The 144179-nt window shown below is 44.2% G+C and overlaps 1 protein-coding gene across 5 annotated transcripts; it reads left to right on the top strand.

The window, feature by feature from the left end:
* The first annotated feature begins 35047 nt into the window (after positions 1 to 35047).
* NAMPT (nicotinamide phosphoribosyltransferase) lies at positions 35048 to 99900 on the top strand. Of its 5 annotated transcripts, XM_054018469.1 has the most exons (14): positions 35080 to 35217; positions 65273 to 65429; positions 67319 to 67422; positions 69560 to 69688; positions 70338 to 70496; positions 71030 to 71166; positions 73748 to 73973; positions 78953 to 79072; positions 82667 to 82684; positions 90805 to 90852; positions 91489 to 91629; positions 92589 to 92723; positions 95897 to 95918; positions 96999 to 99900. In XM_054018469.1, exons 1-14 carry the CDS (start codon positions 35158 to 35160, stop codon positions 97052 to 97054), a joined length of 1512 nt encoding a protein of 503 aa, XP_053874444.1. In that variant the 5' UTR covers positions 35080 to 35157; the 3' UTR covers positions 97055 to 99900. The 5 variants fall into 5 exon arrangements, with proteins under 5 accessions (XP_053874463.1, XP_053874471.1, XP_053874444.1 ...); XM_054018488.1 differs by lacking the exon at positions 95897 to 95918 and having other exon boundaries at positions 35048 to 35217; XM_054018460.1 differs by lacking the exons at positions 82667 to 82684; positions 95897 to 95918 and having other exon boundaries at positions 35081 to 35217.
* Positions 99901 to 144179: the final 44279 nt, after the last annotated feature.

Here is a 144179-nt window from a genome sequence, read left to right as displayed (position 1 = left end):
TGATATTCTGGAAGGGTATGAGCTATCACTGGGCAAATGTAACTCTGCATTAACAAAGTTTTTTGCCATTGAATATACATACCCCATATGTAGTGTGAGATATACCCAACTATCAGGAAAAAGGACAAAGAATGTGAGCTCCTGTTGCTAAATCTTTACCATCTCAGCACTGCTCAATTTAATACCTGCTAAAAGGAACAGCTCTGAACAAAAGTAATCCATTTTGGTGCATGATGTGGTTATACACTGAACAGATAGCCAAAACACTAGTTTACTGAGACAGAATGTACAATTTTCATTAACAGGTGCCTGAGGCATTGCTTTGTTATATGTTAGAACAGCAATAGTGAGAGCAGGGTTTTGAAATCTATGAAAATAAGTCTTTTGGAAGATGCTTTTAAAATAAGCAACAATGTGAGCTGCCTGCAATAAAACCATCTCTTCTAAAAAGTGAGTGTCATTGGTAAGGTTTCAGGATATTACCAGTGTGCAACCAGTTTCACAAAACGATGGTGGCAAACTCAGCATTTTGGTTTGGCCTCTTCATGTTTAAAGAGTTAAATGACAGGAAACACCACCTGCCCCTTTAGATTTTCCAGCTGTAGCAGTTTATAGTGCGCTGCTCTGATAAGATTCTGGGGCTGTACTATAGCTACCACTGTGATAATCAACAATAATCACTCTGCCACGCAGACCTTTATGGTGCAGCCTCCTGGCACTGCTCCTAAAAAAACTCAGTAAAACTGGGTAATAGTTTCTTTATTTGTGACTGGTTATTTTTGTTGAATATAAAGAGACTATATCCTTCATTTGTAGTGGTTTCTATGCCACCGTAATAGTTCTTAAAAGGCTTCACTGATCTATCTTCTTTCCTGTTTGCTCCACTTATTGTATTGAAACAACACTTCTGCTTTGAGAGGGGTGAAAAGGAGGCACAATTGCTTTAAGAGAAACGCGTGTCACTAGACAGAGGCTGGTAGTAAATATGGCTTAGATCAACATTTAAAAAATCTGCATGTCCCTCACCAAAGGTTCTGTCATGGGAAGAGGAGAACAGTAGGTTTAAGGCCCCAGAATAAAGCAGCTAAATCAACTGATTGCATACTATGTTGTTGTAGTATTAAAATATATCTAATGAGGCCTTTTATGAAAGCTTGTAATGTTCTGAACTTGATTATGAAATAGGTATAGAGACTGTTATTATGAACCTACGTATTTATATATTGAGAGAGAGAGAGAAAAAACTGTGTTCTGAAACTGTGGTGCAACTTCAGCTCCACCTAGGGTGACCAGATGTCCCAATTTTATAGGGACAGTCCCAATATTTGGGGCTGTGTCTTATATAGGTGCCTATTACCCCCAACCCCCGTCCTGATTTTTCGCACTTGCTGTCTGGTCACGCTAGCTCCACCTCATAGGAGGGCAGTGAGCAAACAGGCAGGGGGTGTGTCTCCCAACCCAGTTGTTTACACAAAACTGGCTTCAAGGAACTAGCTATAGTCCCACCCAGGAAAGGACATTGGTGGCCCATTACAGTTAATGGAAAGACTGAGACAACTCAAAACTGAAAAGAATATCCCAGATACCAAACCAGAAATGAGTTTCCCCACACTGAATAACCATGAGTCACCATGGACTAGGGAAGGGAGGAGGAAGAGGAAAAAGCCCTTTAAATGCAGGGTTGGGACCAGAATTTGGAGCACAGGCGCCAACTTTCCAAAGTACTGTGGGGTGCTTGACCCCCGGCTCTGTCTCAGGCCCTGCTCCCACTACACCCCTTCCCACAAGACCCTGCCCCACCTCTTCCTGCCCAGTTCTGCCCCCTCCCCCAAGCATGCCACGTCCTCACTCCTCCCCCTCCCTCCCTCCCAGCCTCCTGCACTCTGTGAAACAGTTGTTCGCGGAGGGTGGAGGCGCAGGGAGGTATGGAAGTGCTGATCCGCACTGCCTGTCGGCAGGCGGGAGGCATTGTGGGGGAGCTGATGGGGGACTGCCGGTGGGTGCTCAGCACCCACCATTTATTCCCCATGGGGTCTCAACCCTGGATCGCTCACGGAGTCGGTGTCTATGATTTGGGGGACATTCTCACAGCAGGAGGCTGTCCGGGTATGTAAAGCCTCAGGTTGCATGTTTGTTTATTTTCAGTGTAACTTGTATGTTTGCTGTCCCTTGCTATTTCATCTTTGAATCCGTGGGTTTTCTATTAAATAAACTATTTGTTTATTTTCATCCTAAGCAAGTCTCTGGTGTGCAAACCATGTGGAGTGTAATAAGCTAAAGTAAGCTGGTACCTGGGGGGCTGGTTTCATGTCTTTGGGAGTGAGGAACCCGAGGGGAACAGCCCGAGTGTCTGGGGAGGATGTATTTGGGGAGACTCTGGACTGAAAGGGCTGTTGGTGTCACCCTCCAGAAAGGAATCAGGCTGGTGAGAGCCAGCATGAAACTTTACACTTGTGGGCTGGCTACTGGTGTCAGGGTTCTGACCTAAAGTCCCACAGCACCAAGGCACCCAAAGGTTACAGGGCAGGCAGTGCCAGAATTCCTTACTAGTCAGGATGGACCCCAAAATGTCACAGTGGTCAAGAACTTGGAAGTCAGAAAACGAATGTTAAGGCTGCCTATGGAACCTTAACTCTTTCCCCTTAGGGCCTTTGGTGTCTGCATCATGATACAGACTTTAATACTTTGACTTGAATGAGCTTTGAAGTGGCAGGAATTATTTTACAGCGGGAATCGCACTTCCATTTATCGCTCTCCACATATTGCCATATGGCTGTGCAGCTCTGGCTCTGCTTCAGGCACTTACAAAACCAGCTTTTCAATATTTCTTTATTTTGCCATCTCTTTATGTGGTCCCATGCTTTATTAACTGCACACCATCCTAACCCCGCACAATAAAGTGATTATAAACTCTGCTATGGTGCTCATCACTCTGGTATATCAGCACTTCACCAACATTTAATCAATAGTTTTTTTTTCCTTGCAACATCGCTGTGAGATCAGGAAATATGATTATCTCCATTTTACCAGTGTGGCACAGAGACAGTAAGATAAGTGACTTGCCCAAAATCACACAGGAAGTCTCTTACAGGGGCCAATGAAATAATCCAGGTCTCAGAAATGCCATTCTAGTGACTGAAGCACAAGAGCAGTTTTTCTCTTCCAGCAGACTCCTGCCTCATTTACTACACACCACAAAACTTCAGCAGTGAATGCTTTGGACCTCACACTAATTCACTGTACAACTCTGCTGCATTCTCTGTCCAAGGTATGGATGTAATGAGAAAATAGCTCTGCAGTAATAATAGTACATGATCATGTAATGGAAAAACGGTTGTAGTGAATACACACAAAGGGAAAGAGTTAAGGGTACTCAGGAACTTCCAACTAATATATGTTGTTGCAGGGTGTTGCATTCAACCAGAGACAGTGTCTTAAGGAGAATTATGTCCCACACAACAGCCTCCTTCTATTCAAGTCTTGTGAAGAAAATCTTTGAACAGGCGGTTGGTTGTCACTTTGTTATATTTCACTTTTTTTGGAAAAATAGAGGATTCGTTTTTACTTTTATCAATTTGCTATTCTTCTAACAGAGCTTCATTATATTTGTCTGATTTCGATTGATACAGGGAAAGTGACTCAATACTAATGAAAGGAATAAGGTTCTTTTTACTTGTCTGCTAGGCTCTTACAATTACCGCCTACTGTTGAGATAAGATGGACTGAGTCCAGAGGAGATGTGAATTTTTCTTACATTAATGATAAAATCTAAGCATTTGCTGGAAACATCAGAGGGATTTAGCAAGCTTAACTAGGATTGTGAAGCTCTTCAGCAGTCTGTGAATTTGGACTCTGGCTTTGGAAGAAATAAGAGGCAGTCAGCCCAGCAGTATTCTTAAAACGAAACTACCTTTTGATTCAATTTCCCTTTGACAAGTTAACAATCTTAATGTCACACATCCAGCCGTTTGTCTCTTGGAAAATACACTTCCAGACTAACACTCAGGATTGGAAGCATAGTTTAATAAGTAAGCCGCAAGTATTTGGGATTACATTATGATTGTGTGTTGTACCTGCCCAAGCAGCAACAATCTAAGTCCTCTGACTTCTCAAAATCATAACTACTAGATGTATTTTAGTTTTGTGGTATGAATACCCCACATGTGTCTAATCAATCCAGTTATGTTGTTGGCCTTATTCCTTTCGGGAGGCCTCTAAGGGTATGTCTACACTACGAAATTAGTTCGAATTTATAGAAGCCGGTTTTATTGAAATCGGTTGTATACAGCCGATTGTGTGTGTCCACACAATAAAATGCTCTAGGTGCTCTAGTCGGCAGACCGCGTCCACAGTACGAGGCTAGCGTCGACTTCCGGAGCATTGCACTATGGGTAGCTATCCCACAGCTATCCCACAGTTCCCGCAGTCTCCGCCGCCCCTTGGAATTCTGGGTTGAGATCCCAATGCCCGGATGATGCAAAACAGTGTCGCGGGCGGTTCTGGGTACATGTCGTCAGGCCCCTCCCTCCCCCGTCACAGCAACGGCAGACAATAGATTCGCGCCTTTTTATCTGGGTTACCTGGGTTACCTGTGCAGACAACATGGAGCCCGCTCAGCACAGCTGAGCTCACCGTCACCATATGTCCTCTTGGTGCCGGCAGACGTGGGACTGCATTGCTACACAGCAGCAGCTGCTAACTGCCTTTTGGCGGTAGACGGTGCAGTAGACTGGTAGCCTTCATCGGCGATCTGGGTGCTGGCAGCCGTGGGGCTTGCCTTTTGGCAGTAAATGGTGTATTATGACTGTTAGCCGGCCTATTACAAGTCGGGTCATCGCACGTTAGCAGAGTCTTCCCTGAGCAGCAGCTCGTGCAATAGGCCTGAAGACCATCGTCATACACCGCCCCGTATTTGCTGCCAAGCACCCAGAAAGATGCCGAGGGCTATCAGTCACGCTGCACCGTCGTCTTAAGATGTAAAAAAATAGATTTTCTCTGTATTCATTTGCTTCCCCCTCCCTCCGTCAAATCAACGGCCTGCTAAACCCAGGGTTTTCAGTTTAATCTTTGGGGGGGACCAGTCTGTGACAGTTGTTTGTGTCTCTCCCTGATGCACAGCCACCGTTCTTTATTTTAATTCCCTGTGCCTGTACGCCATGTCGTCACTCGGCCCCCCTCCCTCCTTCCCCTAGGCCGTCAGATACTACGTTTGTGCCACAGCTCGAGCCGAGAAGCGGTTCGCGCCTTTTCTTTGAATTCTGGGTTGAGATCCCAATGCCCGGATGATGCAAAACAGTGTCGCGGGCGGTTCTGGGTACATGTCGTCAGGCCCCTCCCCCCTCGTCACAGCAACGGCAGACAATAGATTCGCGCCTTTTTACCTGGGTTACCTGTGCAGACAACATACCACGGCAAGCATGGAGCCCGCTCAGCTCAGCTGAGCTCACCGTCACCATATGTCCTCTGGGTGCCGGCAGACGTGGGACTGCATTGCTACACAGCAGCAGCTGCTAACTGCCTTTTGGCGGTAGACGGTGTAGCATGAGTGATAGCCGTGGGGCTGGCAGCCGTAGTGCTGCATTGCACCAGCCCCTTCCAGGCGATGGTATATTATGACTGGTACCCGTCGTCGTCATACTGGTATGGCTGTCAATCATGGCCACCTGGGCAGACATGCTACTGTTTTGATGATGACGGTTACCAGTCATAATATACTATTTTCTGCCAATTGCCCAATATTGTCTGCTAAGCACCCAGAAGAGGCCGAGGGCGATGCTGGGTGCTGGCGGACGTGGGGCTGGCAGACGTGGGGCTGTATTGCTACACAGCAGCAGCCCCTTGCCTTTTGGCAGATGATGGTATATTATGATTGGTACCCATCATCATCGTACTGGTATGGCTGTCACTCATGCTGCAGCGTCGGCTGCCACCTTAAGATGTAAAAAATAGATTTGTTCTGTGTTCATTTGCTTCCCCTTCCTCCGTGAAATCAACGGCCTGCTAAGCCCAGGGTTTCCAGTTTAATCTTTGGGGGGACCATTCTGTGTGACAGTTGTTTGTGTTTCTCCCTGTTCCTGTACCTGTACGCCATGTTGTCACTCGGCCCTCCCTCCCTCCCTCCCTCCCGCCCTCCTTCTCCTGGTCCATCAGATACTACTTTCGCGCCTTTTTTCTGACCAGGCGCCATAGCTAGCACTGGGATCATGGAGCCCGCTCAGATCACCGCGGCAATTATGAGCACTATGAACACCACGCGCATTGTCCTGGAGTATATGCAGAGCCAGAACATGCCAAGGCGAAACCCGGACCAGGCGAGGAGGCGATTGCAGCACGGCGACGAGAGTGATGAGGAAATTGACATGGCCATAGACCTCTCACAAGGCACAGGCCCCAGCAATGTGGAAATCATGGTGTCACTGGGGCAGGTTGATACCGTGGAACGCCGATTCTGGGCCCGGGAAACAAGCACAGACTGGTGGGACCGCATCGTGCTGCAGGTATGGGACGATTCCCAGTGGCTGCGAAACTTTCGCATGCGTAAGGGCACTTTCATGGAACTTTGTGACTTGCTTTCCCCTGCCCTGAAACGCCAGGATACCAAGATGAGAGCAGCCCTCACAGTTGAGAAGCGAGTGGCGATAGCCCTGTGGAAGCTTGCAACGCCAGACAGCTACCGGTCAGTCGGGAATCAATTTGGAGTGGGCAAATCTACTGTGGGGGCTGCTGTGATCCAATTTGCCAGGGCAATGAAAGACCTGGTGATAGCAAGGGTAGTGACTCTGGGCAACGTGCAGTCAATAGTGGATGGTTTTGCTGAAATGGGATTCCCAAACTGTGGCGGGGCCATAGACGGAACCCATATCCCTATCTTGTCACCGGAGCACCAAGCCACCGACTACGTAAACCGCAAGGGGTACTTTTCAATGCTGCTGCAAGCCCTGGTGGATCACAAGGGACATTTCACCAACATCAACGTGGGATGGCTGGGAAAGGTACATGATGCTCGCGTCTTCAGGAACTCTGCTCTGTTTCGAAAGCTGGAGGAAGGGACTTTCTTCCCGGACCAGAAAGTGACCATTGGGGATGTTGAAATGCCTATCATGATCCTTGGGGACCCAGCCTACCCCTTAATGCCATGGCTCATGAAGCCATACACAGGCAGCCTGGACAGTAGTCAGGACCTGTTCAACTACAGGCTGAGCAAGTGCCGAATGGTGGTGGAATGTGCATTTGGACGTTTAAAAGCGCGCTGGCGCAGCTTACTGACTCGCTCAGACCTCAGCGAAAAGAATATCCCCATTGTTATTCCTGCTTGCTGTGCGCTCCACAATATCTGTGAGAGTAAGGGGGAGACCTTTATGGCGGGGTGGGAGGTTGAGGCAACTCGCCTGGCCGCTGATTACGCGCAGCCAGACACCAGGGCGGTTAGAGGAGCACAGCAGGGCGCGGTGCGCATCAGAGAAGCTTTGAAAACAAGTTTTGTGACTGGCCAGGCTACTGTGTGAAACTTCTGTTTGTTTCTCCTTGATGAACCCTCCAACCCCCCTCCCCCCCCGACCCGGTTCACTCTACTTCCCTGTAAACCAACCACCCCACCCCACCCTCCCCTCCCCTCCCGCTTGCAGAGGCAATAAAGTCATTGTTTTTTCACATTCATGCATTCTTTATTAGTTCCTTACAGAGGTAGGGGGATAATTGCCAAGGTAGCTGGGATGGGTGGGGGAGGAGGGATGGAAAAGGACACACTGCATTTTAAAACTTTAACTCTTATTGAAGGCCAGCCTTCTGATGCTTGGGCGATCATCTGGGGTGGAGTGACTGGGTGGACGGAGGCCCCCCCACCGTGTTCTTGGGCGTCTGGGTGAGGAGGCTATGGAACTTGGGGAGGAGGGCTGTTGGTTACACAGGGGCTGTAGCGGCGGTCTCTGCTCCTGCTGCCTTTCCTGCAACTCAACCATACGCTCGAGCATATCACTTTGATGCTCCAGCAGACGGAGCATTGCCTCTTGCCGTCTGTCTGCAAGCTGACGCCACCTATCGTCTTCAGCCCGCCACCTCTCCTCTCGTTCATGTTGGGCTTTTCTCATCTCCGACATTGACTGCCTCCACGCATTCTGCTGTGCTCTATCAGCCTGGGCGGACATCTGCAGCTCCGTGAACATCTCGTCCCTCGTCTTACGTTTTCTCTTTCTAATGTTCACGAGCCTCTGCGAAGGAGAAACATTTGCAGCTGGTGGAGGAGAAGGGAGAGGTGGTTAAAAAAGACACATTTTAGGGAACAATGGGTACACTCTTTCATTACAAGGTCGCATATTTCGGCTTGCAGGCAGCCATCGTAGGCCACAGTGTTTTGGCTTTTTTAACCTTCTTAACATGTGGGAAAGGTTGCAAACAGCAGCGCATTTCCCATATCAAGGATGAATTGGGTTGCCCATTTAAAATGGGGTTTCAATGTAAAAGGAGGGGGCTGCGGTTTCCCGGTTAACATGCGGCACAAACACAAGTAAACCACCCCCCCCCACACACACACACACGATTCTCTGGGATGATCACTTCACCCCTCCCCCCCCACCGCGTGGTTAACAGCGGGGAACATTTCTGGTCAGAATAGCAGGAACGGGCGCCTCTGAATGTCCCCCTTAATAAAATCACCCCATTTCAACCAGGAGAGCTTTCTGGAGATGTCCCTGGAGGATTTCCGCTCCATCCCCATACACGTTAACAGACTTGCTTGCTTTTTTTTTGTAATGTTTACAAATATTTACAAAGTTACACTCACCAGAGGTCTCCTGTGTGCCCTGAGGGTCTTGGGTGAGTTCGGGGGTTACTGGTTCCAGGTCCAGTGTCACAAACATATCCTGGCTGTTGGGGAAACCGGTTTCTCCACTTCCTTGCTGCTGTGAGCTACCTACAGTACCTCCATCGTCATCTTCCTCGTTCCCCGAACCGTCTTCCCTGTGTGTTTCTCCAGTGAGAGAGTCATAGCACACGGTTGGGGTAGTGGTGGCTGCACCCCCTAGGATCTCATGCAGCTCCGCGTAGTAGCGGCAAGTTTGCGGCTCTGCCCCGGACCTTCCGTTTGCTTCTCTGGCTTTGTGGTAGGCTTGCCGTAGCTCCTTAATTTTCACGCGGCACTGCTGTGTGTCCCTGTTATGGCCTCGGTCCTTCATGGCCTTGGAGATCTTTTCTAATACTTTTCCATTTCTTTTACTGCTACGGAGTTCAGCTATCACTGCTTCATCTCCCCATATGGCGAGCAGATCTCGTACCTCCCGTTCGGTCCATGCTGGAGCTCTTTTGCGATCCTGGGAGGACTCCATGACGGTTACCTGTGCTGATGAGCTCTGCGTGGTCACCTGTGCTCTCCACGCTGGGCAAACAGGAAATGAAATTCAAACCTTCGCGGGTCTTTTCCTGTCTACCTGGTCAGTGCATCTGAGTTGAGAGCGCTGTCCAGAGCGGTCACAATGAAGCACTGTGGGATAGCTCCCAGAGGCCAATAACATCGAATTCCGTCCACACTACCCCAATTCCGACCCGCAAAGGCCGGTTTTATCGCTAATCCCCTCGTCGGAGGTGGTGTAAAGAAACCGGTTTAAAGGGCCCTTTAAGTCGAAAGAAAGGGCCTCGTTGTGTGGACGTGTCCAGGCTTAATTCGGTTTAACGCTGCTAAAGTCGACCTAAACCCGTAGTGTAGACCAGGCCTAAGACACATTGTGGAGAAGAGGAGTGTGGGGGTGGGAGGGGAAGCCAAATAACTGGCGGGAGCAGCTGGCAAACAATCCTGCAGCCATAAAATTCCACCTGTTTTGTAAGGGTTTCATGCCCTGCAGGGTGAATGCCAATAAATATGTGGAAGAGGTGGAATTTCAAGGAAGCAGAAGTATGTGTTTCAGAGTAGCAGCCGTGTTAGTCTGTATCCGCAAAAAGAACAGGAGTACTTGTGGCACCTTAGAGACTAACAAATTTATTAGAGCATAACATTTTGTGGACTACCATGGCAGCCAGGCATATGAAAACAGTCTACCAAACTGTCAACAGCTATTCAGATTTTGTCCAAAACAGAGATACAATATCAGAGAATTAGGAAGAGGGCCAAAAATGCTGGTAGGAGAAAATGCATTGATCCACTCATAATCCACGGTTCCTGCAGAATTTCCACATGGTGGTCATTTTGAAGAAATAAATATGACTTGTTATACAGTAGAGACCAATGTTGATTAGAGAAATTAACACGTCTCTGCCCTGGGCACCCATTGATAAAATAATTATTTAAATAGTGGGTGGTCATGTAATTAAAGACTGTATTATAATGCATCTGATCAAAGGGGCCAAATAAAGATTTGCATGTGCACGAGAGGGCCACATTAAGGTTGCACAGACAACCTTAATTCTGCCATTTCCTAACTCTTGAGTGCTTGACTTTGCCACCTTAATAACATTCTTTTAATGCAGTTTTGTGTGTAATTTTCATAGGGTTTTTTTTTTTTTTAATGAAAAAACAGAAATTCCATCAAGCTACATCATATTGACAAGATTGGAAGCTTTAGACATACTGCACAAACCTCTGCCACTTGAGAAAAGGGAGAAACTGATAGCAGTAGTAGTTGTTATGAGGATCCGCAATGGAGAAGAATGGAACATTTTGCCAGTGAGTTTCACAGATATTTGCCAACAGCACACTCAGCACAGGAATGTTGAGAATCAGAAATCTCGGGCTCCATTCAAGGCTCTGGAGGGCAGTATGCTCAAGTGGGCACAGGCTCTTCTGCCCATTTCCCACTCCTAAATATGACCTATTCTGCCCCACCCCTGTAACCTGTCCCTTTCCCAGTCCTCTCTCTTCTCCACCCCATGCCCGTTGTCCCAGTCCTGTTCTCATTGAGCCAGTCCCAGTCTCCATTCCTCAGATTTATCATCCCAGTCACAATCTCCTTGAACAGGTAGTCCCGGTTCCTCTCCTGCACTTCAGCTCCTCATCATATCTGTCTCCCCTTCTCCCTGCCCCACAGATTCTTAGTCAATCTTCTTGCCCAGCCAGTCACAGTTGTCCCCCTGCTCCAGCTCTCGGTCCCACTGGTTCCTGGTCTCCGTATCATTGACCAGCCAGTCTCCGTCTCCATCTCCACCCCTGGCTCCCAGTCCAGTTTCTGTCCCCACCACAACTCTCACTCCCAGTTTTCTTCTTTCATTCCCCAAACTGCCAATCCCCAGTTTCACCCCAATCCAAGGCTCCTTCACCCAGTCTACTCCTCCCAGGTCTGGCTTTTGTCCTCTTTGCACTTGTCTGGGCCAACCAAGAAGGACACAGAGTACAGGAGAGACGCGCTCCTTGCTCTCAATTTGCATGCACCACCCTAGTCTGGAACTGTCTGTAGCAGCCCTGAATTGCAATTTTAGGGAAAGTCCTGCTCAGCTCTGGGCTGGTACATGCCCAGTGCAGATGGAATCTTTTGGGAATTTAGCTGCAGCCTGCAAAGCTCCAGCAACTCTCTACTGAGCATGTGCCAATTGTAATTTTTTTCAAAGGTTTATAACCAGTGGTGAGCTGGAATCGGTTCGCAAGAACCGGTTGTTAAATTTAGAAGCCGGGGTAGAACCGGTTCCTAAAGGTGCAGATGGGTGAGCAAACTCCGGTCTGCGGGCCACATCCGGCCCGCGGGACCATCCTGCGCGGTCCGCCTGAGCTCCCAGCTGGGGAGGCTCCCCCGGCCCCTCCCCCGCTTCTCCCCCCTCGCCGAGCCCCAGCGTGCTGTGCTGCTGGTGCCAGTGCTCTGGGCAGCTCTGCAGCTCCTGCCGCTTTGAGCGGCATGGTAAGGGGGTGGGGCTGTGAGCTCCAGTGGCCGCGCGGCATCCTTACACAGCAGCATGGTAAAGGGGCCGGGCTGGGAGGAGGGGTTGGATAAGGGGCAGGGAGCGGTTGGAGGGGGAAGAGGCTGGGGGGGGCAGGGAACAGGGGGGGTTGGGTAGGCATGGGAGTTGTGGAGGTCTGTCAGGGTGGTGGTGGGTGGGGTTGGGGCAGTCAGGGGACGGAGCGGGGCAAGTTGGGTAGGGGGTAGGTTCCTGGGGGCAGTTAGGGTGGGGGGGTCTCGGGAGGGAGTGGTCAGGGGACAAGGAGCGGGGGGGGTTAATGGGTTGCAGGTTCTGGGGGGGTCAGTCGGGGGCAGGATGTGGGTTGGGATTGGATGAGGGGGGAGACAGGCACGTGGGGCTTGTACTCACCGCGCGGTTCCCTACCGGGTCTTCGGCAGCACTTCGGTGGCAGGAGTGGGGGGGGGTCTTCACTCGCTCCGGGTGAAATACCTGCTGTCGAAATGCCACCGAAAACCTGGAGCGAGTGAAGACCTCCTCCCCCCCCCGCCACCACCAAAGTGCTGCCGAGGACCCGGTAGGGAACCGGTTCTTAGGATTTTGGAAGCTCGTCACTGCTTATAACCTGGCCATATTTTGGCAGATTTTCACAGGGATAGCAAAAAGCACATCGCTGATACAAAGGTTACCCCCTTGCCAGATTTCAAGTCTGAGCTTCAAACACTGGGAGCATTAGAACTTCTCAAAGAAAGAGAAGTTTAATTGCCCTTTAATGTGGGCAATACAAACTATTTTTCCCGAATCTTGTTTTTTGAAATTGTTGAGTCTGAACTTTTGATGAGCTTAAACTTAACCCAGACTTGATGTCTCTGTCTGAACTTTTAATCAAAGCTCTGACCTGCGAACTACTCATAACACCCCCCTCCCCTTAAGTAGTCATCTCCCCTTTTCTCTTTCTGAATTTACATTTTAACCTGTTTTATCCTGTAGAATCTTGATTGATTATACATGACCATTATGATCTGTTAATCACTTTGTTTACTTCTGTGTATAAATATTGATGCTCACCCCTAATAAACTTGCCACACTTACTCTGAAGCCTTTCAAGCTAAGGATAGTGTGAGCCCGTTGATCAACGAATTGGTGTCTGGTTTCTGACAGATTGTGAGCCCATACCAACTCCGCACGAACTCGGGTGCTGGAGAGGTGAGTGAGGACTTGCTTTTTTACCTAACAAAATCGCTGGACTATTTTGGCTGAAATAAAAAAACCTCACAAACCTCAGCCAGAGGCAGATGCCCAGAATGGAAAACATCAGCCCAAATGGTTAAAGTTTGAAGTTACAAACAACTGTAAACAGGGTCTTAGAATGGAAAGTGTCGGGCATCCTTAATTAGCGGTGCCACCATGCCTGCTACTGTGCCTGCCTACAAAAGCAATAAAGAGAGCACTGAGAGCATACGCCCTGACTTTTGGTTTTGCCGGTGGGTGCTTTTGTAGAGGTATATGTGTCTGGAGGGAAGGCACTCTGCCAGTTTTGGGGGAAGGCTATTTTCAGCATATTTATACATTTCTTTCATATTCTAGTTATTGAATGTGTCTATCATTGATACAGTATCTTTACTATTTTAATAATGATTCAATTGTTATGAACTACATAATTACATTATCATGAACTACAGTAGATTAAGATCATTGCAATCACCTACAAGCTGTCTTCACTAATGTCCCAGTTTAAAGACATCATGTCTCACTGTAGCTTTCTGGATGAAACTGCCAGCAATCTTATTTACATCTAGGTTCCCTGGTATTGTTTTGATGCACATTAAGGACAGCTACATTATTCAGTTGTCTGTCCCATTGATGACTGGAGATAATTTTTAAATCTTCTGAAGCAGGAGAATGAGCATTCCACAGTTCAGGTTGATAGAGGCAAGATCTCTCCAAGATCTCTTTCTTGATTTAGGCACCATCATTTTGTATGTATGTTGGGATTATATTTTGCCATGTGCATTACTTTGCATTTAACATTGAATTTCATCTGTCATTTGGTTGCCAAGTCACCCAGTTTTGTGAGATCCCTCTGTAACTCTTTGCAGTCTGTTTTGGACTTAACTATCTTGAATAATTTTGTATCATCTGCAGACTTTGCCAGCTCACTGGTTACCCCAGTTTGCAGATCATTTATGAATATGTTGAACAGCACTGATCCCAGACCAGTACAAGCCGCTCCGGGGACACTTCTATTTACTTCTCTCCATTATGAAAATGGGCCATTTATTCCTACTCTTTGCTTCCTATCTTTTAACTGGAGTGCCTGGGAATGCTTTCAGGATCATCTAACAGTCCTTAATTTAATTTAATGAGAAGCCTTTTGTTATCTTAATCACCCTGCCTCTGTTTATAAACAATCTCCCTGCCCCAAGGGCAGACGTTGTTAGCAGCCCAGAACTGATCACATTCCACACTCAAGCTCTGACTCCTGGGTGCTGAGCACCCACTATTTTTTTTTCTATGGGTGCTTAAGCCCCAGAGTGCCCACGGAGTCGGCGCCTATGGCTGAGAGCCACTTAAAAATGCAAAGTATCTTACAAAGGATTTTATTTTTTCTAGATGTTTGTCAAGTAATACAGGACAAAAGGCAAGAACTGGTACTGAAGAAACAATTTGCAGCTGAAGAAGCTGAATATGAAGCTGTGGTCTTGTGCTCATTTAAAAAGCTGCAGTAGTTTGGTCTTGCACTTAAGGCACTGGACTCGGAATCAGGAGATCTGGATACAGTTTCTGGCTCTGTGAGATTTTCTGCATACCCCGGTGCAAGTCACTTAATGTCTCTGTGGCTAAATTCCCCATCTAAAAATAAGGATAATAAGCTGTTCACGGTACGAACTGTCTCTTACTATATGCATGTATAGTGCCTACCACGATGGGGCCCTGATATTTGTTGAGCTCGCTAGGCACTATTGTAGAACAAATAATAATAGGATTCTGAGCTATGCTTAGCACAGCTTGTGAGAAGGGGAGGAGCAAATATGACTTTTGGCATCTTCGTAGTCCTCCGAATCTGGGGCCAGGCAGAGATCAGTCTGGTTCCCAGGGTAAATTAGAGTAACTTGAAGACGGCTCTAATTTATGCCCAGCTGCCCCTGGTGAAAAGGGATTGATCCATCAGCTGGGAATAAGCAGAGCACAAAGGAACCATGGCTATGTCCCTGTAGTGGGGCGGCAGCCCTACTCCTGGAGAACAGGGGTTAAAAGCAGCCAAGCTAGGCTGATTGGGGAAACAGCCACAGCTGGGGCCATGCCCAATCAGGGCCCAGCTGGCCCTGATAAGAGGGCTGGAGGCCAGGAGCTGGAAGGAGTCTCTCTCTAGCCCTAGAGAGGGAAGGGCTAGCTGCCTGAGAGGAAGGTACCAGAAGCAGAGCAGTGTGGGGAAGAGCAAGAGGAGCTGAGGAGCTCCAGCCTGGTAAACTCCAGGCTGCAGGCCTTGGTGAAGGCCTACAAAGGTACTGGGGCTACAGAGGTGCAGCCTGGGAATAGGCAGAGGCAGCTGGTCCTACCCCCTTGCTAATGATGATTGGCCATTACAGACTGCAGTCTGCCCCAGTGAGCAGGGGCTAGATGACGACTGGCAGTAGCCACTTAAGCAAGGTGGGTTTAGAGGGTTGGGGGTTATCCTGGGAGGGGAGACCCAGAGTGTGAGGGTACTGCTGAGGCAGAACCCTGATGTAAAGGGTACCAGGGTCCAGAAGGGACACAGGGCCTGAGGCAGGCAAGCTACCAGCCAGCAGAGGGTGATCTGAGGCTGCAAAAGAGCTAATTCCCAAGACCTCCAGCAGGAGGTGCCATGCCGGTGAGTCTCGACCTTGCAACAGTCCCCTACATTGGGAAGTTCTTCCAGTTAAGACACTCACTTACTAGATAGTATCATCAGATACACAACTACACTTATTCTTTTTAAACAAAAACAGTATCTAAAATTGTAATTTAGAACATTTTCTATACCTGGAGACAATCACAATGCTCCCCAATCTCCCCCACCCCAAAATCATAAATCAGTAGGTCATCTAGTCCTGTCCCCTGCACTGAAGGCAGAACTACATATTAACTAGACCATCCCTGACAGGTGTTTGTTGAACCTGTATCTAAAAACCTCCAATGATAGAAATTCCACAGCCTCCTTAGGCAATTTGTTCCAATGCTTAACCACCCTGACAGGAAGTTTTTCCTAATGACAATGTCCACCTAAACCTCCCATACTGCAATTTAAGCCAATTGTTTCTTGTCCTATGCAAAGAGTTTAACAAGAACAATTGTTCACTCTCCTCCTTGTAACAACTTTTATGTACTTGTAAACTGTTATGTCCCCTCTCAGTCCTCTCTTCTCCAGACTAAACAAACACAATTTTTTTTTCAATCTTTCCTCATACGACATGTTTTCTAGACTGTTAATCATTCTTGTTGCTCTTCTCTGGACTTTTTCCAATTTGTCCACATCTCTACTGAAATTTAGCACCAAGAACTGAACACAATTCTCCAGCTGAGGTCTTGTCAGTGCAGAACAGACTGGAAGAATTACTTCTCATGTTTTGCTTAAAACACTCTGTTGATAAAACTGCACTTTTTTGCAACAGTTTTACACTGACTCATATTTAGCTTGTGATCCACTATGACTCCCAGATCCCTTTCTGCAGTACTCCTTCCTAGGCAGTCATTTCCCATTTTGTATGTGTGCAACTGATTGTTCCTTCCTAAGTGAAGTACTTTGCATTTGTCCTTTATTGAATTTCTTTCTATTTACTTCAGACCATTTCTCCAGTTTGTCCAGATCATTTTGAATGTTAATCCTATCCTCCAAAGCACTTGCAACCTCTCCCATTTTAGTATAATCTGCAAACTCCTTAAGTGTACTCTCTCTATGCCATTATCTAAATCAGTGGTTCTAAACCTTTTTTTTCCCCCCCAGGATCACTTGAAAATTGCTGAGGGTCTTGGCAGACCACTTAATTATCTTTCCAAATGTAGTTTGTACCATTAGCTAACTATTGTAAAGCACTTTGGATAAAAGTACTATATTAAAAAACGCTATAATTAACGTTTTTTGTTCTACAAATAAAAGCACACAACTCATATTTTAATATCAGTAGTCTCACCTTTCTAATGTGATGGATGTGCTCTCTCTCACCCACTGTAGTAACCCAGCAGCTGGGGCTGGGAAGGAGAGGTGTCTCCCCTGTCACAGCCCTGAAGCTGGGGAAAGCCGCTTCTTTCTCTGGCCGCCACAGCCCTGCACGTCCCAAATTTCCCTCCACCCCCTCTTCTCACCCCACTGCCCCCTCCCACCTATCCCCTATTTCTCCCTCCCCACCCCCCCAGGCCACCACCTCATCTTACATGTGCGTCTTCTCTAGGGTGACCAGATGACAAGAACAAAATGGGACACGGGGGGAGGTCCCTTCCAACCCTGATATTCTATGAATACTAAGTCCCATGTATGTACAGAAATACTTTGTCCCCAAGTGAATTACAGCTCCTCTGAAACACTACACAACAGTTTAGCACAAACAAAGAAAAAGTCATCCACTTGACACTGGAGGAGGAAAATTAGGTTGGCAGAAGGTAAATATCTTGAGCATTTGTCCAGAACACTGTGACTGAAGTCCCCCTCTGTAAAAATTCCATGGTACCTTTGTTGAACACAGATACTAAGTACCCTAGCTTTGTGTTATCTAAAATCTCTCTCTCTGACTTTGAGCCAGCAGCAGTGATAGAGCTACAAACAGTTATCATGAGGGTCACTAAGGACACAAACTATTAAAAAAAAAATCTAATGTTGAATAGATTAAAAAAGGCATTCTTCAGAGACTGGGCATGTGATCTGCTTTCTATTAAAGGAGGGTACATTTTCAAGTCCTAAATGTGTTGATAGTGTTCTTAACATTAAAACCTTCCAACTGTTTTTACGTTTTTGCTTTTTGCTTTTGTGCCTGCAATTTGATCAAATAAGTAAATAGAAAAGACTGTTTGCAATGGTGCATATGATGCTACTGTGTGAACACCAACATAAATCTCAAGCATTTCCCCTTTAATCTTGCTTAGAACCTGTAATATAAGAGAATTTTAAAACTCAAGTCAAATTACACAGAAATGTGTAGCAAGTGGTTTCAGGGGATACACATTGAGAAAAATCAAAGTCACTCTTAGAAGTAGGGGTCATGCTTTTATATCCAAGGCACGGGCTGTATCTGTTTGTCTGTCTAGTGCCTAGCATAGTGGGGACGTAATGCCAATCAGGGTTTCTGACCCTACCACAACCCAAGTGGTAAACAGCAGTAGTCAAATGTTTATCCATTCCAAAGGGTGCATGATACAATACTGCCAATCCCAAAATTGCGTCAGGCTCCAAAATATCATGAGACTGGCTTAAAAATCTTGACATTTTTAAAATCGTACATTTGCAGTTCTTATTTGTCTTCTGGCTTTGAAACCTTTAGGGTCCATGTTCACAAGCTTTTCTTGGAAACCATCAGGGCTAGAAACCTACTTAAAAAAAAATAAAAAAGCTAACATGCTGGTGTGTTCACATGACACCACATTCTCAGGCTTTAAGAAAATTTAATTATAACTGTTTTCTTGTAACAAGCCCCACTTGGGCTGAGACCTTCATTATTAAAAGCATGGGTCTTGACTGCTTGACCTGAAGAGTAACATATAAAATATACACGGAATTCCAATGCGATGAAATGTTATTACACCATCCTATTTGGTGATAAAAACACTTGATTGTATTCTACATTGGAGCCCTGTTTATAATGACATAAATAATGCCAATCACTGGCATTCTGTTATGTAAAATAAGAATATAGCCTACTCTAATAAGAGAATGCATGTTTGTGCCCCTTTAGTGGCTAGTCCACAGAAGAGGATAAAAGTCTACAACAGCTGCACTCTAAAGGAGTTACTCCTGAGCTCAAGCAGGCAAGACTCATGCTTTTAATACTGAAGGTTCCATCCCAACTGGGGCTTGTTACAAGAACACAGTTATACTCAAACAATTATAATGCAACATTAGAGGTTACATGTTGACATAATGTACTGCAGCTTAATTGCTCACATTTAACAGAAGACAGTTTTTATCATTCAAATGTATAAACAAAAAAAAAATACTAGTGCTGTGATAATGGTACAGTTCTGTATTGATCTTTGCAACAGTAGATTGTGATTTAACCACTGTGTGAAGTTGATCACATGATCAGAGGAGCTTCTGGCATAATTGCAATAGCTCCTCCTGAAGCCGCCAAAATCCTGTGACTCAGGAGCAGTTTGTTAGCCTTCCCCTGGTTGCTCAGAGGTTACTCCCCTTCCACACCACTACCCCTAGGCTGGGGGAGCTGCTATCCTACCCATCTCCTGTCCTCTTCACCCTCCTCTGACTCCCTCTTGCCCCCCATCCCTCTGGAATTCTTAAATCTGCCCCCTACTCTCCCCAGCCACTTTTGAGTGTCTCTGCTGCTCCTCCAGCTCCCTGAACCATACAGTGGAAGACATTTTGCCTGTGGGCATGGCTTCAATCTAATTGGAAACAGTGCAAGGTGACAGCCAATTTTATTAAGGGCAACCTCACTTCCACATATAAACTGTAGGGAAATGGTGACCATCTTGCTGGCTTCAGCTCCATTGACAGTAAGAGGAGATGGTAGTCATTTTGAATATGGGAAAATTCATGAGTTGGCACCTTTCATCATGTTTTCATGGGACAGGCAAAAACACCTCACCCCAAAAATCACTCTAGTCACTATAAAACGACAAGAGTTGGCAATTCTGCATCAGTGTAATTGAGACTGGAATAAATCCTGATCAGTTGTACTGGACTTTTAACTCCCACTAGTTCACTCAACAAAATGCATATAATTATGGATGAGAGGAGTAAGAGTTTATCTTCAGAAGGACCCTCACAAATTGAAAAGCCTGCAGTTGTATGATTTAGGGCTGCCAGGTGTCCAATTTTTGAGCAGAATGCCCGCTCGAAAAGGGACCCTGGTGGCTCCGGACGGCACTGCCGAGCTGGCTGTTAAAAGTCTGGTTGGCAGCGCAGCAGTGGGGGCCTGAGGCTAAGGCAGGCTCCCTGCCTGCCCTGGCTCTGCATGGCTCCTTGGAGTGGCTGCCGGGTACTGTGGCCTTTAAGCGCATGGGCAGCCAGGGAGGCTCCGCGTGTTGCCCCCGCCCTGAGTTCAGGTAGCAAGCAATAATCCAGACTTCACAAGCCTCCTGGTAAATAGTTTCTCGTGTACTTGGTAAGGTCAGTAATTATCCTATACAATTACATAGTGCCAGGTTAAAGTGGCAACTACTCTTAGTCCCTGTTAATCTTTCTAAGTTAAATCAGCCTCTTCCACATGTTTTCTTTTTTAGTTTTATCCTTGTCCCATTCCCCCTCTTTCTTTCAGACCAGGAACCTGCCCTCTAGGACTTTGATCCCCCAACACTGCCCCACATCAGCAGTCCCCATTGTAGGCCTTTCAGTGACACAGAACACACTAAAATAAAAAAACACCATCAGCTGATCAGATGAATCCCACTGAGGCTCCAGTAGGGAAATCTTGACACTGTAGTAGTCAATGAGAGTGTTGCCATTGAATTCAGTGGGGCCAGGACTTCACCCCAGGATTCCAGTCCACAGGCTGGTGTTCTCTTGCCCTTAGCAGCAGCTTCTCTCTGCTCCTTGGTAGTAGGAGCAGAGGGAGTGTTGTCCTTTGTTCTCCGCAAACAGCATCTCCTCACTGTACAGACAAAAGCAAAAGAAACATTTAAAATACTGTCAAAAGCAAATACATTTACACGTTCCCCCCATTAATTTTCTGTTCAAATATATAAAATATATTCCAGAATATCCCGATGCAGACAGATGCCTTTCCTAAGCCTCCCTTTCAGTCTTTTGCATTTTAGTGTCCGTGAACTGCTATTTACCAAAGTGATTAATACTCAGGTTATGAAAAATATTTTAAAAAAATGGATCTGGTCCAAAATCAATAAAAGTACATGATAAAGTACTCTAACAAAGTCAAATCCATGGTTATGTTAAGTGACTATGCTAATGCCATTTAATTTTGAAAATCAATAGTTTATAGTAGTTATCAAAGTTCGGGGTTGCTTAGATACTATAGTAATGGGGCTCATAAGTATTTTAGATAGATAGTTGAAGGTCTATAGATTGAGAACTGGAATCCTAGATCTTTTTAATTCTCTTGATATTGTTGTGAACAACTATTAATGAACAAGAGACCACATCATATTTTCCCATATTATCTTTCAGAAAAGTGATGATTATCTACAAACAAGCTACTGGAAAACCACAGTGAACTACTCAACAGATTTTCTAAGACTTGGATACAATTGTTTGTGGTAAACCTGGGCTTCAGTTAACATTTCTTGAGTAGTACTTAGGAGTTAGTACAGAGGCTGTTAGTGTGAAGTACAGTAGATCCCCAATTTTATGAACATCAATCTTGTGAACAACCAGTTATATGCATGATTTTTCTGCTGCCAACTTTCTGCTTTCAAAAGTGACTTCAATCCTTCAGCCAGCATTCAAGGATTTGTCCAGGTTTGAAAAGAGAGATTTGGTGATAAAGTTCTCTCAAACAGAAAAATCAGGCACACTGTAAAACTGTTACCATTTGTTATGTACACTATCATTGAATGATTAATAAATTCACTTCTGCACTGTATCTACTGTAATTTTGAAATGTTCAATGTTATGAACTCCTTAATTCACAATTAATTCATAAAATAGGGGTTCATCATTTAGCACAGGGGTTGGGACCCCTTGGGGGGGATGTCACGAGGTTATTACGTGGAGGGGGGGGGTCGTGAGCTGTCAGCCTCCACCCCAAACCCTGCTTTGCCTCCAGCATTTATAATGCTGTTAAATATATAAAAAAGTATTTTTAATTTATGTGGGAGGAGGTCATACTCAGAGGCTTCCTATGTGAAAGGGGTCACCACTACAAAAGTTTGAGAACCACTGATTTAGCAGCAAGGCATTCCCTGGGAAATATCCCACCCTCTTCCACCCTCTAACTTCAGTACCTCAACCAAACTTCACAATCATCATAGCTGTGAACAGTATTAAATTGTTTAAAATGTATACTCTGTGTATAATATATAGCTTTTTGTCTGGTGAAAAAAGTTTCCCTGGAACCTAATGCCCCCCCTATTTACATTAATTCTTATGGGGAAATTGGATTTGCTTAACACCGTTTCGCTTAAAGTTGCATTTTTCAGGAACATAACTACGTTAAGTGAGGAGTTACTGTAAACTATGCTGGCTATAGAGGGCATCTTTTTAATCTGAAAAGTTAATGTGAATCAGGGTTTTTTTCCCCAGGAGTGGTGCCACAAGTACTCCTGTTCTTTTAACATAACTTGAGAATCACAAGGTATAGTCACAGTAGTCCGACTTCTTACCAGAAGTTTCCCTCATGATTGAGCATAATATCATGACGGCAGAGTCCACCCTGAAGTTGAGATCAACACCCATGAGGAGATTGGCACAGGAATCTATATGCCTCGTAAGTGCCACTCACAATACAGGAAGATGGAAAGGAGAGTATGGAGGCAGAGCCATCAATCCTGTGAGATAAAGTGGTGTGTGGTGGTGTGAAAATGAAGCTTTGGAAAGCATGAGGAGTTGATAATGCAGACCAAAATTAAAGAATTTTGGAGCCCTATGCACTATGGAAATAGGGACCCTCACTTTAAAGCACCCCTGCCCTGTACTTACCCCATCCCACACAGATCCCAGAATGTTCCTTTCTGCACCCCACACAATGACCCCTAAAATCCTCTTCCACCCACATATACCCCAACAACCCTCCACCAGCCTCCACTTATCCTGGTAGCCTACACACACACCAGCAGCCCTGACATATCCTAACCCCCAACCCAACCTCCCACACTCACCCCATAGACCACCAACAGCTCATCCACAGTCCCTCACCCAGTGCCCCTGAGACCTTCCTGACTACTCACACACCCCCAACCTAGCACTCTGCTCCTATCCTGGAGTAGGGCAGCTCATCCCGATCTTGGACACCTAGCTCCACTTGTACCCCTTGCCTGCTCCATATTCATGCAGTTCTGCACTGGTCGAGTTGGGCCTATCCACCCTACCCCCCCACTTTACAAAACAGCGCACACATGCTAGGTCTCCATTCTGTAATAATTTACATATATGTTTAACTTTAATCATGTTAGTAGCCCCCCTGAAGTCAACAGGACTCCTCCCATGGTTAAGTTTAAGCATATGAGTAAATGTTTGCTGGATCAGAGTCTAGGTTACCATCCAAAACTCATCTTTACCTTTATCAGGGGTAGGCAACCTATGGCACGTGTGTTGAAGGCGGCACGTGATCTGATTTTCAGTGGCACTCACACTGCCTGGGTCCTGGCCACCGGTCTGGGAGGCTTTGCATTTTAATTTAATTTTAAATGAAGCTTCTTAAACATTTTAAAAACAATAGTTTAGTTATATATTAAAGACTTATAGAAATAGACCTTCTAAAAACATTAAAATGTATTACTGGCACGCGAAACCTTAAATTAGAGTGAATAAATGAAGACTCGGCACATCACTTCTGAAAAGTTGCCGACCCCTGCTTTTATTATGAACATCAATAACAACAAAACAAACTTGGCCTGAATCTCCTCCTGAGTTTTCTGTGTTTCTAGTCTTCTCTCCCTGCTGGGCCCTATTTTCCACCCCTCTAGAGAGGGCCTACGACTCCTCTCGCATTCGATTGGGGTTTACCACAATCCACTCGCCACTGAATCAGCAGAAATAACTCTGAGTCCCTAGGCGGAGTTCTAGCAACTGAAAACAGGATGACTCTGCAGTACATCCCTGTGAAGGATTGTAGCTCTTGCCACACTGTTACAAAGGTCGCTTGCTGAGTGACTGAAGGAGTTTGGCATTGCAGGTTATGATGTTACTACATGGCAACGGGCATGATGCAGCACTACATGTAAAGCTAAGGTTGCCAGTTTTGGTTGGGCATATTCATGGAGGTTTCATCACAACATAATCTTTAATTAAAAATTAATCCTTAATTCCAGAACAGTCCTGGAAGGTTGGCAACCCCATGTAAAGTACTATCCTGCTCCCTGTGAAGGTAGTGGAAAATTTTTCATAATCTTCAATGGGAGCTGGCTCTGTCTGATACACCTCTTGGCTCACTTAAATCTGGCACAATGGGGGGGGGGGGGCAAAAATCAGACATTTCTTTAAACTTATATTGAGCAGGGGCAGTTCTAGCTTTTTTGCCACCCCAAGCACAGCAGGCAGGCTGCCTTGGGCAGCGCGCCTGCGGGAGGTCCCCGGTCCCGCAGATTCAGCAGCATGCCTGCGGGAGGTCCACTGGTCCCGTGGCTTCGGCGTACCCGCCGCAGACCTCCCACAGGCATGCCGCCAAAGGCAGCCTGACTGCCACCCTCGCAGGGACCGGCAGGGCGCCCCCCGTGGCTTGCCGCCCCAGGCACACGCTTGGAGTGCTAGTGCCTGGAGCTGCCGCTGATATTGAGAGAAATGTTACAGTCCAATGACAGCTAATCAGAATACAATCTGTTCTAGAATACTTCACCTCAGTACTGTTCTTGAGAAAACAGATGAAATAGTTCAGACTTTGCCTTTATAAGCTACAATCCTGCAAGGTACTAAGCGTCCTGAAGTCAATAGTCGCTCCAGCTGCTGAGCATGTATGTGGAGAGACTCAGGACCCTGCAGGACATGACATATGCTCCAACACTTTGGGCTAACATAGCTGCAGAGTAAATACAGTTCAAGGCTGCAGTTCATCTGAGGGGCTCCACTGATGTCATAAGCTATGAGACTGCAATTCAGATAACTGGCAAGTAAAAGCAAATTGCTGAGAGTCAGGGCCATGTACTGTTTTTTCAATATGCTGATGTAGTGTTTTGTTTTTCCTTTAAAACCTTTTCCTGGATAACATTGGTGGATGTTATAGACCTGATCTATCTCAAAATAATGAACACCTTCCATATTACCAGGATGTCAAAACAGTTTGTCAGAAGTCGGATGATTGTCTAGTAGTCCCCAGACTACTAGTGAAATTTACCTTTGCTTTGGAGGAGTTTCATTTACCAGAAAATGAAAGACAAATAACCTAACTTTCACTGGAAAGTACCTCTGGACCTCTGATTTACCATGAGTCCTACTGTATGTTGCCTATGCTGAGCCTCAGACTCTTGTATTTTTAATTTTGGGGGATAGAGGGGTTCATTTTTGAGGCCAGGAAAGGTACAAATATTTCTAATTGATTTAAAAGAGAAATGCCAGCTGTGTGAAGCTGTTTATAAACTTGGGAATTTTAATTGCTGTATGGGAGCTGGATTAGAGGGCAAAGTGCAGGTGAGGCAAACAAAAGCTCATATTAGCTACAGATTATCACATCTTCTACCTCATTATTATTGGTACAATTGTATTATGGTACAATATATTTGTATTATGGTACAATTTAGATACCCCAAACAGGGTTATGCACCTTCTATGCAAGACACACATTAGGGAATATATGTTGATGTAGTGTGCGGCAAAGCCATTATATCAAAATTCACCAGATCCCCCTTTCCACCCTCCCCCTGTTCTGTTCTAAAAAGCCAGTGAAGAAAGGACAGTTTTGTAGTGTGTCCAGAAGATTAACCAATCTAGAGTCTGGCATGAATATAATACATTTACATCTAAAGACAGAGGTTGGCTGTCAGACACTGTCCCTAGTAGGTAGAAGGTCAAAGTGACCTCTGATGATGGCTCAGGTTGTAGCACTCAGGAGCCCTGCTGAACATCCATGGGCAGCAGTAATGAAATATTATTCCTGCTGGTTTAGGTCCCACACACATACACAACATAAATAGATAGTCTGGGATATTGAAAGTAATACTGAATAATGTATAGACCAGAAAGCTCAGTGGACAACCAAGCATGACACTATAAGCTGGTAAAATATTAACTGAAAAAAATCTAAATTATTAATTGCATATATTTTAACAATACCAGTAGTATCCAGTATCTAGTCTTTTAGAAATAAAATCTTGTACTGGGCTTGGCCTTGCCCTGGCTATTGTATGAACTAAGTCCTGATGTTTCATCTTCATTACATGCTGTATTCAGTTTCTTTTTACAACTGACATAAATCACTTTTAGACAACTTTTTGAGTTATGGTTTAAACAATCATCTACACATTCCTTTTAGATGAACTACATGAGAGAGTACACTGTTCAATAAAAAAAAAAAAAAGAAAAAAAAACACGCCACTCCTTTGTTCATTGAAGATGACTTAAAATGACATGTCAGGGATTTCTTGTTCATTCCCATGCAAGATGATCGCCTCCTTCTCGCTGAGTTCATGCAAGTGTTTGGGATGCTGTTCTGCAGGAAGTCTGACTGAGGAGGTCATGCTCATGAATACCTCAGAGGTACCTTAGTTGAGAGAATGTAGGCCCAGATCCCCCAAGGCATTTATCGGTCTCTTTAGGCAGTTAAGGCCACCATTTAGGCACCATTGACATTTTCAAAACCACCATTATGCGGCCAGCTAACCCTGTAGGTGCCCAAGTCCTCTAATTGCCTATGTTTCTGCAGGTTGGCATTTGCAAAGCTGCCTAGTTCTTATTTGCCACCTCACAGCTAATGAGCAGCTCATAGCCCTAGTTCAAGCCAAAGTCCCAGGGGCTCCAAAGCAGGATTTTCACATTAGGCAGTGGGATACCAATCTTGCCAGCGGGGCCTGATCCTGTAGGCATGCTCTGAGCACTCCTGAGACCTGTCAGACCCTGCAGCAGAAGAACTGGATGCAGACCATTGATATTGGGGTGGGGGACAGCACAGCCTCTGCACAAAAGATAAGGGCACAGAGAAATGTGGGGGGACCTTGAGAGAGGACTGGAGCATGAGCAGGACAGTGAGGTGGTTTCAGCTGCTAGGGCTGGGCTACCTAGGCACCTAAGCCAAGTCAGTCACAACTCCAGGAGAGGGTTTGTGGCTGAAGATCCCAAGCTGAGGGAGATGCCCATTAGCCAGGCACAGTAAGTCAGCCACTTAGAGGCCAAAGCCCCTCTCCTCACCCCTTCCCCTTCCAGCATTTCATGGCTGGCTAGCTTAGACCTCTCCCGACTCAACTTGCCGAGTTCCATGGATCCCTTCCTCCTGCACCTAATTCTTCCCACGCATTGTATAGAGAGCCTTGGCAGCAGGCTGCCTTGAGGTAAGGTTTTGCAACACTGAGCAGAGCACCCTTTAAGTACTGTTAAGAATCCGGGCCCCTAGTTCTCAAGTTCACCAAAACGTACATTTAGGTAATACTGAGGTCCTAAAATAATGACTAAGTACACCCCATAGTCCTTACATGGGATGTAATGTCTCAGATGAAATTAAATTCTGCATGGTCTGTGCTGAAATTCCACTCAGATGAGTTTCTTGTGCTCCTGCAATATCACTCCTGTGACTATTGTGATAAAGTTCCTCCTCTACCTTGGTGGGTCCTGTGCTTATTGGTGGATTTTGCTTGCCTCAGAGATTCACAGTAGCCCTCAGTTTGGCTATTTTTGTGGCTCAAGTCTGCTGTTCACTCAGATAACCTCATCACAGGCCAGTATGGAGAAAAAAAAAGAGTAAGAACAATCCACCATGTGGGTCGGGGAACAGCCCAGAGAGTTTCCCCTCTGGTGGAACCTCCTATGTTAAATCAGGAGTTGGGAGGGAACCCAGGCCCACCCTCTACCCTAGGTTCCAGCCCAGGGCCTGGTGGACTGCAGCTGTCTAGAGTACCTCCTGGAACAGCTGTGCAACAGCTACAATTCCCTGGGCTACTTCCTCATAGCCTCCTCCCAACACCTTCTTTATCCTCACCCCAGGACCTTCCTCCTGATGTTTGTTAACACTTGTACTCCTCAGTCCTCCAGCAGCATATCTTCTCACTCCCATCTACTTACACACACACCTCACTCACTAACTGGAGTGAGAGCCTTTTTAAACCAGGTGTCCTGATTAGCCTTAATTAATTCTAGCAGCTTCCCAATTGGCTACAAGTGTCCTAATTAGCCTGCCTGTCTTAATTAGTTCTAGAAAGTTCCTGAGTGTTCTGGAATAGTCCCTGTTATCTTACCCAGGGAAAAGGGACCTGCTTAGCCTGGAACTAATGTATCTACTACTCTCTTGTAGCCATCTAGCCTGACCTTATCACACTATGTAAAATAAGTTTGGAGCTCTGATATATCTGGATTAGTGACCTGTACAGTGGAGAGATGTTTTAATTGTCCATCTTAGTTTGACTGTCCCTGGACAGCTCACAAGGTACTAGACTGAAAATATTTTTGTGAGATTGACTTTCTACACTAAGTTAAATACTACATGCAAAATGCTGATAGGACACTTCTGCTGAATAGAAAATCACTTGTTAGCAGAAACCCCTGGAAAGCCAGGTGGTTCCTAGCCTAATTTAAATCCATTCATTACTGTCAGAGAGAGAGAGAGTTAAATATACCTATAATGAACAGATTTTAAAATTTCTCACTTGCAAGAGTAAAATGCTAAAAGATTATCACTGACCAGCCCTGACCACACCAAATAGCCAAATAATGTTAGAAACAATTTATCTGCATCATGTTTAAACTGAATATAAATAAATAAACCGTAACTTGGTTCCCTGCCTACTTTAGACAGAGATTAAGGCCCTGTCTATGCTACAGATGCAACTTGATTACATTGTAGTTATCCCCTAACCAAGTTACAATCCTGATTCCAGTTTGTAGTGTAGACTGAAGTCTACTTATACCCATAATGGAGGATATGACAGGTGGTAATTGACTGTCTGAGTGCATTTCTATACCTGAGTAGAGTTCTATATGTTCCTGGATTCACCCCTCTTCCCCATTGTAACCATGCTCCCTCCAGTTAGTGCTGCACCAGTGACTAGTATTTAATCTTTGCCACTGTTTAATCTTTGCCTTTTGCCCTTTTCCCCAGCAAACTGTAATTTAGCATAATTTCATTTAGCCTGGTCCCATTTTCTATTAATGCTCCATGGTGTGCTAACATTCCAATATTTCACTACTGATACAGTTTGATTCTTTCACCTAAACTAAATTAAGCCATTATTCAAGCTCTGACATGTTGTCAGATACAACTGAAGAGCTAAGAGGGGGAAAGATGCCGAGGATTAAAGATCCTGTCTGAACAAATCAGCATTAATCATACTACCGAAAGCTTTAAAATATGTCAGCAGAGCTTTATACAAGGAAATGTCATGACTTTTTTTTTTTTTAAACTGGACACTGCAGGATTTCTGCTCCCCAGTCTTCGCTAATTAAACAGCTAGTTTGCAAATTTCCTGCAATTGTGGTTTCAGGCAAAGGATTTTTCTTCATTTAGTCACTAATTTAATTATTAGTAACTCTTGTTTCTGATAATGCCTGCACTATAATATGCATCTTCCAAACACAAAAACAGATACATCCCCTGCCTCAAAGAGCTGATATTCTAAAAGAAAATAGAGGTGCAAGGCAAGGGAAAGAACTGAAAACAAGCTAGGCACTGATTGGCCCCATCCTGATAATACAAAGTTTGAAGGACAGACTACTTTAAAATGATGATATATCAAGTAAAAATGATATTACCCAAATTACTCTACAACTATACTGTTATAGTTACTGAATGCATCACAGTAGAAGTAGGTCTTCAGAAGGGGTTTGAGGTTGCAGACAAGACCACCTCAGGAAAGCCATTCCATGCTTGGGGGTGATGTGGCAGAAGGTGCAGAAAAGTTCACTAGAAAAGCAGGCAAATGGTATTTGGAGACTGGCATTGTTGGAGGAGCAGACTGGGTGAGTGCGGGAGGCACGACAAGGACAGATAAGTAGGAAGCTAGGTTCCCTGTAAGCTGCAGGGCCGTGCAGCTGCCTATTTAGTGCCACGCAGGTGCTCAGGGAACCTGCCCGAGGACCTGCCGGGGGAGGGATGCCTCTCCCCTGGCCCTCACCTAGCCCAGCCCCCAACCTGCTGAGGCCGGGGTGCCCCTACCCCAGTCCCAACTCTACTGCGGTGCTGCCTGGGCCAGCCCCAGGCACGGCCTTCCTCCAGCCTGGACCTGCTGGGATGGGGTCACCTATGCTGCAGCCCTAGCCCCAGCCCCAGAGCTGCCGCAGCGGAGAGAGGCACCTCTCCCTCCCAACCCAGGTACTGCTGTGGGGTAAGAGAGCTGGGTGGAGTCCTCTCTCCCCACCGTAGCCCCTGAGCATCCTCCTGCACCCCAAACGCCTCATCCCCGGTCCTATCCCAGAGCCCGCACCCCCAGCCCTGAGCCCCCTCCAACACTCCAAACCCCTCGGCCCCACCACATTCATTTTGTTATGTGCACCAATATGACACATCTCCTCCATATTGGTGCACATAAAAAAATTCATTCTGCACATGGGTGGGGAAAATTAGAGGGAACACTAGGAAGGCAGCAGTGTTATGCAGTACTGGCTTGAAGACAAGGGCAAGATACTTGAACTTCATGTTGTGGAAGAGAGTGAGCCAATGAAAGCATTCAAGGCAGGGAGAAAGGTGACTTTATCAACAGTGTTAGGGACTAGAGGAAAGTGGGTGGGAAACTTCAATGTCAGTCACAGGGGAGGAGGAGAGGATGTCAGAGGTCATGGTGAATTAATCCTACATTCAGTTCATTGATCCTCAAATGGCAGCCAGCCACTTGAGACTGGTTGGTTTTCATAACTGCTGCTGCCAGGTGTTCTGTTTGCTACGTGGCACATATATTGCCTAGAAAAGAAAAAATGTGTAGGAATCTCTGCTCTACAATTTCTTTTAACCCTATCCAACTGCTACCACTCTATTGAAGAGCTTCCTCCTGTTATGGAATGCTAAGATGTATTATACTGTCCTATCACTAGCTACTGCCATATGTAACATACCTTCTTTCACTTACTGCAGTGTACCTTTATTGACTTCAGTGCAGTTATTCCCGATTTACACCAATTTAAGCAAGAGGACAATCAGGCCCTAAGTTTAGTAATGTCTTTCACTCATTAATTTAATTCTAAATAGAAGCTAAACATTGGCACTCACCAAGAATAATCAAGTTATATGAAACAATGTCCTGAGAAAAGGATTCCCTAGTATGGGAAGTGTACAGTATACAGTAGGCTGCAGGGCTGCTACTAGTAGGGCAGGCTTTGCTACCAGATATAGACTGGCTACAGAGCTTGCTTCCAAGAAAGTACAGCCTGTTTGTTCGCTAGAAGATCCTTTAATGTACTGCCAGGAATGGCTGTTGTATGGTCAGCTAATCAGGCCTATTGTGTGATTATGGAACTCAACAGGACTACTTGCATGAGTTCTATAGAATTAGGCCCTGAATATTTAATTAATGATATTACAAGAAAAAGGATCTATGTATTGATTATCTCAGTTGATTACATTTGTGTAATTTACTCAGTCTATTCACATATTTAATAGGTATTACTGAAGAGTAGAAACCAAGATTCCAGCTGCTATGGCTCATCTTCATAAGCAGTAACCATTTTTATAACTTTGTCTTTTAGACCCATATATCAAATGATATTGGAGGGTGAACACTTGTTTTATCAAAAGGCTTGTTTTCTTTTATCACTTTATATAGACAGCTGTTCTTTTCTTATACTATTCATTGGTAGGCTGGTCAATAGTTAAATGATGGACTCCTTTCTGCACCTCCTATGGTTTACCCTAACTTGTTTGTGTAAATGAAATCAAGGACTTCTCAGTTACAGTTTACTCCAGGGATCAAAAAGGACCATATTTGTCTTCTGCTTCAAGGTGCATATGGTTCCACAAAATAGTAATTTGACCAACAGCTTAGCATGATTCATTGCGTACACCAGAGAATTGCATGCTTGTAACTTGCAATGCTAAACTGAAGCAAAATTAGCTGTCCCGTATACATGGTGCACCACATCCACACAGAGCACTCCCTGCAAACATTGCTACAGCTGTCACCTAATTCCAGCTATGTTGCCCCCCACCTCACTGGAGCAGAGTCATAATATGTATGGCATGTATATCAATAATATGTATATGTATGTATAGCAATGGATGACTTGTTCTTCCATGTGTGAGGATTTGCCTATACACCATGAATTGGTGGGGCTATAACCTCACTTTACCCACTCAGCTGCAATGGTGAAGGATCACCATTTTCCCCTACAGCCTTTCTGGAGCATCCCTGGGCATGGTGACCCAGCATGTACTCTGATGAGCACTGTCACCTTTGGCTGGTGGTATTTCTGGAGGATTTGGTTCTTGTACCTGAAAGCCTGTGTTGTTGCATCGATGTAGCAGTTCGGCCAAGTTTTACCATCTGTGTAATCTCCCTCATACAACCAATGAAACTGTTGTATGCAAATTAGTGTAGAGTAAGGGTGTAATCTGTAAAGTCAAAAAGGCTGAGATCCCAAAAATTCGACAATAATAGTCTGAATCACAGTGACTGAACCTGGTGATATTTTTGTTAAAAAAGGCTCCCTACTATGCTTGTAGCTGTTTCTCTCTCTTTACACGGACTACAGCCATCCTAGGTTTCAGAGGGATAAGCCTGAAATCCTCTTATATAACTGAAAACCTATATAGAACAGAGTAACATTTAGTATTTTAATGTTCAAGGCAGAGGAGGAATCTTCCCAAGTGGAGGCCATTGCTTCCTGCATATTAAAAGCTAGTGGCCCATGCTCTCACACAGATTACTCCTGGGGGCATTCTGCATTAAAAAAAAAAAAAAAAAAATCTGCAAATTTTGTCAAAATAACACTACATAATCACAACAGTTTCAATTATTGTTGTAGTTTATTTCAAAATACCTGTGAGCAAGTATGCCTGTAACAATAGACACACACACAAAAATTCCTCCAGGAGTAGAGTGTTAAAGAAACCCCTATGTCAACCCAGTTCCTGTTCCTCTGCCCCCTTTCTTCATCCCTAGATCCCAGCTGGGGGATAGACACCTGCACTCCTCCCCCCAAAGCCCAGCCACAGAGCCCCCCCCCCTCCCTTGCCCAGACACCCATCCTCTCCTCCCTCAGAGCTCAGGGATCCAGAGGGAGAAACAGCCTGATGCTTGGTTCCAGGTTTGCAGTTTCCTGTACGCCAGCGGCTCTCAAACTTTTTTTACTGGTGACCCCTTTCACATAGCAAGCCTCTGAGTGCAACCCCCCTTATAAATTAAAAAAACACTTTTTTATATATTGAAAACCATTTTAATGCTGGAGGCAAAGCAGGATTTGGGGTGGAGGTTGACAGCTCACGACCCCCATGTAATAACCTCATAACCCCCTGAGGGGTCCCGACCCCCAGTTTGAGAATCCCTGTTGTATGCCACCCTCTCCTTCTCTCAGGGCATGCTGGGAACTGCAGCTGCCAGGAACCCTCTAGCTCCCTCCCCCTCCCTTCAGCAGTGTCTTCTATGTGCAAACTGACAGGTTTCAGAGTAGCAGCCGTGTTAGTCTGTATCCGCAAAAAGAACAGGAGTACTTGTGGCACCTTAGAGACTAACAAATTTATTAGAGCTGTAGTCCACGAAAGCTTATGCTCTAATAAATTTGTTAGTCTCTTAGGTGCCATAAGTACTCCTGTTCTTTATGTGCAAACTGGGCTCTGCTGGGTCCAGTGGCCCCTAGTGGTGGCTAGCAGCACTGCAGCCCACTTCTGTGGGGGGAAACAAAACTCTGCACTCACATTAATTTCTGCAAAATTCTGCATTGCGCAGTGGCACAGAATTCCCCCAAAAGTAACAGATGTAATTTGTACAGTTGCTTGTAAAATAAATAAATAAAAGAAAGAAAAAACTTAAAAACTAAACAATAGCACAGTGAATCCCAGTGATGATTGAACCTGGTGATATTCACTACAAAAGACCTCTCACCCATGCTTGAGGTGTTCCTATTGCTTCACACTGACTCAGACATTCTAGACTTCAGAGTGATGCTTGTGTGTTATTGTGTGTGCTAGTTGTGGTGTTCCTACTGACCAGCTCCCAGTCTGTCAAGGATGCTCCTTTTTACAGCCCAAAAGGTCCTGATTTAGTCTCCTGGAGGAGGGGCAGTTGGGCTAACTCTGAACCCCACATGCCAGGCAGGCCACTCACTCAAATTTGGCCTAGCTGCCATGACGGAGGAGCTCTACAGAGCATTTCGGTGGGCCCAGAGGAGTTGGTTGTGCAGAACTCAGCCCCACCGCTCAGGAGAGAGGTGGCAGCTGATCCCTCCCCTGGGGAAGAGACCGCTCCAGACGCACCACCCTGCAGTGGCCGCTTGCCAGCTCGGGAGAGGAGCAGTGTCCCAGGCGCAGCTGGCGGGCTGGCTCCGAGGCTTGCTGGAAGTAATCAGGGGACACGTAGTCGCTATCCCCGGCGGCGCAGGAGCTATGGCGCTCCCGGCGAGAGACTGGACTACGGGGATGGGCCTAAGCGTCTCCAAACAACTTTCTCCTGCAGCCTTCGTAACTTCTGCGCAGCGCTGAGCCCTTCAGGCGGGGTTCAGGCGGGTCTCCGCGCCGGCCCGGCAGCTACAGCGGGGCTCCTAGCAGCGCTGGGGGGAGCTGGTGCTCTACAGAGCGGGGCTCTCCGCCGCGCTGGCCCCACAGACGATCCAGGCCCATCCCTGTTCCAGACCCTCCTTCGCTGCGAAGCGGCTGCCCTCTGGGCCTGGCCTTCCGCCGCGGCGGGAACCCCGGGGTAGCCCCCCCGGCAGAGCCTTCCGCTGCGCCTCAGCCAAGGGCGGGGCGGGCTCACCAGAAACCGGCCAGGGCGAGGCCATTTCCCCGCGCCCGATGCAGTTCCGAAGAATCGAAAGCAACGAGCCTTGCGCATGCGCACACACTCCTGCCTCTCTCTCCCTCCCCGCTTGGTCACCAGCTCTGCTGACCGAGCATCTTTCCCATTCCTGCGGCCCAGCTCCGGGAATCCCAGCCAATAGAAAGAGAGAGTGGAGCGCCTACCCTTTGGCATCACCGCCTCGGCTCCGCCCCCTTCCTCCCTCCGGGCGATCGAGTCCCACGACAGAGAACGCGAAGTGCTGGCTCCGCCCCGCTCACTTCGAGAATACGTAGAGGCGCAGGTCCCGCCCTCTGCGTGACCTCATAGCCCCACCTCCTCCTGTCGCAGGTCGAATCTAATGGGGGGGGGGAGATAGAGCGGTGGCTCCGCCCCCAGGGTGGTTCTTGGCAGCGAGGGGAGGAGGCGGTGGCACAGCCCGTTTGTGATTGTCCCTGCTCGCGGCGGCGGCGGCGGCTCGTGCTCGGCGAGATGGAACGTGCAGCGGCAGGCGCAGAGTTCAACATCCTGCTCGCCACCGACTCCTACAAGGTAGGGGGCAGCGGGCCTGGCCGGGGTCACCTCTGCGTGCGTGGGCTCGGCCGGCGCATGGCGCGCAGGGCACTGGGCTCCCGACGGCGCCCGGCCAGAGGCTAGCGGGGCACGGGGGCGCCGCGCACGGCACCGGCAGGACCTGAGGCCGCTGCCTGTCGGGCTGGGCAGGTCGCGGCAGAGTGGCACGGGGCCGGGACTGGAGGGGAACTGCCCCTGGGGGGAGGCTGGCGGAGGGTCTCGGTGGTGGCATGAGGCCGGGGTACCCAGTGGAGGGGGTTGGGTTGCCCCTGGGGCTCCCCCTAGCTGCAGGGAGGGCTGGGAGGCTGCCCGGTGGTCCCGGTGGCGGCATGAGAGCGGGGGACCGGTGGAGGGGCTGGGCTAGGCCTGGCAGGGTATCTCCGGCGCGGGGGTTGTGCCCCCTTTAAGCGAGAGGGGTGGGAGGGGGCTGCCGGGAACTGGAGAGAGGAGGCGAGCAGAAAGCGAAACCGGCGCCGGGTGACACTCAGCGCTGGCGAGCAGTGGCGCCGCCCGCAGCGGGTTTGTGGGGGCCTGAGGCCCGAGGGTGTCAGTGGTTACGCGGTGCCCGCTGGCTGCGCACGGGCAGTTGCTAAGTGCTCAGCGGCAGCATGTCACTTGGGGCGTGCTAGGAAAAAACCTCGCGTTTGGAGAGCGACTAGCCTGGGTACCTAGATGGTGTAACAGCGAAGGGGAGATGCTGCTGTCTGGCCAGGAACCCGCCTTGTTCTTAAAAAAACACACTTGCCAGCTATAAAGATGGTGTTTTGGGGGATCCCAGAGAAGGGCTGTGTAGGGAAAATTGTAAAATGAATGTTATTGAAAACCCCTTGTCCGTGTCACTAACAGCTTCTTAAAGCAACTGAAAGAATGTTCCATGTCTAGCTTTTCTCATGGAGCTCTTCCCCCCCTCCCCCTTTTATTCAACTTTGGACAGTGAAGCTGTGCTGGTTGGCTTCACGTTTGTTTCGCTTCTGGTCGTGATTTCACAATGCAATATTGGGTGTCAGATTCTCCAGGTAAAACTTCCAAACCCGGCTCCTTAGCTGCTCTCCTTGTACTGAAATGACTAGGAGTTATAACTAAATAACCCTAATTGGCTTTGAATATCCCAACCTTTGTGCATTTCTCCCCCAAAATCCAAATTTGGGGTGTGAGTTAGTTTATAGTGCCCTTAAATTTTACTATTATTGCTAGTATGTTTGTAACTTATAACATACTTACTGTATTATTGTCTCTAAAGCTTTGTTCAGTCTCACTGTAGAAGTTGTTTGAGAGATGTATTGCTTAGGATCTGGAGGGAAGGGTCTCATTCTAGAGTAGTGAAGAAAAAAGTATTTTTAACTGTTAAACTATGGTTAAGCCTGGTCTACACTAGACAATTAGATCAATTTACCAAGTCAGTCAGGGATTAGGGCTTGTCTGCACTTAAAATGCTACAGCTGCACTGCTGCTGCTGGAGTGCTTCAGTGTAGACATCTACAGCCACAGAAGGGGTTCTTCTGTCAGCAAGGTAATTCACTTCCCCGAGAGGCCGTAGCTAGGTCAATGGGCGAATTCTTCCGTCAACCGAACGCTGTCTACATGGGGACTTAGGTCGGTTTAATTACTCCACTCGGGTGTGGATTTTTCTCATCCCTGATGGACGTAGTTAAACCGACCTAATTTTCTAATGTAGACCAGACCTTAGTGAAACTGCTTTCAAAACTGGTTTAACCCATGTACATTACCCTTCCAGGCACTATGTCAATGAATTTACCATGTCTCTTTTGGGGAGGGGTGTAAGTAGGGTGACCAGATGTCCCGATATTTAGGGTTTTTTCTTATATAGGTGCCTATTACACCCCACACTCTGTCCTGACTTTTCATACTTGCTATCTGGGCACCTAGGTGTAAGTGAACCTTCCAAGTTGGAACCATGTTTGAGGCTAACCACCAGCAGGTCTCAAATACTGCTCTCTAATAAATTTAAAATACTGTTCAGAATCTTTGTGGTATGGGTGTAAGTTGTGCTGCATGTTCTTAAACTCAGTCTGTACTAGATATTTTTTCTTAGATTTCCACTACTGTAGCTCCACTGGTGGTCACAATAGTAGGAGTGCCAGTGTAATAGATCAGTTTGCCAGTGTTTAACTGCTGTGTTGTTCAAAATGCTGCTGACTGCCTGTGCATCATCTACACTACAGATTCCAGTGCAAACTGTCAGAAAAGGCTAGAGTAGGCCTGATACTCCTTAATATAGCTTAAAGCTGGTAGTTTGGTCAAAGTTAATGCTACAGTTAGTGTCCTTCATTGTATACTTGATACAATTGGAAACCTCTACTTTTTTATATGATGTAAGTTTTACTTCTTGTTATATGTCTACCTCTAATAATAAAAAACCTTGAAGAGCTGTTGCACACATATATAATGTCCTTTACTGTATGGACACCTTATAAAAATGGATGCATAATTCAGTCTCTGAGGAAGAAGCCATCTCTGGTTTAAGCTGCTTATTTAGTGTTCCAATCCCAGTGGATGACGTCCAAGCAACGATTGTCAGTGACATGATTATTTAGCAAATCCAGCATAAACAGAATTTATAATCTGTCCTAAATGGGGCAAGACTGTTACTGAACTCATTTCTAGTGGAGAGCAGACTCAACAACTGTCAGCCCTCCCCTCTCCCCACCCATGAATTTGAATCTGAGTTTTATTAGCTTTAGTGAATGTAATGTGAAGAGGTTGGGGTGGGGGGAGTGAGAGGGACTTAGTAGCTGGCTCTCTGCCCATGTAGGACTTTAAAAATAAGTACTGTGAACTTGACTCTGATCTTTTGGTTAAGGAATACCATGTGAACAATCAGCATGTTGTCACCATTTCCTCTAAAAACATCACTGTATCTCATATGGTATGGCAGGAAAATCCTGTTGGGTCACTGGGCCAAGCTATCAAAAATTAGGGGTGGCAGGGTATTAAAAAGTTTGTTTTGGCATAATTATTCTAGGTAAGAGTTAACATTTGATGGATGGATTTCAGAGCTTTGCTGCAGGCTAGGCACAGTTTCCTTCAGTGCTGAGTTGCAAGGCCAACTTAGCATTATAAATTGGGCCCCCAGAAATATGCAGCAAGTGCTTCTAGTTTTTTTGAAGCAGGAAACTAAGTTATCTTGTTCCTTTTTTGGGACCAATAAGATAAATATTTTTATAACACTTTACACTGTATGACACTAAAAACAATTTGCAGAAATAAATTAAATTTACTGTGTTTCACATAATCACACTCATAAATTGTTTCCTTGCACACCTGCATATATTTTGCCTTCCTGCAGTTAGTCTAGTATATAGTCCAGCTCTGCCTGCCTCATTCTCAGTATTGGGCAACCTGTTAGATGAACTCTGGTGACATGCACTGTGTACAGGGACCAAGATCAAGAAGGTAGCACATGCAGGCTTATAGGAAAGTGGTTCTTCCTTTTTTTTTTTTTGTATAAGGTATCACTTTTGTCTCCTGTCAGTAATTGCTATATCACTAAATGAGCTGTTTAGTTAATGTTGGGGCATATGTGTCTTGCAGAGTGAAAATGTTCCTTTTTAGTACTTGGTTTATCATTGTTAAATAAAGATTTCAAGAGTTATTAATGTGGCATTAACTTTGTAAACCTCTCTAAAAGAATCCTCAGTGTAGGGGAGAAATCTTAATTTGACAAACTGAATTAACAAATTCGTATCTGTGAAAGCCAAAAGCAATTTCTGAAAACTAAACTTTAGTTAACTAGTATTCTCATGGATGTGCTAAATCATTTGTAATATCTTAAAGGTGAAGATACATTGTTATGGTTCTCCTGTGAAACAACATAGCTGAAAAAGGGAAAAGTTCTTCTGATTTAAAATGCTAGCCGTTTTTAACTAGAGGGTCGCATATTCTGTTGCTTTTTCTAGGCTGACCACAATGTATGGAGTCCCTGCTGTGTATCCATTCCACCTCACAAACTCTGTGTGCCTCCCTCCTTCCCCTTTTTATTTCAGGGACTCCCTGCAACTCCCTCTAATCTGTGCCCCTTCGTTTTCCCCATGCTCACCATGGAAGGGGCTCTGTGTGGCCCTAGTTGTCATATGCCAGGGACTGTTATTGGGGGGGCCCCCAGAACCCTTGTGTGGCACTCTGTACCTGAAAACAGCACGCTGGAACCCCCATATTTACCACTGCCATATAATTAATATGTTTTGTACAAAGTATGCCTTGTGAGGTATCATTTTAAGTCTTGATCTGTCGAACACGAATATCCTGTTGGATTGTATGTACTGTCTTTGGATGTGAAGTTATGAAGTTTTGTTGTGTGTTACTGAAATATGTTGTGAGGTTGGGCACACTCACAACTAGCCTTTCAGGTACAATAGGCCTGCTGAAGGGAATCCACTCTCCCAACAACCATCTCAGAGAGAGCATGTATACAATGGAGACAGCTTAACTCCCCTCATAGCAAAAGATCTTTCCAGCAAGCTGGAAGAAACTATAAAAGAAGGGGAAATGACCTCATGACTTGCCACAACTCAACACCTGGAAACCTGTCTAGAGGACAAAGACTTTGAACTGGGAGGGTGGTCCTGGGCTGGGAGACAGTTTCAGCCTGTGCCTTGATGATCTGTAACCTGTTTGTACCATCTATCAGGGTGAGATACTGCTTGATTCAAATCCTGTTTAGTTTATAGAACTCAGACTGCAGATTTACTTTTATTTGTTAGGTCTTTATGCTTTATTATTTGATCTTTATGCTTACTACCCATAATTGCTTAAAATCTATCTTTTTGTAGTTAATAAATCTGTTTTATATTTTACCTAAACTAGTGTGTTTTGGTTAAAGTTCTTGGGAAATCTCCGCTCAGTTTACAAAGGCTAGTGTGTGTCATCTCCACATTGAGGTAGGGGTGAACTGAGTAATGAACGTACACTGGTCAGGCTTCTGACCAGGGCAAGATGGTATAGTTCTGGGGTGCAAGGCTGGGGAGCTGGGGGGAATTGGCTTGAGCCTCTCTCTTGTTCATGAGTGGCTGGGAGAAGCATTCATATAACTCAGTTGGGTGTGTCCCTGCCTGTGGATGTCTGTGTAAGTGCAGTACCTGCCAATGGTTTGCAGCTTGCCAACAGCATCTCGGTGTGAGAGGGAGACCCCAGGTTGGTGGGACAGTTAGCTCAGCCGTCCTACATCCAGGTTGCACTCTGGGAACTCCTTGGTGGGCAGATTAATGGGAGAAGACAGAACTCCTGACATGGGTGTGTCAGAACCCTTGGCATAGGGATGGGGGTAGGATGAGGACATGGAATGGGAGTCCCCTAGTTTAACATGTTTCTTCAAAGATGTATTACCTTGCATTTGGTAACAATGAATTGCACTAGGTCAGGGGTTCTCAAACTGGGGATCGGGACCCTTCAGGGGATCGTGAGGTTATTACATAGGGGGTTGTGAGCTGTTAGTCTCCACCCCAAACCGCACTTTGCCTCAAGCATTTAAAATGGTGTTAAATTAAAAACACTTTTATATATTTATTAGGGGGGTCACACTCAGGCTTACTATGTGAAAGGGTACTAGTACAAAAGTTTGAGAACCACTACACTAGGCATTGTGCTGCCTGCTCACCTGGCTTTGTTAGACCATCTGAAGTTTGTCTTCTCTAGTCTTAATTATCCAAAATAAGTTTTGTCATCAATAATTTTTTCTACCTTGCTGCTTATCGCCTTTTCCAGATTAATATATTAACACTACTAATTCTTGTACACAACTATGACCATGTATACACTACAAACTTAGACAAACATAAATTACGTTGGCATAAAGCCACCGCAGTTAGTGAATCACTCGTGTGTATGCATAGTTGGCTTCTTGTATCCGTGCTGCGCATGCTCACCAGGATTGCTTGTGTCAATGCACAATGTGAAACACTGAGTAGGTATCCTAGTGTGCCAATCACCTTCTCTGGAGCATTATCTTTTGGGAAATTTTGACAACGCAGGGTGGGGCAGAACAAATCGTGAGTGGGAGCAAGGGGGTCAAATCCCCATAATGCCATCCATATCCCATATTTTTTCATCTTTTTTTTTTAAATCCCACACACCCTGAAGCACTTTTCGGTGTCTGACATCTGACAGAAGCATGGAGCCCATGTAGATATGCACTATCATCATAAGCGTTGGAAACACAGGACGCACAATCCTTCAGTATTTGTAGAGCCTTAGGAAGAACAGCACTGGGGGACATGATGATTTCATGGAGGACCGTTTGCTGTGGGACACACAGTGAAAACCAATTCAAGGATTTTGGTGGCATTCATTGAGCAGCAGAAGATGGTGGAGTGATTCTTCTGGGCACAAGAAACAAGCACTGATTGGTTGGATCACATTACTCATTGTCCCAAACCTACATTATAGTGGGTGCCAAACTTTCAGATGCAGAAGGCCATGTTCCTGCGTTTGTGTGCTGAGCCCACGCCAGCTCGGACGCCAGAATGAGAGTTCCGCTGACAGCTGAGAAGTGAATGGTAATCGTATTGTGGAAGCTTGCAGTGTCGGCTTGCTGCCAGTCAGTGGGCAATCATTATGGAAAATCCACAATGGGGGCTGTTGTCATGTGCTGTGTGGGACTGTGACTTGGTAACATGCGGGACATAGTAGATGGCTTTGCAGTAGTGGTGTTCCTGGACTGTTGCGGGGGAAATAGATGCCATGCATATTCCTATTTTGGCCCCAGCTTATTTTGCCACATAGTACATCAACAGAAGAGGGTAGTTTTCTGTGATTAAACAAATGTTGGTGGATCTCCAGGGACTCCTTGCCAGTATCGTTATGGGTTGTCAGTGAAGGTGCATGACATGCATCTTTAAGAATACAGGATTGCTCAGAAAGCTGAAGCAGGTACTTGTTTTTTTCTTTTTTTTCCCCCCCCCTGACTAGTGGATTGCCAATGGTATGTTGGAATGCCAATAATGATGCTGGGGAATCCTGCCTACCCCTTGCTCCCCTGGCTTATTAAAGTATACACTGGCCACCTTGACAACACCAAGGAGAAATTCAGCTACCAGCTCAGCAGGTGTGGAATGACAGTTGAATGTGCTTTTGGTAGATTGAAGAGATGCTGGTGGTGGCAGTGTTTACTCAAGATTGGATCTCAGTGAGAAAAAATATCCCAATGGCTATAGCTTGCTTGTTGTGTCCTGCATAATATCTGTGAGGCAACGGGGGGGAAATTGCTGTTGTGATGGAGGAGAGAGATGAAGTGGCTGTCATCTGAGTTTGAACAGCGAGACGCAATGGCTATTAAAAGAGCTCAATGCAGAGCTATGTGGCTGAGTAACACTTTGAAAGAGCACTTTAACAGTCAACCACGGTAATGTGGTATGTTTGTGCTCTACCTGGCTCTGAAGTTTCAGGGCCTGTAAGGGATTGTGTGGTACTTGGTATACTCTTACAATTATTACAGTGTGTTTGTCACTGATCCTATGAGTGCTGTCGCCCTGCACAATAACAAGTACACCTCTACCCCGATATAACGCAGTAAAGCAGTGCTCCAGGGGGGCGGGGCTGTGCACTCCGGCAGATCAAAGCAAGTTCGATATAACACGGTTTCACCTATAACGCAGTAAGATTTTTTTTTTTTTTTTTTTTTTTGGCTCCTGAGGACAGCGTTCTATCGGAGTAGAGGTGTAGTTGATGTTTTGAGTAGTGCTAGGCGTTCTGCAATGTATCTTCTGAAATAATGAATTAACTTCCAAAAAAAAAAAAAAAAAAGTTCATACCAAAACTAAAAAAAATAGAACAAAAACCTTTGAAATAAATGAAAGGAACAGAACTTAACAAGGGGAAAGAACATTCATGTCCATTTTAGTCCACTTCGGCTACCATACACTGATTTGTGAAACCCACTGTTGGTTTATCTGAAGCTGTGGTTGTCCTTACTATCCCCTGACGTGGAATGGGAAGTATAGAGATGTGGCCCATGATGGTATGTGGAATGTTCAGGGGTGTAGGAAGCTGTTGAAATGGAGTTCTCCATTGACTGCAACAGGAGGGGAACCTGTGCTTGTTGAACTTGTAGGTCAACAAGAGTCTGCAGCATTTGTGTTTGCTGCTGGAGAAGCCCCATTATGTCCTGGTACATCTCCCTCTCTGTTTCCTGCTGTGACTTTTCTCCTGTATGCTTGTTCCTTCTCCATATTGTCTGCAGCATTCACCATCCAGGTCCCTCTGCTCGTGGTTTGGTGTAACGCTGGCTTGCAAGATCTCAGCAAACATATCCTCCTGAGTCCTCTTCTTTCTCTTCCTTATCATGGTCAAGTGTTCAAGGCAGCAACAGGAGCAGCTACAGATAAAACAGAGTTATTTATAGTAACAACAGAAAGCAAAAGTTAAGGGTCAGAACTCCTTCCCTTGCTCCCCTAAAATTTTAAATAAGACATGCTTATGAGAGTTCAGCTTAGGAGCACCTCAACGTTGCACTGCTGTCCAGTCCCATGGTGAGTATAGCTGAGGAAGGAATTGCTCAATCGCATGAAGCAGTACAATTTCGGCCTGTTTCCCTGGGTCTGAGTATGTGGAAATGTCATTGAGTACTGGCACTATTTTCCACATGCAGTGCTGATTTTTCTGATATCTCGCTCCTGAGAGTAACAAAGGCTCAAAATGCACAGCTGCTGCTGGCGTCCTGGAGCCGCTTGGGCCTCTATGCCTCTAGCTTGTTTACTGCAGTGGTGACTGCTGAAGTCTGCACAGACTGGCATGGAAAAGTGTCCTATAATGGAGGAAAAAATAAGGCTGCCATCCTTCGAAACCTTTGGGAGAGGACTGCAGAATATCTCAGTGAAAGTTTTTTGTTGAGATCTCTCAGGAGGATACAAGGTACTTCCCTATGTACATAAACAACTTGCTCTGCAAGTCCTGTCCCATCCCTCCCCAGTCCGGTCTAACCCAACAAGGATATGAAAAGCAGGTGCCAATTCTACCTATTTGTTTTACCACCTTCTCGTATGAGTAAAATAATGAAAAATCTATACCCATGTCCTGCTAAGTTGGGCGGGGTAGCATCTGTACATTTAAACATAGTAATGAAATATACATTCTCACACTTACCCAAGGTTCCTTCCCCTCCATCAAGCTCAGCTGGCAGGACTGGTTAGACTGTGGTGGAGTCTCAAATGGTCCTAGCTTGTGGCATAGCTGGACCCCACCAGTTGCATGTGCCCCATCTTTCTCCTTCTTTTTGCTGTTCACAGAAGGGGTTTTTGACTCTGGCTCCTCCAAGGTATCCATAGTGCTCTGCAGGGCGTTGGTGGAGTCTGTCAAGTATGGCATTTAGCTCTTGTAAAAGCAATAGGCCTGTGGCTTGGCAGCAGATATCTGTTGGTCTCCTGGCTTTGTGATATGCTTGCCACTATTCCTTCTGTTTCATGCAGCGCTGCTACTGATCCCTGTCATATCCCTCTATTTGCATTCCCCCCCCCCCCCCCCCATGTAATTTGATCATAGATGTCAATGTTTTTGAGTTGACGGTACCTGTGCCTCCATAGTCTCTGGCTCTCCTGGACCTTTGGGGAGAAATATTCCTGTTTACTCCAGGCAGGAGCACATTCTACAGCATATAACTGGCATGATTGTTTCAGCCATTGTACGCAACATGGGAGAACTAGTAGGTTGTTCACCAAGCTGGGCAATCGGGAAAAGGCATTTTAAAAATAGGAGTTTTAAAAGGGATGGGGAATGGCTTCCGTCTCCATGACCCTTGAGCAGTGGGATTCACAGTTGTGACCACAGTGGTTTGTGTCAGGCATTGTGGGACAGCTCATGGAGGACTGTTAGGGTCACCATAGGTGTCAGTGTCTACACTCATCCTGAGACAACTTCAGTAGTTCTACCTTGGCTCAATGCTGTTCAGGGAGGTGGTTTTACTGCATTGCTATAATGGGGCACGTGTCAGCTGGAGACAAAGTTGAGTGTAGACGCATGCACAACGAGGTTGACGCAAGTAGACTTATGTTGACATAACTTTGTAGTTTAGACCAGGCCTGTGAGGGACTCGTATGTTAATTTCTTTGCCCTAATAAAAATCAGCCATTTATTCCTATTGTTTTTAGTTTCTTAACCAGTTTCTAATTCATGATGGTGTGCAACTTCCCACTCCATGGCTACTCTAGTTTCCTTAATAGCCTCTTGTGAGGAACACTGTGAAAGCTTATCTGGAACTTCAAAAAAAAAAAAAAAAAAACAACACGTTTTGGTTCTTTTATTTAGCCATTATTTTGACAAAATCAGTTGGAAGAGATACAATGATTTTTCTTCTTACAGAAGCTTGGTTTGTCCCTGTCATCACATTAAATACTAAAATTTAATTCTTAATCATTATTCCAACCAATTTACATGGTACTGAAGTAAAACTCACTAAATTAATTGTAACTACTCAGAAAAGCCTGATTTCAAACAATAAACAAAAAAACATGAGGTGATCCTGGGAATTAAAGATGATCACATTTGCCTCACTCGTCCTCAAGTGTTCTAAAAGGTTTTAATTGGGAAATTGAGGGAGACGTCCGGGCTCTGTTGAAATCAATGACAAAATTCTCACTGACTTCAGTGTGACCAGGATTTCTCTCAGAATATTTTTCTTTAACAGGTTAGCCACATCATTTTTAAGTTTTTTGGGGACTATGGTTCTGGTGACCTGGATTTTAATGTGTTGCTTTTTTCTAGCACCATTCTTATACCTCAATTTCTACCAGTATCCCCTCTTCATTGTATAGGAAGAGTTAAGTGTCTCCCAGCGAGAGATGGGTGAAATTTTCTCAAGAAAGATTTTTTTTTTTATGCTCCAAAACTATTTGTGAATGTGTATCAAATTTGACAAATAGTTTCGGCCAACGAAAAAGCTGGGGGAGGGGGGGATTTCATTCACAGTGTTGCATTTCTAAATGATTTAGTTCAAAAGTGACCAGTTTAAAAAAAAAAAAAAGAACCTGAAAATGTCTTGTTTGAAATAAACAACAACAAAAGTGTTGAATTTGACTTTTTTTTTATTTGAAATGAAATCTTAAGTTTTTCAACTAAACAAAACATTTAAGGAAAAAATTGATTTTGTTTAGAATCAAGCCAGATTTTTTTCTGGATTTTTCCATTTGGTCCCTAACCATAAAATCCATTATTAGCTCAGATCTACCCCCAGTGTCTTTACTTATTGTCTATGCAATGTCCTTATCCTCCATTTTCCTTAACTGCACCCTTTATGCTGTTAGTCCAGCAGGCCTGCTGATTCTTTCAGGCTACCCGTTTTTTTTAATGTAGTTAGAAATTCTTGTTTACTTCTGTGTCCTTGGCTACTTGATCTTCAAACTCCTGTAGACCCTATTAGGCTTCCTAATTTTCATCTTGCACTCTACCTGCCAGAGGTGTGGGAACAATTTTTATAGTGGGGGTGCTGAAAGCCATTGAACCAAACTGTAAACCCCGTATATAATGGAAACCCCTTGAAACCATGAGGTGCTGCAGCACCCCCCCACACACCCTTAGTTCCAGCACTTATGCTACCTGCTGTAGTTTGATGCTCTTGTCTATTGACTTCACTAGAATTAGATCCCCTTTTCTAAAGGATTCCTTTTTGGCTCAAATAACTTCTTAAAACCTTGTCACTTAACCTTACTGGCTTTTTTCCCCTTGGCTTCCTTTTTCCATTTAACAATGAGTTATTAACCATTGGAACAATTTACTAAGGGTCAGGCCTGCCACCAGGCGACCGGAGGGAGAGGCGGAGAAGGGGTCAATTGCCCAGGGGCCTGGCGATTTTAAAAGGGCCCAGGTGGATGGGATAGATCCCTTTTTTTTTTTTTAACTTCATTTGATTCTACACTTTCTTTCACATATAGTGCCACTCCCCCACCAGCATGACCTGTTCTGTCCTTCCGATATATTTTGTATGCTGGTATTACTGTATCCCATTGATTATCCTCATTCCACTAAGTTTCTGTGATGCCTATTATATAAATATCCTCATTTAATACAAGGCACTCTAGTTCACCCATTTCATTATTTAGACTTCTAGCATTGGTATAAAAGCACTTTAAAAACTTGTCTCCTTTTACTTGTCTGCCATTACACAATGTAATTGAAGGGGATGCTTTTCACTCAGGGTGTGATCTGCATACTGGCAGGCTGCTTATGAATGTCCCAGGTGGGAGCTACAGTAGCAATGTATTGTAAGACTCCCAAAGTTGCAGGATGTCTTACAATACTCCCTCACTGGTCTGGGTTGCACGCTGAAACGTCATAGTGGTGTAAGCACTGGTGTTAGTTTTAGGTGAGTCTCAAGTATGATGGCTTGGGAACAGTTAAAGAAAGGTTACAGTTTTCTGTTGCTTATTTTGGGTGAGAGATGGAGAACAGAAGCAGGGGCCAGATAAGTAAAGAAGCATATGCCAGATACACCAAAAAACAGAAGAATTGTGTGCTATTCGCTGCCTAGTCCATGGTGGGGAAAAAGACAGGAATTAAGAAACCTCTTGGATTATGACAAAGCCAACGGTGGGCAGGCAGTTTACCAGGACTTATCTGAGGCCGCAGGGTCTACAGCACTGGGAGGAAACAGATCCTCCAGCTAACAAGGGAGGAGGGTGGCTGGGAGAGCACAGGCCCTCAAGAGGTATCTGTAGGTCCTCTCTGTAGTTTTGTGAGGTTTGACCCTATGGAGGTAGATATGGAATTTATTGAAGTTGCCAATTAATGGTAAAGTGAATGGTAAAAAATGCATAGGATGGAGATACTCTGGTGCGCAGATCTCTGGTCAGGGAAAATCTGGTTCAAAAGATTGACGTGTTACCTGGCCAGGAGGTAGAGCTTCTGGCACTGGGGGAACATAAAATTCCCGTGCCTTTGGCTAAGGTTCATTTGGAATGGGAAGGTTTAAAGGGTGACTTTACTGTGGGCGTGCTGAATAGTATGTCTGTGGAAATGCTTGTAGGAATGATATTTTGCATATGACTAAGTCTTTTAATGTTTTAACCCATAGTAAAAGGGAATATTGTGCTGAGATTCCAGAGGAAAATGGTAAAGTCCCAGAAACTGCTGAGAAGAGAGATGAAGGTGCTTCCTGGTCCACTGTGGGGGGGGGGGGGGAGGGGGAGATGGAGAAATCAGCATATTACCAGATGTGTGAGGGGCTGAGGCCGGCTCCTGCATGGCAGAGAAAAGTAGTATGCCCTAGAGGCTTGCGGGGGGAGGGGAGAGGAGAGAGAGAAATTGACCTCTGTTACAGAAGAAGCTGTCCCAGTTGTCAGTTGCCAGCATTTTGAAGATGAACAAAGGGGAGACCCCACAGAGAGCATAAGAGGATGTCTCAGACAGAGCCCCTGAAAGGGGAAATGGGAAAGATTTTTCAAAGAAGGGAGACGCTACAGGGAAGCTCCTATGGGAGAAGAAAAAAGCCCTCAAACAGTACAAGCAGGTAATTATGCCTGGCCAGGACTACGGGGAATTAATGTTTCTAGCATGTGATTTTCCTTTTTCCAATCAATTGGGGGCAAGAGAATCTGAGAGGTTAAAAAAAATTTCTACTGGCCAGGGATACAGAATGATGAAGAATTATTGCGGGTCTTGTGAATTATGACAGAAAAAGGGAAAGACCTTTCAGACAACAAAAAGTTCCCATATGCTCCTGGCCTGTGAAAGAAAAGGCATTTTATAGGGTAGCAGTGGACGTTGTGGGTCCTGTGCCTATCCAAAGGGGAAAGAAATGTATCCTTTTGGTAGTGGATTTTGCCATTAGATATCCTGAAGCAGTTGCTCTGACTAACAGAAGCTGATTCTGTGACTAAAGTCCGGTTCACTATTTTTAGCAGAGTGGGTTTCCTTAAAGGGATTTTATCTGACCATGGGTCGTATTTCATGTCTCAGCTATTCAGTGAGCTATGGAAGTTATGTGGGATGAAACAACTAACGGCTGCCCCATATCATCCAGAGGCAAATGGTCTAGTGAAGAGATTCAATGGAACTCTTCAGTCTGTGCTGGGAATGTATGCAAAGAAGAGAGTTCAAGACTGGGACAAATTGTTGCATTATTTGCTATTCTCTTACAGAGAGGTACCCCAAGAATCAACTAGGTTCTTCCCCATTTGATCATCTACATGGAAGGAATGTGAGAGGACCCTTAGATCTCAGACTCCTGGGAATTGGACACTGAGGCAAAAGAAGAACAGTAATAGAATATGTACAGAGGTTCAGAAAAGAGTTAAGACATGATAGGTAGTGTTCAAACTAACCTCAGTGACAGGCCAGACAATTTACATGATTACATGTAAATGCTCTTTTGAAATAGGAGATTTGGTGTTCATCTTAAGCCCTGTGGAAAAAAACCAAAATTCTTGGGAAGGATCTTCTGAGGTACCAGGAGAGGTGAATGAAGATGCATATTAAAAAGTCTCGTGGTAATGCTGTCCCACTACTAGTATATGTAAACAGACACAAGGTTGCAGGGCTGGGGTGACACAGCCTTTCACTGGTCTGGATTGCACTCTGAAATATCCTAGACCCCTTTCAGTCTAACTTCAATACCTGCAAAGATACTAGAACAAATTTATTAAACTATGAATTTGTAAGCACCTAGAGGATAATAGGGAATAGTCAATAAATCCTGCCCAGACAACCTAATTTCTGTCTTTGAGAGTGGGGGAGAAGCTGTGGATGTGGTACCTTGATTTTTAGAGAGGCTTTTGACACAGTTCCACATGACGTTGTCATAAACCAACTATGGAAATGAACTGATTGAAACACTGTACTCATAGTAGTTATCAATGGCTTACTGTCAAACTGGGACGATGTATCTAGTGGGGTCTGGTACTATTCAAAATTTCCATTAATGACATGGTTAATGGAATGGAGAATATGCATATAAAATATGTGGCTACACCAAGCTGGGAGATATTGCTATCACTTTGTAGAGCAGGATTACAAGGAGCTTGACAAATTGGAGAATTAGTCTGAAATCACCAAGACACAATTCAGTAAAGACAAGTGCAAAGTGCTACACTTAGGATGGAAAAATCAAATGTGCAAGTACAAAATGAGGAAGGACTGGCTAGGTGAATACTGCTGGAAAGGATGTGGAGGTTATAGTGAATCACAAATTGAATGAGTCAAATAGATGCAATTGTGAAAATAGCTTTAATATTTTGGGGTACATTAACAGGAACGTTGTGTAAGATGCAGACTAATTATCCTCTTCTTGGCACTGGTGAGGCTTCAGCTGGAGTATTATCCATTTCTGGGTGCCACTTTAAGAAGGATGTCCAGAAGAGAGCAACAAAAATGATTAAAGGTTTAGAAAATGTGACTTATGAGGAAAGGCTTAAAAAACTAGTTATCTTTAGTCTTAAGAAATAGATAGTGTTATAAAGAAATAAAAAGTGTTATAAAGAGAATGGTGATCAGTTGGTCTCCATGTCCACCCAAAGGCAGGACAAGAAATAATTACCTTAATCTGCAGCATGGGAGATTTTGGTTAGACATTCAAAAGTTTTACCTAAACCATAAGGATACTTAAGCACTGGAATAGGCTTCCAGTGGAGGTTTGTGCAATCCCTGCCATTCAAGGTTTTTAAGAAGAGGTTAGACAAACAGCTATAATGATTGATTTAGGTATACTTGTGTAACGATGCTGCCCTTGGTGGGACCCAACTGAGAGTGCCAATTCAGGACAAATTGCTTAAAGCAGGGCAGTTACAGCCCAAGGCTTGGGTTCCTTTGCACACCAAGGCAAACCAAACCAGCCAAACAGAGAAGACTTTGGTTTTATCCCCACTGGCTAACCATAAGTCACACAAGCAATTCCCTTAGACACTCCAGTTTCCCGGTACCACCAACGGTGCCACTTGTTATGGGGACGAATGGTTATGAAAACCAATACCCCAGTAAAAGAAAAAGGTTCTCCTGATACCAAAGGACCCAGACCCAGGTCAATATACAAGTCAGATCTTACCCACAAATCACGCTGTTGCCAATCTTTTAGAATCTAAAGGTTTATTCATAAAAGGAAAAAGAAATAGATGAGAGCTAGAATTGGTTAAATGGAATCAATTACATACAGTAATGGCAAAGTTCTTGGTTCAGGCTTGTAGCAATGATAGAATAAACTGCAGGTTCAAATCAAGTCTCTGGAGTACATCCACAGCTGGGATGGGTCATTCAGTCCTTTGTTCAGAGCGTCGGTTTGTAGCAAAGTCCCTCCAGAAGTAAGAAGCAGGACTGAAGACAAGATAGGAGTTTTCAGGGCCTTTTTATACTCTCTGCCCGTGGGAGGACACCTCTTTGTTCTTACTGTGGGAAAATCCCAGCAGCAAGATGGAGTCTGAAGTCACATAGGCAAGTCACATGTCCATGCACGACTCAGTTCTTTACAGGAGGCAGCCATTGCTCACATGCTTTCTTGAATGTTCCCAGAAAGACTTCTCATGTGGATTGGAGTCTTCCAAGGTCCATTGTCAGTTAAGTGTTTCTTGATTGGGCACTTAATTTACAAATTCCTTTCTCAAGAAGCTGACCAAATGCTTCACTGAGGCTTCTTAGAATCAAAATACATTGAGATACAAGTACATAGCCAATATTCATAACTTCAACTACAAAAATGACATGCGCGCGCACACACAAACAGATAGCATAATCATCAGCAAATCATAACCTTTCCATAGACACCTCACACGACAACCTTTGTACAATATTTGCTGCAGATATATAACAGTAGTTGCAGCAATGATCTACACAGTCACTGTTTGTCAATAACATCACAAGTTGGTCCTGCCTCAGTGCAGGGGGCTGGACTAGATGACCCTTTGTCCCTTCCAGTCCTATATTTTTATGGTCTCCCTGGCTACTGTAGACTAGGGCCTAATTGTTTAGCAAACCAATTTACAATGTTCCAATTAAGATTAAAAAAACAACAACAACCTGTTCTAGAACTTTTTACAAAGCTGTTAGGCCAGGCCAAACTTACCTCTATGCTCCCGGAGTAAGTGATTGTTTGAAACAATCAGGGTGGAATTCATTTAAATCACTAGTCAGGAAGACTCGATTTAATCATGGTTTTCTACATAAAAGTGCATTCTTGTTGGTTGGTATAACCTTAATACATATTCTTCACAACTCTGAGATAGATGTAGGTTTCATTTTTAGAAGGTACACACTATACAGTTTTAAACAGTGATTATTTAGAAAAAAATTCAGATTAGTTTTACAGCTATATCAGAAAATGAATGATTGTTTGATTATTTCATTTACCAAAGAATTGAAGCAGATATTTATGAAGTCATTGGGAGGTGAACTATCTCCAATTCAACAGGTTAATCATTAATATTTGGAGGATTTTCTTGTCATGCTGTATTAGGAGGAGAACATCACCAGACAGACATTTAAATTTTTTTTTTTTTTAATTAAAACAACAGCGTTAAGTATTCTGGATATTTTTCTTCAACAGCAAACATAATAATTTAACAAAACAAGCATATGTCTGACATTTATCTCCAGACTTCTTCTCCTTGTCCAGATCTATTCTTCCCCCAACAATCTTCTATTTATTGGACCTTTTTAAAACTTTGCACTTTGAGAGAGAGCGAGAGAGGGATTGACTGTTTACACAAATTTGCAGAGGGACAATAGAGTTGAGGTCTGCTATTTCTCACCTCTATGTATGTATGTATTTATTTAAAAACATTTTTGCTGTTAACAAGCATGTTACCTCTGGAGAGAGACATCCACAGTTTGAGAACTGCAAAACTAAGCATCTCTGATGGTATCTCCTAGACTGAACACCGAGTCCCATTCGGTAGTTAGAAAGATTAACCTAAATCTATACAGAAGCCTGTGAAACCCCATAGGATTGGGTCCCTAATCCATGAACTATTGAAACTCATTTACAAAACTTTTCTTCAACATTACATGAATATATGGTCAAATACTATAGAACAGGGGTTCTCAAACTGGGGGTTGGGACCCCTTAGGAGGTCACGAGGTTATACATGGGGGTCGTGAACTGTCAGCCTCCACCCCAAACCCTGCTTTGCCTCCCACATTTATAACTGTAATAAATAAATATAAATAAAAACGTGTTTTTAATTTATGGGGGGGGGGGGCTGCACTCAGAGGCTTGCTATGTGAAAGGGGTCACCAGTACAAAAGTTTGAGAACCACTGCTATAGAATTTATAATCCCTATTCCATGATGAGATCTTTGAGCTATAATGTATCTTAGTTTAAACTATCTTTCGATCGTTTTTTCCTCAGAAAGCATTTTATTAAAAAAATCCAATTTAAATTTAAAAAAAAAATCTGATTTATTAAAAAAAAATCATTGATTTTTATCCACCCTGGAAACAATGTTTAAAAATGATTTGGCTAACTGTTGTCTACAGCTGAAAATCTTGCCAAACTTGGCTGCCTATTATTCTCCTTCTCCCTGACCCAACTGCTGTTGAAACTGGTCACATCAGTAAAACAGTATATTCTAGCATCCGTTACAATAAGGTGCCTATCATGCTAGCTTATGCCAGGCATCAAACTCATGTTTGGTGCTGGAGAAATTTTCAGTTAACTACAACAGGGTCTGATGCAGGTTTAGTTGAACTTGTGGGAGTCCCATTGTAAACAAATTGCTGCTGGCTAGATATATCTATCTTTGGTGTACAGAGAGACAACCATTTTTATCATCTGACCCACCTTCTGTTAACATATTTGAACCTTGCTAGGCACCAGGAATGATCCTGAATCTGGTTCTGCCTGGGTGTCTCTCAAGGATGTGTTAAAACAACTCTGGAATGGTTAAAGTGGATGGGCTATATAGTTTTGAAAGCAGTTTCATTAACAGGCTTAGTCTGTTGGGTTCCTCTAGATTAGGCTACTGTGGCCTTAGCAGGTAGATGGCATTAGTTTTTTGTTGTATTTAGCTGCTTCTCAGGGCTGGTTTGCACACAGTTTGAGCTTCAATTTAACGATCTAGTTTAGTTAAATTGGGTGTTGCATCAGAATCTTTGCTCAAGTTGCATGTAGGCAAAGTCTAAACTATCACTGTGTCCTGGGGCTGGTATACCCTTACTCCTGGTCTACACTGGGGGGGGAGGAGGGGGTTGATCCAAGATACGCAACTTCAGCTACGCGAATAGCGTAGCTGAAGTCAAAGTATCTTGGATCGAATTACCTGGGGTCCAGACAGCGTGGGATCGACGGCCGCGGCTCCCCCGTCGACTGCGCTACCACCATTTGCTCTGGTGGAGTTCCGGAGTCGACGGTGAGCGTGTTCAGGGATCGATATATCACGTCTTAACAAGACGCGATATATCGATCCCGGATAAATCAATTGCTACCCGCCGATACAGCGGGTAGTGAAGACGTACCCTTAGGGTAGGCAGGGAAGGGTGTTATAGCCCTGCAGCTGAGTCCTAATGACCACCCTAAGCCTCAGGGCTGTGTGGACTAGTGGCTGGAGTCAATATGGCAGCCTTCCTATGTGGGGCCTATTGGCCAGAGCCAATATGGCAGCTCTCCTCTGCGGGGCCTAGTGGTCAAGGGGGAAATGGGCCACCTCTCAGGGGTGAGTGGTGGCCGGGGTAGAGGGACCTGGGCCCTCCCTGCTCCACCCAGGGCCCTGATAGCAGCGAATGGATTCCTCACTTGGTCAGCGGGGATCCATCCAAAACATGCTGCCTTTGTCCCGGTTTCACCACTGGACCAATATCTAGTTCCCCTGGGCTACTTCCTACCCTATTTTCCAATGCTGCCATCCACAGGTCTCCTGGGTCTCTGGGATCATTGGCTGGCGAAGCTCATAATGGCTCCGTCTCCTTTTGGGCTTCTCTGGGCAGCTGGTCATGCTTCTGGGTCTCAGTGTGTCTGGCATCTGGGGCTCCAGCAACTACCAGGAAGGAGCCTGCAATGTGCATCCTCCTCCTTTGGTGGTCAGGGCAGACTGAGCTGGGCTGCTCCCTTTTATACTGAGACTCCAGTTGGAGCATGCCCAGCAGTGGTGAGGGGGTGTTGCTTCCTCTGCCTACAATATGGGATTAACCCTTCTCATCTAATGTGGGCTGGTACACCATGTCACACACCACCAGTCTGATTTAACAGTGTGAGATCGAGATATTTTCTTTTGAAGGTCCATGCCTCATTACCTTGCGTTTTTCTATTGAACAGCATAGTTACTTTTTTTTATCAAAAGTCTGTCATAGGTCATTTTAAATTTGAGTGCTCTGTCCCTTTGTATCAACACATCTTCATCCCTAATCAGTCACCTGCAAAGTCTCTACCATTTGCAAAATGTATCAAGTTATTCGTGGGTGACAGAACAGTCAACAGTAACTTTTCCCTAAACTGGTCTGTTGGACACATGGAAACTCAGGTGAGATGTTCTTCACATCTCACTCAGTTGTTCTTCTGATTGTTAGTTTTTTTTCCCCCAGTGTCTTGCATTTTCTCTTTCTACCTGGAAATGGAAAAAAGCAATTGTAACATTCTTTTGACACTTTTATAGTCATAAGTGCCTTTATGATACTGATTTATCACTTTCTTTGTTGTCTGTATCCTTTCTGCAGTGTTTTTATTCACTAATGTTTTGTCCTTTTCAAAGCTGTGTTTTCTACTAAACACAACCCCTATATCATTCTTGCTGACTGTCACAATGATGATTTGTATTTACTTGTATCATGGTAGTTTACAGGCCCTAATGAGATTGAGGCTCTATTATGCTGAATATTGTACAGACACTTAGTAGGATACATTCCCTACCCCCAAGAAGCTTACAGTGGAATAGATGAGACTGAAAGGGTGGGATAAAGGAAGTGTTAGTATCTTCATTTTACAGATGAGGAATAGAATGATTTGGAGATTTGCCCAATTTCACTCAGGCAGAGCTTAAAACTGAACCAGATCTCTTGAGATTCAGTTCCACATTTTAACCACAAGACCAGCCTTCCCTTCTGTTAACTTCTAACGTGTTAATATAGTTTGACTATACTAAACAGTTGGAAAGTATAGCACTTCAAGGCTATGCAGTTCTATTTTTCTGTACACTGAAGTGTGCTAGGCACCTCAGAAGGACACGTTCTGTACCCTGAAGATCTTTCAATCTTCAAATAAGACAAAGCAAGTGAGAACAACTAACAACATGAGTTTTAATATGTGGGAGGGAGCATACATTGCGTATGTCATGCTACAAATACAATGCAAAGATTGCTTAAATATTATGTGTCTAAAAATGACAGACATATATACCTTGTTCAATCCATTTAAATTATTTCTCAGTACCCAGTGATCAAGATAAGAATTTTAGCCTTAGAAATTTAATTGAACTTGAAATCTGTCAATGACTTCTTAAAATATTTGAGGCAATGTAATTGACTATTACATTACACAGCATTTCTCTGTGAATATAACTCTCTTCAAGGCTTTAAAACTAAATGAAAAGGTTTTCTTTGGGAAGCAGCTTGGTATACATCTTCAGGTAAGGGAACATTTTTCCCAAAGAAACTTGAGAGGGGAAAATCCATTAAACTTGATTAATTTTTTGAGACTTTAATAGTTTCTAGATTTAAACTGTCAATGAAGGATTCTTAATTAAGGGGGGGAAAAAGTTATCCATTTTTTTTTCTTTTTCAATCCCCATACATAAAGAACTAATCTGGTTATTAGTAGGGTAATCCTGTCTGACTTCAGCCTGCAAGCTGTAGTTTACACTTCTCGCACCTTGTACTGTGATCACATTGCATATTTCAAACTAAGCAATGTTGTGCCCATTCAGTATTTCTTTGGGGAAACCTCCAGAGAACGCTTTCTGTAGATGGAGCAGGAAGTAGTGTTGCCGATTCATTATGACAGTGCTCTCACTAAGGCTGTGTATACACTGCACAGCTTACAGTGGCAGAGCTGTGCTGCTAAAGCCTTGTCGCTGTAAGGCAGGCGTTGTAGCCACTCTTTGGCATCAGAAGAGAGCGTCTCCTCCAGACAGTGCTTTCCACACTGGGGCTTTTCATCGGTAAAACTTTTGTCGGTCGGGGTGTGGTATTTTTTTTTTTTTTTTTTCCCCCACGCACTCCTGGAGCAACAAAAGTTTTACAGACGAAAGTGTAGTGTAGACATAGAAGCAGCTTGGGATCCTTCAGGTTGCTGTACAAAATCTAGGTACTAATAGATACTGGATCAGAGCCCAGCATAACTATAGCTAAAATAGTAGGTGCAAATACTAAATTTCAGTATGCAGACAAACTTAATATCCATCACCTTACAGTGACGTAAACCAACAAAACCAGAAAAATGCCTAATGACGGATCTAATTCTGCAAATTTACGCACACTAGAAAGTTAATCACATGATGAGTCCAGTCACTTCAGTGTGAAACTGTCTGACACAGAATATCAACATCCAATATCTTATAATCGCCAAACCTGTTAATGGCTCCATGCATCCTCTTTTCTTAAAGATCAAGTAATATAATTTTAGTGGTCAAACACATTTGTTTATATATAAACATTAAGTGTTCAATATAACTTAATTTTTTCAAAATCTTCCAATTGTAGCACTTTTTCTTCCATACAGATGTGATGATGCTTGAAGAATTGCTCAATAAAAGTGGCAATGTCTTTAAATTCTATCTAGAATTTTCTGACTTCCCAAATTAAAACACATCATTTTCTTTTGGTTAAATCTAAAAATCCAGTTGTTTCTGGTTCTGACATCACAGATGTTACACATTCTGCATTTGGAGCAATTGTGTTTGATGTTTGAGCCATCTTATGATCATGTAGCTGTATTGGTTCTGCAGTACTTTCATTATTTGAAGTAAATGCAGACACGTAAAAATATTCTGCCATGCTGTCCATGCTTAAAACTTGGGGTTTGAATTTTCCAAGGCCAAAGATGAATAAAAACTTTAATTTTTTACACTCTTTGTGATTTATTAAACATTCCCTTGCAGCATTGGATACCCAAACACAACGGCATTGTGCTGGTATATGAAAACCGGAAAGTGAAACTGGCCAGTCTAGTTCACTGTCCAAGCTGAGTGAAATGCAAAAAATAGAACAGCATAAGTGATGAAAAGGAAAATTGGATTTTTAAAATCATAGAATCATAGAATATCAGAGTTGGAAGGGACCTCAAGAGGTCATCTAGTCCAACCCCCTGCTCAAAGCAGGACCAATTCCCAGCTAAATTATCCCAGCTAGGGCTTTGTCAAGCCGGGCCTTAAAAACCTCCAAGGAAGGAGACTCCACCACCTCCCTAGGTAACGCATTCCAGTGTTTCACCACCCTCCTAGTGAAATAGTTTTTCCTGATATCCAACCTGGACCTCCCCCACTGCAACTTGAGACCATTGCTCCTTGTTCTGTCATCTGCCACCACTGAGAACAGCCGAGCTCCATCCTCTTTGGAACCCCCCTTCAGGTAGTTGAAGGCTGCTATCAAATCCCCCCTCATTCTTCTCTTCTGGAGACTAAACAATCCCAGTTCTCTCAGCCTCTCCTCATAAGTCATGTGCTCCAGACCCCTAATCATTTTTGTTGCCCTCCGCTGGACTCTTTCCAATTTTTCCACATCCTTCTTGTAGTGTGGGGACCAAAACTGGACACAGTATTCCAGATGAGGCCTCACCAATGTCGAATAAAGGGGAACGATCACGTTCCTCGATCTGCTGGCAATGCCCCTACTTATACAGCCCAAAATGCCGTTAGCCTTCTTGGCAACAAGAGCACACTGTTGACTCATATCCAGCTTCTCGTCCACTGTGACCCCTAGGTCCTTTTCAGCAGAACTGCTACCTAGCCATTCGGTCCCTAGTCTGTAGCAGTGCATGGGATTCTTCCGTCCTAAGTGCAGGACTCTGCACTTGTCCTTGTTGAACCTCATCAGGTTTTTTTCTGCCCAATCCTCTAATTTGTCTAGGTCCCTCTGTATCCGATCCCTACCCTCTAGTGTATCTACCACGCCTCCTAGTTTAGTGTAATCTGCAAACTTGCTGAGAGTGCAGTCCACACCATCCTCCAGATCATTAATAAAGATATTAAACAAAACCGGCCCCAGGACCGACCCTTGGGGCACTCCACTTGAAACCAGCTGCCAACTAGACATGGAGCCATTGATCACTACCCGTTGAGCCCGACGATCTAGCCAACTTTCTATCCACCTTACAGTCCATTCATCCAGCCCATACTTCTTTAACTTGGTGGCAAGAATACTGTTGGAAACAGTATCAAAAGCTTTGCTAAAGTCAAGAAATAACACATCCACTGCTTTCCCCTCATCCACAGAGCCAGTTATCTCATCATAGAAGGCAATTAGGTTAGTCAGGCACGACTTCCCCTTCGTGAATCCATGCTGACTGTTCCTGATCACTTTCCTGTCCTCTAAATGTTTCATAATTGATTCCTTGAGGACCTGCTCCATGATTTTTCCAGGGACTGAGGTGAGGCTGACTGGCCTGTAGTTCCCCGGATCCTCCTTCTTCCCTTTTTTAAAGATGGGCACTACATTAGCCTTTTTCCAGTCATCTGGGACCTCCCCCGATCGCCATGAGTTTTCAAAAATAATGGCTAATGGCTCTGCAATCTCACCCGCCAACTCCTTTAGCACCCTCGGATGCAGCGCATCCGGCCCCATGGACTTGTGCACGTCCAGTTTTTCTAAATAGTCCCGAACCACTTCTTTCTCCACAGAGGGTTGGTCACCTTCTCCCCATGCTGTACTGCCCAGTGCAGCAATCTGGGAGCTGACCTTGTGCGTGAAGACAGAGGCAAAAAAATCATTGAGTACATTAGCTTTTTCCACATCCTCGGTCACTAGGTTGCCTCCCTCATTCAGTAAGGGGCCCACACTTTCCTTGATTTTCTTCTTGTTGCTAACATACCTGAAGAAACCCTTCTTGTTACTCTTAACATCTCTTGCTAACTGCAACTCCAAGTGTGATTTGGCCTTCCTGATTTCACTCCTGCACGCCTGAGCAATATTTTTATACTCCTCCCTGGTCATTTGTCCAATCTTCCACTCCTTATAAGCCTCTTTTTTGCGTTTAAGATCAGCAAGGATTTCACTGTTTAGCCAAGCTGGTCGCCTGCCATATTTACTATTCTTTCTACACATCGGGATGGTTTGTTCCTGCAACCTCAATAAGGATTCTTTAAAATACAGCCAGCTCTCCTGGACCCCTTTGCCCTTCATGTTATTCTCCCAGGGGATCCTGCCCATCTGTTCCCTGAGGGAGTCAAAGTCTGCTTTTCTGAAGTCCAGGGTCCGTATTCTGCTGCTCTCCTTTCTTCCTTGTGTCAGGATCCTGAACTCGACCATCTCATGGTCATTGCCTCTCAGGTTCCCATCCACTTTTGCTTCCCCTACTAGTTCTTCCCTGTTTGTGAGCAGCAGGTCAAGAAAAGCTTTGCCCCTAGTTGGTTCCTCCAGCACTTGCACCAGGAAATTGTCCCCTACACTTTCCAAAAATTTCCTGGATTGCCTGTGCACCGCTGTATTGCTCTCCCAGCAGATATCAGGGTGATTAAAGTCTCCCATGAGAACCAGGGCCTGTGATCTAGCAACTTCTGCTAGTTGCCAGAAGAAAGCCTCGTCCACCTCATCCCCCTGGTCTGGTGGTCTATAGCAGACTCCAACCACGACATCACCCTTGTTGCTCACACTTCTCAACTTTATCCAGAGACTCTCAGGTTTTTCTGCAGTATCATACCGGAGCTCTGAGCAGTCATACTCCTCTCTTACATACAACGCAACTCCCCCACCTTTTCTGCCCTGCCTGTCCTTCCTGAACAGTTTATATCCATCCATGACAGTACTCCAGTCATGTGAGTTATCCCACCAAGTCTCTGTTATTCCAATCACATCATAGTTCCCTGACTGTGCCAGGACTTCCAGTTCTCCCTGCTTGTTTCCCAGGCTTCTTGCATTTGTGTATAGGCACTTAAGATAACTCAATGATCGTCCCTCTTTCTCAGCATGAGACAGGAGTCCTCCCCTGTTGCGCTCTCCTGCTTGTGCTTCCTCCCAGGATCCCATTTCCCCACTTACCTCAGGGCTTTGGTCTCCTTCCCCCGGTGAACCTAGTTTAAAGCCCTCCTCACTAGGTTAGCCAGCCTGCTGGCGAAGATGCTCTTCCCTCTCTTCGTTAGGTGGAGCCCGTCTCTGCCTAGCACTCCTTCTTCTTGGAACACCATCCCATGGTCGAAGAATCCAAAGCCTTCTCTCCGACACCACCTGCGTAGCCATTCGTTGACTTCCACGATTCGACGGTCTCTACCCCGGCCTTTTCCTTGCACAGGGAGGATGGACGAGAACACCACTTGCGCCTCAAACTCCTTTATCCTTCTTCCCAGAGCCACGTAGTCTGCAGTGATCCGCTCTAGGTCATTCTTGGCAGTATCATTGGTGCCCACGTGGAGAAGCAGGAAGGGGTAGCGATCCGAGGGCTTGATGAGTCTCGGCAGTCTCTCCGTCACATCGTGTATCCTAGCTCCAGGCAAGCAGCAGACCTCTCGGTTTTCCCGGTCAGGGCGGCAGATAGATGACTCAGTCCCCCTGAGGAGGGAGTCCCCGACCACCACCACCCTCCTCCTCCTCTTGGGAGTGGTGGTCGTGGAACCCCCATCCCTAGGACAGTGCATCTTTTGCGTTCCAATCGGTGGAGTCTCCTTCTGCTCCCTTCTCTCAGATGGGCCATCTAGTCCACTCTCCGCATTAGCACCTGTAGAGAGAACATGGAAACGATTCCTCACCTGTATCTCCATTGCTGGTGCATGGACGCTCCTCTTTCTTCTTCTGGAGGTCACATGCTGCCAAACCTCCTCACAATCCTTCTGTCCCTGCTGTGCCTGCTCTGAATCTTCAGAACATTGTGGCCGTAGAAGCATCTCCTGACGTCTGTCCAGGAAATCTTCATTTTCCCTTATGCAACGCAGAGTTGATACTTGTTTCTCCAGCCCTCGAACCTTCTCCTCCAATATGGAGACCAGCTTGCACTTTGTGCAGACAAAGTCGCTTCTGTCCTGCGGAAGAAAGACAAACATGGCACAACCTGTGCAGGTTACAACAGCTGATCGCTCACCTTCCATATCACCGTCCTCTTAGGAGCTTCCTCAACTGTTGCAGGAACTACTCGGAGAAACCTGCAGCTGAAAGCCTCAGTGCGCTCTCCCCAGGCGAACTCCCGCTGTTAGCCTCTGCTGTTCACCGCTCAGCTGGTTCGCTGCTGACTGCCCTTATATACCAGTCAGGCCCACTCAAGGCCCAGCTGGAACAAAGCACTCCCAATTCACACTTTTCAAACAAACAAGCAAGCAATCAAGCACACGGTCAAACTGACCAACTGTCCCAGCAGCAGACACTCAGATACTCACCAACACAGCCCCCCTAATGCAGCACTTAGCGTACCTCCTCTCGGACAGCTCCCAGGCAAACTCCCGCTGTTAGCCTCTGCTGTTCGCCGCTCAGCTGGTTCGCTGCTGACTGCCCTTATATACCAGTCAGGCCCACTCAAGGCCCAGCTGGAACAAAGCACTCCCAATTCACACTTTTCAAACAAACAAGCAAGCAATCAAGCACACGGTCAAACTGACCAACTGTCCCAGCAGCAGCAGACACTCAGATACTCACCAACACAGCCCCCCTAATGCAGCACTTAGCGTACCTCCTCTCGGACAGCTCCCAGGCAAACTCCCGCTGTTAGCCTCTGCTGTTCGCCGCTCAGCTGGTTCGCTGCTGACTGCCCTTATATACCAGTCAGGCCCACTCAAGGCCCAGCTGGAACAAAGCACTCCCAATTCACACTTTTCAAACAAACAAGCAAGCAATCAAGCACACGGTCAAACTGACCAACTGTCCCAGCAGCAGCAGACACTCAGATACTCACCAACACAGCCCCCCTAATGCAGCACTTAGCGTACCTCCTCTCGGACAGCTCCCAGGCAAACTCCCGCTGTTAGCCTCTGCTGTTCGCCGCTCAGCTGGTTCGCTGCTGACTGCCCTTATATACCAGTCAGGCCCACTCAAGGCCCAGCTGGAACAAAGCACTCCCAATTCACACTTTTCAAACAAACAAGCAAGCAATCAAGCACACGGTCAAACTGACCAACTGTCCCAGCAGCAGCAGACACTCAGATACTCACCAACACAGCCCCCCTAATGCAGCACTTAGCGTACCTCCTCTCGGACAGCTCCCAGGCAAACTCCCGCTGTTAGCCTCTGCTGTTCGCCGCTCAGCTGGTTCGCTGCTGACTGCCCTTATATACCAGTCAGGCCCACTCAAGGCCCAGCTGGAACAAAGCACTCCCAATTCACACTTTTCAAACAAACAAGCAAGCAATCAAGCACACGGTCAAACTGACCAACTGTCCCAGCAGCAGCAGACACTCAGATACTCACCAACACAGCCCCCCTAATGCAGCACTTAGCGTACCTCCTCTCGGACAGCTCCCAGGCAAACTCCCGCTGTTAGCCTCTGCTGTTCGCCGATAAAATCTTTTAATCTACAGTTTTAGTAATACAGGTAAGGGAAAAATTAAATATTTAATCTTGAAAGTGTCAGATACTTATTGTAAAAATAACCTTGGAACCACTTTTCTAAAGATATAACAAAACAAAAAATACTTAGGAGCTATCACTTAAAATCCTCTTAATTTGGAAGTAGTAGCAGGGAAAAATTATTTCTAATATCTTGTTCAAACCTAGAAATCTGTCAGTCTTCATAGAGATATGCAAACACATCTTGCACTTTTCCTCCAATTTTCTGTCCTGAGCAGTGATGACACCTCTCCTTTCTTACATATTTTTTTTCTGCTGTAAAGCGTGTAGGTGTATATTCGTGTATGGTGTATAAGTACATATTCTGACAGACAAAAAAATTGTGAAAATTAGCTGACTTATGACATTTAGATGGTAGAATCTGTAAACCAGCCCAAACTTTCCAATTTACACCCTCGTATACCCTTCCTATCTCACATGCAGTTGTGGGTTGTATGTGTAATTTTAACATTTTAAAAGGAATACCAGCTTTGCAAGTTAAAGGCTAAAATGACCCATCTATGAGAAAGGAGGATATAGTTAGACTTGAAATGTAATAGATCTGTATAATATACAAGCTAAGATAGAATGTTAGGTACATTTATAACCATTTGTGTTCACATGCTCAGCTCCCACAAAACATTCACTATTGGAGTGGAACTCCTAATGCCAGGTCTGTGCTTGAAGATCAGTTTTTATGGAAAGTTTTGAGAAAAATCCCTTTAGTAATTTCAGTGGGAAAATACAACTCTTCCATTGAAGAAGAAAATCAACCCACTTATTTAACACAACTAGCAGCAATAACAGGTTTGAGAGCTGGCATGGACATAAGCAGAGCCAGAAAAGTCTACTCCTCTGTTCACCCAGGATAGATAGCTTTTTTGGGTGAGTGCTGTCAGCTTCTTCAGAATCTGAACTGCTTAAAGAATTGTTTCTAGCCTTATGACTCTGATAACCTGCAAATGTGAATTGAGCATAAATCGAAGCAGTGCTAACTTCTCAACAGGCAAACATCTTCCATTCCACTGCTGTTACCAGGTTTGCAAAGACAGCAGAACGAAAACTGACCAATCTTGTCACTTTTCATTGCTGCTATTCAAAACACAGGTAAGTTTCACTCTGCTGATACAGGGAAACCTACCGTGTGAGTAGAAGCAGAGGTGGGCACTAAAGCTATTCACTAAACAGAAAGATTGAAAAACAGATGAGGGAAGGAGTAAAATAGGAGAAATTGGGTTGAGCAATCAGAAATCCGAGGGAGAGGTAAACTGGTAAAGATCCCCCACCCATCCTCCCAGCAACTATTATGAATGTAGTGGGGAAATGAGAGAATGTTCCTCATTTCTAGCAGCCTGAAAGACTGGGGGTCATTCCAAAGTCACATGTAAAGACGGAACTCTGCTGAAAACTCTAACAAGTCTTGTTTATTTCTGATCTTTTATTGTCTGTCCTGTAGTGATTATACATTTTGAGCTCTTACTGAGGTTTTTCTTAATGTAGGTTACACATTATTTGCAATATCCACCTAATACAAGCAAAGTTTATTCTTACTTTGAATGTCGTGAAAAGAAGACTGAGAACTCCAGATTAAAGAAGGTGAAATATGAGGAAACAGTTTTTTACGGGTTGCAGTACATTCTAAATAAGTACTTAAAAGGTATTTGTCTCATTATTTCAGATAAAACATAAATCTCCATATTTTTCTCCAAACTTCTTGAATTCTGATAGTTGAAGCAGTTTTTGAATTATTTTAGCTCTGTGTTGTTTTTAAAATTTGAAGTCTCATTTTATTCTTGTGACTCTCAAAAATGAGATGTCATCTTTTGTAAAATGGTCGTCTACATTCAGTGTCTTCTATTTTTGTTAGGTATCAATGAGATATTCAGCAAACTAAAAACTACAAAAAAGAATAACAAGTATTTTTATCTGCAAAGATGTTACCGTGTTTTAGATGAACAGTCATCTGAAACATCAAAACTTGAAAAAGATCAGAGCCAAAGATAAGTTACCTGGAATCATTAAAAAAGGTAGCAACGCCATTCTCTTTGAGAGTCAGTTAAGATTTGGAGGAAAATAAGTTTTATGTTCAAAACTTGAAAAATGTACAATTTGTATTTTCTAATTAGTTATATGCATGTATTAATAACTTGTGTTTAAGTGGGATAGCTCAGTGGTTTGAGCATTGGCCTGCTAAACCCAGGGTTGTGAGTTCAATCCTTGAGGGGGCCATTTAGGGATCCGGGGCAAAAATCTGTCTGGGGATTGGTCCTGCTTTGAGCAGGGGGTTGGACTAGATGACCTCCTGAGGTCCCTTCCAACCCTGATATTCTATATTCTAAGTGTATTTGCCTTTAAATCTAGTAATGGTCTATACAGAATTTTAATTGTTGACTGTGGTAGCTAAGTGTGCATTTTTTCCCCAGACCATTTAAAGATGAACATCTTAAAACTTAACATTTCATTATAAACCCATGTTTGGAGGTACAATTATTTGTTTTTTTGCACTTCAAGGAAATACCATCTCTTTTGATTGTTCCTCTCATTCTGGTTTCTGTTATACCAAAAAATCCTTTCACTACATAATTGGTCACAGACTGTGCAAATCTTAACCAAGACTCCACCAATGCCAATCTCCGTTCTTGCCAAATGTTGGCACTCCAGTAAAAGATCATTTGGCAATCCCATATCATTCACTGTGAACTTCCTCTTTTTGTACCTCCTTGAAATAGGAAAACTGTCCTAAAATAATCATAGCATAATTCAAATCAGTATACTTAGTCTTCAAAATCTCATTCTGGGGTGTGTTGTCTGGGGCTAGTTGACATTACTATAACATCTTCTATAGAGCTCTAAAGAATTACAGAACAATATTAAACTTGATTCATTTTAGCATTTATGGAATGTGCCAGGTTAGTAGTCCTGTAGGTTGAAGTCCCCTGCTTAGCCACAAAAAGAGTATGACAGAGGCAATAGCATTGCAAGCTTCCTCAGAGTGTCCTGCTAAGGTGCCTCAACCCTGTTTTGAAGAGATCATCAGTGTGGAGGAACGTAGCTTAGTAATCGCTTCCTGGCTCTTTGAGCTGTGGTCTAAGTGTAGTATCCACTCTAATTCAGACTTTGGGTGCTTTGCTGAGTGTTGTGACTCTTTCTCTGGGAACAGTGTTGAGGGCATCAACTCATTCCATGTAGATGCTGACCAGCCATCAGTTGATAGTGACCTCAAATTATTACCAACCTGAGCTGAATTTGAACTACTGATCTATAAGTGAAAGATCATCTGTTCCCATACCAATTTTCTTAGCCATCCTGTCTCTCTTACAATACAACTTTAAAGCCAAAAATGATGCTTTTAAGCATAGTATTCGCTATGACAGGATTGCCCTCCAAAAGCTCTTTGGACGCAAAGTAACTTTTTCATGTCTGGGAGGAGACTTTGATAATAAAAGCCTCATGTTTTATGTATTCATAAAGAGCTGTTTAATAATGCTTGGCATTAAAAAATTATCACATTGTCTGAACTTATTTTTTAACTATTTTTCATTGCAGGCAAAGTGATAACCAAAGAGAAAATCCAGGAAGCCAAAGAGGTGTACAGGGAGCATTTTCAAGATGATGTCTTCAATGAAAAGGGATGGAATTATATTCTTGAGGTAAAAATCTGTGTGTTTTGTATATTTTAATTCAAGGAAATTCTAGGTAAGATTTGTGCTTCCATCTTTAGGATCATTACTGTAGTCTGCAAGGACTAGCAGCTGTCACAGAATAATCAAATAATTGTAAACCCATAAAGCAAAGTAGTTTTCATCCTTACAAATACCAGATATGGCTTTCTGGGTAATAGGGATTAGCCGTCACCTGCTAGTATGAGTGGGGGCTTGTTGGCAATTTCAATATGTAATACAATATTTAGTGCCTGGTTATGACATTAAAATCACTTTCTCTAATTAATCATAGTTGCTTTTCTTCTAATGCAGAAAGCACTACAACTTTTTGCATGAGTAAATAGTAAATGGAGAAAATACATTTTAATTGGTATATGAAAATCGGGTATCTAAATTTTGTAGTGCTACTTAAAATAAGTTTTGTTATGAGATATAGAGAAGTTAAGAATTTTTCTGAGACACAAAATCTTCAAAATAACTATCCTTTAAAATGTTATTTTCTTAGTGTGTAATTTTTTTTTTCAAAGAAATGAGAGCATTTTCCCTTTAAGTGTGGGCAGATTTGTTCCGTTTTTTCCACTCACTAAAGCTTGTTGCATTGCCAATTTTTATCTTAGACTAAACTATTTCTTCGAAAGCATTGCATATTCCATTAATAATGATGACTGAGATATTTGATGGCATGTGGGTATGAACATCTTGGCATGTCTGGATGTCCTTTAGCAACCAAAATGGACAATAAGAATGGAAATTCTCCACTTTCACAAAGCATAACATTAGCGTAACTGTTTTTCTCCATTCTACCATTTACTCAAGAGTGCTAAAGGGGGGTGGGTGGGTGGGTGTATATCTACTTCTGTTCATAGATCCTTTGAATAAATTCCTATGATTTTTCTCCTGAAGAGAACCAGAACTTATTTTACTGTTTAATGACCTAGTTTCCTTTTTCCTCTTTAGGTTGTCCCTTTTTAACACCATTTACTCACCCATAAATAATTTAAAGCCTTATTGTTGGGCAGTCTTTACTAGGTTTCTGTCTTGAGAGGTTGTAATAGGCATGGTCATCTTTGGTCAATCTAGTTAACTGGTTCCTTGCTGTATATAAATGTGATAAGGCTCTTAAACAGGAAAGGACTCAGATGATACTTCTAAAACTCTAGTGATTTCTTGGAAATACCTGGATTTCTAGGCTTGATTAAAAAAGGTTATGCTGATTAATCTTTGACAACTGGAGCTGTTGAAGCAGCATTTTGACATACATTGGGATATCACTGGAGAATGTGTTTTGATACTAGCTACAAAACTGCACCATTTTTCTAAAGCAGCACCATTTTGGTACATATGTTCATTTTAACACACTTTTGTACACTTTATGAAAAGACTCCTAAGGCATGTTCATCTGGGTTTGCGCAAGCTGCTACTTATCAGTTTAGTTCGTCGTGCTATTTCAGTAGCTTATAATAGTTATTTTACAGTTGCTGTCTCATAATTTATTCATTGCAAACAGGCTGCTACATCATATTCCACAGACTGTTGAATATTTCAAGCATGAAAGTTAATGTTGACAATTGTTTTGGAATTGAAAGAACAAAACTTTGGGAGACTGGATTCCATGGTCAGTGGATAGAGTAGATGAAACTTTTTAGAAAGGATGTACACTGATTCCCATTTAAAGATATTAGTTCTCTTAAAACAAATGTCTGCACCAAAACATAATGGGACCATTTAAAATATGGATGTCAGCTGGAGTAACCGTCAAGGTAAAACACCACAGAAAATTGAATGGCAAAGATCTGTTAAATGAACGCTTCTGTGGACCAAACAAACTTTTTTTTAAACAGCAGGGTCTCCTCAAATGAGTGTGTTTAAAGAATAACATTGTTAAATATCCTTTACTGGAACATGGTTATTTATTCATTTTGTGGAATTGGTGCCTTTTTAAATGTATAGGTTTTGGTGCATTTGAGTGGGAGGTTTGTTTTGTTTTTTTAAATATTCAGTTTATTTCACTGTAAATTTTCTTTTTAGAAAATAATAAGCTTGATTTTGCTCCACTGAAGTCAATGAAAGCAGGGCTGGCCAAGCTGTTCCTACACTCTAATGCTGCTCTTAATTTCTCTCACAGAAGTATGACGGGCATCTTCCAATAGAAGTAAAGGCTGTTCCTGAAGGCTCAGTCATTCCCAGAGGAAATGTACTCTTCACAGTAGAAAACATGGATCCAGAGTGTTATTGGCTCACTAACTGGGTTGAGGTCAGTCTTTTAAAAATGAAGCTTTAATTAAAAATAAAGAATGGGTTCACAATCATTCTACTTGGGTTTAGGGTGAGATCTCTGGAACCAGCTGGCTTCTGCTTTCAAAAGATGTGTCTCTTTCTTGAAGCCTGCTGCAGAAGTGCTATGTGTGATAGGCTCATTTAATAAATACGGGAAACTCACAACAGTGCTCGTACACGTTGTGGGGATTGGCTTTTGTGTGCATTGGTCTGCAGTTCAGGAAGTTTGACTCCTGCAGTGAGTAGTTGCTTGGCCCACCTCACAATAAAAAGGACTTATTAAATTAAATCTGACTCTTAAGCAAACTATTTTGAACATAGCCAATATTTCTTGCATCACTTCTAAAAATGAGGAGCACCTCTTGGAAGAGTGTAGCTGTAAGTTAACAGACAGAAGTAGAATTGGGGAGTGATGGTACTCTCCCAGTAAGTCACTTGTGCACAAGTTGAAACCATTTGCCATACCTAATTTGCTAAGTCTTTGCAGTCCACACAGATTTCCCTTGGTTTATTGCCAGTAGCCCAGTTGTGCTTGGCTCATTGCCAAATGGGGAGTTTTTTGAGTCTTGATCAAGCATATTTCACTTATGTGCACCTGATAACGATGAGTTTTGTTGTTGTTGTAGACTATTCTTGTTCAGTCATGGTATCCAATCACAGTGGCCACAAATTCCAGGGAGCAGAAGAAGATTTTGGCAAAGTATTTGTTAGAGACATCTGGCAGCTTAGAAGGACTGGAGTACAAACTGCATGACTTTGGCTACAGAGGAGTTTCTTCACAAGAGGTAACACTAATTGCCCAATAGCTTGAGAAGTCTAATTCTATTTAAACAAATGTAATATAGCCAGGGGTTTATAGCATTTTGGCACAAATACCTTTTGACTATTTCTGACTCTCTGGTGTCTTGTAATGTTATGAAAGTCTGGATTATTGGAGCAGTGTGTGTTGGGAGTACTTTCCTGAGAACTCTTTTTCCTTCTCTTAGTACCTTCAGGTACAAAATTAAAGAAACTGCAGTTTACTTAAATATCAAGATCTGGAGAGCTTTTCTCTTCATGGAAATTATATTCTGGATAGTATGAGACTGTGTTTAAACTAAATAAAGGAGAAACTAGAATTAAACGAGCTTTGGTGTAACAGAACTAACCCTGTACAATACTTGATAATTAGGCTTCATGATTGCATGATTTAATTGGAGAGTTGGGGATTGGTCCTGCTTTGACCGGGGGTTGGACTAGATGACCTCCTGAGGTCCCTTCCAACCCTGATATTCTATGATTTGGCACTGTAATTTAAAGTGATGTCTCTGTTTCTCAGACAGCAGGAATAGGAGCATCTGCTCACTTGGTAAACTTTAAAGGAACTGACACAGTAGCAGGAATTGCTTTAATTAAAAAGTACTATGGAACGAAAGACCCTGTTCCAGGATATTCTATTCCAGCTGCTGAACACAGGTAAGATTTTTTTTTTTTTCTCCAGTTGTTTGAAACCTTTGCTGAATTTCTTTGTTTCTAGTGTTAACACAACTATTTTCCCATGTCCTTTCTTTGCATGTGGAAATGCTTGCTTCACTCCACATAAGGAAGCAGATAAAACCTCTTCAGTCTTTTTGTGTGGCCCACTGTATGAGTAGATACTAGTCCAGCTGTTAAGGCAGAAGTGAGCCTTGCCGGCTGATGCATGTATAATGTACTGATCTGTTTTTTAAGAAACTTACTTAGGTTCAAAATGAGAATGTAACTTGGGGGGTTTTTTTAGTCCAAGTTGTAAAGTCATAATTAAAACATCTTGAACATTTGTATTCTCAATGGGCAACAATTTGATACTGGGGCCCAATTCTGTAGCACAGCTCTTTGAAAATACATGAGAAGTCATGAAAGTTGCCAGTGTTAGCACTCCCAACTCAAGACCTCTCTCCCAAGCAGAGGTAGTTATGGTATAATAAGCTTCCCATCATGTCAGGACCCTGGCTGAAGAATTAGTCCTAACTATGTGATCAGTCTTTGATCTCTGCTGACCCTGCCAAGAAGGATGAGAATTGTGACAGTGGTTGTTATATTTTGAACACTCCTATGAGATTGAAATGAATGAGTGTCAAACTTCATATCACAGTCGTTAGCTGGTAACTTTCAGCTACTCCTGACCTGTACTGGATTTCGATACAGAGACGAAAGTCTCTGCATCTTATTATCTTGTGCTATCCAGTCTACCCTCTTAAATGGATAAAAGCTTTGCACCATTCCATATGATTCTTAGTGGATAAAAGTCCATTGTTTAATATCATAAATATTCTAATCTGGTAAACTGGGGTACATGATTCCAATTTGAAAACTGGATTTACTTTGTATACTGGTAATCTCTGAGCAGTAAATATCTGTCCAGGTCAGTGTTTCTGGAGCAATCTAAGTATGGGATTTAATGACTAATTGGAAATCTAGAAAACTGTTGTATAAGTTGGTGGAAGTTCAACAGGCTGCCCAGTGCTTTTGACTTCTTTATTTTAGGCTTGGCAGAAGCAACTGTAAATTTAAAGTGCAATTTAAGAAAATATATTAATAGTTGTAATAAATGTTCTGTGCCGTTCATTGGCATGGTGATGTTAAAGTGAACAACTTAAGTAGTCCCAGTTGAGATTCTGTTTGGTAAATGCATATTGTGGCCATTCTCTCCGAGCCACTAATGAGTTTGAAGAGGCTCATGCAAGCCACTTCTCAAATCGTTCCAAGTTCTCCAGGATTGGAGTGCTGTCAGTGCTGTGCTTGTAGCTGGCACCTGGCCGTGCATGTTCCCATTATTGCCACAGCTCCTCTTGGAAAAGGAACTTCCTTTTTGCATCTCTTTTCCAACATTGCTGAGGGTGCCTGTGGGGGGAGAGAACCAGCAGAGTGGATAAATGCTTTTAGTTTTTAAGTGACAGATTTTATGCTACCAAGAGAAGTTTTTACTAATATAATTTTAGCGCCAAGTGCTGCAAACATATAAGCACGTTGCTTAACTTCAGGCACAAGTAGCCTCATTGTAGTCAATAGGACTACTGATGTAAGTAGTTCTGTACCTGGTTAAGTGTTAGAAGTATTTAACGCCTTGATACTGTAGAGTTTTACAAAACTGCACTGGTAAAAAATAAGATTCCCATCCAGTATCAGCATTTTAAAAAAACAACCCAACATTCATAGGTAAATCCATTCGCCCTGGCATGCATTACACCCACACCCACCCACCCCCAGCTAAGGTGCTCCTGCAGGAGGAGGAGATGGAGCTGAGCTGCCTCTGAACAGCCAGTTTGTCAGCCTGGAGGTTGAAGGAGCTGGTCCTGAGAGGAAGCCAGGTGCACACCCCCTGCTAGCTAAGTACTTAATATCTCATCCACACCCTAGCAGTAGAGGACTCTGTCCTTACTCCTCCTCCTTCCTGCCTCCCCCGCCCCCAGGCCAGAGTGCTGCTCTTCATTCAGCCTGGTTCCATTGTCTTACAGATGCCTTCTCCCCACTCTGCTGCCTCCACAAGGGCTCTTCCTTCACTTTCTTCACCACTATCTGCAAAAGAGGGGACAGGATATAGAACCTCAAGCACCACCACCAGCAAAAGGGTTCTCCTCCCTCATATCCTATACCCAGTTTTGGGAAATCAGCTTGCAGCCAAGTAGAGGGAGATTTTATTTATTCTACCCTACTCTACAGAATGATTAACCAGCCACCAATTAGGCTTGGTTTCCAGGTTTGGAAATGCATACAGGCGCCTTCTACAAAGTACTATAGACCTCAGATTGAAGGGGGTGGGTGACGTTGTTTGGGTCACTGCTTGAGAAGGATAGTAAGATGCTAAGGTGGAACACTTTTGAGAGATTCTCTTGTAAAACTATTAGCAGCAATACAGCTTCTTTTATAGTTCATATAAACTACTTGAAGATATTTAAAGGACTGGGTCAGTTGGCTTTAGTTGTAGAGTACCTTTTACATACAGAAAAATACAAAATGTGTGATTTGGCTGGCTCATGAACTTCAGTCTAATGCAGATCTTCAACTGATTTTCCAGTACCATAACCGCTTGGGGAAAAGACCATGAGAAAGATGCTTTTGAACACATAGTGACGCAGTTTTCTTCAGTGCCTGTATCTGTGGTCAGTGACAGCTATGACATCTACAATGCTTGTGAAAAAATATGGGGTGAGGACCTAAGGCATTTAATTGTATCCAGAAGTCCAAAGGCACCACTGATTATTAGACCAGATTCTGGAAATCCTCTTGACACTGTGTTAAAGGTAATACTTTTGAAATAATTCTTCCAGTGTAGAATTTTGAAATGGCTGTCTAACACATTTGGGAAATTTATTATTGATGATCTAAAACTATTGCTGGACTGGGGTATTTCATGTGTGATAGATCCAAAAATGTCCCTCATTAACCTTATCTGAGGATTCTCTCTGTTCCACATTCCCAATAGCTTGGTTTTTACTAAGCCAGTTACTCAACTACGTAGAGTTCTTAAAGCCATTTTTTTGGTCCCTTTTAGAACTCTGCAAAATTAGTCAGTGTATATATACTGTTCTTCAAGCAGTTATGAAATTCTCAGTTGTGATGCAGAAAGATTCAGATGCATCTGAAAAGTGGGTTTTTTACCCACGAAAGCTTATACCCAAATAAATCTGTTGGCCTTTAAGGTGCCACCAGACTCTTCATTGTGTGGTGTGTTTTTATTTTTTTTTTTAAGAAAGATTCTGGGATAATACAACATATATTAGTGTCTCAGCACTTTCCAATAAAGAGTAAAATAGGAGGCTGACTAAGCATTAATCAAATGCCAAGCTAAAGTGACATTTCTCACCATTTAAGATAAGCCTGAAAATCCAGAGTCCCTTAACATTAAAGCAATAAATTACACACGCTGCACGTACAAGGAAAGCTCCAAACTCAGTCAGACTTGCATTTAAACCAGAAACACTTGCTCTTTAACAATCAAAGAGCCACTTCATCATACAGAACTGTAGAATAAGAACATAAGAATGGCCATACTGGGTCATACCAAAGGTCCATCTAGCTCGGTATCCTGTCTTCCGACAGTGGCCAATGCCAGGTGCCCCAGAGCCAATGAACAGGTAATCGTCAAGTGATCCATTCCTTGTGGCCCGTTCCCAGCTTCTGGCAAACAGAAGCTAGGGACACTATTCAGGTCCATCAATGGCTATTAGCCAGAATGGGCCAATCTTCCTTGAATTTATCTAGTTCTTTTTTTGAACCCTGTTATAGTTTTGGCCTTCACAATGTCATCTGGTAATGAGTTCCACAGGTGACTGTGTGTTGTGTGAAGAACCTGCTGCCTATTAATTTTCATTTGGTGACCTCTAGTTCTTCTGTTATGAGGAGTAAATAACACTTCCTTATATATTTTCTCCATACCAGTCATGATTTTATAGACCTCAATCATATCCCCCCTTAGTCGTCGCTTTCCAAGCTGAAAAGTCCCAGTCTTATTAATCTCTCCTCATATGGAAGCCGTTCCATACTCCTAATCATTTTTGTTGCCCTTTTCTAAACCTTTTCCAATTCCAGTATATCTTTTTTGAGATGGGGTGACCACATCTGCCCTCAGTATTCAAGATGTGGGTGTACCATGGATTTATATAGAGGCAATGAGATATTTTCTGCCTCATTATCTATTCCTTTCTTAATGATTCCCAACATTCTGTTTGCTTTTTTGACTGCTTCTGCATATTGAATGGATGTTTTCCAAGAACTAGCCACAATGACTCCAAGATCTTTCTTGAGTGGTAACACCTAATTTAGACCCCATCATTTTATATGTATAGTTGGGATTGTTTTCTAATGTGCATTTATCAACATTGAATTTCATCTGTCATTTTGTTGCCCAGTCACCCAGTTTTGAGAGATCCTTTTGTAGCTCTTTGCTGTCTGCCTTGGACTTAACTACCTTGAGAAGTTTTGTATCCTCTGCAAATTTTGCTGCCTCACTGTTTACCCCCTTTTCCAGATCATTTATGAATTATGTTGAATAGGACTGGACCCAGTACAGACCCCTGGGGGACACCACTATTTACTTCTCTCCTTTCTGAAAACCTGACCATTTATTCCTACCCTTTCCTATGACAGCTTACTTTGCTTAAGAGCCTTTGGTGAGGGACCTTGTCAAAGGCTTTCTGAAAATCTAAGTACACTATATCCACTGGATCCCCCTTATCCACATGCTTGTTGACCCCCTGAAAGAATTCTAGCAGATTGGTGAGGCATGATTTCCCTTTACAAAACCATGTTGATTCTTCTCCCAACAAATCATGTTCATCTATGTGTCTGACAATTTTGTTCTTGACTATAGTTTCAACCAGTTTGCCCGGTACTGAAGTCAGGCTTACCGGTGTCTGTAATTGCCGGGATCACCTCCGGAGCCCTTTATAAAAATTGGTGTCACGTTAGCTATCCTCCAGTCATTTGGTACAGAAGCTGATTTAAATGATAGGTTACAGACAGCAGTTAGTAGTTCTTCAATTTCACATTTGAGTTCCTTCAGAAGGGTGAATACCATCTGGTCCTGGTGACTTATTGCTGTTTAATTTATCAATTTGTTCCAAAACTTCCTCTAATGACACCTCAATCTGAGACAGTTCCTCAGATTTGTCACCTAAAAAGAATGGCTCGAGTTTGAGAATCTCCCTCACATCCTCAGCCATGAAGACCGATACAAAGAATTCATTTAGTTTCTCCGCAATGGCCTTATCGTCCTTGAGTGCTCCTTTAGCATCTCGATCATCCAGTGGCCCCACTGGTTGTTTAGTAGGCTTCCTGCTTCTGATATACCTAAAACATTTTTTGCTATTACTTTTTGAGTCTTTAGCTAGCTGTTCTTCAAATTCTTTTTTGGCCTTCCTAACTGTATTTTTACACTTCATTTGCCAGAGTTTATGCTCCTTTCTATTTTTCCTCACTAGGATTTAACTTCCACTTTTTAAAGGATGCCTTTTTGCCTCTCACTGCTTTTTACTTTGTTGTTTAGCCACGGTGGCACTTTTTTGTTTCTCTTACTATGTTTTTTTTAATTTGGGGTATACATTTAAGTTGAACCTCTATTATGGTGTCTTTAAAAGGTTTCCATGCAGCTTGCAGGGATTTCACTTTTGGTGCTGTACCTTTTTAATTTCTGTTTCAATAAATTCCTCAATTTTGTGTAGTTCCCCTTTCTGAAATTAAATGCTACAGTGTTGGCTGCTGTGGTTTTTCCCCACCACAGGGATGTTAAATTTAATTATATTATGGTCACTATTACCAAGGGGTCCAGCTATATTCACCTCTTGGACCAGATCCTTTGCTCCATTTAGGACTACGTCAAGAATTGCCTCTCCTCTTGTGGGTTACAAGACTAGCTGCTTCAAGAAGCAGTCATTTAAGGTGTCAGTAAACTACCTCTGCCTCCCGTCCTGCGGTGACATGTACCCAGTCAATATGGGATAGTTGAAATCCCCCATTATAATCTTATTTTAGTAGCCTCTCTCATCTCCCTGAGCATTTCAGTCACTATATCCCGGTCAGGTGGTCAGTAATATATCCCTACTGCTATATTCTTATTAGAGCATGGAATTACTATCCATAGAGATTCTATGATACAGTTTGGTTCATTTAAGGTTTTTACTTCGTTTGATTCTACACTTTCTTTCACATATAGTGCCACTCCCCCACCAGCAAGACCTGTTCTGTATTGATATATTTTTTACCCTGGTATTACTGTGTCCCATTGATTATCCTCATTCCACCGAGTTTCTGTAATGCCTATTATATCAATAGCCTCATTTAGTATAAAGCACTCTAGTTCACTCATCTTATCATTTGTATATAAGCACTTTAAAAGCTTGTCACTTTTTAGCTGTCTGCCATTACATGATGTAATTGAATGGGACTTTTTTTCATTTGACTCTTTCTCATCAGGTCCTACCTGTATTTTTTCATCTTCCATCCTCTCCTCCTTACTAGGACATAGAGAATCTCCATTAATAGATCCTCCCCTAAAGGATGTCTCTGTCCAATCCACGTGCTCCTCTTCACCTGTCAGCTTTTCCCCAGCGCTTAGTTTAAAAACTGCTCTATGACCTTTTTAATTTTAAGTGCCAGCAATCAGGCTCCACCTATACCTGATTGGAACCAATCCTTCTTGTATAGGCTCCCCCTTTTCCAAAAGTTTTCCCAGTTCCGAATAAATCTAAACCCCTCCTCCCTACACCATTGTCTCATCCATGCATTGAGACCTTGACGTTCTGCCTGTCTAACTGGCCCTGCACATGTAACTGGAAGCACTTCAGAGAGTGCTACCATGGAGGTCCTGGACTTCAATCTCTTACCTAGCAGCCTAAATTTGGCCTTCAGGACCTCTCTCCTATCCTTCCCTATGTCATTGGTACCTACATGTACCATGACCACTGGCTCCTCCCCAACACTACACATAAGTCTATCTAGATGCCTCGAGAGATGCGCAATTTTTACACCAGGCAGTCAAGTCACCATGTGGTTCTCCTGGTCATTGCATTATGCCACAAAAAAAATAAAGCTATTTAGAACACATATTTACATGTAGAAAACTTATCATAAAAGCTAACAATACCATTCCATTAGAGTAACTCTCAGTGCTATTACACATTGGCTATCTACTAGGACAAATACAGATTTAACCTGTCTGGGTACTTTTTTCTCTAGGGCAAGTACTACATCACCATAGAGAGATTAAGCAAAGTTCCTTTCTCAGAACCATGAAAAACGTCAGTGTGGATCAGGATCTAAAATTTGAGTATTGCTAGTTTAAACTGAGACCTCAGACAGCAATCCTTACTCTATGAGGCATATGGTGCTAATGGATCTGAGAAATGTGAAGGGCACATCCACTGTTTGCATTGTGTAAAGTAAAGAAAAGTTTTAAAAAAGAGAGAGAGAGTAATATGCTGGGTTGACCTACTGAGGAGAGTCTAGCTGCCAATTTGTGGTTAAGCAGAAAAGTGGGGATTGGGTGTGATTAGTCCTCTTTAGCCATCTGACTATACAGACCCTATTGTCTCCTAAGCTATTTTCTTCTAAACCACCCTTTGCACGATGGCTGGAGTATTTAGAGTACAGCATGGCTTTGCTCTGAGCCATGTACTCAAAATGCTAACAAAAATTAATTCTATTAAGTTTAATAGATTTGGTGTTTAACTTTGCTAGAGTGGGAGAAGTAGAAACAGAATTGCTTCCATTTTGTTTTCTACAGGTTTTGGAGATCTTAGGAAAGAAGTTCCCTGTTGTAGAAAATGCAAAAGGCTACAAGGTGTTGCCTCCTTATATCAGAGTTATTCAGGGGGATGGTGTGGATATCAACACGCTGCAAGAGGTATGAATTTTCTTAATGTATCAGATGAAATTGGCAGTGTCCTCCTTTAATCTGGAGTCTATTACAACTAGTCAGATGTTAATGTTTCTTTACTGACCCATTCCTAGCCTTCATTCTGGACACTGCCCACAAACCCTAACACACAAAATTAATTTATTAAAATCACATGAGGAATAAAAAAAACGTGCATAACCTAAAATATGTTTCTTAATCTCACGGTTGTAATTTTTATTCTCTCTCATCACCTCATTGTATACTTTAATCCCTCCCATGTTGAAACTAATTAGGATTAAACTCAGGGCAAAGATCTATCCTTTTATTTGTCTCTAGTGTGCCAGTCATGACTTGCGCTGTGGCAACAGTAGTAATTAACTAGTTTGAATTGTTAAGTTGTAAATTAAATATGTCTGCATTCAAATTTTCAAGGTGTACTTGTGCTTTTTGAAAGAGATACTTTTGAAAGCAAATGCAAAAGTGTCTACAAACCATTGTTAGTATAAAATATGGTGATGGTGGGGGGCATCTTTAAAAGCCCAGCTGATGAGAATAATTGAGTAATCCAAGTTTTATGCAAAATTATACCACATTAACCTACTGGTGCCCGATAGTCTGATAGATGGATACATAATTTTTTACTGTTAAAATTAAAAAGTACAATTTCAGCAAGGTAGAAGCCAAAGTTTTTATTACCTCCTGAAAACTCTAGTGACGAACTTGCTCTTATCTGGTGGAAGTCAGTGCAGAGCAGGATTGGTTAATCTTATTTCTGCACTTCATTAGTTACTTGATGTTAAGAGTCAGGCCATCACAGGATTAATGCTTTTGCTTTGAAAATGAATACCAGAATTGCTCAGGGTATTCATCGTCTTCACCTTAATAAATACTGATGCAGTGCTACAAAATAAATTAGGAAATACTCAGTTCAGTGAAACCTCTTAGATATTAAAAGTACACACAGGAACTCCAGTTCACCAGGTCTGAGCAGCTTTGCATTCTTTTGAATTAAGGACTAGAGAAACTAGACCACAGAAGTGGGGAGTAAAGCAGTAGCACACTGGTGGGAATCATGCATCTGTTCAGTTTGATAAACCATTTGCATGTATAATCTGAGATCCATGAACATGAACCCAAACAACAAAGCTACAAAGGTGTTTACATCTCACTGACAAATCCTCAGAGAGAGGATGATAGTTGGGATATCGAGTAACAGAATTGTTGGTGGGAAGATGGGCTTGTAATGGAAAACAGCTAACAAACTCGTGCCATGACAGCCCTGGAAAAACAAATCTGATTTTCTTGGTGTGTTTGATGGAAAGAGTGATTTGACGAGAATAGTCTTTCTGTATAATGCACAACTGTGATAACAGCAAGCATGAAATAACTGAATCTGGATATTCTACTCCTGATGGCATTCTGTGCCAAAAAAATAGAAATTCTACGCACAATATTTCAAAATTCTGCAAGTTTTATTTGTCAAATACATGTGGAGGCTCCAGCATGGCATTGGGGAAGATAGACCACTGGTGCACAGAGGTAGGATATCGCTCTGCAGCTTCCGCCCCCTCCCTCCGGAGACATGGCTCAGCAGTGAGGTTGCACCCAACCCTGACACAGTGCAAGGACTGAGCCTGTCCCAGAAACACCCCGGGGCCCTACCCCTGTGTGCCAGGTGCACCAGGTATGGGAAGGCAAGCTCAGCCCTGCAGGATCCAAATATGGAGGGGCTTAGTGTTGGGAGATCCAGGTGTGGGTTGAGAGAGTTCTGTTTGGGGCAATCTGGATGCGCATGGGCTTGTTGGGGAGTTCTGGGTGCAACGGTAATGGGACTCTGCATGGGGGTCCAGGTGAAGCTGGTTGGGGCTCAGTAGTGCAGGATCTGAGTGTGGGGAAGGGGATAGAGTTCAGCGGGGGGGTTGGGTGTGGGAGGGCCTCAGTGGGGGGTCCAGATGCTGGGGGAGTGGGGCTCAATGGGGTGTGGGGATCCAGGTGCAGCTGATTGGGGCTCAGTAGAGTGGGGATCCAGGTGCAGATGGCTCGTCGGGGTGGTCCAGGTGCAGAGGGAGGGGGGGTGGGGGGGAGAGGGAGTTCTGAGTGTGTGGGGGGGGTGAGGCTCGACATGAGGGGGTCTGGATGCATGGGGGTTGTGTGAATGGGGGAGCAGCTCCGCATACAGTGATCCCTCTCCCTGCAGCTAAGGAGCGATGGGTGAGGAGTTTGCAGAGCTTCCTGCAGCCTGGAGAGAAATCTGGGGGTGGGTCTGAGCCGGCTCCAGATGCTGTGCTGGGGAAGAGGAAGTCCCATCCTCCCCAGCTAGGACTAGCAGGTGAGCCCGGCACAGGGTAGGAGCCACCAGCCAGGTCTTCCCTAGTCCCACCCCTTGCCCCACAGTGATTTTCCTCTCTGCTGGCAGCCCTGGGCACCCAAAACATACTGCTGGGGAGGGTCGCATGATTGCTCTTGTGGCTTCGCTTTGCTTCCCCGTCAGAAAGTCATTTTTCTGTGGGAAAGCAAAAAAATCGGGGGGGGGGACACATGAATTCTGCGCATGCACAGTGGCGCAGAATCCTCCCAGGAGTAGTATCCTCTCTTTAATACATAGCTACTGAACACTTGGTAACATTGTCTGATTGTTAAACAGAATTCAATTGAGAGTTAGAATATATTGGGCCATATTTATTCCTGGTTTGACTCCATTGACCTCTGATGGGGCTACACCAGCGATTAATTTGGCCCAGTAAATTCAGAGTCTTTCCAGAAGAAAGCCAGTGAGATTCTGGTAAGACTTTTCCTTAACCTGACAAAATTCTAGGAGGCAACTAGATACTAGTCTATCACAAAATCATGACCAGTCTTTAAAATATATATTTATGGAGAAAGGGGGGTGGGACCTTGTTCTTCAGTATATGGAGATTCAGTACTGTGCTGCAAGGTGTAAAGAGGACAGGAAAAGTTCTTTCTAATACCTAATGTGAGAGGAAATGGACACAAGGGATAAGTCTGTATTTAAATTTCTTTCCTATTCAGATCCCAAATATGTAGGATATAAAAATATATGTACTAATTTCCCCACCGTGAGCCTTTTAGCAGCATAGCATTACCTACAAGAACAAAATGTCATAACACTTGGTATAAGAGAACCAAGTTTATACTTATTTAAAATTGTAAAGGCATTCTTACTCCCGTTGTTTCAATAACCCCAGATCTCCCATGTTGATGTACAGGATATCAATGCTGGGATTGCTTTAAAGAGGCACTTTCAAGTATTTTACATGTAGAAATGTAAGTTTCATGTAGAATAAAACATTTTAAAATAGTTTTACATGATCTTATCTGTATATACATATTCATAGTGATTACTTTTAAACTCCTTGAAAGTTTGTTTTAACTTTAAACGTTCCACATCCGTGTTGGAATCTCAAATGTAACTACAATGTCATGTACCAGATACAGTACTGTGGTGATGGGCATGCTATGAAAACCTAGAATGAGAAATTAACTGATCAGTCTAGTTCACTGTCCAAACTAGATTAAACAAAAACAAAAAAACAGCAGGAAGAGTGTATACTGGATTTTTAAAATTCTTTATTTTAATAGGGGATACTGGTAGCACAGGTAAGGAACCTTCTGTTTTGACTTATTTTGATGTTTTCACTTTTAAATCATTGCAATCTGCTAACTGCAAAATATACTAGACCTTCAAGAGATTATCTTTGAGCATTCAATTTCCAGACCTCTTTAAATTCTCATACTAGAGAATCCTTTAGTTTGGGATCATGACTGATGGACTAACGGTGCCTACAATGGAAATGGTTAGCTCAGCAATTCTCAAACTGTGGGTCAGGACCCCAGAGTGGGTTGGGACCCCATTTTAATGGAGTTACTGGGGCCTGGGGATGAAGCTGGGGCCTGAGTCCCACTGCTTGGGGCCAAAGGCTTCAGCTCTGGGTGGTGGGGCTCAGGTTACAGGCCCCCAACTGGGGCTGAAGCCCTTGAGCTTTGGCTGGGGCCCCCTGCCCGGGGCCATGGGGCTTGGGCTTTGGCTTTTCCCACCCAGGTGGTGGGGCGTGGGTGGACTCAGGCTTCAGTCCCCCTCCTGGGGCCATGTGGTAATTTTTGTTGTCAGAAGGGGGTCACGTTGCAATGATGTTTGAGAACCCCTGGGTTAGCTGATCAAAATCTGGACACCTGAATTGCTCCCTCTGTATGAGCTGGAAAGTACAACACGCCCTCTGTCGTGCTGTCTCCACCACAATGAGAAACTTCTGTGTGGCATTGCTCTGGGGAAAGGCTGCAGACCTTTGAGGTTTTTGGTGGAAGTAATTCCTTCCTCTTCTTCTACTTGCTTCTCCTCCTCCTCCTCTCTGGAAGCACCAAATGTGGATCTCAGCAGAAGGGTCAGTGGTAGAATCAGAACTTTGCTATAGCATAAGCAAGGGTCATACTATACCCCCCCCACTCAAGGTCATTCTGACCAATGAAGGTTCCTCATGATGGGATTGTGGATGGGTTGAAGCCAACTTTTCATCCAAAGGTGTTTGTTCATCAGCTGAGGTAATCGAGGAATGTGTCCACAGCATAAGAAGGCCCACTGTCCAGGGATGCCATGGACAGAACGGGGTGAAGCATGTGGCTGGATGCTGGTTGAAGGGGACCAACCCTGCAGCTGTGATTTCTTGCCCCACTCTTACTACAACAGTCAAGCAGAGCCCAGTTATGCCACTCTGCACTGGTAATGCCTGTTAACCTGGGAGTGTCCCCTCAGAATGACTGGTCCTCCCAGGCTGCTTCATGTTCCTGGATGAGATGTTGCTCATGGTCATCTTCTAACAATTTTTTTGGAGGTTGTGCTTGAAGGGAGTCTGCACAAACAGCTCTTCTTCCTACCCTTTCCTTGTCTCCTTCAGTTATTCCAGAGGCTCTTGGAGAATCTCCCTCATTCAGACCCAATTAACAACTCTGAATCATTTGTCCTCCTCGGGTTCCCCTTCTACAAATGGCTTCTAGGAAAGCCTCTAATCCACCAAGGAAGGAGACTCCCTTCCTGCTCATACTCCTCTCTAGGAAGTAGTATCCAAATCAGAATCCCCTAGTCATTGGCACCAGAGGATGTGAAGTTCATTGTTAAAACCAATATGATTTTTAGATGTATAAAAGAGAAATTTTCAGGATGCCTCAAGATTCCGTTAAATTGAAGTACTACAGGGAGGTCTGACATTCCTTTCTCCTTATCGGGTTGAGGAATCTGTATATGCTGTAACGGAGGCAGGGGAAATTCTCTAAAGAGATGTGTGTGTTAGAGGGAGATGTTGCCCCTAAAGACCTGGTGGGAAGAAGTCTGGAGCATAACCTTGAGAAGTTGTGTCTCAGCTGCTGTGCTGTGTGCTGCCTTTTCCTATACCATTACCTGTTGGCTTCCCTGTCATGGCTTTAAGCCTTAAACCTATCCTGTAAGAGTAAGTCTAGAACTTTAGTGTTCCTCTATGTGGATGGTCCACTTCTAAATTGAGGCCATGTCTACACTACAAACTTAGGTTGACTCAAGTTACGTCAGCATACAGCGGCTGCAGTTAGTACGTTGCTTGTGCACGTGCGTAGTTGGCTCCTTGTGTCAGTGGTGTGCATACTCATCAAGAGCACTTGTATCGATGCAGAATGTGGTGTATCATGGGTATCCTGCTGTGCAACTCGCCACCTTCCAGTGCACTGTCTCTTGGGAATTTTGGCAATGCATGATGGAGCTGAAACAAGTTGGGCAGGGGTGACTAGGAACATGGGGTCAACTTCCCAGAATGCATTATTCTCCATCCCATAATTTCATCGGTGTCCCATAATTTTTGCGCCGCCTTTTCAAAATCGCACAAACTCACATGGGCATACTTGGTTTTGGCCATCTCTGATAGAAACCTGGAGCCTGCACAGCTCTGTACTGTTATGAATGTTGCAAGCACAGGGCACACCATCCTGCAATATTTGCACAGTCACAAGAAGCAGCACAGGGAACATGACGATTCCTTGGAGAGCATACTGCTGTGGGACACAGCGAGAAACAATTCAAGGTTGGTGGTGGTGGTCATGGAGCGGCTGGAGGACTGGTTCTGGGCCAGAGAAACAAGCAGTGACTGGTGGGATTGATCTCCTTGTCATGCAGGTTTGGGATGATGAGCCATGGCTTTAGAACTTTCAGATGCGCAAGGCCACAGACCTGGATCTGTGTGCTAAGCTCGCCTTAGCCCTGCAGTACAGGAACACCAAAATGAGAGCTGCAAGGATAGTGGAGAAGTGAGTGGCAATTGCACTGTGGAAACTTGCAGTGCCAGGTTGCTACCAGTCAGTCAGTAATCAATTTGGAGTCAGTAAATCCACCATGGGGGCTATTGTCACAGAAGTGTGCAGGACAATTAAGTGCCTCCTATGCAGGACTCTGACTCTCTGCAATGTGCAGGATATAGTAATGGATTTGCAGCAATGGGGATCCTGAGCTGCAGTGGGGTGACAGATGGCACGCATATTCCTATTTTAGCACCAGACCACCTTGCCACAGAGTACATCAGAGAACGGGCTACTCTTCTGTGGTTATGCAAGCACTGGTGGATCACTGAGGATGCTTTACCAATATCCCTCTGGGCTGGTCAAGGCGGGTGCATGATTGCTCACATCTTTAAGAACACAGGACTGTTCAGAAGGCCGCAAGCAGGGATTTTCTTTCCCAGCCAGCAGACTATCATTGGCAATGTTGAAATGCCAGTAGTGATCCTTGGGAACCCAGCCTTCCCTTTGCTCCCCAGGCGCATGAAGCCAGACACCTCAATAGCACCATGAAATACTTTGGTTACCGGCTCAGCAGGGGTAGAATAATAGTTGAATGTGTCTTTGGTCATTTGAAGGGTTGCTGGAGGTGGTTACTCAAAGATTGGATCTTGGTGAGAGAAATATCCCAATGGTTATAGCTGCCTACTGTGTGCTGCATAATATCTGTGAAGCAAAGGAGAAAAAGTTTTCACCAAGGTGCAGGTGGAGTGGCTGTCTGCTGAATTTGAACAGCCAGGTATAAGGGCTATTAGAAGAGCTCAATGCAGAGCTATACAACTAAGGGGGGTGTTGAAATAGCATTTTAATAGTGAGTAGTGTGTGTTGGTGTAGTGTGCTCTACCTGGCCCTCCTGTTTGCAGCCCAGTATGAATTGTGTGGTGATAGCTGTATATGTAGGAACAGTGCATTGTCAATGCACTTATTAATATTGCTTGTGAATGATCTTTTGGAGTCGTGAGACACTGCGCAGTAGTAATAGGTAACTGGTCACTTTCAGAACTTCTCAGCACCAGCCAGCGTATGTTGTGAACTAATAATGATGAATAAGGCTAAGATTTTGTCACGGATATTTTTAGTAAAACTCATGGACAGGTCACAGGCTTCCGTGAATTTTTCTTTATTGCCTGTGACCTGTCCGTGAGTTTTACTAAAAATATCCGTGACACAATGGAGAGCTCAGCTGCAGGATCCCCACACCGCCCACAGCGGGGAGCCCGCTGGGAGCATTGCCTATGGGGGCTCAGAGCTCCAGGGTCCCCTAGCTGTCCCCTGTGGCTGGGAGTTGTGGGGGCCCCACCACCATCACAGCTCTCTGGGAGCGGCAGGGGGACCCTGCCACTCCCAGCTGCTATGGGCTGAAGTCAGAGGTCGCTGGAAGTCACGGAATCTGTGACTTCTGCCACCTCCGTGGAAAAATCATAGCCCTAATGATGAATTGAATTATGTTACAAAAAATAAAATTTTCATTCTGAACAAAATCTGTGCAAAAACCGAGGCAATTAAAAAACATTTAAAACTTAAGAAATTAAGAGAACAGAACTTATGAAGAGGAAAAAGCATTCATGTCCATTTCAGCTACACATATACCACCTGTGGCTTTCGCAGATCTGTATATGTGATTGTCTTCAGGGTCCCTGGGTGGAGTGGAGATTTCCGTGGAGAGGAACATTTATGGCTTTCTACCCAGTGGAGAGTGGAGTGGAGATTTCCGTGGAGAGGAACATTTATGGCTTTCTACCCAATTTTTTGAGTTCACAGTGGGCTGCAGAGGGAGGCGAGCACAGAATTGTTGAACCCGCAGGTCCACTAGAGTCTGCAGCATCTGTGTTTGATTCCTGAAAAGTCCCAGTATGTCCTACTGCATGTCCCCTCTCCTTTTCCTGCATCTTTCTCGTCTCCACTCCATCCTTCTCCAGGCTGTTGGCAATGGTGATCCTCTAGGCCCTGTGCTCATTGTTCAGTGCCACACTGGCTTGCAGGATCTCCTGGAATGTGTCACCATGAGGACTCTTCTTTCTCCTGCTTGTCTGACTCAGGCATTCTGCAGGTGCGGCGGGGGAGAACCTGAAGGCCACAATGGCAGCAGCTACAGATAAAACAAAAAGGTACTGTTGTTAGTGTATTCATTAGGGAAAGCAAAACTTAAGATGCTGAACACTCCCTTTGCTCCCAAAAAGTTGTAAGCACTCTGTTCTCACTTCTGCTTGCGATTGTTTGTGCACTGCTCAGCACCAGCCAGGGTGAGTATGGCCCACCCGGGAAAGGGGAAATGAGGTAGTAATAGCTTGGTTGCATGATTCTAGTAGTATTGGGCAATGACACTGAATACTTAGTCTGCAGAAGAGAAGAATGAGGGGGGATTTGATAGCTGCTTTCAACTACCTGAAAGGGGGTTCCAAAGAGGATGGATCTAGACTGTTCTCAGTGGTGACAGATGACAGAACAAGGAGTAATGGTCTCAAGTTGCAGTGAGGGAGGTCTAGATTGGATATTAGGAAAAACTTTTTCACTAGGACGGTGGTGAAGCACTGGAATGGGTTACCTAGGGAGGTGGTGGAATCTCCTTCCTTAGATGTTTTTAAGGTCAGGCTTGACAAAGCCCTGGCTGGGATGATTTAGTTGGGGATTGGTCCTGCTTTGAGCAGGCGGTTGGACTAGATGACCTCCTGAGGTCCCTTCCAAACCTGATATTCTATGATACTGGCACTGTTTTCCACAGGCGGTGGTGATTTTAGCTGATATCTCACTCCTGAGTGTAACAGAGGCAGAGAGAGCACAGCTGCTGCTGGTGACCCGATGCTGCCCAGGCCCATATGCTGCTAGCTTGTGCCTGCTGAGTTTATCACTGGATGGTGTGGGGAAATGTCCTACCGCAGTGGAAGAAATAAGGCAGCTCTCCCTAGAAACATTTGGCAGAGGATTGCAGAGTACCTCCATGAAAGTTTCATCGAGATCTTTCCGGAGGATTTATGGGACATTCCTGTGCATAGAGTGCTCCACATGGACCCCCTCCCTGCCTAAGTCTAAAGGAGAATGAAAAGCAGATAGCAACTCTTTCTTTCTTGGTTGTACCACTACCTCTTCTAGCACAAGTAAATGTAATGAGAAGTCAAAAGATGTTCTGCTACTTTTGGGGGGGATCCTCCCAGTTGCCTGTCCCCCATACTCCTCCTCTTCTACCTCCTCCTCCTTGCAGTTCACAGGAAGGGCCTGTGACTTGGACTCCTTGAGGTATCCACAGTGCTGGTGGGGGTGGGGTCTCTCACAAGGAGTTGCATTTTATCCTCCGCAAAGTGGCAGGTCTGCAACTCAGTACCAGATCAGTTGTTGGCCTTCCGGTACGCATGCTGCTGCTCCTTGTTGTAGGCCTTCTCCCGCATCCATAGAGCAATCTACTCATAGATGTCCACGTTTCTATGGCTGGTTCAGAGCTGTGCCTGCACAGCCTCTTCTCCCCACAGGCCCAGGAGATCCAGTGCGTCCTGCCTGTTCTAGCTGCTGGAAGCCAGTAATGGTCGATGTAAGTAACACAGTGTCTACCCTCACACTGCATCAACCTAAGTACATCAACCTTGGCTCTATGCCTCTCGGGGAGGTGGTGCTATTAAGTAGGTGTAACCAGGCACTTATGTTGGTAGTAGCCCAATTTAAGTGAAGACACATGCACAACTAGGTCGACATATGCTGCCTTGCATCGACCTAGCTTTGTAGCATAGACCAGGCCTGAGATTGGCTGGCAAGGTCTGCCATGGTCTGAACGTTATCCCTGGGACAGGGTATCCCCTTCTTGTACTGTCCCATCATTCTGCTAGAGCTCTCCTTTAAAGGAGGCTCTGCAAACAGTTATGTTCAGTGTCACAACCTTCAGGCTTCCCTGTCATAGGTTAAGGCCCTGAACAAATCATGCAGCGGGAAAGTTGGGCATGTTAAATATCCTGAAAAGGCTGCTGAAGATCTTGCTGCTTTGGGCTGCTAGATCTTTTAGTCTGCCATTCTCCCCTAATTAGAGAGACAAGGTGGGTGAGGTAATACCTTTTTATTGGACCAACTTCTGTTGGTGAGACAACCTTACACTGAAGTATCAGGAGGTACTTACACCCTTAAATACAAAGTTATTTAGCATAAGTAGTTAACACACATTTCAAAGATCATTCAACAGTCTATAACCCACTAAATACCTTCCTTTCCTCCCCCCCTTCCCTCCTTAATTTCCTCCCTGTGACTGGAGGGGTGTTAACTGGCCACTTCACCTTGAATGGTCCTTTGAAATGTGTGTTAACTAATGCTAAACAACCTGTTCCACCTTGTATTTAGCTTCAGAGTAACAGCCGTGTTAGTCTGTATCCGCAAAAAGAAGAACAGGAGTACTTGTGGCACCTTAGAGACTAACAAATTTATTAGAGCATAAGCTTTCGTGGACTACAGCCCACTTCTTCGGATGCATATGGGCTGTAGTCCACGAAAGCTTATGCTCTAATAAATTTGTTAGTCTCTAAGGTGCCACAAGTACTCCTGTTCTTGTATTTAGCTGTGACACTTCGAGCATGTTTCCCAGACCTGAAGAAGAGCTCAGGCCTTGGCTACACTGGCGCTGTACAGCGCTGCAACTTGCTGCGCTCAGGGGTGTAAAAATGCCCCCCCCCTCCCCCGAGCGCAGCGAATGCAACGCTGTAAAGCGCCAGTGTAATCAGCGCCTACAGCGCTGCACGCTCGCTCGCAGCACTGCAAGCTACTCCCCTCGGAGAGGTGGAGTACTTGCAGCACTGCGAGAGAGCTCTTGCAGCGCTGGCGGCACGACTACACGGCAGCGCTGTGCATCCGCGAGTGTAGCCAAGGCCTAAGTGTAAGCTCGAAAGCGTGTCTCTCACCAACAAAAATTGTCCAATAAAAAAAGCTATTAACTCACCCGCCTTGTCTTTCTAATATCCTGGGACTGACATGGCTACAACAACACTGCATAGTCTTCCCTAATCCCTTTTCATTTAGCTTTTCCCCTTTCCTTTCTCTGGATGGCCTGGTTGTCACTTCTCATCAGTCACAACTTCAGGCTAGGGATTGTCTGTGTGAGAGAGTAAATAATTTTAGTGTAACATAATTTAAATGTAAACTGTCCCCTCATAACAGAAGAATCCTCTGATCTGGGACTTTCGCACTCTGGTTAGTAGTGTGTTTATAGGTGGCTCCAAGCACTGGAAGTTTCTTGACCTGGGTTGTGACATGCTTTCCAAGCTCATATAGGGGAGCAGTTCAGGAAAACAGATCTTTGACCAATCAGCTTCTCTGGCCATTGTGGGTAGGGCTAATACATCAATCATGACTCTGGACTAGAGGATTCTTGTGTTATGAGAAGACCTTATTTATGGCAAGTTTTTAAATTGTCTGTTGATGGGATTGCATTTAACTTTTTTTCTGATAACTCTCAGAAAAGATGCCAAACAAGAATCGCTCAAGAACTTTGGTTGAAGAAGAGGGTAAAACAAATGCTCTACCACTTGAATATCATCCTAGAAATCTCTAATACAACTAATTCTAGGCTGCATATCCTTAGGAAGAATTGCTCTATTGCAGTTCTGGGTAGAGGCAAGCAAAGCCCCTCTCTTGGTGTTTGTGGGTGAAATGATCACATTGTTTCAGAACGCAATATATAACTTGAGCATCTGTGAAATCTAGAGTTGGCCCACAATTTTGACAACCATCAGAAGGCTCTTGAATGCCACCACGAAGGATTAAGTTTGGGCAAATAAATAGTATGCTTTAGGGCTCTGTGGCTGGGTGTTGCATTGGCTGGGTGTTGCATTACTGTACTACTCTTGTCTTGGGAAGGGAGGGGGGTGGTGTTTTATATTGCATGTTACAGTGCAGATAACAGTTCTCCAGCAGTAACATTTTATAATTCTCTCAGACTAAAGTATCAATTAAAAATTCAAACAGCATGCCAGGTATTGACAATATTTTACATATATCTTCTTGAACCTGAATGCTAGCTGGCTTCATTGTCTGTAAAAGAGCATCTTCTCAAAATACGCAATAACAAATTATGGAAAATGGCACTTATCAGCCCAGCTCTTAAAATACATTCCTTTATCACTGTTTCTTTTTCTTATCAGATTGTGGAGGGAATGAAGAAGAATAAATGGAGTATTGAAAATGTTTCCTTTGGATCTGGTGGAGCTTTGCTGCAGAAATTAACAAGGGATCTCTTGAATTGTTCCTTCAAATGCAGTTATGTGGTGACCAATGGCCTTGGGGTATGACCTCTAATTTTTTCACTCATTTTATCACATATGAACTCCGAATTATGGACAGGGGCAGCTCTATGTATTTTGCCGCCCCAAGCACGGCAGCGAGGCAGGCTTTGGTGGCATGCCTGCGGGAGGTCCGCTGGTAACGTGGATTTGGCGGCATGCCTGCGGGAGGTTCGTCGGTCCCGCGCCTTCGGCATACCTGCCGCCGAAGCCATGGGACCAGCAGACCTCCTGCAGTCACGCCACCGAAGGCAGCCTGACTGCCGCCCTCACGGTGACCGGCAGGCTGCACCCCGCAGCTTGCCGCCCCAGGCACGTGCTTGGTGCCTGGAGCCGCCCCTGGTTATGGACATCTTGGGAATGGAGATTGTGCATAACTCTGAAAGGTTCGTAACTCCGAACAAAACGCCGCTCTGGCTCCAGCAGTTCACGCTCCGGGCCAGGTTCCAGATGCAGCTAGGCAGCTTCCTTGCAGGCAGCTTCTTTCTGGGGAAGCTTGTCCCACTCCTGATTGGCCGAGGGAGGGGAGGTGAAAACAACACCCAGGGCTTACAGGAAAGCATTGCAGACCCCAATGCTGCTCCTGCTCCAGCTGCTTTCGGCTGGCAGCCGGGGCTCACAGCTTTGCCTGCGACTCACAGCATCTTCAACTCCTAGCTGTAAGTGGATGCCTCGCGCATGGTGGTGGGGACAGGGACAGTTGCCCACATGTCCCCACCTTTAACATGCAATACAGGCACAGTACAGTATTTGCTTTTTTTGTTGTTGTTTGGTTGGTTACTTCCGGTTTCACGTGGTGTCCGGTTGACCAGTCAGTCTGTAATTCTGGTGTTTGTATCTGAGGTTTTACTGTATTTGTATTGCTTCATATTTCAATCACGTTAGCACCATCTGCATGATGTGCATGAGCTCTCATTTGAATATCTCTTCTTATACTAACTTCTTCTCACTTTGATTTCCAGGTGAATGTCTTTAAGGATCCAGTAGCGGATCCTAACAAAAGGTCAAAGAAAGGTCGACTCTCTTTACATAGGACACCCAATGGAGATTTTGTTACATTAGAGGAAGGCAAGGGGGATCTTGAAGAATATGGTCATGTATGTATTCTGACTTATCTCTTCACCAGAAGTAGATGACTTCATTCCCAGTGCTAACCCAAACTGAGAGAAAGTAGCTTAGATAGTTAAGCTTGTTTTGGAGATTTGTTTTCAGCCTTCTTTATATTCGACCAATAACCTCTATCAAATAATCTCAGAAGCTCCATCTGTGGCAAATTCAGTATAAACAGCATTGTAGTTATCACTTAGTTTTACTCTCTAGTATTTTCAGTTGGGATTATAGGAAAGTAATGGGAAAAATTGTCTGCCTTTTTCCCAGATCTGAATAGTCTGTTGATGAAATGTAGAATGTTCTTACAGTGCAACCTCTGTAATACTCCCTCAATATTTAAATATCTTTTGTCAACTGGAGTCTTTTTTTAAATGGATTTTTAAAAATCCAGTTTCTGGTAAAGAATCCTCTAGAGAGCATGTCCTCATCTATTTCCTTTTTAAAAAATTAAGGTTTTCTGGTATGTTCATAAAAGCCAAGCTGCTGTTCTTGTCCTGTTCTCAAACCATTTTTAGCTCCATTCTGTCTATGATGCTATATCTGCAGTGTGTGGCATTATATACTGTATCGCTGAGCATAGCCTTCAAAACTGCATTAAAGTCGTCTACAACTTTAAACTCAAAACTTTAATTGTGCCATAAACTTTGATTAATCCCTTGACATTGTACTCTGGAGGCCACAGAATATCTCAGTAAATGCATCTTATTTCACTGATTTCCTCACCCACCCCCACCCCCACCACAACAGAAATCCAGTGTATTCTCCAAGATGTACCTGGGACCTCAATGACCAGTTTTACCAGTAAGATGACTGCAGACCTCCTCAGTGAATTGATCTGAATCACTGAGCATTAGCACACTCCTCCTAGATATTTTGGAGGCAAAAGGGGCTGGGGGGGATGTTTTCAATTTCTCTCAACATAAGGACTCTTCGCATCTTCCCATTTTCAAAATGATCCCATCCCCAGTAGGGTGTTGTACACCTGCACTAACTTGCACCTACCCACTCTTTATCTTCCCACTTCAGCACCCCGGTATCTGCTTTTCCCTTCCTGCCTCTTATCTAATTTGAGGGGAGGAGGCAGGATCCAGCTGTAGGGAGAAGCAGGGTACATTAGAAGGCCCACCCTAGCAGAGAGTGTCGGGCTGTTGCTCAAACAGCCACATCCCCCCCACCCTGTTTCCAGCACATCACACCCCTAGTAGTCCCAAAATAACCAAGGAAATTGGCCAGATGCCAAGTAACACCTGAGAACTGCCTAACTTGCTATGGGTTAAATGTTACATTATTGATGATTATGCTAATTATGGTTTAGTGTCGAATTTTTAAAAGCACTTGGCGTAGGCCTAATTCTGTTCATATTGAAATCTGAGATAAAACTTCCTTAACTTCAGAGGGAGGAGAATTATGCCCACTCTGAGCACTTAAAAAAATACCACCGTTAGAGACTTCCAGACAAGGATTTATAAACTAGCCTTGAAACGCTTCTTCTAGTTGGTATTTCTCCACTTTTCAGATGTAGGAAAGCAGAAATTAAATGACTTGCCCAAAGTGTTGAGCTAAATCTGGGGCAAATCAGAGAGTAAATCCAGCACTCCTAGCTTCTAGCCATTTCATTGCACTGCATGTATTCATAATACTTGATGAGGATTTAAAAGTTCACTGCCTTTTGGAATGCTGAGTCATGTTCAGATAGACAGTAAACAACATTTGGGTGCAAGAGGTGAGAACGGGTAGCTGTAGTTGATCAGTAGCAGCAGGCTCAGTAGATTTGAAGGAGAGGAAGGAGGTGACTTAGTGGATAGGCCAAGAGAAGCAGTTTCAAATGTAGAGTGCAGCAAAGAGGGGAGATACAAAGTCAATAGGATACGAGTTGAATGCAGGATGAAACAACTACTGAGAGCTATGCATTGGCTTGACTTTTAATATGGGCTCCTGAATTTGGTATAGAAGGGATATATGCAGGGGCTGTGATATGCGTGCTAAGAGAGGAAATATTTGGTTGCCATGTTTTAAATTGGAGAGCGAGGTGGTGAGAGATGTGTATGCTATCAGCTGTTGCCCAGGCTTTCTGAATTGCCACAGTGCTTGGTTGGCAAAGAAACATCAGATTATTGGATTTTGATTTCTTACTGAGGAAAGGACTTTTTCTTGGAGGGGGCGTGACCATTCCTGTCTTTGCAGCCGCTTCACCCAGTAGCCACTTTCTTCTCAATGTTAACCCTACTATTTTGAGGAAGCAGTTAAGACATGAGTTACTAGACATGTTACGCTTGGTGCAGGTGATCACAACAGGCACTAGCACATTCTAAAGAAAACCTTTACAGGCAGTTGTGTACAAATACTAGGGGCACTTATAAAGGGATCAAATGTGTGAATTGTCAGCAGCATATGGCAGCTGGCAGGACAGTACAATGGCAGGGCAGTTTCTGGGGAGGGAGAGTCAGTGGGAGATTGGAGAAGTCATGCAATCCTTTGGTCTTTTTGGATCAATTAACTGTCTCCAGATAAAGAGTGGCTGTAAACAGGAAATTTCCTAAGTAGTATTTATGCACAGATTTTTAGAATCTTTATTCTCCAGGTTACACTAACATGCAAGTGAGGATAGAGGCAACTAAATAACACCGTTTCACTGCAGAACTGTTTTTTCATAAAAGCTGCCTGATGTATCTTGAAGAAGAAGAGAAAGGTGCAGTCATATAGATTTGCCTGTTCGCAAGCAAGGAAGGCACATATATCACTTGCCTTTAGATTTCTCAAACAGATCTATAATTTCAAGGGCTGTCGATTAATCGCGATTAATTGCAGTGTTAAACAATAGAATACCAATTGAAATGTATTACATATTTTGGATGTTTTTCTACATTTTCATATATATTGTATTCTGTGTTGTAATTGAAATCAAAGTGTATATTTTTTTATTACAAATATTTGCACTGTAAGAATGATAAAAAATAGTATTTTTCAATTCACCTCATACAAGTACAGTAGTGCAATCTTTTTGTCGTGAAAGTGCACATAACTGTATTCAAAAACAAAACAATGTAAAACTTCAGAGCCTACAAATCCACTCAGTCCTACTTCTTGTTTAGCCAATCGCTAAGACAAACAAGTTTGTTTACATTTACAGGAGATAATGCTGCCCTCTTCTTATTTACAGTGCCACCAGAAAGTGAGAACAGGTATTTGCATGGCACTTTTGTAGGAGGTGGTATATTTTGGTAACACTTTGAGCCCCAGAGAGTAACACACTTGTCCATCCTGGAGGGATCTAGCTTTCAATCATAGGAGGTAGGCCTTATCACAACACAGTTCAGGACCCCTAAAGCTTTGAGTCTGTTCAAAATCAGGCAAAATATGGTCCTCCATCTCTAGCAAGTACAATGGGTAAGGAGGAAAGATTTGCTGCCTACTGTGTTGAAGTGGCTTATTCATTAATGTCACTAGATGGAAGCTGAATACAAAATACTCTGTGCTTCCCAGGCCTGGTTGACTAAAATTGCAGGTCCATGTGATGGGATGTGTTGTTCACATTAACACTCTGTACAGAGTTGGCTTTTGTTACACTTCTAACTTACAGCTTGTGTCTTTTGGTGATGCTCTGTTTAATACGAGGATATATGCAAAGGAGATTTCTGCGAGATGCTGCAAACAGCTTTTCCAATAGCCATTCCAGAGGGGAAAAATGTTTTGGTCTCTCTGCACACTGAGGGAAGTGAATGTCAGATCGCACCCTTAGTTCTAATATCAGAATTACACTCGGGTGTTGGTCAAGTGAGCTTCACCTTTCCTATTAATTGCTCTAGCAGTGTGTATAAAATATCTTCCCCACTCTGTTTATGTGCTTTCCGCAGTGGCCTGGCACAAGAGGTTGATGTCTTAATTTATTTTGAGATTGTATATACTAATTTTTTTACTATAAACACTACTACACATGCATAATATGGCTGAAATATTTATAAGATTTTAATAATGTTAGAATACTAGTGTTACAAATAGAAACACAAAAGTTAGTCTCTTAGCAACTAGGGCCTCAATCTCACAAACACTTTATGTAGGTGCTCATTTTTACATCTATATCAGTACGTCACATTGATGTCTACAGGGCTACTCATATATAAAGTTGAGCAGTGCATACGTGTTTGCAGGATCATATAGATGTTTACATCTGACAGTGTAACTAGTATAGATGTGAGTTCAGCATCTCTTCTTGAAAGAGATCTTATTTCACGTTCACTGAAACAAAGTGGTATCTGTTACAGGATCTCCTTCATACGGTCTTCAAGAACGGAAAGGTAATGAAGTCTTACTCGTTTGACGAAGTAAGGAAAAATGCCAGACTGAAGGACAATGAACTAGAAGTGGCACCTCATTAAGTTTAATTCCATGTCTCTGTGTAATGAGTATGTACTGCATAGCTGATGAGTTTGTTGTACAGATCTGTGTGTTTGTGTTTTATGATACATTATAGCCAAATTATTTGTTGGTTTATGGACATACTACCTTTTTTCTTTTCTTTTTTGCACCAGTCTTTAGAAAAGATTAAATTAGGAAATGGTACTTAAAATGTAAAATCTATTTAATGCTGAAGAGTGCTTTTTAGGGCCCTTTGCCAGTAGTGATTCAATCTGGTATTGATCTTTTCACAAATGAGACAGAGCAGAGAAACATTTTTATATGGAATAGAATATCACAAAATGGATTTACATAAAATTATCATGATTACTTTGTTTATATTTAACTTGTATTTTTGTACAAACAAGATTGTGTAAAATATATTTAAAGTTTCAATAATTAAGTCTTTCCAACTTTTCATGATTTTTATGAGCACAGACTTTCAAGAAAATATTTTGGAGGAAAAATCATTGCCTTTTGTCCATTAATCAGCAAATAAAAATGGCCTTAAAGTTTCTTGTGACATTGTACCATTTGAAGGTTAAATCAGGACTTGTACCTACTTAAGACCCATAGAATTGCTGACCTCACTGTTCCTTGTAGTTATCTGTAGTAGTCATTCTACATTAAAGAAAATTACTGTTCTTGCTGGAATCTTTAGGTACTATAAGCGTATAGGCCTAGCTAGCAGTGTATGGTATGTAAATGGAATGCCAAATTTGAAAGAATTCTCTACTGCAACTTGTCTTTTGTCAAGTATAGTCCACTTGGCATATGCACCTCAATATTTTAAGAGTAAAGTTTTTAAGAGAGATCCTCTTCCACTACAGAATATACGTGTAAAATACTGATAAATATGGAAGCGGTGTATTTTAAAGTAATTATACTTCTGGGTTTATTTTTCATATATTGTAAGTGACATGACTTTAAAGTGAAATACTGGACTGGGTAGTGCACTTTTTTACTTTTTGTATTTTTTTTCATTGATTTGCCTTTTATCAGACTGGATGTTAAATTGTATAAATATGTTTAACTATTTTTTGTTAAACAACTTTAATAAAATATTATGCTAGACAAACTTCTTTTACATGAATCCCCGAAGGGGGGACATGATACAGAGGGATAATTGTGAAAACAAACTATATGAAAGGTACTTTTTAGTCAGCTGTGCTTGATTTTATTCACTCTCTGCATATGCTTGCTTGAACACCTGCTGGAGGACAAAGCTGTCAGTGATTTTGTTTGACAAACCATAGCAAGTTTTCAGATGTTTGACTGTACTGTAGGGTGGCTCTTATGAGAAAATGAATCCCTCCTTTTTTAGAAAAGCAATGGTTTCTGTAACGTTATCCATGCTAAAGAGTAACTAAGTCACTGACCATTGTACAGGCGTTGCATTTGGTTCTGGCTCTAGTGTATTAGCAAGTGATGTTACAGGGCAAATGGTTTAGAAAGGTCAAACAATTTAGACCAACCACAAATAATACAAAACATACTTTTATTTGAAGGAAGCTTAAAAAGCCATACTTTATTGTTCTTACTGTCACACCAAAAAGGGCCACATCAAAGAGCTTGTAATGTTTCCGGGATGTTTCCGGGATATGAAGTTAAAATACTTAAGCCCAGTCGCAATCGTTTGTTTTATTTGTTTAAAAAATGTTTTCACTCTTACTGTATGTGATTATACACTTCGGTGATGTATCATTTCAAAAAGTAGAGTTTTAGTAAGATGATAAACACTGACCTTTCACACCCGGATCTGCATTCTGTTGCAGTTACCCGTATTGTTCTTATTTGGTCAGGAAAGATTTTAACTCCAGAGATAGAATTAGTAACAGTTAAATAGAATAGAGACTTTCACTCCTCCATATGATATGTATTAGAGAATTTTATGATGTATGGTTTAAAAAAAAACTGCTTTCATCCTGTACCAATAAAGATTTTGATAACTATTGACTACCCATAACTGATATTTTTGTAATTAAAAGCTGGGGATATGCTGTGAAAGCACTGTTTTCTTTTTGTCTGCCATGAAGTACACAAGTGACTGTTTGATATTATATCTAGATTTCAGTTTATTTGGGACTTTTCTATGAATTCCCTAAGCTGTGCATGTCACTTTCAGAAAGTCGTGTCATTCATTTTAAAATAATGTTAGTACTTTAATCACCTGGTGCTAGTCAATCCTCAGCTCTTGCCACCAAGTGATTGGCAGTTGACATCCCAGACACCAAAGGGTTGATAGTGATGTCAGATATAACCTATTACCGTGCTTGAACCTTACAATATCGTAATTCTTCCATACTGAAGCAAACAGCATGTTTGGGTTTGCTTTAAATAATTAGATTTGTAGCCATTGAGATTTTAATTATCCCCATTTAATTATAGTACAGTGTTTGTATTTAAAAAATAGGAGTTGGACGTTTTGTGTTAATACTCTAATTTATTTGTAACCAGTATTTAGCATAAGAAATGGATTTTATGACTATTTTTTCCTGAGATGCATGGCTATGAAACTGATGCTAAATCTTTTTGTAACAAGATCCATCTTAGAAGATCTGAGGAGAAAATAGAAAAGTATTTATTGTTTTATTTGCCAAAATTCAAAACGTAAAGTTTAAACCGTTTTTCTAGTTTTACATTCCTCCTTAACTTGCTTAGTGGAGAGTAAATATTCTTCACTTAAATCGTATGTTAAATGTACTCAACATCAAATACAAATATGTAATAAAATGGAAATAAAGTTTAGTTCTGGTAGTGAAACACTAATATCCTTTTGACTTTGTTTTAACCTGTGATGTTGGACATCAGATTTCTTCCACGTGCACCCATTGCCAGCAGTTTGGACAGAGTGAAATTGAGGTGCCATGATAATCCGCTATATAGGATAACCATACAAAGTGAACAGTGTACATAAGTGATACTCAAACTGAGGCTCGCAAGCCACAAGTGGCTCTTTAATGCATCTTCTGCAGTTCTTTGCAGAACATGATATTAAAACGGTGTGATTTTAATTATTAACCAATCAGGATGCTTTTACTATGTTGTTAACCAATTGTAATTGATAAAATAATACTTGGTCAGTCATTTTGCTGTGAGGATTGTATATATATCTAAATAGTAAATGAAACAATGAATTTGCAGTACTCTGGCTCTTTTGGGTAATGTTTATAACTAATTTGGCTCATGAACCGCTGAAGTCTGAGTATCACTGGTTTACATTTCTGTATTAGACTTTAAAACACATTCTGGAAGGAGGTGGGGCGGGTTACATGCATCCCATGTTTGTTACAGGACTTGAGCAAATCCCTACTGTAGCACCTTATTCCACATATAGGTTTTATATGTACAGTACTTGAACCTGGACCACTCTTCCATGATCTTGATATACAGCCGCCAGATATAGGTATAAAAACCCCAAGGGCTTATCACCCTTAATATTTCACACAATTCTGAGTCAAGTGAATGTCCTCTCCTTGGGACTTGACCGTTTCAGAATAAAGCTGCTGAAAAGCTTGTTCAGAAGCACATTAACCATCCCCATCAAAAATGTAATGTAAATGCTTATGGGGTAAAATGCTTATTGCCAGACCCCTAAATTAAATGCGTTAAGTATAACGTTTTCATAAAAATGAAAGAAAATGTCACTTTGGAATCCCCTGTGCCCTACCTGCAGAAGCTTAAAGAACTGATGCACATGCCCTATGATTACAAGCTCTCTTAATGAGGCTGTACAGAATTTTGAAAAGGGCAGCCCTGATCTTAGTGACTTCTCTGGCCTACAATAACGGGCCGCTTATGGTTAGACATTTCAGTCTTATGAGCATGGTTTCTCAAAAGAATATATGTACTATGTACTGTAGCTAGGACCATACAGCTCACTGTCTTTTTAAAGTAAAGCTATAACGAGCATAATGAATATACAGTTTAAGAATTAAGATGGTTGGCTGGTTTGTTTTTCTAGCCCCTGTGTTTTTATGAGCCCTGCAGTGCCAGAAAGGCTCATGTAAATTTATATACAGTTGCAACAGTGACTTAAGAACCAAAGCTAGACCCCAGAGCCTTCAGATTGGAGCACTTCATGGCTTCAGTGCTATAGCAACAAGAGGTCACCTCTTCAGTGTATGACTCAAGCCAGGTGCCTTTTTCCAAGAGGAGCAAGGCTGATGCGAAGTCAGCTATGGAAGCTCCTGCAGAAATGGGATGGCTCAGCTGCCGTTCTCAGCTTGTCCATTGCAAGCCCCTGGCTGCACTGTTGACAAAAGCAACCAAAGAGCCTCTCTTCATTGCCAATTAAAACTTTGAGGAAAACACCAGGCCAGAGACCTACCGTGATGCACAAAAATGGAGATCAGAACATAATAACTTGTGTGACTTTTTACTTCTAGGAAGCACCTGGCTTATCACTTTGGCCAAGAAGAAGGAAATAAGTGGATCTGGGTAACAGCTTATGACTGTCTAAAGCTGTATGGCCGCCTTAGCGCACATTTCCTGAAAGATCTCCACCCTGTTCCTGTTTCATGTACCTTTGCTTGAGTCCCACATCTGTAGTAACAGGCTCTGCCGTTTACAAGGCTACTAGCATTTTTAGACTCAAAATTTGAGTCCATTGTAATGCTAGCTAACAAATAGGTATTGGAATTATTCTCTGTGCAAGGAGGCTCCATTCCATGGAGGTGTTTGGGGGTCAGAGAGATGTGTGGATTATGGGGTTTTCTATTCGTGTCATTGCAATGGCGTTAATAACTGGCCATTTTTTTCCTTCCTATTTTCAGGTTTATTTAAACTCATTCAGGGTGAACTGCCCGCCATGTGTGTGATGTTGCTGACTCCCATTACTGTTGCTCCAGTTAATGTGCGTGGGCTACTCTTGGTTTCCCTGTGATGTTTCCTGGCGGATAGAAAACCTGTATTCAGGTTGTGAAGGTTGCATCTCCATGTGGCGGTACGATACATTCTTCAGACCTGGAGAACCCCAACAGAGTCCTATAGACCCAAGTCTCCTGCTTGAAGCCTGAAGATCGTCTCCTGAAAGATTGTCCTTGCCCAGAGAGACTGGGTAGAGTCCCTATGAGGGAGACATTGCACTTAAGAGTATCTATATCCACTGTCTCCCAAGGCACATAATGACAAACTCATATGACATCTTTAGCCTCATTCCTCTTTATAAGGAATATGTATCAGATGTACTGTAATTGCAGTTGTGAGCTCTAAGCATTCTGTTCAGTCAGTTTTCCTCCCCTTACTGATAACACAGTTAACCTCTCTTAGTGATTTTTAAATGGCCCATCAGGGGATGGACTGATGAAATATGAAAACTTTCAGCTATTAAGTCACCAATTTAAATTTAGAATGTTAAGGTAGTTATTAGAAGTTTTCATGGGACAGCTGTTTGGTTGCCTATATGAAAGGGGATGTGGTCTTGGTCCATTTTGTCATGGATAAGTGTTCACACAAACCCATACCACAATTAGCAAAACTTGGAAAATGAGCTACTGTCATATCTGGAGGTGGTCCTTCCAGAACATGGATAAGCCATTTCAGCTCGGTGATGTGAGGAAACTTCTGCTGTTACTAAGAATATCAGTCTCTAAAATTTCCATTCCTGCTCCCCCTTCCCAAACATTAAATTTTCTTTCTAAAAGTAAGTATTTTCTTTAACCAAGGATGTGTGTGTGTCAAGGAGTTCCAGGTTACAGTTTTCTAGGTTTGCCCCTTGGAAAGAATAGAGCTGAAATGTTCTTTTCTCCGGGGTGGAAGTTCTGCTGTCTGCTGAAGATGTCACCTTAGTTTAAGCATAAGATATTAATTTCCAAATTTTCCAAGAGGATCAATTGCTGGTCTGAGAAACCTTGCGAGTACATGTGTGTCTCCACTAGAAAAGAGGGCTGAGAGAAGGTCAGGGTGTGTTTAACTAACCTTGAACTAATCAGGGCCTTTTCCCTAACATTGGATGTATTCCTATGCCTTTTACCTCAATTGAACTGGTTGAAGTCTAACCTAAACTTTCCCCTACAATATGTTTGGACCTGCTCAACTGATGTCAAAGATGTTTTAATGTGTCCACACTGGAAAAAAGGTGGTAATTGGTTAACACACCCTGATCTAAACTTGACCCATTTTTTTTCAAGCCCTCTGTAGATACTCATTTGTTTAAAAAAGACAGTGCTAAACTGCATTAATTATACCATTCTTCCCGAATATTTTGGTTGCCCCTGAATTAGTTAACCTCTCTCACCTTCCAAATGATGTTACTTCAGGACAATCATCTGTCTTCATAGCAGTCATAATTCTCCACAGGGCAAAGAGGAAAGTTGCACCTATGTATACGATTCTGCAGTCTCTTCTTCTGCAGACAAAAGCAAATGTTTAAGTTAAAATGAAAGAGAAAGCTGACCCCTTGCCTTGCTAAGGGGCAGGTGAATGTGAGAGACTGGAGATACCAAGAGGAGTTTGCTGTCTTTATATAAACTCACTCATCCTCTTTGTGTAAAAATAACTTTTAAAAAACATATTAAAAGAATGTTAAATTTACAGCCATTCTAGTGCATGACAAAACTTCCCTGAAGACTCCTGCATTCATTTCCTAAGTGGGCACTTCCTGAGTTACAAGATCTGGGCTTGACCCTGCAAACCACACACACACACTCTCTCTCTCTCTCTCATCAGTCAGTTGGATGCTTGTGTGAGTAAATACGTAAGGGCTGCAGGATTGGGCCTTCTGTGAGCAGGGAAAGTATTAAAATGCCTGCTGTATGTTAAATAGCTGTTCTCACTGAAGCCAATAGTGTCTTCATTTGGACCCACAATGATACCAACTCTATTAACAGTGCTGGAGACTATCATTGTGACAGTTGTATCTTAAGACAAGTTATGCATATTCAGCTTTTGACCCATTCTTTACAGTAAATATTTAATTCTCATGTACTGGAACTAATTCCAGGGGTTTTCCTCTGTTACAATGGGTTCCTGCCTACAGGCAGATTAAGACAACACCCTGCAGTATGTCAAAGGAAATCTACTTTCCAATGAATACAGAAGGTGACTGCACAGTTTGTAATGCTGTTATTCCGCTACCATTGCCCATAATCACAATGCTTATGTGTTAAAAGATAGTGGTGGTGATGCAGAGCATTCTGTATGATTGCGGTAAAGGTAATTGTCAAGGTGTGTATTGACCTAAGATTATCAACACCTCTGCTGGAATCTGGTATTTTCTTGTACCTGACTTTTCCCTTGGTCACTAGCCTCTTGCAATATCCTAGAGTCCTTATGATTCACTGGCAGCCAAGTTTGATTTGCCCTTACAAAGATTTTAGAAATCTTTCTTTAAATCAAGAAAACACAGAATGATGATGACCATTTGATCTTCCCATGTTTGACTCTTAGTTCTTTGAATGGCAGATGTTGCATTGTGATTAGCACTGCATTTTGGGGGCTGGAGGAGGGAATCTTATAAAATGTCTCATTTAAAATACTGCACAACTTAATATGCTGCCAGTCTACACTCAGAATCTTGTCTTTCTTTGCAGTTGCAGTAGGGCTATATGAACGTTTGTGAACTCCATTATGTTTCAGGGGCTCTACTTTGTATTATAACCTTCAATTTGGAGTGTGAACATCATGTTGTGTTGCAACGTCCTTTGTCAAAGCAATGTTGAAAAGATGTCAGTGGTTATCCACTGCAGCTAATGAAATTCCCAGTCACCGTGACCTTTCATGCCACTGATCTTCAACTTCAGCAGCCAAGAGAGTAAGAGTGCCCTGCACAATGGTCTTCCCACTTAAAAAAAAAAAAAAAAACCCTTGCTTACTGGCATTCAGGCATCACTAAGACAGTTCAGTGGCGATAGGCGAGTGCTGAAGTGACAAGTATAGCTGAATACTGGGAGACATAGTCATAAACCTGCATGCAGATGACCTAGGACGCCGGTCGCTCAGACTTGAATCCTGGGCAGCAAGGATGTTCGGCAACACCCCAGCTGACTGAACAGCCGTTGTTCAGGCCAGCACTGCTCAGCCAAGTAAGGGCACGGGTTAGAAAAAGTGCCCTAAACATTGCCTTCCACCTTTAATCTGGCCAGGTCACTGCAACTGGTGGATCATCCACACAGAGGTTGTTCTCTTAAAAAAAAAGCAAAAGCCCTCATGTGGGGTCATGGAACATATGGATCCTAATGGACGGAGCAACCCATCAAGACCAGAAAAAAATACAGCGTTAATTGTAAGGGACTGGGCTAGATACAGCATTGATATAGCTGTCCTCAGTAAAACCAGCCTTGCAAACAAAGGCTCCCTAAAGAAACACCTACTTTTGGAAAAGGAAATCAGCAGAGGAAGACGGAATTTATGACAGTGGTTTGCCATTAAACCAGTTTCCTAAAATCACTGAAGGACTTACCTGTGGGCAAAAATGAACGCCTAATGATTATATGAATTCCCATTGGAAATTCAAACTCTCCGACTCTTATCAGGGCTTATGCACCAACCATGAACAGTACAGAAGAAATAAAAGAACGGCTTTGTTCTGATTTGGATGACGTAATGAAATCTACATTGTAGCCTTATCTATAGTTATGGGTTACTTTAACCAATTACCCATCCCATGGTGAGGGTTTACACCTATGTTAATCTGTGAGAGTTCAGTCCTCAAGATAACTTCTCTATTGTAGTCAATCAATAGAAGGGGAACCCAATGGTGCACAACAGAAGCTACATCATGGTCTTTCTATAATCATTACTTTTATTAGCCAACCACCCAATTCACACTCACTATCTATCTATCCTGGCATCTCTCTCCCCCCCCCCCCCCCCCCACAGGCATGCAGGTTGGGATACAGCTTTTATAATGTATTGCACTGACACCCACTGGGGTTTGTAAATATTTATGAAGGTTTTAACCCCTTTTCTTTATCTGAACTTCCACACTCCCCCTACTTTTGGAGTGCTCGGTTTTTCATAGGCTAATTTGTTAGTTCCTCTTGTATTTGTTAACATTTATGTCACCTTATCACTATAGTAATAGAAAGTCTCTGACCTTTCATCCCAGCTCCCAACTGTCATCTTGTGGTGTCTACTGATATCTTATAGACATTATTATCCAAACTCAGCCGTTATTTTCAACACGTCAGCATACCACAAACATAGACACAAGCTTAGCAGATTTATTAACTTACTTATCTTTATAATACAGCTAACTTATTCTAAGTTCAAAGGACTAATTTAGCTAAGCTAAATATCTTACAAGCCTGAAGCCTGTAGGCCTTGTGTTACACCATGAATTAATACTTATATTTTATCTCTATATCCTAAATATACCTAATATCTTTTATCCTTGGCTACACCATCCAATGAAGACAAACTCATACTTCTGGAAAAAGAACAGGAGTACTTGTGGCACCTTAGAGACTAGATAGATATATCTCCTCAATATATGTTCCATTCTATATGCATCCGAAGAAGTGGGCTGTAGTCCACGAAAGCTTATGCTCTAATAAATTTGTTAGTCTCTAAGGTGCCACAAGTACTCCTGTTCTTTTTGTGGATACAGACTAACACGGCTGCTACTCTGAAACCTGTCATACTTCTGGGAGACTTTGGCTATGTTTATAGTTAAAACACTATAGTGGCGCTGCTGTAGCACTTCAGTGTTGACACTACCTATGCAAATAGGAGGGTTTCTCCCATCAACATAGGTAATCCACCTCTCTGGGAGGCAGTAGTTGAACTGCCAGAAGAATTCTTCCGTTGACCTAGCACAGTCTATGCTGGGGGTAAGGTAGGTATAACTGTCACGCAGGAGTGTTGATTTTTCACTGCCCTGAGAGACATAGCTATATCAATGTAAGCTCCTAGTGTAGGCCTTGCCTCAAATGCCAGAGTTGGAAAAGACAGTGAGGCTCGGAGTGGTGGTGTAAGAAAGAACAACAGAGTCATAAAAGTGAACAGCACTGGTCTTCTACTCAGCAAATGTGATGAACATGCACTCATTATTACCAACTCACTCTCCAGGCAAGCTAACAAATACAAAACTTCATGGATGAACCCAACATCGTTGCTTTGGCACCCAATTGATTATATCATTATACGACAAAGAGACATCAAGATTGTTAAGATCACCAGAGTAATGTGAGGAGCAAAGTGTTGGACTGACTGCAGGGTGATCAGAGCCATTTTCAGTTTACAGGTTGATGCCCCTCAGCAAAACAATGCTGAACAGTGTAAACCAAAATTAAATATAGCAAAGTTGAGACATCCATTTCATAAACAGAAACTGAGGGAAAACTTAAAGGAAAAATTTGATAGCATTACATCATCACCCCAGTAATGCACTTGAAAAGTAGAATATATTCCAAGCAGTCATCTTTCAAGTCTCTGAATAATCTAAGGATCGGACCACACTACAAAGTTAGGATGATGCAAGTCACCTTGTGGTGATCTATTTGTACATGTGTCTACACTCAAATTTGTCTCCCGCCAGAGTATGCACCCTATTATGGTGATGCAGTAAAATCACCTCCCCAAATGGCGTTGAACTATGCTGACCTACTGCCATTGACACAGTGTGAGTGTAGACACTGCATAATCTATATCGACCCTAACATCCCTTCAGCAGCTGTCCCACAATGCCCCATTCCCTACAACTGTGATTTCTCTGGCCACAATTGTGAACTCCACTGCCCAGGTGCACATGCCTTTTCCTGATTGACTTGATGAGCACACCTAGCAGCACTCCCTGGTTGTGTGCAACTGCCCATGCTAGCTCCACACACTCGCTGCACGTGTGAGGGTGCTTGAGACACCCAGAGCTAGCACCAGTGACCAATCACTACCTGTCTCAGAGCCAGGCCTAGAAGCACAGGGGAATCCAGCAGTTAGGCCCACACATAACAGGCTGGTGTCTGGCCAGAGAACGAGACGGCGCCAATTTGTGACAAGCTTTGCAAAAGTTTTATATGGAGCCTCCCTCCCCCCCAGCAGGTGTACTGTTACAGTTGGGCTGCTTCTGTTTGCGTATCCTTAATCCCATCCCTTAATCTCTGCATCCTTCCAGGTAGTTCATTATTTGCTCACCCCCAACCCCGACCAAGTTGTGTAGGGCACACGGGAGAGTGTCTATTCAGTATCCTCCTAAAGAATAATGAGGGCCACCTAGCCCCGTATAAGATGTGCTCAGCAGAAACTGGGGCACACATTCTATACGGAGCCCTGTCCTTCAATTTATTTTACTTTGGTAACACTTGTCAATAAAAAAGTCTGAACTGTATTGAAATGGACAGCCACACTCTGTATTCAGCTGGGAACAGGGAGGGCTGCAGTCCATATCCCAGCCTCTTCCCAGCACCCCATTTAAGAAAAGGAATATGTTTAGGCTGAGTAACTGGGAGTGAGAGCCATTTGACTGTGGCATAACCTCTCAAAGGGTGCTGGACGCTACCTGGCAGCTAGGAAATGTAAAGTTGCGGTGGACAACTCCGCCCAGGAATGGTCTATAGGGAGGAGTACTGCTCTGGCCTCATGTCCTTTCCTGCCCTAGTTTGTGACTGTCAGAGGGAGATGGCAGCAAGAATATATGCAGTGCCATAGTCAGTGAACAGTAATGAGGAAGCCCCATCGGTTTGCCCAGCTCCTAAGAGCCCGGCGCTCCATTATATGACTGGATCAAATGTATATTTGGTGAGGGAAAGCAGGAGGAAGGTAGAAGATGGCTATAGTGGGCATATTTCTCATTTCCACTGAGATCTCTTTACACTGCAACGTTTATAGGGCCTTAAAGTGGATGTAAATATAATCAGTATTGCCAGCCCCAAATGTTCAAAAATCATGAGTCAGGCTCACCAAAAATCATGAGATTGGCTTTAAAAGCATGAGATTATGTAAAAGTAATAGATTTGGAGTTCTTTTTATTTGTCTTCTGCTTTTTGGGCATCAGCGGTGTGCTGGCGTCACATTTTGAAGCTTTCTCCACAGCCACGGGGGTGAGAAACTTACTTTTTCTTTAACCATGATGGCTGAAATCATCACATATCCACTTAACTCCAGGAGCTGGGACTTTAAGGAAAACAATAATTACCATGAGACACATAACAAAATCATGAGAATTGGAAACACTGCAATAATGCACACACATATTAAGGCCCCTTATGTTGCCGGAGTGGTCTAAAGAGTTCTTCGTGTAAATGAGAATCAGGTCCAGTGACCTCTTGGTTGTCTGTGGCCTAGTTGCAGGCTCAATACCCCATCTGCACCCACAGTGTGCTAATATATTATATGAAGCCAATTGGAAGAGCAGGGAGCTAGACCTTGTGAATAATAATCACTACCAATTTAGGCCCTTTATTTTCCTCTCACCCATCGGGTGCCTATTGACACCTTCAGAACCTGCTGCACCCTCAGTCCCTACAGTGCTGTCCATCTTGAACTTCCCCACCTATTATCTTCTCTGTGGGTCAAATCTTCACCCTTCTACCCACCTTGCATCCCTCACGCACTCCCTCCTATATCCTTGTTCTGGGTGCTCATGACAATGCCTGATAAAGGTAGGGACATCCTGGCTGGGTAGAAAAGTAGCATATGATGCTGGTTAGGCAGGGAGAAGGTGGTCAGGACATGTAACTGTTGAGCAGGTTATGGTAGAGGATGTACAAACACGTAGGAAGATACAGTCTCTGCCCTGAAGAGACAGAATCATTCAGCTAAGCCCTGACAGAGGTAAAAGTAAATCAAGCTTTCAAGATAGCATTAGGATTCCACTCCAAAAGTATTATACTTGTGTTACACTTTCACAGGAATCGCTTGTTACCAAACTTAATCAGTTTTCTGCCAATGCAGCAGTAGATATTAATGGAGCTGGGTCCTTTTCACCTCCTACTTCTATATTTCTGAATAGATTATTTCTGCTGTGCTGCACTACTTGGGGTGCTGGGTATGTACTGTCAGATAAATTGCCTATGTTAAATGTGTTGCATTCCTGCATAATTCAATTACACACACTTCTAAAGAAGATTTCTTTTCTTTTACAACAGTTTTTCTCATAGATTGACAATAAGCGGTACAGGACTGAATACAAACTATGTCACCACCACTGACTTAATGAAGGGGAAATTAGTTTCACAACTGGCAGAAACTAGGAATCTCATCTTATAAACCAGCAGTCCAGAGTGTTTGTAACTAAACCCTTCACAATATTTTTAGCAACTGATCTATGAGATCATTTTGCTATTTTCTGTTGTTTGTGACTCAAAGTGTTCCAAAAGAAACGTCCTGAGTTGGAAAGAAATATGCACTGCAGGCTTCCAGCCTAGACATGACCAGAAGCTAAGCACCACATGCATTATACTCCTTTCCTGAGCCATGTTATCCTGTGCTATTCTATTGATAAAATCAGAGCATCAGCAATAGCTTTAGAAGAGGCCTCCTATTGTTCTTCTGAGACAACTAGAGAGCAGATGCCAGCAATAAGGAAGATGAAAACCAGAAAAAGATTGATACACCCATCTTTCCTGCCCTCAAATCAATGTTCCTATCACAGCTAGTTTATTGGGATTGGTTTATGGGGCGCTAGACCGTACAGTATGTGGTGGGAATATAAATGGATTCGTTGCACCATAATAGTCAAGAGACAGTGAGTACGATCTTCAAAGCTTACAGGGTATTTTTGGTGGCGGGACCACAGCTATGGAACTCACTACAGCTTGAGCTCATGCTGAGTCCAAGTGTATTTCCACATTTAGAGCAAGGTGGAATGCTCACCTCTTTGGCATTTCCTAATTGGCTAGGACATAAGTTGCTATGCTGAGGCTCTCTTGGAAACTGGCTGCTGGGATCTGACTACTTTAATGTAGTGGCTGTAACTGTCAGAGAGGAAGAGAGCTCTCCCATTTAGTGGGGTAACAGCGTGTCTGAGTTTTGTAGGGTGAGTAAACAGGAAAACTAACAAACCTAAAGAGCCCAGCACGTTTATATTTATTTTAGGAGATTTAGAATTGTTAGTGTATACAAATGCATCACACAGTGAAATGTATAGTGACAGTCAGACTGGTGGACAAAACGTTCCTACTCCAGATGAGCAAAGATGGGGGATATAAGCATTCTAAAATGGCATAGTGCAGGGCTTCACAAACCTGATTGCACACTAACCCCCTTCTGACAACAAAAATTACTTCATGACCCCCCCCCCCCATCAGGGGGATCCGAAGCCTGAGCCTACCCAAGCTCCAAAGCCTGAGCCCCGCTACTCCGGGCAGAGGGGGGCCAAAGCTAAAGCTCAAGGGCTTCAGCCCCAGGCGAGGGGCCTGCAATCTGAGCCCCACCACCCAGCACTGAAGCTCTCGGGCTTTGGCTTTGGCTTCGGCCCTGAACAGTCGGGCTTGGGCTTCAGCCCCAGGCCCCAGCAAGTCTAAGCCAGCCCTGGTAACCACATTCAAAGGGGGTTGCGCCCCACTTCGGGGTCCTGGCCCACAGTTTGAGAACTGCTGACATAGTGGTTTGAGTGACCTTAATAGTTGCTAAACTAGAACACACAGCATTGCAAATGAATGAAAACTTGAAACAATTCAATGATACTTGTGTGATGGTTCCAGGGGTACTAAGGACTGAGAGTCACCTTGTTACCCCTGCCTCCACTGTGAAGGAGTCTTGCTTGTGCTTGGCTGGGTGTCAGCTCCCTGACACCACCAGCCTGTTGGCTGCTCAAATGCTGTCCTCTGGGCAATGCCAGCCCTTACTTTGCCTTCCAGGTTAACAGCAGGTGCACTTGAGTCCTGTTGAAGCCTTTCCTTGTGGTATCCAGTCCCTGTCACTGGCTACTTGCAGAATGATCAGGTCTGCGGTTCCCCAGGGTACAGTGTACACACCAACTTGTATGATCCAACTCAGGGTCAGCACGTTGCTTAATATCACAGTACTTAGATATATTTATAGTGAGAACAAAAATAAAAGTTTATTATCAAAGACTAAAGATACAGGGAATAGTGAGCAAGGATAATGGAAACAAACCATTACATCTAAAACAAAAATCAGAACATTCTTTCTAGAGATTAAACTTAACAAACAAGTTCCTCTCTTGTCTAAAGAAACTTATCTCACCCAAAATTTTCTGCAGTGTCTTCAACCAAGGTTGGCTGAGATCCCATTTTCATGAATATAAATACATTGCCCATTTACTTTCTAGATCCAGGATGATGGAGTGTTATCTTTCCCTCACAAATATAACCCAGAAGTTCACTGTCTTTGCACACAGTCAAGACAACCACCCATGATTTGTTGTTCCTGTGTGCTGTTTCCCTGTTGACTTCATATCTCCTTCCTAGTTTCTGACTTTGTATGTCAATGGGACTCCATTGTGTTACATCCTTACAATAAGATCTACATTTCTTGCCTCTTGTCTAGAGGAAAACTTGTTTTTCACTCTGCCTGGACACAGACTTTAACATGTATTTTTGGTATATATACATAATTCCTTACATAGCATCTGTACATATATGTCACAATGCTATTCATGGCCTGTGTGACCTTTGGCTTTCATTTAAGACCTCACATGACATTCTTTGGTTACCCCTGTGCCAGCTGGCATTAAGGCGTTCTTGGATCACAATTCTGTCTGGCTTTTTAGACTTGCATGACTAGCATGACTAAATACCAGTAGAAATAATTCATTCAGTGATGTGAGAAGCTTCTCAGCCTCTGACTACTTTGCTTTGGCTATGATCCCATGGTGCTAAATCACAATCTGTATACTTTGCTTGTCTGGGAATTTTACTTTATGTTTGTACAGAACAATGGGGCCCTGATCCTGGCTGATACCTCTGGGCACTCCTGTAATACAAACAAAGTATAATAATAATTAATTGGACAGCAGTTAAGTAGAGGTTGTATCTTTCTATAAAAGCCTAGGGATTTCCTCAGCCAGTTTAACATGTGTTAAAACCACAATTTGCGTGGTCTACACTAGGATTTTAACTCGTGGCACCTGGCAACCTATTACAATAGTAACTAACTCTCAGTGCTAAAAATGTGTCCCTTAGTTTAAGTTTGAATTTTTCTAGCATCATCTTCCAGCTATGGGATCTTGTTAAGCCTTTGTCTGCTAGATTAAGGACTTCTCTCTAGTATCAGATATCTTCTCTCTGTGTAATGTTTCTGAACCATGATCCAGTTATTTCATAACCCAATTGAGCTCCTTCAATCTCCCATTGTAAGGAGTTTTTCAGAGCTTGAATTATTCTTGTAACGCTTCACAGAACCATCTTTTGTTTTTCAACATCCTTTTAAAAATGTGGCCATCTGAACTGGACGTAGTATTTTAACAGTGTCATGTATACCTCTCTACTCAGAATATTCAGTATTCCCCTGTTTATATAGCCAAGGATTGTGCTAGGCCCTTCCCCAAAGGATCACACTGGGAGCATATGTTTAGTTGGTTATCTCCCATGACCCTTAAGTCCTTTCCAGGGACACAGTTTTCCAGAATACAGTTCTACTATGAAAATTTACTTCTTAATCTGAAAATTAACTATAAAATGGCAGGGGCGGGGGGGAGGGGAGAGAGAGAAGAGATTACTTTCATAGAATCATAGAATCATAGAATATCAGAGTTGGAAGGGACCTCAAGAGGTCATCTAGTCCAATCCCCTGCTCAAAGCAGGACCAATTCCCAGCTAAATCATCCCAGCCAGGGCTTTGTCAAGCCGGGCCTTAAAAACCTCCAAGGAAGGAGACTCCACCACCTCCCTAGGTAACGCATTCCAGTGTTTCACCACCCTCCTAGTGAAATAGTTTTTCCTGATATCCAACCTGGACCTCCCACACTGCAACTTGAGACCATTGCTCCTTGTTCTGTCGTCTGCCACCACTGAGAACAGCCGAGCTCCATCCTCTTTGGAACCCCCCTTCAGGTAGTTGAAGGCTGCTATCAAATCCCCCCTCATTCTTCTCTTCTGGAGACTAAACAATCCCAGTTCCCTCAGCCTCTCCTCATAAGTCATGTGCTCCAGACCCCTAATCATTTTTGTTGCCCTCCGCTGGACTCTTTCCAATTTTTCCACATCCTTCTTGTAGTGTGGGGCCCAAAACTGGACACAGTATTCCAGATGAGGCCTCACCAATGTCGAATAAAGGGGAACGATCACGTCCCTCGATCTGCTGGCAATGCCCCTACTTATACAGCCCAAAATGCCGTTAGCCTTCTTGGCAACAAGAGCACACTGTTGACTCATATCCAGCTTCTCGTCCACTGTGACCCCTAGGTCCTTTTCTGCAGAACTGCTACCTAGCCATTCGGTCCCTAGTCTGTAGCAGTGCATGGGATTCTTCCGTCCTAAGTGCAGGACTCTGCACTTGTCCTTGTTGAACCTTATCAGGTTTTTTTCGGCCCAATCTTCTAATTTGTCTAGGTCCCTCTGTATCCGATCCCTACCCTCTAGTGTATCTACCACGCCTCCTAGTTTAGTGTCATCTGCAAACTTGCTGAGAGTGCAGTCCACACCATCCTCCAGATCATTAATAAAGATATTAAACAAAACCGGCCCCAGGACCGACCCTTGGGGCACTCCGCTTGAAACCGGCTGCCAACTAGACATGGAGCCATTGATCACTACCCGTTGAGCCCGATGATCTAGCCAGCTTTCTATCCACCTTACAGTCCATTCATCCAGCCCATACTTCTTTAACTTGGCGGCAAGAATACTGTGGGAGACCGTATCAAAAGCTTTGCTAAAGTCAAGAAATAACACACCCACTGCTTTCCCCTCATCCACAGAGCCAGTTATCTCATCATAGAAGGCAATTATGTTAGTCAGGCACGACTTCCCCTTCGTGAATCCATGCTGACTGTTCCTGATCACTTTCCTCTCCTCTAAATGTTTCATAATTGATTCCTTGAGGACCTGCTCCATGATTTTTCCAGGGACTGAGGTGAGGCTGACTGGCCTGTAGTTCCCCGGATCCTCCTTCTTCCCTTTTTTAAAGATGGGCACTACATTAGCCTTTTTCCAGTCATCTGGGACCTCCTCCGATCGCCATGAGTTTTCAAAAATAATGGCTAATGGCTCTGCAATCTCACCCGCCAACTCCTTTAGCACCCTCGGATGCAGCGCATCCGGCCCCATGGACTTGTGCACATCCAGTTTTTCTAAATAGTCCCGAACCACTTCTTTCTCCACAGAGGGTTGGTCACCTTCTCCCCATGCTGTACTGCCCAGTGCAGCAGTCTGGGAGCTAACCTTGTTCGTGAAGACAGAGGCAAAAAAATCATTGAGTACATTAGCTTTTTCCACATCCTCGGTCACTAGGTTGCCTCCCTCATTCAGTAAGGGGCCCACACTTTCCTTGATTTTCTTCTTGTTGCTAACATACCTGAAGAAACCCTTCTTGTTACTCTTAACATCTCTTGCTAACTGCAACTCCAAGTGTGATTTGGCCTTCCTGATTTCACTCCTGCACGCCTGAGCAATATTTTTATACTCCTCCCTGGTCATTTGTCCAATCTTCCACTTCTTGTAAGCTTCTTTTTTGCGTTTAAGATCAGCAAGGATTTCGCTGTTTAGCCAAGCTGGTCGCCTGCCATATTTACTATTCTTTCTACACATCGGGATGGTTTGTTCCTGCAACCTCAATAAGGATTCTTTAAAATACAGCCAGCTCTCCTGGACCCCTTTGCCCTTCATGTTATTCTCCCAGGGGATCCTGCCCATCTGTTCCCTGAGGGAGTCAAAGTCTGCTTTTCTGAAGTCTAGGGTCCGTATTCTGCTGCTCTCTTTTCTTCCTTGTGTCAGGATCCTGAACTCGACCATCTCATGGTCACTGCCTCCCAGATTCCCATCCACTTTTGCTTCCCCTACTAGTTCTTCTCTGTTTGTGAGTAGCAGGTCAAGAAAAGCTTTGCCCCTAGTTGGTTCCTCCAGCACTTGCACCAGGAAATTGTCCCCTACACTATCCAAAAATTTCCTGGATTGCCTGTGCACCGCTGTATTGCTCTCCCAGCAGATATCAGGGTGATTAAAGTCTCCCATGAGAACCAGGGCCTGCGATCTAGCAACTTCTGCTAGTTGCCAGAAGAAAGCCTCGTCCACCTCATCCCCCTGCTCTGGTGGTCTATAGCAGACTCCAACCACGACATCACCCTTGTTGCTCACACTTCTCAACTTTATCCAGAGACTCTCAGGTTTTTCTGCAGTTTCATACCGGAGCTCTGAGCAGTCATACTCCTCTCTTACATACAACGCAACTCCCCCACCTTTTCTGCCCTGCCTGTCCTTCCTGAACAGTTTATATCCATCCATGACAGTACTCCAGTCATGTGAGTTATCCCACCAAGTCTCTGTTATTCCAATCACATCATAGTTCCCTGACTGTGCCAGGACTTCCAGTTCTCCCTGCTTGTTTCCCAGGCTTCTTGCATTTGTGTATAGGCACTTAAGATAACTCATCGATCGTCCCTCTTTCTCAGCATGAGACAGGAGTCCTCCCCTCTTGCGCTCTCCTGCTTGTGCTTCCTCCCAGGATCCCATTTCCCCACTTACCTCAGGGCTTTGGTCTCCTTCCCCCGGTGAACCTAGTTTAAAGCCCTCCTCACTAGGTTAGCCAGCCTGCTGGCGAAGATGCTCTTCCCTCTCTTCGTTAGGTGGAGCCCGTCTCTGCCTAGCACTCCTTCTTCTTGGAACACCATCCCATGGTCGAAGAATCCAAAGCCTTCTCTCCGACACCACCTGCGTAGCCATTCGTTGACTTCCACGATTCGATGGTCTCTACCCCGGCCTTTTCCTTGCACAGGGAGGATGGACGAGAACACCACTTGCGCCTCAAACTCCTTTATCCTTCTTCCAAGAGCCACGTAGTCTGCAGTGATCCGCTCAAGGTCATTCTTGGCAGTATCATTGGTGCCCACGTGGAGAAGCAGGAAGGGGTAGCGATCCGAGGGCTTGATGAGTCTCGGCAGTCTCTCAGTCACATCGTGTATCCTAGCTCCTGGCAAGCAGCAGACCTCTCGGTTTTCCCGGTCGGGGCGGCAGATAGATGACTCAGTCCCCCTGAGGAGGGAGTCCCCGACCACCACCACCCTCCTCCTCCTCTTGGGAGTGGTGGTCATGGAACCCCCATCCTTAGGACAGTGCATCTTTTGCCTTCCAATCGGTGGAGTCTCCTTCTGCTCCCTTCCCTCAGATGGGTCATCTAATCCATTCTCCGCATTAGTACCTGTAGAGAGAACATGGAAACGATTGCTCACCTGTATTTCCATTGCTGGTACATGGACGCTCCTCTTTCTCCTTCTGGAGGTCACATGCTGCCAAACCTCCTCACAATCCTTCTGTCCCTGCTGCGCCTGCTCTGAATCTTCAGAACATTGCGGCCGTAGAAGCATCTCCTGATGTCTGTCCAGGAAATCTTCATTTTCCCTTATGCAACTCAGAGTCGATACTCGTTTCTCCAGCCCTCGAACCTTCTCTTCCAATATGGCGACCAGCTTGCACTTTGTACAGACAAAGTCGCTTCTGTCCTGTGGAAGAAAGACAAACATGGCACAACCTGTGCAGGTTACAACAGCTGATCGCTCATCTTCCATATCACCGTCCTCTTAAGAGCTTCCTGAACTGTTGCAGAAACTACTCAGAGAAACCTGCAGATGAAAGCCTCGGTGCGCTCTACCCACGCGAACTCCCAGGCAAACTCCCGCTGTTAGCCTCTGCTGTTCGCTGCTCAGCTGGTTCGCTGCTGACTGCCCTTATATACCAGTCAGGCCCACTCAAGGGCCTTTACACACCAATAACTGAGTTAAAAGGTAAGCTTCAATTCATGAACATGAACTCATACCCCGTGGTATGTTTGATACAGAGTCTAACTTCTTATTTCCAGAGAGAGCAACTTTAATTGGAGATTGTTAGATAAACTATAAAAGGCCAGTTACCCTTTATAAGCAGTACAGCATAAAACCTCATAAGACTCTTGGGCTGAAGTACAATTTTAAAAATCAAATGGATCTGGTTTACTCACCATTCAGAGATTTATCCTTTTCAGAGCATTGGTTTGACCAGCACAATGCATTGTGAGCCTTCCAGTTATGGTATTTTTTAATTGATTACGTACTGTTTGTACAGTGCTTCGAAGGTATAAAGTTTTACAAAAGTGCTCAGTATTTTTACTAGGGAAAAAAGGTGAGGTTTTTTGTTTTGTTTTAATTTCTAGTGGCAGGAGAAAGGTGGTAGAGAAGGAGTAAACTGTTTTCTCTCCAGGGAAACTAAACTGAATTTTTGGGTGCTATAAAAGTTGTTATAAAATAATTTAGGCAGTGAATAGCACTGGTTAGGAATTTTCTAACCAAACCATTTTTTACCAAAATAAAATAAAATCATAAATAAATCACGATTTATCAAAAACAAAACTGTTGGGGGGAAAGGGTCAGTTTTGACAAATCTCCCAATTCTTAAAAAAAAATGTTTTTGAAGAAAATGTTTCAAAGTTGTTAAAATATTCCATTTTGACATTTTTTAAATGAAAAGTTAATTTTTTGCTTTTAAACAACTATATATTTAGAAATTTTAGTTCATTTACATTTTTAAAGGTTAAATAAAAAATGGTTGAAATCAAAATGAAACATTTTGAAATTATCAAAATAAAATGTTTTAATTGACCTAATCTTAATTTTTTTTTTGTTTTGAATTATTAGTTGGTGAAATTTTTTGAAAGTTTGTCTTTTTGGCCCAATTTGGGACAAGAAAAAGTTTCAAAATCTCAAATGCTCCTGGGATGGGAAAACTGTTTCCCATCTAGCGCTAGCAGTGAGGTTGTAACAGGGCCAGTATTTAGTTGATGGTACATCTTCATCTGCATGTTCCAGAATAGAGTGGTAAATTATGCCTTAATAGTTATTTATTCCTGTAGATGTCTTCAGCAAAATAGACCTGATTATCTGATTCTTGCTTGGTTTAAACACTTTATGATTATGATTGTGTTCAGTCATTGTGGAAAGGCATGAATCTTCACTGTCTTTTGGGGGAAGTGATGTCTACATAATAGCTTCCCCATAAGACATGTATGTGATGGGGCACCTGCTCCACACTGGGCTCTAAGTGGTTAATAGAGACCTTGGGAGGCTGCGCAGGAGGCGGCCAATCAGAGAGGGGCTGTGTCACTGAAGAGGATACTGCGGTCCTGGGAGTGATGTGGGTTCCACAGCAGAAGTGATGGTGGTGGTGCACCACCAGAAGAGGGTGCACTGGCAAGAAGAGCTAATTCACATGATAATTGGCAGGAGGTGCCAGAGTGGTGAGTTCCACCCCATCACAATGTGATAGACATATGTATTCATCTATAACTAGAAATAGTGAAGTTAATGACATAGATGTGACTAGTTGTCTACCACAACTAGAAATAGTGAAATAAAATTACAATGAGTGAAAAGTCTAATTTCCAACTCATTTTGGTGTGTGTTTATGGGGGGGGGCAGTTGGGATTTTTTCTGGGGGGTGGGGAGTTCCCCTCAAGCATTTTAATGTGTAGCACAGATGTTCTTGTATCTTCTTGGAGCCTAAATCCAACAGGGCTTTTTCATTTGTTTTCAGATTTTCTAACTCTTCTCATCTTGCTCTGGAAACTTCTTCAATTTTCTCACACTTCAGTGCTTCTGAATTCACTTTTTAATTAAAATTAAACCACCTAAATCAGCAGCTGTTGCAGTTTCCATTTAAATGTTTCCTAATAAAAAGCAAGAATTCAAAGTGACACATGAATCACTATTGAAAACAGTGGACAATCCAAAAAGCCCAAAGAATTGGGAAAATAAAGGCTACTAAGGTAGGCCACTCCTGCTACTGATGTCAGCCTAAGCAGGGGATGTTCTGGATTGAATAATTAGTAACACAGTCGCTAGACCTAGACATGTTCTTTAAAGAGCCAGAACAGCCTGATACAATTAAACTTTAAAATGGGGGGGGGGAGAGAAGGCAATAAAAATAGGAGAGGAAAGATTTAGCCACCACCGTTTTTTTACTCCATTTTCCTGCCCTTTACTATGAACTGATTTTCACACCAGAAAAACACGCACAAACACTTACACTGAACTAATATTGAAAAATGTGTTTTTTCTAAAATACCAAAGGATTCCTCTTGTAATAAGGCTCTCTAGAGCGGGCCTTGCACTTCACAGCATACTTAAGATATGAATCAATGGCTCATTAAAGCCCCCTTTCTTGTATCTTATTGCCACAAAGACAATGACTCACATTTACCTTTCATCCCCTATCAGAAGTTATAACAGAGCAGGTTGTATGCAGGCGGGCCCTTCTATTCAAATTCGTAAGTAACAAATTAATGTGCTGGAGTTTTGGCTGTTGGAGAAAACACGAAATGGTCCATTTCCTTCTACCCCCCCCCCCCCCCAGTGCATAAGACTTCCTTTTGTTATTGTTATTGAGAACTGCTGATGTTTATGTTGTTGTTGTTGTTCTCCTCTGGCTGAAATAACATTTTAAAACTAGAGAGACAAGGTGGGTGAGGTAATATCTTTTACTGAACCAATTTCTGTTGGTGAGAGAGACAAGCTTTCAAGCTTACACAGAGCTGTTCTTCAGGTCCGGGAAACATGTTTACTACAACACTGCATATTTTAAAACTAGCCAGCCAGTGTATAATCAATGCAACCCTGCCCTGGATCTGTTCTCTGGATGGATCAAGAGACTTATTTATTTGAAACCAGAAAACACAAAAAATTATCTCTCTCTCTCTCTCTTATTTGATCAGTTCTAGGCTGCTCTTGCAGACAGAATTATGTTTGGACCTTTGACTGGAATTTATGGCTTCTCTTTAGAAAATAACTGTTTGGGGTTTTTTTACCCTTCTAACCTGGCACAAAGTATCAAAGAATGTTGGGCCAGCCCCTCAGGTGACATAATGGTTCAGAAGCTCAGCCGCTGTCACTTGGTTTAAAAACATTGAATAAAGCTAGTGTGTAGAAAAAGGTCTGCAGGCTTTCCTGCATCTCAAACACAGAATTAGAATGTCAAAATCACAAATGGAATACAGGGAGCTGAAAACAGCAACTAAATTACGGTGTCAAATAACATCAAGGCTGTCCTCAAGCCCTCAATTAAGACAACCGAGCTGGCTCTAGTGTTTATTTTAAATATCTAAAGGACCACAACTTTACCACTATATTTTAAAAATATTAATAAATAATAAAACGAAAACCATGGAACCAACAAGGAATGTGCCAAGCTAAACAATCCAAACTATGTGGTATTGCGTCCCACTTTCCTTTGCTTGCATATCTGTTCTTTTGTTTTGTTATTTGTCAGAAGGTACTTATTCTACACATATACATTCTTATGCTATTGTACATAGGTTCTGTACTGCCCTCATCAGTGTAGTGTTCTGAGCATGTCATGAAGCACTTAATGTGTTGTATAAATAATAATACTTAGCACTTGCTTAGTGTTTTTTATCCATAGATCCTGGCAGTTTCTGCATATTTGTTCAGGGATTTCACTTATTCAGTGTTGCTAACTCTTGTGACTTTTATTGTGATTCTTGCAATATTTGGTGTTTTTCTGAAAAGAACCGTTACATGCCTTCTAGTCACTGTGGTTCTTAGAGATGTTGTCATCTGTGTGGACTCCACTCTAGGTGTACATATGCCTCATGCGGGAGCTCAGAATGTTGTGACTAGCTGGGTTTTTTGGGGACACACCAATGCAGAGCACGTCCTTGTGCCTCCACTCTGAGGGTGTAAAGGCAGGACAGACACAACTGCCCTCCGGTTCCCTCACTAATGCTGAACTCTGGGAAGTGGGAATGGAGGGCAGGTTGTGGGATCCACACTTCAGGTGACAGACAATCTGTGTTCAATTAAGACAACCAGGACTGCTCAGTCCCACCTTCCAGAGAACAGTGATTGCAATACCGCTGTCCTGAAGTTAGCATCTGACCTTGCAGCTAGATTACAAGCATTGTGTTTAACAAAAGTCACTGGTACACTCCAGTATGGTTGCCTGGCATATTTGTAAAATAGAAACATTATTGAAACTGACACAGCTTGCACTCTTCTGAAGTGAGCTTCCCCATTTGGGGGAAGTGGTGCATCAGCCATCTGGTAGGAAAGTCGAATGCGCTGTGTGATCTGTTCAGGTATTCTCTAGGAGGTTTGACACAAGCCTCTCCATGTGTAGAATGACTAAGGTGACCAGACGTCCCAATTTTATCGGGACTGTCCCGATATTTCCTTGTTTGTCCCGCGTCCTGACCGACGTGCGGTCGGGACACGGGACAAACAAGGAAATACACCGGAGCCTGGAGCCCGGAAGTGCTCGCACACACCCCCTGCCACCCCGACTCCACCCCCTCCTCCCCTGACTGGCTCCCTCCCCGAATCCCCGCCTCTTCCCCAGGCTCGCCCTTCCTCCTCCCTCCGCAAGCGCTGGAGGGAGGCCCGGGAGACGCAGGGGAAGCGCGGGGCCGGGGTGAGTGAGAGTCCGGCCTGGCCCCGAGCAGGCAGGACTCAGTCGGGTGGTAGGGAGAGGAGGGGGGCGGCCCGCGGGGCCAGGCGGCGGCTGTTCTCCCCCCCCGGGCAGCGGGACTCGAGAGCAGCCGCTGCTGCAGCTCCCACTGCCGCGGGGGGAGGAAGCGGCCAATGGCCAAGCTCGGCGGCTGCAGCTCTGGCGCCCGCGAACCCTCCGAGCCCGGGCCTGCTGCAGGGACCCAGCAGCGCGCACGCTGCGCCCAGCCCCTGGCCAGTCGCGTCTGGGCTGCTGCCCAGCTGGTGCTATCGCGCGGCGGCCCCGGAGCGGAGGCATCGGCAGCCCAGCCCCGTTCGTTCCCCTGCGGGACCCAAGTGGGACGGGGGGCTGGGGCCTGCTGCCCCCCACTCCGGGGCCACCGCGGGATAGTACCAGCTGGGCAGCAGCCCAGACGCGACTGGCCAGGGGCTGGGCACAGCGTGCGCGCTGCTGGGTCCCCGCAGCAGGCCCCGGCTCGGGGGGTTCGGGGGCGCCAGAGCCGCAGCCGCCGAGCTTGGCCATCGGCCGCTTCCTCCCCCCATGGCAGTGGGAGCTGCAGCAGCGGCTGCTCCCGAGTCCTGCTGCCCGGGGGGGAGAACAGCCGCCGCCTGGCCCCGCGGGCCGCCCCCCTCCTCTCCCTACCACCCAACTGAGTCCTGCCTGCACTCGGGGCCAGGCCGGACTCTCACTCACCCTGGCCCCGCGCTTCCCCTGCGTCTCCCGGGCCTCCCTCCAGCGCTTGTGGAGGAAGGGTGTTTTGTTTTGGTTTTTTTGCCCCGCCCCCCCGCCACGCCTCCCCCCCACCCCCCGCGTCCCGATATTTGACTTGGGTGATCTGGTCACCCTAAGAATGACGTTTGTGGGGGAGGGGGGAGAGAATCCAACACAGCTAATAGACCAATTTAAGTGGAATTCCAAACCACCTTAGGAGTAAACTCTTCTCCCTGTGAAACATTGTGTAAGAGGGATCAGCCATACAAGCTTGAAGCTCACTAAGCCTCCTGGCCGATGCAATGGCAACTATGAAGCCTGTATTAAAAGTAAGATGGTGTAAGCAGAACTCTGCAAGAGGCTTGAATCAGAACTCCATGAGGTTCACCAGGACAATGGTTAGGACCCACACAGGTCTTCCATAACTGGTAGGTAAGCATGAAGCAGACTCTTCAGAAATCAAGATCGCCTAGGATGTGAAAAAATTGAGCAGGATTGGAGAAGGGGGGGTGACATGATGATGAAATAAATGCTAGATGAAATTTGATGGAGTTGAATGACAGTCCAGACTATTAAACGTAGGGGTTATTTCAGGATCTGTGGTATGGGAGCCTCTACTGGGTCGACTGCATTGGATTCACCCATATTGAAAATCTTTTTGTACTTTGAGGAATAAATCTTCCTCGTGGAGAGCGTCCTGTGTTCTAGGAGAAATTATCACACCTGATGTGAGCAGTCTTTGTTGGTAGCACACAAATAGCCAATATTCAGGCTTTCAGATGCAGTGACTTAGGTCTGAATGAAATATCTGATCTCAGATCTTTGATTTTACATCTGGACAGTCTGGAAGTGAAATGAGAAGCTATATGGACATCTGGAGAAGGTCCAAAAGTCAGAATTGTCTCTGATAATACAGAGCTATTAACAGAATTGACCAGGGGATGACAATTCTGTTTCACAGAATTTTTCGGGTTTCTAAATTTGTTTTCATTCCACACTGGAACAAAAACAAAAGTATTGGCTTGGGGTACTTGGAGCCCAAGGCTGAAGTGACAGCTCTGCCTGATTCACAGCAGAGTTTTTCATCCCAGATCATTCTAGTTCAAGCAGAGCAGAGATTTGAATCTGGGTCTTTAACTTGGGTCTCCAACAGGCCAGACCAGTATCCTTACCACCCAACTATATCATGTCTTTCTTCCCCCCAATATCCCAAAACCTTCCAAATGAAAGTTTTGTGAAAACCAATACATCTCTGCTAAATATTTCAATGAAAATTTTCCAATCTGTTCTAGTCATAAAGATTATCTTGGCTTTGTCCTGCCTAGACTTGCATGTTATTCTGGGAAACAGGGGAATCAGTGCAAGGGTGTGCATTAGTCTGGGGATCCACAGTATGAAGAAGGCATTTTGTAGTGAGACTGGGCTTATGCTTTCCCTGGAACAAAATGCTGGATGTTTCTCAGTGTCCTTTGGGGAAAACAAGTGCCCTTCATTGGAATATCAGATCTGTGATGGACCTCCACAGTGACCATTTGTGGCTGATGCATCGTCTGCTTAAAATGTGTGTTGGATTGTTGCTGACTCCTGGAAGGTGGAGAGATGTTGGGATTATCTCATGACGATGACACCATGTCCATACTTTAAGATACTCTTGGCACAGGCGGGATGAGCAAGTGCCTCCTTGTTTGTTTGTGGCATTGCAGATGTGTTGTCCATCAGAATCTGCATGGTGAAATTTTGTAGAACAGTACAGAAGCCATATACTAACCATATAGGCTAGTATGATCACTCCTAGCTCCGACACAATTATGTGAAGGGTCATGTCTTTCTGGGACCAGATTCCTTGTAATTATAGGTATCCTCAGTGGGGGTTCCCTGACCTGTGTCTGATGCATCCATGATGCCAGCTTTTGTTGGAATGAGGGTAGAGATGAGCACCCCTCTTTGAATGTTCTTGTGCTGATAGGAGGTACTGTGGGACCACTACTGTCTTGCTCATGATGTTTTGTAGGAGAATATGCTGACCTTAGCCAAGCTTGTAGGAACCGCAGATTAAATCTAACAGTGTCATGTAAATACAGGCCGATATGTGGTCTAGAAATGCTAGGCAATTTCAAACAGCCATGGTTGGGTTCAATTTGATAGTCAGTACATATTGTAGTGACCAGAACCTGTCTTCTGGAAGATGTGCTTTCACTGACTTGGAACTGATCAAAGCTCATAAATTCTCTTGTCTGTGATGGGATGACAGATGGTTTTTCATTGTTTACCAGGATACCTCCCTGGTTGAACAGCTGGAGGATGTAGTCTCAGGCTGCAGTGACTATCTGTTGGGATCTGCTCTTGATCAGTCAGTTGTCTGACATGGATAGACATGAATGCTCTGTCTCCTCAGATGAGCTACCACCATAGCTAGGCATTTTATCGAGACCCTTGATGTAGTGGAGAGACTGAACAGTAGTACCTTGTGTTGGTAATTATTAGGCCCCCACCATAAACTGGCAGTACTTCAGTGGGCCAGGTGGCTGGCTGTGTGAGAGTACACAACCTGCATGTGGACAGCCACAAACTAATCTTGAGCCTGAAAAGACAGGATGATGGAGGCAAGTGTTGCCATCTGGACTCTGAGGAGGCATATGAATTTGTTCAGTCTCCTCAGGTCTAGGATAGGACAAAGACCCCTCTCTTTTTGTGGAAAAGGAATTACTGGGAATAGAAACCTCTCGCCTTGTACTCTGAGGTAGTTTCTCTATGACTCCTAAATGAAATAAAGAGGCCACTTCTTTTTTCAGGTGGCTCTTGTGAGAAGGGTCCCTGAAGAGAGATGAGGAAAGGCATAGGGTAGCCATGGGTAACTACGTCTAACACCCATCTGTCAAATGTGATGGCAGACCAAGTCTGGTGGAAAGGGGCAAGGCAGCTTCTGAAGGAGGTGTTTGGTTCTGGAAAGGCTCTGCTGTTGCTCTCAACAGTCCCATCAAACCTGCTGTCTCAGATCAGGTGCAGAATGGGTTACAGATGAGGCTGATGATAGGTCCCTAATAGAGTACCTAGACTTTTTCCTAAAAAGGTAATCAGGGTGTCTACTTTGAGAATAGGTAGGGGCATCTGTTTTTGCTTTAGTTGTTATCTGTAGGGCTGACAATAAGGAGGTGGTATATATATTCCCAGAAAATGTTATGTGGTCCTAGAGTTCTTCAAGGTATGCAATTAATCATAAAAACATAGGGCTGGAAGAGACTTTGAGAATTCATCTAGGCCTTTCCCCACATTGAGGTAGTAAACCTAGACCATTCCTGATAGATGTTTGTCTAGCCAGTTCTTAGAAGCCTCCTATGACAGGGATTCCACAACCTCCCTTTGAAGCCCTATTGAAGTATTTAACTATATAATTTAGAAAAAAAATTCGTAATATCTAACCATGATGGGGTAGACTAGGCCCAGAGACCCCTGATGGAGGCTTCAGGATCCTGCCACACCCCTCCCAGGAAAGGAGCAGTGGAGTTAAGTCCTCCGAGCAGCCTAGAGTGGCTGCAGAAAAAGTAGCCAATCAGGCCCTAGGAGGGCCATATAAATAGGAGTTTCAGTGCTAGAGATAGGTAGTTTCTTGCAGGAGCCTGAGGCTAGGTCTACACTACCTGCCTGAATCGGCGGGTAGAAATCGATCTCTCGGGGATTGAATTATCGCGTCTCGTCGGGACACGACAATCGATCCCCAAATCGACGCTCTTACTCCACCAGTGGAGGTGGGAATAAGCGCTGTCGACGGGGAGCCGCGGAGGTCGATTTTGCCGCCGTCCTCACAGCGGGGTAAGTCGGCTCCGATAGGTCGAATTCAGCTACGCTATTTGCGTAGCTGAATTTGCGTATCTTAAATCGACCCTCCCCCCCCCCCCCCCCCGTAGTGAAGACCTGCCCTAAGGAGTGCTCCTGGCTGGCCAAAGGGAACTGTAGCACATAGACAGCTCAGTGCTGGCAAGGATGGGGTGAGTGAGAGAGAGTTCCTGGCTGGCTGGCTGCTGGGTCTGAACACAGAAGATTCCTGAGGTAAGGGTGAAGCACTGGTGAATGCTGGGGCTGTGGGGAAGTGGCACAGGGAACTGAAAGCAGTTTCATTAAAGGGACATTAACGGGAATGCTTGGCAGTCATTCTTAGGATCCCTGGGCTGGGATCCAGAGTAGTTGGTGGGCCCAAGTTTCCTTACTCCCCTCCCCCCAATAGGCCACTTGGGAAGTGGCCTACAATTGGACAGCTATTAAACCCCCCGAAGGGCTCTGAACTACATAGTGGACCATTTGGAGAGATGGGGCCAGAAGGGCCCAGAGAGGGTAAAACCATTGCCTCCAAGCAGAAATGCCTGTGGGTCTGGCCTGATACCAGGGCTGGGACAGTTTAAAGACTGCAGACACACCCAACCAAAATGGGGTGCTCATGAGAAGTGGGTGCCACACTGTTACACTAACCTAGATCTCCTTTGCTGCAGATTCAGCTGATTACCTCTTGTCCTACCTTCCATGGATATGAAGAACAATTGATCACTGTCCTCTTTATAGCAGTCCTTAACATATTTTGAAGATCATCCATTCATTCACTGAACAGCTCCATTTCATTAAATGACAGTTCTTCTATAATAGGGTTACCATATTCTGTGCCTCCAAATGGAGGACACTCCACGGCCCCCGGCCCCGCCCCCAGCCCCGCCCATACCCCCGCCCCAACCCCGCCCCCTCCCCAAAGTCTCCGCCCCCTCCCCTGCTTCCCGCGAACATTTGATTCGCGGGAAGCCTGAAGCAGGTAAGGGGGGTGTGGGAGGGAGGAGGCGCGGCCCAGGCTGGCCCCCCAGCGGCTCCAGCCTGGGTCGGCTCGGGCCCTGGGGTGCCGGCCCCGGCCGACCACCCCCGGCCCGCCCAGCACTGCCGGCCCCCGGCGGCCCAGCGCACCCCCGGGCTCCCCGCGGGCCCGGCTGACCGGCTCCCCGCGGGCCCGCCGGCCCGGCTCCCCGCGGGCCCGCTGGCCCGGCTCCCTGCGGGCCCGGCTCCCCGCGGGCCCGCCGGCCCGGCTCCCCGCGGGCCCGGCTCCCCGCCGGCCCGGCTGACCGGCTCCCCGCCGGCCCGGCTCCCCGCCGGCCCGGCTGACCGGCTCCCCGCCGGCCCGGCTCCCCGCCGGCCCGGCTGACCGGCTCCCAGCCCAGACCCCGGCCCGGCACCGCGCTCCCGGCTCCCCGTCCGGCCCCGCGCCCAGCACTGCGCCCCTAGTTCCCGGCCCGGCCCCATGCCACCGGCCCCGCACCGCCGGCCCCGGCCGAGCACCACCCAGCCCTCCCGATTTTCCCGGACATGCCCGGCTTTTGGGGATTTCCCCCCGGACGGGGATTTGAGCCCCCAAAAGCCGGACATGTCCGGGAAAATCCAGACGTATGGTAACCCTATTCTATAATGCATTGCATTTCTTTAGGGTTGCGCAAAACTTGCAGCCACGAGGTGGGTAACAGTTCCATGGCCATGACTATCAGCTGTGACAAAGGAATCCATGGCCATCTGCAGGAATGTTTTGGACACCAAATGGCCACCTTATATTATGTTTTTAAGTTCCTCCCTGGTGTCTTGCAGTGGTGACACTTTGTCCCATGTGAGGAAATTATACTTAACAAAGAGGGCTTGTTAGTTCGCAATGCAAAGATGCAAGGAGGCAGAAGAATATGCCTTTCTCCCAAAGAGGTCTAATTTTGTGGGGCCCTCTTCTTTTGGGACACTCTCTGCTAATTTAGAATTTTCCTGTACCACAGGTGCAACCAGGGATGCTAGATTGGGATGATCATAAATGCTCAAATTCCTTCTGTGGGACTGGATACTTCTTGACAGTCTAGGCTGTAGGAAGAATAGTGGCAGGTGTTTGCCATAGCACTTTTGCAGGGTGAAGATTTCTATCATTTATAGGGAGGGTTATCCAGGCTGGAGCTGAGGAACTCAGAATGTCAAAAAGTTTTGACATTTTTCTTGAATTACTGAAGTCTCAGTATTCAGGGTCTTTGCAATTCTAGCCAGTAGCTCCTGGAATGTTTTGAAATCATCCAGTGCTGGTACCAGAGTTGGGGCCACCGCCTCTGTGACGGGTTAGATCACAGAAACCCCCTTGGGAGCTGCCACCCGATGTGCAAAGACTACCCCTGCTCCTGTTTTCCCTGCCAGCTCAGGACTCCAGCACCCTGTCTTGCTGAGCCAGACACTCCCGTCTGGCTCCAGACACAGATCCAGGGTCTGAATCACTTGTCCCAAAGCTGCAAGTTTACCCGAAAACAGCTCACAGTAGTGTGCTTGTCTTTAGCACTCAGATGCCCAACTCCCAACGGGGTCTAAACCCAGATAAATCTGTTTTACCCTGCATAAAGTTTATGCAGGGCAAACTCATAAATTGTTCGCCCTCTATAACACTGATAGAGAGATATGCACAGTTGTTTGCTCCCCCAGGTATTAATACATACTCTGAGTGAATTACTAAATAGAAAGTGATTTTATTAAATACAGACAGTAGGATTTAAGTGGTTCAAAGTAGTAACAGACAGAACAAAGTAAGTCACCAAGCAAAATAAAATAAAATGCGCAAATCTATGTCTAATCAAACTGAATACAGATAATCTCACCCTCAGAGATGCTTCAGTAAGTTTTTTCTCAGACTGGACACCTTCCAGGCCTGGGCACAATTCTTTCCCCTGGTACAGCTCTTGTTGCAGCTCAGGTGGTAGCTAGGGGATTCTTCATGATGGCTCCTCTCCTTCTCTGTTCTCTTCCCCCCTTTATATATCTTGTGCATAAGGCGGGAACTCTTTGTCTCTCTGGGTTTCCACCCCCCCCCCCCACTGGAAAAGCACCAGGTTAAAGATGGATTCCAGTTCAAGTGACATGATCACATGTCACTGCAAGACTTCATTACTCACTTGCCAGCACACACATATACAGGAAGACTCACAGGTAAATACAGCCATCTGCAGACAATGGGAGTCATCAAGATTCCAAACCATCATTAATGGTCCATACTTTACACAATTACAATAGGCCCCCAGAGTTACATTTTATATTTCTAGTTTTAGATACAAGAGTGGTACATTCATACAAATCAGATGATCATACTCAGTAGATTATAAGCTTTGTAATGATACCTTACAAGAGACCTTTTGCATGAAGCATATCCCAGTTACGTTACATTCACTTATTACCGTATTTTCTCTAAAACTATCTCAGTTACATTATATTGAATTATCAAGTTTTTATAAAACCATATAGACTGCACAACGTCACAAGTTTTGACATTTTTCTTGAATTACTGAAGTCTCAGTATTCAGGGTCTTTGCAATTCTAGCCAGTAGCTCCTGGAATGTTTTGAAATCATCCAGTGCTGGTACCAGAGCTGGGGCCACCGCCTCCTCTTGGGATGATGATTTCTTAGCAGCCTCCTCTTCTTTTGCTCCGCCATGTGCTGCTCTGTCCTGTGCTCAGCTCACACTAGTGTGGATGGTCTGGCTAGAGATGCTGATGGGGAGTGGGATCTCTTCTGCTTCCTCAACAGGTGTAAAGGGGATAGACTGCTGGAGGCATGGGAGGTGGTACCCAAAAAGCCCAATAGGGCCAGAGGAGCATGTTGTACTGGTAGGGCTGTCCCGGTTGTGGGTGACTAGCCCACGGCCATGTGTGTCAGGCTTGTGATGGGGCTCTAAATGGGGAGCCTCTGGCATTTTCCATACGGTCCCTTCCTGATCTTAAGGAAGCCGTTTCCATACTCAATGCTGGTGAGAAGATGTACCACAGTGACAATGAGTAAAAGTATATCTCCCTGAGGGGTCGTGCTGGGGCGTAATGTGATGTTGGTACTGGGATGATGGCGTGCACTAGACTGACAAAGATCTTGGTGCTGAGAGAGTCTGGTGGAGATGTAGACTCCTGCCAGTATATACCCTGATGAACTCTGATCAGCGTACACATAAGGATCTGTATTGCTGGCATCATGGTGAATGCTTTGCCAGCACCAACCTTGCAGCTGAGCCTGTACCACCAGCCCTTGATATGGTAGTAGGTTTGTCTCTAGAGGAGAGGTGTTTTGAACTCTCCTTAGGAGAAACACTTAAAAACATGGCTCCAGACACCACTACCTGTGTTCCAAATGTCTGTGACTCTCAGGACCAGGGTTGTCAATGCCAGAGTCTTCAGTGGCAAGTCCTTCTTTTATGCTGGTTTTGTTTTTGTTTCTCTCTGTGCCAGACCTCAACACAGCATGGGGGGATCTCACTGAAGTTGACTTCTTGGGCACATTTCTCCTTATGGTGGGAAGTGACTGTAATCAATTAATCTAAGAGATGGAGCTTGAGATAAGAACCTCTCAACTTATGAGTCTGGGAGAAGAACAAGCAGCAGATGGAGTACCAATCAGTATGCGTCTCTCTGAGACAAACCAAGCATTGACTGTGGCCATCAGTGAGTAGAATAAGGCTGCTGCAGCATGGACAGGGTCTGAAGCTGGAGCAATTAGTCTGCCATGAGGCGTGATAGTGGCCCATAGCATCTAACAGTGCTGAAGTCGTTTGTTTCTTTTAATGGTCCAAATTGATCAACAGGTTTGAATAGGATTCTCTAAATGTAGGTAAACAATTGTTAATTAACAATAGGAAATGCTAAGGGCTAGCAGGTCAGGCACTGCTGTTGCAGCTTGCTGCCATGGGCAGTAAAAGGGAATTGATGGGAGGTGGCTGCTGTCCTGTTTATGCCCCCATAGTGGAGGCACAAAGACAGGTACTGGGCAGGCGCAGCCCCAATTGACAGAGCTGTTCAAAACATATTGAGCTCATGCACAAGGCATACGTATGTCTAGAGTGGGATCCACACTAATACCTGCTCAAAGAATCAGCTCCAGCTTGTGGAGGAAAAATGGTTTAAGGCCTAAACTTTGGTCAAGTGAACTGTATGTAGGGTCAGGTGAACTGTATGTGTGACCTGGAGGGAAGGGGGGAGGTAAAAGGGAGAAGGGTAGACAGAAACTAAAGAAGCAGAAGTAACAGTTTGTGATTAATAGCTGTCCGGGGGCAGAGCAAGGGACTGCAAAGGGCAAACTATTGAATAAAATCAATCTGAATACTTACAAAAGGTTCCCAGGGCGTGGGGGACGCACTGCCTGCCTAACTTTGACAGCTTTACCAACATTATGTTGCTGGCAGTAGTGCTGGGCCACAAAGGAAAAGTCTTATTTAACTGCAGCAATTAACCCCCCCTTAAATAAAAGAAAATGTTATTTAAAAGAAAAAAATCTTGGTTTCTTTGCAGCCATTCCTTTGGGAATGTCTGTAGATAATCCAGGCAAGAGGTTATTTAAGTGAAATCATTTGACTATGAAAAAAGTTGGATTGGGATAGGAAACCAATGGACACTCTGGCCATTAGAACCCCCACAGCTTTAATAAATATACAAAGAAGACAGTCGATAGACTGTTTGAAAGGAACCCTTTTCTATCTGATATATATTTTCAAGGATATGAATTTGTCCCTGTAAATCAGAAATTTTCTGGACCTCGGGTAACAATAAAAGCAGATTTTGGAAATGGTCTGGTACCAGGGTTGTCCAATTAAAGGGCATTTTATACCTGAGAGTTGATGGCAAATTTTTATCCACAGGCCAAATTACACATACTTCCTTAAAAATTAAAAATGAAGGAGGGCAGAGCAGCTTGCCACCTTGCATGGGGCCATGCTGACTCTCCTTGCATATATGCTCGTATAAAATAAAGGAGCCTCAGGCTGTCTGATCCAAAATCAACCGTGTGGTCAATTTTCCACAAGCTTCTGGAATCTTCTGATTGTGAGAATCTCAGCTATCATTAAAAAAAAAAAAAACTCTAAAAATTGTTCCTTACCCTCTTGGAGAATCTGACCCAAGTGCACCCTGGAGGCTCAAAAATGAAAAGCAAATAAACAGAACTCCCAGTTTTTATTTTTATTTTTTAAAACTTTCATGGTTAAATCAATCTCATGATTTTTGAATATTTCAGATTGGCAATATTGCTCATGATGGTGACCATTCTATAAATAACAATTCTTCTCTCACTTAGACTGGTGTAAATCAGGAGTAACATTACTGAAGCAGAGTTGCATTACTGTAAGTGAGAAGAGAATCAGGCCCCTTGTATCACTCTTTTCTCTGTCTCTGTCAACAGCTCATAATCAACAAAGATCTGTTTACTGCCCATAGCAATTCCCTTCTTTTATATGTTTTAAAGAGAGTGTAAGAACTAGGGCTGTTGATTAATCACAGTTAACTCACACGATTAACTCAAAAAATTAATCAATTAATCGCACTGTTAAGCAATACCAGGCCAATTGAAATTTATTAAATCTTTTTGGATGTTTTTCTACATTTTCAAATATATTGATTTCTATTACAACACAGAATACAAAGTGTACAGAGCTCACTTGATAGTATTTTTTATTACAAATATTTGCACTTTAAAAATTATGAAGAAAAAAATAAATTTCAATTCACCTCAAACAAGTACTGTGGTGCAATCTCTTTATCATGAAAATGTAACTTACAAATGTAGATATTTTTGTTACATAACTGCACTCAAAAACAAAACAATGTAAAACTTTAGAGCCTACAAGTCCACCCAGTCCTACTTCTTGTTCAGCCAATCACTAAAACAAACACATTTTGTTTACATTTACAGGAGATAATGCTGCCCGCTTCTTATTTACAATGTCACCTGAAAGTGAGAACAGGCATTCGTGTGGCACTTTTGTAGCCGGCATTGCAAGGTGTTTACATGCCAGATATGCTAAACATTCATATGCCCCTTCATGCTTCGGCCACCATTCCAGAGGACATGCTTCCATGCTGATGCTTGTTAAAAAATGTGTTCATTAAATTTGTGACTAAACTCCTTGGGGGAGTGTGATGCATGGCTAGAAAGGGTTGAACATCCTGCAAAATGAATAACCCTCGGAAGACCTGGGAGATAATGTTTGTGTATTTACTTATGTATGAGTAGGGTGGACAATGTAATCAACAGTCCCTGTCTATGCTTTATTCTGATAATTCAGAGGTCAAAAGAACATCCTATCATGTAAATGAATTGTAAATATGGGATATCTCAGTATTCATCTTTCTTTGAAATGTACTGTGAATGGTGGAGGAACAAGCAAATGGCCTTATGTTAATTCATATAGCTAAGTACCAGTGATGGACCTCCTTCAAAGTTATCCTAATTACTTTTTTGTTCCCTGAGGAATTCCAACCTTTCAAAAGACATAAAATTGTATAAAAGATCTTTGGGTCCTGATTCTGTCACCTCAGATCTGCTTAGACTTCATCAGGGGTAGTTTGAGTTGCAAGATTGAGGTCCCAGTTATCCTGATATGCCCTGAATATGAGATTTGGACGTTGGTCTATGACCTATGAACTGGATTCTAAAGGAACTCTTTGCAACTACAAAGCTCATCATCTCTGCTGTGAATTTGAACCTCAATGAATTGAACTCATGTCCGTATGTATATTGATCTTTTAACCATACTTTTTATTTTTTTATTAAATTTTAGTATAGTTAATAAGAACTGGCTTTAGCGTGTATTTGGATAAGATCTGAAATATTCGTTAGCCTGGGAGGTAATGTGTCCGATCCTTTGGGATTAGTAGAATCTTTTCTTTTATATTATGAAATAAGATTTACAGAAATTTTCATCACATTTGACATGGGTACCTGGATGGAGGCCTGAGGCTGGATCACTTTAAGGGAACTGTGTTTGGACTTCTGAGTAACCAGTAAGGTAATAAAGAAGCTGTTTTGTGCTGGCTTGGTAAATCTATGTACTGGACTATCCACCAGCTTTATGGGGATTGTCTGCCCCATTCTTTGCAGTTCACCCTAATTGAGTGACCACAGCTGGCTCCCCACTAGGACCCCGGTCACGGGGAGAATTGTATGTCTCTTCTGGTTTTTAACCTGCATTCTGCCATATATTTCATGTTTTAGCAGTCTCGTATGATGACCAGCACATGTTAGTTTTAAGAACACTTTTTTACAGCAGATTTGATAAAACACAAAAAAGGTACCAATGTGAGATTTCTAAAAATAGCTACAGCATTGGACCTAAGGTTTAAGAATCTGAAGTGCCTTCCAAAATCTGAGAGGAACGAGGTGTGGAGTATGCTTTCAGAAGTCTTAAAAGAGCAACACTCCGATGGGGAAACTACAGAACCCAAACCACCACCACCAAAAAAAAAAAATCAACCTTCTGCTGGTGGCATCTGACTCAGATGATGAAAAGGAACATGCGTCGGTCCTCATTGCTTTCGATCGTTATTGAGCAGAACCCATCATCAGCATGGATGCATGTCCTCTGGAATGGCGGTTGAAGCATGAAGGAGCATATGAATCTTTAGCGCATCTGGCACGTACATATCTTGCAACGCCAGCTAAAACAGTGCCATGCAAACACCTGTTCTCACTTTCAGGTGACACTGTAAACAAGAAGCGGGCAGCATTATCTCCTGCAAATTGTAACCAAACTTGTTTGTCTGAGCGATTGGCTGAGGTAGGACTGAGTGGACTTGTAGGTTTTACATTGTTTGTTTTATTTTTTAATGCAGTTATTTTTTGGTACATAATTCTACATTTGTAAGTTCAACTTTCATGATAAAGAGATTGCACTACAGTACTTGTATTAGGTGAATTGAAAAATACTACTTTTTTTTTACAGTGCAAATACACCTCTACCCCGATATAACGTGGTCCTCGGGAGCCAAAAAATCTCACTGCCTTATAGGTGAGACCACATTATATCAGGTTCAGTCCAGTACGGCGTACCGGCAAGAGCTGGTACACTGTGCCAGACTGGACCGGCTTCCCCGGTGGTGATTTAAAGGGCCCAGTGCTCCAGCTGCTGTGGGGAGCCCCGGGCCCTTGAAATCACCGCCGGAGCTCTGGCACGAATTTGGATATAATGCGGTAAAGCAGCGGGGCTCAGGTGGCGCTTTAAAGGGCCCAGGGCTCCTCGCTGTTTTACCGCATTATATCCGAATTCGTGTTATATCGGATTGCGTTCTATCAGGGTCGAGGTGTATTTGTAATTTAAAAATAAATATAAAGTGAGCACTATACACTTTATTCGGTATTTTTTTTAATCACGTGACAGCCCTAGTAATAACTTTGTGTCCGTAGCAAAACAAGCTGAAATGTTTGCAGAAATAACAAAAAATTGCCATTAACAATGACAACTGGAAATATTACTATGGCAAAACAGCATCTGGAAACGAAATCACTGTTTGGGGTAAACAAGGGCATTGAGTTGTTTTGGTGGGGAACATTGATTTGCCTCTGCAGTCAAATGCTACAAGACGCTTAGCAAACTTTGCCTGCTTCTGATTTTGTTCAAAAGTTAAAACTTGCTTAGATTGTTGGTGAAAGGTTTGACTAAACATTAGGTTTCTGTTCTTTTTTTCTAAAACCCAATGAGAGTAAACCGAAACAAACAAGTGCTCCATCCCTGGCAAGAGGATAATTTTAGAGTGTGTGTCCCTGTATGAGGCTATATCTTCCATTGAGTACACAGGAAGATCATGAAGAGAAACTAAAACTGAGCCAACTCCAGTACCAGAAAACATCAGGTTTTCCAAAATTTCCTGCCAAACGTAGTTTTGTCCATCAGTGGATTAACTTTGTGGAAGGCACCACGGGATTTAAGAATCCAAGCAGTTGCTGTCAAGTGACTGAACGATGAATCTCAGTTTTAAGAGCACTGGAAATGAAACTAAGTATTGATGGAAAATCCCTACTAGTTTCTTTCTTAGTTGAATTGGAACTAAGTTTTCTATTCAGAACTCTGCATTTTGTCGATAAGAAGGTAGACATGTTTAGGGCTTGATTCTCCAGAGTCTGGCACCTTGTGGAGCTATTTACACTTGTGCAACATGATTGTAAAATGTTACCCTGCTGAGTGACATAAAGGATGAAGCTGAAGCTATTTTCAGTGAGTTCACATTTTTTCTGACAACCAGAAGAGGCTCCAACATCAACATTGTTGTATCCAAAGTACAAGGAAATAAGTGATTTCCTGTTAGAATGTGTTTCCATTGCTCTGCGTTGTCTGTGCTATCCTGTAACTACTCACCAAGCTCCACCCTGAGCGGTAACTCTTTTCCCAATCATACCATGCCACAGCAAAACCGATGGTCAAGGGAGGGCAGAAGCAGAGGAGGAGGAAAATTCCACAAGATGCTCTCCTTGAGTTCCCTCCAAATTGTTCCCCAGAAGGCCAGGGTTTATTCTGGAGCCCTGGACCTGCAGAAGGTCCTCATGAGGTCCAAGGCTGGAAAACAGTGCTGAGAAGGCGATTTCTCAAGCCAGTGCACACATTGGAGGAGTATGAGTCATGTACTGTGGGTTTCTGTGCCTGCACGTCTAGAGCATACCATTTGATAAGTATAGACAAAACTACATTAATGACTGTGGTTCAGAGTCCTGTATTACAACAGAGCTCCCCCTGGAGGATGACTCAAGCAAGCTCTCATGAAAGTGCCGGTTCAAGCAAATGAAACAAATGGGGTGCAGCAGAGAATCTGTTACTCTGATTTCCCCAAGGTGCATAAGTTAATATCTGAGAGTGTTGGTTATCACAACAACTACTAACACTACACATGATGTTGTCTTAGAGCATGAGCTGTAAATAACCTGTTAGTAAGGCTACGTTTTAGTCACTGGTATTTTTAGTAAAAGTCATGGACAGGTCACAGGCTGTAAACAAAAATTCACAGGCCTGTGACTTGTCTGTCTCTTACTAAAAATATCCACCCTTACTAAAACTTGGGTGGGGGCCTTGGGTGCTCTGGCAGGTGGTGGTCTAGGGGCATGGCGGGAGGTGGCCCAGGACCCCTGCTGGTACTGGGGGAGCCAGGCCATGGGGCCCAGGACCCCTGCTGGTGTTGTGAGAGGCTACCGGTGTGGTGCTTCTGCTTTCTCCTGTTGATATCACTCGGCTGCGTGCGTGTGTTCCCTCTGTGTGCTGCCCCAGCTCTGCGCAGATAGCTGACACAGCAGACCCGACGAGAATCCCCAATAACTACAGAGTCTACTAAGATACAAAGGCCCCTTGGCCAGGTTTATTGCGACCCTGACACAATTTCAGTTCCCCGTAGATTACTTAGTCTACCGGGCATACTGCTAAAAAGTGCCGCTCGGCAATGGACTCAGCTCAGTGGCGGGACTTTCCACTGCCCCCTCAGCCGGACAAAGACACCACCCCAGGGACACATTCTTATACACAGGTACAAACAAGTTACACATCACTCCTGACGTATTGAGGTGCAACCCCTCTACGTAGCAAGGTACAACCCCTCTACGCAGTAAGGTGCCGCCTCGCACCTTGTACCTGTTGGTTTGATCGAAACAACTCTATCCATCATTTTACCCTTTTGCCCCTGTCATTGGGATGGGTCGGCCTGTTCCATGTTATCTGTGGAATGTTCCGGTATAGTGTGTCTTAGTACCATGTTTATACTGTAACTATGCAACATCAGCCCTTTCCTTGCCAACTTCTGTGAGCAGGGCCTGCCTCTTGCTCACAGCTTAACTTTGCTTCATATTAGCAAAGTCTTGACCATTACTTTAGTTTGGTTCAGGCCTCATACTGGGCCTTCATTAGGCCTTTACTTACTACATTGCCTTCAACTATGGTACTGCTGGTACTGGGGGAGGCCAGACCATGGGGCCCAGGACCCCTGCTGGTACTGGGGGAGCGGGGCAAGCCATGGCACGCAGCCCAGAACCCCTGCTGGTGCTGGGGGGGGGGGGGGAGAGTTGGCAGGGCTTCCTACCTGGCTCTGCATCCTTGCAGCTCCTAGGCAGCAGAGGCAGGCAGGGGCTCTGCAGCTCCCACCACAAACACCGGCTGCTGCAGCTCCCACTACAAACACCAGCTGCTGCAGCTCCCATTGGCTGCCTAGGAGCTGCAGGGGGGCCATGCCACTGGGAGCCCCCCCACCCTGAGGTAAGTGCCCTCCACATTCCCCAGTTCTCTGCCCCTAGTCCTGAGCTCCCTTCCACACACCCAAACTGCTGCTCCTGACCCAGGGGCTGCCTGGCTCGGGCAGCCCTGGAGCCAGCACAGCCGCTGCAGAAGTCATGGAGGTCACAGAATCCATGACAGACTCGCAGCTTTACCAATTAGCATTTCAATCTATCCTCGACGGGGGGGGGGGTCCCCAAGCACCTTGACTGAAGTCACCCCACCGTTCTTGGTGGTTACAGGAATTGGGTTTGCTACTGTTCTGTTCATTCTTTAACTTTTTTGAATGAGAATTAAATATCTCCCAGTTTTGACCCATCTCTGTTCTCAGATACCATTGCCCAGCCTCTACCAGCTCCAGCTTCATTCTTATATATTTATATATTAGAATAAAGCATCACCAGCATCTAGGTGCCTTACAGGCAAGTATGAAGACAAGGTCCCTACCCCAAAAAAGCTTACACTCTAAACAGAGGCCAGCAATATAATTTTCTGCACAGTCTTCATCCAGGGATTGCTCTGTCCTCTGATAATGAAAAACAACTGCCCTAGCTGCTTGCTTATTTATTTACTAGCATTAGAGGGCAAGCTCACTGAGTTGCTTACCCTTTGCACTCCCTTTCCCAGGTTTTATAAGGCAAACGGGCTGTGTCATGTCCCAGAAGAAGTGGAATTTGCTTGAGGGCCATGTCTTGTATGCTGCCTTAAACATATGCATCCATCACTTTTTAAATAAACACCAGAATGTAAAAAACATGTCACTGCCCATTGCATGCAAAGCTCAGAGCCATCAACAGCCACCTTTTGAAAGAGCTGAAAGTAAAAATCAATGTGCCCTTGCACCAGTTCAAACAGGATAGAATTTGACCTTCTGTACAATGAAACAACTCTTGCAGAAACAAGTCACAAGTCATCTCAGTGGTTCTCAAACTTTTGTACTGGTGACCCCTTTCACATAGCGAGCCTCTGAGTGCGGCCCCCCCCCCCCACATATAAATTAAAATACTTTTTTATATATTTAACACCATTATAAATGCTGGAGGCAAAGCAGGGTTTTGGGTGGAGGCTGACAGCTCACGACCCCCCCATGTAATAACCTCGTGACCTCCTGAGGGGTCGAGAACCCCTGGTCTATCTGAACCCTTGCTCTGCAGAGTCCCATGGAAAATCCTTTGTACTGCTAGCCTGAGGCCAGTGCCTGTGTTTGGTTCTACTTTCTCAGCCTCGCTGCAGTGGTTGGCTGTTCTGAATTCACCTTGAATGAATTTCACACTTGTGCAGAGGGTCAGCACAAGACCTTTAGCATTGCGTATAAGGCTACATCCAGGACCGGCTCTAGGCACCAGCAAAACAAGCACCTGCTTGGAGCGGCACATTTCCAGGGGCGGCACAGCAGCTGGTAGCAGTGGTGGAGGCGCAGCTGGGCCCACATGGCCTCAGCCGCACAGTGCAGGGCGCAGGGCATCTGCAGCACGCGGGCGCCGCTCACCACCTCGGCCAGGTTGTCGTGGCGCACCTCGCCCATGCTGGCCGTGTCGATGAGCAGGCACAGCGCCCCGTAGCTCACCCCCTTCACCCGCAGGATGTCCGGGGACTTGGCCACCAGCACCGACTTGTGGGCTTGGATCTGCCAGTCGGACACTTTGATCAGCAGGTCCGGCTCCTCCAAGACCAGCTGCTGCGGGCTCCAGGGCTGCACTCCAGCCTGTGGACAGTAAGTGCCGGGCGGCGGCCGGGAATGTCGCCTCCTCCCGCCTCAGACTCGGACGCGCGTTGTTAATCTCCCACTGGCTCTTCCCCCACCCGGCTGCAGGAGGAGGCTGGTCCGGGATCCTGCTGCGGGGCTTTGTCCCCTGCCCCGGGCAAACTGAAGCACAAGGAGGAGCTGAAACCGCTGGGAGCTTGCAAAGGGAGCGCGGCGCTTTTACCGCCCCCGCTCTCCTCTTCCCCAGCTGATGCGCTCCCTTCCATGGAGCCGGGCTGCTGCTGGCTGCCCTTGCTTCTCTCCGCTTCCCCCAGAGCTTTTCCTGATTCTCCGCAGAGTCTTTTTGGACAGGTCTTTGCCTCACTGATATTCCCATCATCCGGATAAAGGACACAGGATAGGACTGGGCTCTCCATGGCTCTAGCAGAGCCTGAACCTGGCTAATGTCTCCCCCACACACACACACACTCCCAGCTCAGCAGCACAGTCAGCCACCCCTTCGCCTTCCTCTTCTTCTCCCCCACCCCTTGCCTTTTTCCTTTTTTTCCTTTGCGGTTTAAGGTTGAACGTTACTGTGGGTTTTCCTTGCTCGACTCTCCTTCTTGGCACATGGTCAGTTTCAGCCTTGTTTCCCAGCCTGGCCTCCTCTCACATGCTGACAGCAGAAAGAGGTGTGACAGCCATCCCTGCAGCCACTCGCTGCTGAACTTTTCAACTCCACTAATTTCAACATTGGTTAGATATCTGTAACCATCATATGTTTGCTGCAGCTTGATTGCTCAGACTTTCCGTGAGTGGCATTGACAGATCAATGTATAGTAATAAAGTATCTCACTTCCTGTTCCTTGGGGGAGTTGGATTTTTTTTTTTTCCTGGAGCAATTTAATTTTCTATGAGCCTTTTTCCTATTTTTTTTTTCTTCAGAGTAAGCGACACATGTTCTTTAACAAGTGAAAGATCACTGAGTTTTAACAGTTTTGATTTACCTAGATGTTTGTATCAGCTTGCATGCAACTCCCAAGATCAGTTTGACTAATTGCAGTGTTTTATTTCAGCTCAAAGAGGAGCTAAAGATTTTCCTTGGACTTTCTGCTCTGAAATTTGCAGCAACAGAGTCAACTAACCATGCTGATGTGTGATTATATTCTGCGATTATTTCCCCAATATGCAAACATGTGTAAAAGACAAAAAAAAGGGAGGGGGCTGCCAACATTTTTTTTGTTTGGGGCGGCAAAAACCCTAGAGCCGGCCCTGGCTACATCTGCACTACAGCAGCTCTGGTGCCATAGTTACACAAATGTAAACCTGTAGAGAAGATGCAGCCTATAGTGACCAAAGGGGGTTTTCTGCCACTGTAGAAACACCACCTCCCTGAGCAACGGTAGCTAGGTTGACTGAATCATTCTTCTTCGACCTGGCTGCACCTACATCAGGAGCTAGGTCAACATAGCTACAGAGCTCAGGGCTGTGGATTTTTCACACCCTGAACACCATAGCTATGTCGACCTGAATTTTAGGTGTAGACCAGGCCTAAGTCTCAAGTAAGACCTACACGTCATTGGTGTAGGTCTTGTGCTGGCGCTCTGCACAACGGTGCATGTCACCCTCTGTGTGCTCCTGCACCTCATCTGGGACCTTTTCCATTATCTCTGGGGAATCGGTCAGTGCAGGGTTGAGCTTCCATAGGCAATCACTGCAGTGTTACCAACTCTTTTGATCATATCTCTCATGATATGTGGTGTTCTTCTCAAAGCCCCGGCTCCTGGTGTCCTGGGATTAGGTGAAGATACCCACTTTCATTAAAAGAGAAAAGTACTTTTTTTTGTTTTCTAGTCGTGGCTGCAAAGAAAAGCTTTAAAATGTGAACCCCAAAGGCTCAACAACCAGAAAGCAAATAAAAGGAACCTGAAACTTCTTATTTTTAAAATCTCATGATGGGGCCGTGGGGGGGGAGAAGGTTGGCTCTTGACTTTTTTGAATGTCTGGGCTTAGCACTTCTGCAGTGGGATGATTAAACAGTGAGAGAAGGTGTTACTCTTGGCCCTTGCTCTTTCCTTCTTCCCTGCCTCCTCCCCTTCCTTTTTCCTCTAATTCTCTGGGATTTTGTTTACTCCTCTGTATGCCTATCAATTCATAGGTGCCACTGGAGGAGCATGTTGTTGACCGGTCATATGAGGTTGGAATCCTGGAGATTTTTCCAGTGTTACGAAATATTTTCAAAAACAACAAAGAGTCTGGTGGCACCTTAAAGACTAACAGATTTATTTGGGCATAAGCTTTATTTATTTGCCCAAATAAATCTGTTAGTCTTTAAGGTGCCACCAGACTCTTTGTTGTTTTTGTAGATACAGACTAACACGGCTACCCCCTGATACTTGAAATATTTTCATTGCATCTGCCAAAGCTAACAGCCACTGAATGTGTGCCAAGTATGCAGAGTTCCTCTGAGAGAGGAATGTCAGGGTTCTGTAAGTGTGAAAGAACATGGCACATTCAGTGCCAGTAGGAAAGAACTTTGGGCAGGCCCATAATGTGTGACATAGAGATTGTTACATTTTCATCCTAGAGGCGTTGACTGGGAGGAGCAATCTTTGCCTGCAGAAACCTCCATCACAAGTGTTTGGGCCTCACATTTAAATGAGAATCTTAAAAGTAACAAGGGAGAATGTGGAAAGTATGGCATTTTCATACAGAAATTATGGCCCAGATTCTGAGGTCCAGCTGACCTGTGTTCAGTGCAGGACTGAGGGGAGGGGACAAAGGTAGCTTTATGCCAACTTTGCAGAACTAGTCAAACCAGAGCAGTCTTAGGGCTCCTCTATGTTGCACCTGGCTGCTTGTGACCCCAAGGGCCTGTTCCAGTAGCTGAAGGATGGCCAGAGCGTGGCTATGTTTTAGCTATAGCCACTGTTCCCCAGGAATGCTGCTGGGGCCAGAAGTGGGGGGGGGGGTGAAGAATTGCTATTCCAGCTCTGTGTCACCTGGGGAAATCCTTTCGAGGTCAATCAAAACTGGTTCCATGGCCCCTCTGCACTGCTGGAGTGCTATAGAAGGGCTGACAATCTGGCCAATTGTTTTTTAATTATATGTGGGCCACCTAGATTCTGTGGT

Source organism: Malaclemys terrapin, chromosome 1, assembly GCF_027887155.1.
Source record: "Malaclemys terrapin pileata isolate rMalTer1 chromosome 1, rMalTer1.hap1, whole genome shotgun sequence".
Taxonomy (NCBI): domain Eukaryota; kingdom Metazoa; phylum Chordata; order Testudines; family Emydidae; genus Malaclemys; species Malaclemys terrapin.
The sequence above is the reverse complement of the archived record's forward strand: the minus strand, read 5'-3'. Positions and strand labels throughout refer to the sequence as shown.

What these genes read in the sequence shown, in the direction of transcription:
- NAMPT (XM_054018488.1), top strand. Translation starts at nt 35,158, where the DNA reads ATGGAACGTGCAGCGGCAGGCGCAGAGTTCAACATCCTGCTCGCCACC. An exon ending in GAGGAGTTTCTTCACAAGAG is followed by an intron (nt 70,497 to 71,029) that starts GTAACACTAATT and finishes TCTGTTTCTCAG; the next exon opens with ACAGCAGGAATAGGAGCATC. An exon ending in ATCTTGAAGAATATGGTCAT is followed by an intron (nt 92,724 to 96,998) that starts GTATGTATTCTG and finishes TATCTGTTACAG; the next exon opens with GATCTCCTTCATACGGTCTT.